The sequence below is a fragment of the Prinia subflava genome, chromosome 7 (assembly GCF_021018805.1).
Source record: "Prinia subflava isolate CZ2003 ecotype Zambia chromosome 7, Cam_Psub_1.2, whole genome shotgun sequence".
Taxonomy (NCBI): domain Eukaryota; kingdom Metazoa; phylum Chordata; class Aves; order Passeriformes; family Cisticolidae; genus Prinia; species Prinia subflava.
Window position 1 is genome coordinate 421,702 of NC_086253.1, and position 135,818 is coordinate 557,519.

The window sequence follows — 135,818 nt, forward strand, 5'->3', positions numbered from 1 at the left end:
GAACCTCTCGCCTGTGCCAGGTATTTACCACCCTCTGTTTTACCTCCTTAGCTGTCTTTTCTCCTGCTCCTCTCTCAGAGGTGCCATTCATTTCTCAGCTAAACATTCCATTCAGGAGCAGGGGATTCTTTTTTGGGATAAATGGCTGTCACTGTCTCCTCTCAGCAGCAATTAAAGCTCTCAGCATCCCAGGTGATGAACAGTTCGTGCCTCTTGTCAAGTCCTGGGGAAGGAGCTGGCTGTGATTCCACTGCAGGAGCCGCTGCCAGCCCCTGAGCCCTCCCAGGGAAAAGGCACCGGGGTCCCCCAGCCCGCTGCTCCTGGGGTGCACAGACTGGTGCCTTAGGATTTCAGCTTTTGTATTTTCATGTGTCTGTAGCCCTGCAGTTCTTTAGTCTGTAACTCCAAACTCCACACACAGGGTGAGCTGTTGCTTCCCCATTTTGGGCACACACAGCAATTCCTCCCCAGGCCTGGGGATCAAGGACACCTCCCTGCCTCAGGCCTGAGAGATGGGAACAAAAGTGAGCTGGGGCAGCAAACCTGGGGTGAATGCCTTCATTCCCTGAAGCTGTAACTGGGAGATGAATCCCCAATATACAAATGGACCAAACCAATAAAAGTGTCAAAACCCGTGACCACTGTCCATTTTTGGGTGCAGCCCCTGGGGGGCTTTGTCTGCCTGGGCTGTACCTGAAGGCCCTTCAATAGATAGAATTGCTTTTTGTTCCTGTAATTTTGTCTGCCCTCTGTTTTTACATAGTCCCAACAAGGCATCAAGACCCTGAGGGGCTGGAGGTGTCCAGGGGAGGGAAGGGAGCTGGGAAGGGGCTGGAGAATTCCTGAGGGAGCTGGGAAGGGGCTGGAGAATTCCTGAGGGAGCTGGGAAGGGGCTGAGCCTGGAGAAAAGGAGGCTCAGGGGGACCTTGTGGCTCTGCACAAGTCCCTGCCAGGAGGGGACAGCCGGGGGGGGGTCGGGCTCTGCTCCAGGGACAGGGACAGGAGGAGAGGGAACGGCCCCAGGCTGGGCTCAGGGTGGATATTGGGAATATTCCTGCATGGGAAGGGCTGCCCAGCCTGCTGGAGTCCCCGTCCCTGGGGAGATTCAAAGCCCTGGGGATGTGGCCCTTGGGGACACAGGGCAGTGCTGGGGAAACACTGGACTCATGTCTGGCTCAGAGGGATTTTCCAGCCAAACCAATTCCATGTTTCTCTTTACTCTTCTCCCTCCACAATTTGCCCCACAAGTTTCTCTCTGTGCCTCTCTCTGTGCCCTCCTAACCTACATATTCCCAGGGACTTGTGCTTTTCTATGGATCTGATTTTAAAGGCCAGGTTTTCCTGACTCCATCCCATGGTCCAGCTGCACCCACCTGTCCCAGACAGGTTTGCCTTCCCCTCCTCCCCCAGGTACCAGCTTGGCCTCTGTCCCTTCTTCTGCCACCCCAGGGAGGTGGGAAATAAAAGGAAATCCAGGCATATTCCCCATTTTTCCTCCTCAATTTGATCCTGTCTGATTGAATCCCATTTTTCAAATGTCCTGCAACACCAGAAGGAAATCAATTTTCTGGGGATGAGACCTGGATTTCTCTGCTGTGTCCACTCTTTGTTCCAGCCCGACAGGAGAAACCAAGGAGATTTCAGGGCTGTTTGTGGCTCCTTTCCAGCCACATCCCGCCAGGGCTCCTTCACTTCCCACTCCCCAGCCCGAGGAGCCGAGCTGTCACCAATTAACACCCTTTCCTCACACTTCCCCTGGCTGCAGCAGAAGCAGGAACAGACACCTTGGGTTTGTTTTCCCCTTCAAACAGAGAAACTCTCCCAGCTCAGCCCCATCCACAGCTGAGCAAATGGATCTGTTTTCCACAAAGGCAGCAGCAAGACTGGAAGTGCAACCAGAAACCCCCTTGCTTAGTGAGGAGGCCCAGAGGCAAGGACCAGCTTCAGTTCCACATCAAACCCTCTTCTTCATCACAAAAATAACAGTAGGGTGACTTTATGGGGCGCTGTGAGCGTTCTGAGGGACTCCATCCACTGAAGAAAATATTCCCAGCAGGGGAGGGTGCAGCAGCAGCAGGGAGGGGCTGGGGAGCGCAGAGGGAAGAGCTGGGGGCAGCCAGGCTGGGGTGGGAGCAGAGGAATCCTCCTGTGAAATCCTGGAACACCCTGAGCTGGAAGGGAGCACAGGGAGCACCAGGCCAGCTCCTGCCCAGGGCACCCCAGGAGCCCCCTGTGCCCCAGGCACAGCTCAGTGGGACCCAGCGGGAGCTGGGCAGCAGAAACATCTCCTTTTCTTTCTGACCAAAGCTGAGGGGTTTGTAAAGGGCTGGCTCTGACTGGCTTTAATGTGATGTCCTGAGGAATGCGCTGGCACCCTGGGAGAGGATCCTGGAAAGATCCAGCTGAGCTCTGGCTGAGTTTCACTGCCAGCACCTTCTCCAGGGCCTGAGCCTGCCCAGGTGTGCACACCTGGCTCAGCTATTGTGGGCAGAATCAGGAAATCCTTCCCTTTTCCAGGGTCTGTGCCTGCCCAGGTGTGCACACCTGGCCCAGTGATCCTGGACAGGACCAGGAAATCCTTCCCTTTTCCAGGGTCTGTGCCTGCCCAGGTGTGCACACCTGGCCCAGTTACCATGGAAGGATCAGGAAATCCCCCCCTGTCCCAGCAGGGCCTGAGCCTGCCCAGGTGTGCACACCTGGCTCAGTTACCATGGACAGGACCAGGAAATCCTTTCGTTCTCCAGGCCCTGAGCCTGCCCAGGCGTGCACACCTGGCTCAGTTACCCTGGACAGGATCAGGAAATCGCCCCCTGTCCCAGCAGGCCCTGAGCCTGCCCAGGTGTGCACACCTGGCCCAGTTACCATGGAAGGATCAGGAAATCCTTCCCTTTTCCAGGGCCTGAGCCTGCCCAGGTGTGCACACCTGGCTCAGTTACCACGGACAGGACCAGGAAATCCTCCCCTGTCCCAGCAGGGCCTGAGCCTGCCCAGATGTGCACACCTGGCTCAGTTACCCTGGACAGGACCAGGAAATCCTCCCCTGTCCCAGCAGGGCCTGAGCCTGCCCAGGTGTGCACACCTGGCTCAGTTACCCTGGACAGGACCAGGAAATCCTCCCCTGTCCCAGCAGGGCTCACCTGGCAGCGTTTCTGTGTCTCCTCATGGCAGCAGGGACGGGGAGCCTGGGGAGGTGGTGAGAAGAGCTCTGTGATTAAGTGATTGAGCTGAAGGAAAACCTTCCTCTGGGCCTATCCCAAAGCTATACATTTCCATTTTTCACTGGCACATCACTGGAACAAAATAAACCCATTTTGTTTACATGGGAGCTTCTTCCCATTTAAAATAAATGCTTCTGTGTTTTAAGCTGAAGTGAAACAAAGGAAATACTGTTTCAAACGGAGACATCAAATGAGTTGGGGGGGGGGGGGAAGGTAAATTGAAGCTTTTGTTTTTCAAAATTGTCTGGTTTGGTTATTTCAACACAAACAAGGGACTGAGATTGATGTAAAACCACAGCATGTTGCAGGTGACCTGAAAGTGGAGCTGTCAGTGTAAAAAGTTCCAAGTGAAAATGTTTTCCTGGCTCCACAACAATTGATTCCTGAGCAGAATTAGGATTTAAGGCCTAGGCCACACAGTTTAATCCACTCCCCCCCAAACCCAGTGAAATCCTTTTGGAACACGGCAGGGGAGGAGGAGAAGGGGGGCAGAGAAACCTGCAGGGGAAATAAAGGAGCAGATACAGAAGGCTCTGGTATCCACTTAACTTGAAAATGAGAAAGAAAGCAGGGTGAGAACAGGACAATTAGAGCCCGAGCATCACAGGCCTTTCCAAAAGTGAGAGACAGCAGGGGGAATTAATGGACAGCAATGCAACCCAGTAATTAATTGATAAATGGCATTAGAGAGTTTTCTAAAGAAGGAGAGGCCAACGTGACTTATCTTCCCCGAGGCAGGAGACAATTTGTCCCTCCTTTCACCTTGCAGATAAGGACAGGGAAGGGGGAATCTTTCCAGGGGAGGCTGAGGGGGATGTGGAAGGTGAGGACAGAGGCAGAAGGGCCCGGCTGCAGCTCAGGGCTGTGAGTGAGCAGCCCTGGGGAGGAGCAGCCTGGAACTGCCCCGTGGGGGAATTCCTCTGCAGGGATGGGGCAAAGGGGGAATGGGAGTGAGGGGCTCCTGCAGCAGAGGCAGGGGGGTCACAGCTCGTGCAGAGAGGGACAGGGCTGGGCGTCACCCTCCGGGCACCGGGGCAGCCCTGCAGTGGGGCCAGCCCTGCGTGGAGCTCCCCAGCAGTCCTGGAATGAAACATTCCCCCGGACAAAGGCCAGCCCTGGGCTCTCCACCTGCCCCTGCCTGCCTCAGGCACCTGCCAGCTGTCCCCTGTGTCCCCAGCCACAGTGCCAGGCTGCTGTCCCCTCCTGAGACATCCCTCGAGTGGCTCCGGCCCCAGAGGTGCCCAGCAGTGCAGAAATTATTTTTTCAAGGCTGGATGAGCCCAATAATGGAGACACTTCCCTCCTGCCCTGCCAGCCCCTTGCTGTCACCAGCCCCATTGGGTCCCTAAGGCAGGATCCCTGACTGACGGGAGCACAGACATCCAGAGTCTGAGTGTCACCTCCTGCCACAGCCAGGGCTCACTTCAGTCACCTCAGTCAGGTGCTTTGTGTCATCCCAGAGGCCTGAGGGTGCAGCCCGTTGTCACTCAGCCTTGTGCCTGTCACTTGGTTCCAGGGGTGTCACAGGGTTCCAGGGGTGTCACAGGGCACCAGGGGTGTCCCAGGGTGCCAGGAATGTCCCAGGGTTCCAGGGGTGTCCCAGGGCACCAGGGGTGTCCCAGGGTGCCAGGAATGTCCCAGGGTTCCAGGGGTGTCCCAGGGCACCAGGAATGTCACAGGGTGCCAGGGGATATCACAGGGTTCCAGGGGTGTCACAGGGCACCGGGGATGTCACAGGGCACCGGGGATGTCCCAGGGTGCCATCCCTGCCTTGCTGTTATCAGCAGCTGCCACGTCTCTGGTCCCGGGCTGAGCGCGGGAAGATCGCAGGCAGGGCTGCCTCGATTAACGCCCTGTTCTGAAACCTTTCCATCTTGTTTAAATTGATTTTCTTTTGCTCCTGCTCAAAAAGGGGGAGGGAAGAAAAGCACACAACAAAATAAAACCCAACAAGAGCTCCAGCCAAGGGAACATCAAAGGAGCTGAGCTGTTTTCGGCGCCGCTGCAGAGACGAAAAGCACGCACAGAGCAAACTGCACAAGTGATGATAATAAAGTGCCCGGGAACAGAGCCCTGCAGAGGGCCTGACTCAGGCCGGAGATGTTTGCAACACAAAAGCTTCACATGTGCTCAGCCCTCCCGGGAACGGCTCTGCTGAGGAGCCTGTGCCTGAAAAACCCTGCCAGGAATGATTTGGAGCTCAAAGAATGACGAAGCTTTGTCTTACAGCCACGGCTTTTCTTCCTGCAAAGGGCAGCCAGGGGCACAAAACCCAACACAGTGGAGCAGAAGGAAAACAGTGGAAAAAACCCACCTGTGTTTGAGAGACGAGGAGAAAGTGAGGCTGCTCACCCACGGCTGGCTCGGGATTCACTCAGCCGAGTCAGCACAGGGGCCTTTGGTCACCTCAGGAGCAGTGGAGACCGGTCACCTGTCCCTGGTGACACCTGTCCCTGGTGACACCTGTACCCGGTGACACCTGTACCCGGTGACACCTGTACCTGGTGACACCTGTACCTGGTGACACCTGTACCCAGTGACACCTGTCTCTGGTGACACCTGTCCCTGGTGACACCTGTACCCGGTGACACCGGTACCCGGTGACACCTGTCCCTGGTGACACCTGTCCCTGGTGACACCTGTACCCGGTGACACCTGTACCCAGTGACACCTGTCCCTGGTGACACCTGTACCCCTGCCCCGTGTGTGTGAGCTGCTGGCTTCCCTCAGCTCCGGACTCTGACCCATCCCAGGGCACCCCCTGGGCAGGGCCCTGCCCTGGAGACCCTCACTGTCACTGTCACTGCCACTGTCACTGTCACTGCCACTGTCACCTGTCCTGTCCTCACTGTCACCTCTGCCCTGCCCCTCTCCCTGCCAGCACACCCTGCTGGGAGTCCAGACAGGTAAATCCACTCCCTGCTGGGAAATCAGCCCCAATGTGGATCAAGTCCATAATGGGGACAAACCTTTTAGGAGGGCTGTCGGTGCAAAGGTGATGGGTTCAAACTAAAACAGGCTCAGGGAAGGGGAGCTGAGCCCAGGGAGGGGAGCTGAGCCCAGGGAGGGGAGCTGAGCCCAGGGAAGGGGGGAGCTGAGCCCAGGGAAGGGGGGAGCTGAGCCCAGGGAAGGGGGGAGCTGAGCCCAGGGAAGGGGAGCTGAGCCCAGGGAGGGGAGCTGAGCCCAGGGAAGGGGAGCTGAGCCCAGGGAAGGGGAGCTGAGCCCAGGGAGGGGAGCTGAGCCCAGGGAAGGGGAGCTGAGCCCAGGGAAGGGGAGCTGAGCCCAGGGAAGGGGAGCTGAGCCCGGGGAAGGGGAGCTGAGCCCGGGGAAGGGGAGCTGAGCCCAGGGAAGGGGAGCTGAGCCCAGGGAGGGGAGCTGAGCCCAGGGAGGGGAGCTGAGCCCGGGGAGGGGGAGCTGAGCCCAGGGAAGGGGAGCTGAGCCCCAGAGAGGCTGGGGAGGGGGAGCTGCCCCTGCTCTGCCCCTGCTCTGCTCCTGCTCTGCTCCCATGGAAATGCCGAGCTCCCCCTGTGCTCCACAGCCTGGGACACGAAAGGCATTCCCTCCTTGAGGAACACTCGGGAATCGTGGAGATAAGACATCAGCTGTGGGCAACACTTCAGCGACAGCCCTCAGCAGGACCTGGGTGTTTGACACGTGTTGTGCCACACCATAAAGGGATTTCTCTCCTCCTCCCCGTGTACAGAGAGCCAGTGATGCAGAGAACCAAAATCCAGCTGTGCTTTGTAATTTCATTTTTAAGGGGCCCGTTGGTGGCTCCGAGGAGGGAGTCACCAGCCCTGGCTGGCAGGGATGGCTGGAGAGAGCGATCCCCTCCTGCCAAGCACAGCAGAAAGAGGAGCAGGACTGGAGGATGATAAATGGCCCGAGTTCCCTGGCTGCAGGAGCCTCTTCATTAACTGCTCCACTGCTTCCTTTCCCCTGTTCTCTCTCATTTTTTTCCTTTGGCTCTGTGCATGTTTTTGGCTGCCTGCAGCTCTGTGTGCCCAGGCTGTGCTGCCTGCCCGAGGCTGGGTGCTCCTGTTCCAGGCCTCCTTCATCTCCTGCAGCCCAGGACGCTGCGTGAAGGGAGAAAAATAAAAGGGAACAGAAAATTAAAAAAAAAAAAAAAAAAAAAAAGAGAGAGAGAGAAAATAAAAGGATGAGATAACAAAAGGAATTGTTCAAAAATTGTTTGGCAGCACACTTGGGCACAGGGTGGGGTTGTTGGAGTGTCCTGCGCTGGGCAGGAGTTGGGCTGGATGATCCTGCTGGATCCAAGTCAGGATATTCCACGGTTTCACAGCTTACATCAGCAATGTCACCTGGTCCTGCCAGGGGACAGAGCCTGCCTGGGCAGGACAGCACAGCAGACTGGGCAGGACAGCACAGCAGACTGGGCAGGACACCACAGCAAACTGGGCACACCTGGGCACCCCCAGCTTGGGCTCCAGGGAGCCCAGGAGGAAACTCCTTGTGCCAAGGTGGCTTCCCCAAGGTGCCCCAGCAGCGTCTGCAGTTGCTGAAGCTGCCAGGAGCCACTGGATCCCCCTGTCCCTGCCAGGACCTGGCCCTGCTCCCACGCCCTCCTGAGCAAACCCTGCGAGCCCAAGGCTGTCACCAGCCCCTGGAGAGGGCCAGGACAGGGCACAGGGGCCACAGGAGGACTGGAGACTCCATCTGACATCTGAGGGGAGCCAGAGCCTGCAAAAGGGGAACCAAGGCAAGGAGACAGAGGTAGCACCTTACCTGAGCTGGAGGAGACCCCAGACAGCTTCACGGGGGTTGTGGTGGGTGACAGAGAGCCCTGAATGGCCAAAGAGGGGCAGCCACAGAACCATGGAATGGTCTGGGAGGGAAGGGACCTCAGAGCACACCCAGTGCCCCCCTGCCATGGGCAGGGACACCTCCCACTGTCCCAGGCTGCTCCAGCCCCAGTGTCCAGCCTGGCCTGGGGCACTCCCAGGGATCCAGGGGCAGCCACAGCTGCTCTGGGCACCTGTGCCAGGGCCTGCCCACCCTGCCAGGGAACAATTCCTGCCAAGATCCCATCCAGCCCTGCCCTCTGGCAGTGGGAGCCATTCCCTGTGTCCTGTCCCTCCATCCCTTGTCCCCAGTCCCTCTGCAGCTCTCCCTGGAGCCTTCCCTTCTCCAGGGGAACATTCCCAGCTCTCCCAGCCTTTCAGATATTCCACCTGATAAGAGAAAAGGTCCACAGAGACAAACTGGGAGCTGGAGGAGCCATCAGGAGCACTCAGCAGCTTTCACGCCCAGCTGACGGCTTTAATGGGTTTGTAAATGATGGGGCAGGGGAGAAGGATCAAGGAGAAGAGCTGCACTCCAGGACCCGCTCCCTGGAAGTGCCAGCAGTTCGGAGGAAGCTCAGCAGAGCATTCGTGGCCCTCTGCTGCCATCTAGCGCCGCCCGACCCGCCCAAACCCGCCCCGAGCCCCGCCCGAGCCCCGCCAGCCTCAGGTGTGTGAGTGCCCCGGACGGACACACCCACCGCACACCTGGGGACACCTGGGGACACCAGGGGACACCTGGGGACACCGTGCGGCAGGGACACCGCGCCTCCGGGTGCGCAGCTGAGCAGAGCCCGGGGCAGCCCCGAGGGGGATCTGTGCCCCCCTGAACAGCTCAGCCTGAGCCCCAGAGGTGTGACCACCCTGCAGTGCCTGAGGAGCCTGGGCAGTGCCCTGAGGCACTGCTCACCTCTCCAGATGTGAGCCCCAGAGGTGTGACCCACCCTGCAGTGCCTGAGGAGCCTGGGCAGTGCCCTGAGGCACTGCTCACCTCTCCAGATGTGAGCCCCAGAGGTGTGACCCACCCTGCAGTGCCTGAGGAGCCTGGGCAGCGTGCAGGGGGCACTGCCCACCCCCCTCCCCACCAGGGGCAGATGAAGGGGCTGTGATGGCCAGGATGGTGCCACTGAAGAGTGACAGTCCGAGCCCAGGGACGCAGCCCCAGCTCGATGGGATCAGTCAGGGCCTTGTCCCTCAGGGCTTGTGACCTCAGCACTGCCACCCCTCACTCTGTCATTAAGATGAACGGTCTGGTCCTTGAGAGAGGTTTTTTGCCATCACTTCATCGCTGCAGGGACTTGTGCCAACCCTCTGCTGATGTTTAACCCCCTGCTAGCCCCTGCCCTGGGGAAGGAATGACAGCCACAGGAGCAGGGCTCCCTCTCCAGCACCTCCACGGGCTCTTCCTGGAGTCTGACCATGTCAGAAGTCCTTGGGAGATCCCCCCAAAAATGGGACTTTGGGAATGTTCAGGGATCAGTTCAATGATCCTGTGCTGGAGTTCATCTGGGGATGATCTCGAGAGGTCCCTTCCAACCTCGACGACACTGGTTTTCTGATTTTGTTAGCAGAGTAAGAGGAGATGTGGGATCCTTCATCCCAGCTGCACATCCATGAACCAAGAAAGATATGGAGGTACCAGGGATCACAGAACCCCAGAATCATTTAGCTTGGGTAAACCCTCCAAGGTCACAGAGTCCCAGCTGTGCCCAATCCCCCTTTGTCCCCAGCCCTGAGTGCCACATCCAGGCCTTCCCTGGACACCTCCAGGGATGGGCACTCCAAACCTCCCTGGGCAGCCCTTCCAATGCCTGACCAGCCCTTCCATGGAGAAATTCCTCCTGAAGGTGTGTCAGGGAGACCCAGGTGTGAGACCAGCAACTTCAAAACAAAGCCCGAGGGTAAGGACAGCTTGGGTTAACCTGCAGTCACCTGTCCTGTGACACTGGGGACAGTGAAACACCAGAGCAGCTGCCTGAGGGTCACCCTGGACCTACACCATGGCTGGACACATCCCCAGAGGGTTTTTCCCAGGTCAGAGGGGAGGTAGCTGACAGCTCACACACAGCTGGAGCCCAGCTTTACAGGACCCCTGGCGTGGCCAGAGCCCTGAGATCCCCTGGTGTCTGAAGGGGACAGGGAGCCAGAAGAGAAAAGAGCCAGAGGAGCCGGGGGACTTTTCAGTCTTTGTTGTTATTTCAGACCCTGATTGAGCCGCAGGTCAAGTCACAGGAAAGTGGCACAAACTGTGCAGGTCAACAGCACCTTGGGAGGAGGGTTGGGAGGCCCTTCCAAGAATCCCTTTGTCAAACCTCACAACAGCCCTGTGAGGTAGGAAACGCCCCCGGCAGGGGGCCTGAGGCACAGAGAAATGCAGTGGCTTGGCCAAGGCTCGGGACAAGCCAATGACACGGGCAGGAGTTTCCCTGCTCTTGCTCCCGGCGTGCAGCTCCTTCCCCTTGGACAGGGGAGCGTGAGCGGCTCCCGGAGCCACTGCTGGGCTGGGCCAGGAGCAGGGAACAGGGAACAGGCAGCGCTGTGAGGGCTCCCGAACCCCTCAGAAGCACCCTGGGAAGCAGCTGCCACCGGCCCTCGGGGCACTCAACATTCCCAGACAGTTTCTCCTTCCAGGGGACCCCGGGACCGTCACCGCTTTCCTTGTGCAATCGGACAGGAGGTCAGGAGCAGCCTGAGAACTCGGATCCTTCGTGGGAATGTCCCAGCACTGCGTGGCCCAGACCAAACTGGGCACCACGTTTCTGTCATGGCAAGCGTCTCCCCGGGCCGGTGCCCAGGCTGGAGCTGCACTGGCAGCGGCGGGGGCTCACCAGGCCTGCAGGAGAAGGAGGAGGTAGCTACGAGGACACCACACTGTCACCAGCATCTTCCACGGGTGGGGATGTTCACCTGCCCCGGGCCACTCCAGCCCATGTGCAATGTCCAAAGGAACTAAAGCTGGGAGGGAGATTGGCCAGGCAGCAGTGCCAAGAGCTGTGGTGGGATCTCCGTCAGGGAGACCCCACCTCCAACCAAGCCCCGGTTCAGCCTGGTCCCAATGTCCCCTCTCCACCCCCACTCTACAGTTAGTGTGCTGAATACAAATTCTGTCTTACAAAAATAGTCCTCTGGTATCAAAAGGGTTACGAAAACAAGAGGAACAGGGGAGCCCTGTGGCCACAGCAGTGCAAATCAGGAGAGCCAGCTCAGGAAGGGTGGGTCAGGTGTCCTGGGACTGTCACTTCTTAGAGGAGAAGGAGGTGGATTGGAGTTTGATGGCTGGGACTGGCCTGGAGCAAGAGGAAAGAGAAAGGAGACCACTGGTTTGAGTGCAGGCACCAGGCATCCACCAGCTCCACCACCACCTTCCCCAGCTCAGGAATTCCTCCTTGGATATGGCCCCCGGGTCTGGCTGGCAGGAGTGGATCCCTGAGGCTCCATCGCCCCATACCCAGAGGTCCCAGCAGTGCAGAAGAGCTGGGAGCAGGAGTGACACTGCAAAGGACTTGGAGTTGATCTCCCAGCTGGAAAACCCCACATCCTCCGTTCCCTGGGACACAGGTGCCCCAGCCCTTGCAGGGTGCCCAGAGGGACCACGTCCTGCTCATCCAGGAGCCCTGGGAAGGTGGATTGACCCCATTTCCCAGCCCAGTGCTTACCCAAAGGCCCCCCCAGGGGTCAGGGAGTGTTCTCTACTCACCTTTGAGGTGGCATCGGTCTGCAGGGAGGAAAGGGAGAGAACATCAGCGTCCGTCCCTTCCCTCCCTCATCCCCCAGCACCCCAACAGCTCCCTGCAGGCTCTGGAGGCCAGGGGCTCTCCCCACGGGCGGGGTGGATCTCCCTCATCCCGGCCCTGTCACCACCCTGGGTCACCCTGTGCCAGTCTGGGCCACACCTGCGGGGTGGAGCCATGGCTGCGGCCCTTTGGGATGGCCCTTTGGGATGGCCCTCTGGGATGGCCCTTTGGGAATTCCCTTTGGGATGGCCCTCTGGGATGGCCCTTTGGGAATTCCCTTTGGGATGGCCCTCTGGGATGGCCCTCTGGGATGGCCCTCCCCAGCAGCCCCCTCCCCACCACCCCACCAGCTGGACCCCGATGTGGGGGACCCCCAGCTTGTCCCCCACTCACTTTAACGGCCTTGTGGGGTGGCTGGAGCCGCTGGACACCTTGAAGTTGGTAGGGGGGACCATGACCAGCAGGGTCTGTCCGTGGGCAGGGGGCAGCTCCTTGGCCAGCAGGGGACTCCCCGGCAGTGGCCGGCGCGGGGGTTGGTGCTTTGGGACCACCTGGCACCACAGAGGGCACGGGGAGAGACAAAACCCTTACAGGAGCGTCCAGGGAGCCCCTGCAAGCCTCCCTCCCGCTGCAGAGCTGAGACGCCTCAGAACAGCACCCAAAAATCCTCAGATCCAATGGGCTTCCTGCAATGTTAGAATGGGTCCGGCCCTCGGGGTGCTGTGACAGCCCCATAACAGAGCCCTGCCCAAAGGCAGCCCAGAGGCAGCCCAAAGGCAGCCCAGAGTCCAGCCCAAAGCCAGCCCAAAGCCAGCCCAAAGCCCATCCCAAAGCCCATCCCAAAGCCTGCCCAAAGCCCATCCCAAAGCCAGCCCAAAGGCACCCCAAAGCCCAGGGGTCCCCCCGGGGCTGGCAGGAGCAGGGCCCGGCGGTGCCGCTCACCTGTGGGCTCCTCACGGGGCTGCAGGGAAGAGGTTTCCTCGGAGGTGGGAGCTTGGCCTGGGAGGCGCCGGCTTTGGAGGGCAGCAGGGGGGATTTGCCGGCTGGGGGAGGGGGCCTGGCGGGTTTGGGGTCCCTGGGGCGGGCGGGGATGGCGTGGGGAGCCGGGCGCAGGGGGTGCACGACGTTGATGGGCTGAGAGCCGGGCGGGGCAGCGCCGGGCCTGGGGAGGAACGCGGTCCCTGCGCCCTGCAGGAGAGAGGAGCAGAGCTGGGGACATCCCGGGGCTGGGATTGCCTGAACAGCACGAACCCCTCAAGGCCGGGGTTCCAGGGAGCTGCAGGAGCACCACTGGGACCTCTCTCTGGGACCACCACTGCTACCAGCCCCAAAAAGCCGGACGTGTTCAGTGGTGAGCCTGGCAGTGTTGATGGTTGGATTTGATGATCTTAGGTGTGGACATTGGAGGGCATTTCCAACCCTCCTGACTCCGTGATTCTGTGTTTGCTCCTCACTAACCCCGTGAGAACGCACGGGGGGAGGGAGGTGCTGGAGATCCAGAGCAGGGTCAGCTCTGGTGAATCCACAGCAGATTTCCAGCAGATGGGAGACACCATCCAAAAAACCTGAATTCTTCCTAAATTCAGCCCTGGGGCTCAAAAAGCACCAGTGAAGGTTAAAAGTTAAAAATTCACTGAAGTGTTGTACAGGATAAATAAAAGAACTTCTGGAAAATGAGGGAATACCAAATGAAGGAATAACCAAACCTGCAGGAGCCAAGGGCAAGGACCCAAGGAGGAAGAACAGGACACCACAAATCAAACTACAAAGCCAAAGACCAACTTTGTTTGAATTTTGGGCTCTTTAGCATCAGAAAATACCTCCCCCCCCTCAACACAGGCTGTGATCATCCCTCACTCCCATCTATCCCTTGTCCACGTGGGAAATTTCCCAGTGGAGGCTCCTGGTGATCACCAGAGGAGTCTGAGCTCAACAAACTCAGTTTTAGGAGGGATGGGCACACCTGGCCATGGGCTCAGGGCAGACAAGAGGCAGGACCAGCACAGGGCACCAGGGCTTGCCCAGCTCCTGGGAGCAGAGGTGATATCCACAGGCTTTACATCCCAGCAGGGAAAACAAACCTGGCAGCTGAGTTACCACTGACCTTGGTGAGTTACCACTCCTTTAGTGAGTTACCAATGACCTTGGTGAGTTACCACTGACCTTGGTGGGGTGGCTGGAGGCTGAAATGTTCCTCAGGGTGAAAGCACCTTTGGGGTGGGCACTGCTCGACTGCCGACCGATGGATTTGCTCCTGCTGGGGATTAGAGACATGGCAAAATAAAGCAAACAGGGGAGCACCAGCTGGAAAATGCTGCCCATCAGCTCCTGTCTCAATTAACACCTCATTAACAGCCAGCCTCACTGCTGGGGAGCAGGGATGGTCAGTGTGTGACAGGGGCAGGGATGGTCAGTGTGTGACAGGGGCAGGGATGGTCAGTGTGGGCACAGGGACGGTCAGTCTGGGCACAGGGATGGTCAGTGTGTGACAGGGGCAGGGATGGTCAGTCTGGGCACAGGGATGGTCAGTGTGTGACAGGGGCAGGGATGGTCAGTGTGTGACAGGGGCAGGGATGGTCAGTGTGTGACAGGCAGCCTGCAAGGAATGAGAATTCTCCTTGATGCCAGGCCACCTTCCCCACTCGCTGGGAGTGTCCTGTCCAGAGGACCTTTCCTGTCCTCCAGGGAATTTTCCAGAGCCTTGGATTCCCCAGGACAAGGCTGTTCAGCCTCCAGCCCAGGTCTCACAGCAAGCAGGGCCTGTGCAGCCCGGCTGCCCCCGTCCCAGCCAGGCTGGGTGGAAGCAGTGCCCGGCTGCAGTGCCCAGCTGCAGTGGTGCTGGGGATGCAGTGCCCAGCTGCAGTGGTGCTGGGGCTGCAGTGGTGCTGGGGCTGCAGGGGTGCTGGGGATGCAGCGTCCAGCTGCAGTGGTGCTGGGGATGCAGTGCCAGGCTGCAGTGGTGCTGGGGATGCAGTGCCTGGCTGCAGTGGTGCTGGGGATGCAGCGCCCGGCTGCAGTGGTGCTGGGGATGCAGGGGTGCTGGGGATGCAGTGCCAGGCTGCAGTGGTGCTGGGGATGCAGTGCCTGGCTGCAGTGGTGCTGGGGATGCAGCGCCCGGCTGCAGTGGTGCTGGGGATGCAGGGGTGCTGGGGATGCAGTGCCAGGCTGCAGTGGTGCTGGGGATGCAGGGGTGCTGGGGATGCAGTGCCAGGCTGCAGTGGTGCTGGGGATGCAGCGCCCGGCTGCAGTGGTGCTGGGGATGCAGTGCCAGGCTGCAGGGGTGCTGGGGAGGGGAGGCTGCGGGTGCCCCACACACCTGCAGGGCTGCGGGCTCCTGTGCCTGCTCTCCTTGATCCACCTGTGCAGGAGGGAGTTCTCCCGCCGGTACCAGTAGTAGATGCTGAGCGTCAGCGCGGGCAGGAGGAAGAGGAAGATGACGAGCAGGGCAATCAGGATGGATTCGTGGGCTGGCGGGGGAAGCACAGGGATGAGTGAGGGGCTGGGACAGCCACCAGCCCCTGGCTGTGCTCGGTGGAAGTGGTGACCCCATCTGCCTGTTCCTGGTCACCCGAGCTGGGGACATCCCTGCTGGTCACAGCTCCAGGAAGGGAACCGGCCCTCCGTGGCCTCTGATGGCAATGGGTGGCCACCAGCCAGCCAGAGCTGGGCACGGGCTGCCTGAAGAGGCCCCCCAGCCCCTCTGGAAGCACCCAGCCCTCCCCTGGCACCGCCACAGCCCAGGAGCACCGCAGGGCACGGGGACACGCCGGGACTCACTGTGGCTCTGCACGGGGCCGCTGTCCACGCTGCCACCCAGCCCCGGCTTCTCGCAGAACGGCGGCGCCCAGCCGGGGTCACAGTGACAGTTCTTGTTGCTGTTGCAGACCTGGGGACAGAGGAGAGGGCTGGACACCACCAGGGATGTGTGGAAATGGTGGTAGGGCAGGGAAGGGACAGATGGTGACAGAAGTCTGCGCTGAAGAAGCTTCACCCCTGACAGTGCTCCCCCTTGGACACCACAGAATGGTTTGGGTTGGAAGGGACCTTGAAGCTCACCCAGTGCCACCCCTGCCATGGCAGGGGCACTTCCCACTGCCCCAGGCTGCTCCAGCCCCAGTGTCCAGCCTGGCCTTGGGCACTGCCAGGGATCCAGGGGCAGCCACAGCTGTGCCAGGGCTGCCCACCCTGCCAGGGAACAATTCCTTTCCAATATCCCATCTACATCTCTTCTCTCAGTCTGAAGCCATTCCCCCTGGTCCTGTCACTATCTGCCCTGGTAAAAAGTCACTCTCCCTCTTTTTCATCAGCCCCTTTTAGTCCTGAAGGTCTCCCCAGAGCCCTCTCTCCCGGCTGACCAACTCCGAGTTAAGCTCTGAGAGCCTTAACCATGCTGGGCAGAACAAAGGGCAGATGTGGATGTTTTACCAGTCACAAAAGGGTAAATAGATGTTTTATCTTTCACATCCCTTCCATAACCCAGCAGGAATTCCCACAGCAGTTTCTGTTGCCTCATCTGACAAAGCCCTGCACTCCACAGAGCTCAGACCTCTGTAACCTCTCAGCTTTGAGAGCAGTGTCTCCTCCCACTCCCTGAACCATTTCCCTGCCTTTCTGCTGTCCCAGTTCTCTTTCCAGCTCTTGTTTTCCTCGCAGGCACCTGCTCTGAGCTCCAAACACGCTCCAGCTCAAACCAGACCCTGATCCAAATTTTGCAGGTGGTCCTTCCACCACAAACCATCTTCTTCCTCTCACTTGGACACGGGTGAGCGAAGAGCCCAGCCCCACCTGGAGCTGCCGCATGGGACAGGTCTGAAAGGCAGAGCCCCCCTGGGTCCCAGGCCCGTCCCTGTGGGACACGCTGGGTCTGGCCCCAAGCCCTGCCCTCAGTTCCCTGCAGCAGTGCTCACCCCGTGGCCGTGGCAGCGGGACACGCACTTCTCCAGCTCAAACAGGGATGCGTTCTGGCACCGGCGGTCCTTGCACACCTGCAGGGACACGGGGGCTGCCTCAGACCCGGGACAGGGCACTGGTGGCACTGCTGGGGGTTCTCCAGAGGATTTGAGGGTTGGAAAGCGCAGGGTGGTGAAATTGCATTGTTCCAGTCCATGGATTCCCCTCCCATTCCCTATCCAGGATGGCTCAGCAGAGCCCAACCACCACCACTCGCAGCCCCCTCCACACACAGCCCACCTGCCAGCTCCTGGAGAAACCATTTCCCATTTGGCCCTAAAACCCAGGCAGTGGCCAGAACAAACAATGCTGGATTTCAAAAGTGACCATATTTCCTCATGAAAATGTCACAGTTTTGGCCTTCCCAATGAAAATGTCACTGTTAAAATGCCAAACAGGGAAAGCTGTGTGTCCACAGCCAAATCTCTCTGGAACACATCCCTCCTTCCTGTCCTCCGCCAGCCTCTGCCCTCTCTCAGCTCAACTGACCCCCTCTAAAGTGCTTGGAAATGCAGGGGCTGCAGAGACCAATTCCCAGTTAGCACTGGATTTGTCACGTTGATTCCTGGCAGAGATCTGTTTCCTCTGGGAAACAATCTCTTCATAGGAGTGCCATGAATCCATCAAATCCCGGGGCAATTCCCGCTGGGGTTGCTCCACTCTGAACTGATTTGAAGATGCTTAGAGGGCAGAGAGAACAATTTGGCTGGGGAAGTGTTTTCTTTTTCTCTTGTATAACCACTCCTCAAACCTCCAGGGGGAGGGGACAGGTGCCTTCTGTCCATGGGCAGCTGTTAAAACCAGCTGGGGCAGGGTTCTTTATCCCTTCCAGGACCCATCCTCCCTCCAGGGGATCTCTGCTGTTCATGGGCAGCTGTTAAACCAGCTGGGGCAGGGTTCTTTATCCCTTCCAGGACCCATCCTCCCTCCAGGGCTGTCCATGGGCCATCGAGGCTCCCTGCAGGGCTGATCCAATTCCATCATCCATGGGAGATGCTGCACCCAGGGGAGGAGCCCGGCATTCCCACCTGGATAAACCCTGGCATTCAGAGCCCAGCACAGCCTGTGTGCTCTGCATTCCCACCTGGATAAACCCTGGCATTCAGAGCCCAGCACAGCCTGTGTGCACTGCATTCCCACCTGGATAAACCCTGGCATTCAGAGCCCAGCACAGCCTGTGTGCACTGCATTCCCAGCTGGATAAACCCTGGCATTCAGAGCCCAGCACAGCCTGTGTGCTCTGCATTCCCAGAGGAACACCAGCCCCATCTCACCCCACTGCACCTTCAGAGGAAACTGCCCCTGCTCCAGGATCACCTCTGCTCCCACAGAGCCAAAGCTGCACTGCAGGAGGATTTATCTGGACTGCCCCCAACATCCTGACCAACAGGGGGTCAGGTCTTATCTCTGTCAGGGTTTCTAGGATTTTTTTTTGTTTGCTTGTTTTTTGTGCTATATTTGTATTTTTAATATTCCCAGTAAAGAACTGTTACTCCTATTCCCACACCTTTGCCTGGGAGCCCCTTAATTTCAGAACTATAACAATTCAGGGGGAAGGAGTTTACATTCTCCATTCCAAGGCGAGCCCCAGCTGTCCCTGCAGCCCCCTGTCCTTCCAAGCCGGGGCAGAGGGAAGGGGCACTCACCATCCCGTCTCCGCACTTGGTGCCCGTCAGCACCAGCCCGGGGTCGGACAGGTCCTCCTGGTCGTCCTTGGCGCTGTAGACGAAGGTGCCGCGGCACTTGACCTCGCGGCCCTTGAGGCGGATCGTGGTGTCGATGGACACCGTGTTGGTCCCCTGCGGCTTCTTGGCAGAGCTCTGGCACTGGATCTTCCCACACATGGCATCCCTGCAGCGGCACGGCCGAGGGGAGCTGGGGCACGGGGCGCGCCCCTCACCCTCCCACAGGGATCAGTCCCACTGAATTCACGGCCACGCTGGGGAGGCTCAGCAGGTTAAAGCACGGACAGCACTGTGGGAGCCAATTCCCTGGGACAGGTCAAAGCTTAGCCCAGGTTCCCTACACGGAGGGAATAAATCTGAGACCCTGGGAGGTGGGACATTAGGAAGATGCTAATAGAGTGAGCCCCCTTAGTTCAAGACTTTAGACTTATAAGGTCAAGCCCCTGCCCTGTAACCATGTTTGGACACCTGCCCCAGATAAAACCCCATAAAATGCCAGGCTAACCACGCTCCTCATCTTTGGGTGCTGCCTGCAGTCAGATACATTCAATCCTATCTCTATCCATCGTACCCATCTTGTTTATCAGCCACGTGCAACCCAGCCAAACCGGGACTGGGGTCACAGAGATCGCCCCCCTCGTGACACAGCACAGAAGTGATGGAGGGGAACAGCCAGGGGCAGGGGGAGGCTCTAACATCCCTGGAATCACCGGGAATACCGGGGAGCACACACTCCCAAAAAGCATCTCCACCTGGCACCAGTTTGATTTTCCATCGGGCTGGGCTGGGAGGAGTTTGTGGTGCGACAACAGAACCACAGGATTGCTTAGGCTGGAAGAGACCTGGAGAACACCAAGTCCAACCTCCCGGCAGCGATGGGGACAGAGCCCAGGAAGGACCTGGTGGCTTCCTTGGTACCACACAGGGCTGTCCCAAGGTGCCCTCCCGTCCCTGGCAGGGGTGGCAGGGGCAGCTGTGTGCGGGAGGGCACACGGGGCCCCCGGCGCTCACCGCACCCACCTCTTGTCACACTTGACGTAGCGGCCCTGGCTGTCCTTGCCGCAGTTGCCGTAGGTGTTCCCAGCCATGTTCACGTCCTGGAAACACGCATCCGGCGCCGGCCACGCGCCTGCACACAGGGGAGGGCTCCTGGAGCACAGGCACAGGCAGGAGTCCCCACAGCAGAGCAGCAGTGGGGTGCTCATGGGGAACACACCGTGGAAAGGTCTCCCAAGAGCTGCTGCTGTGGGTGCCAGGCCAGGACAGGAGGAATGAAACTCTTTTTTCTGGAGTCTTGTGGAGGATTTTGGTCATGGAATGGGTTGGAAGAGACCTTAAAGCCCACCCAGTGCCACCCCTGCCATGGCAGGGACACCTCCCACTGTCCCAGGCTGCTCCAGCCCCAGTGTCCAACCTGGCCTTGGGCACTGCCAGGGATCCAGGGGCAGCCACAGCTGCTCTGGGCACCCTGTGCCAGCCCCTCCATCCACACCCGCAGCCCCACGGGGAGCCAGCACAGGGAGCCAGCACGGAGGGCAGCACTGACCTGGCCCCCAGAGCTGCACGCACTGCTGCTGGTGTGTCATGCACATGCCGGTGCTGCAGTAGGCCTGGCCGCGCGCGCAGGACGAGCCGTCCAGCAGGTACACGTTGGCCGGGCAGTAGGGAGAGGCGCCCGTGCAGTACTCGGGGAGGTCGCAGGATCCCGCCGCCTCCCGGCACATCGTCCCTGCCGCCTTCAGCTGCGGGGACACGGAACGTCGGCACGGAGCCAGGACAGCCTGGCACTGCCGCTGCTGGCGGCTGCAAACACCTCACACATCCCCCGTGAGACTGCTGGGGCTGTCGGGGTGTGGGGACACATTCCTCAGCTGGGCATCAAAGCTGCCAGAGGGAATTCTCCCGGAGAGGGGCTTGGGAAAGGGCCTGGAGGGACAGGACACAGGGAATGGCTTCCCCTGCCAGAGGGCAGGGATGGATGGGACACTGGGCAGGAATTGTTCCTGGCAGGGTGGGCAGGCCCTGGCACAGGGTGCCCAGAGCAGCTGTGGCTGCCCCTGGATCCCTGGCAGTGCCCAAGGCCAGGCTGGACAGAGTTTGGAGCCCCTTGGGACAGTGGAAGTGTCCCTGCCATGGCAGGGGTGGCCCTGGATGGGCTTTGGGCTCCCTTCCCACCCAGCCCGTTCCATGATTCTCCTGCAGACACAAGGTTACACATGAACCCTGCTCATGGGCCACAGGGAGTGTGACCTGATGGACAAGCAGCACAGGAGTCCCACAGGAATGGCAGGGCTGGGTCTCCACCATGGGCACAGGGTGGGCACAGGGTGGGCACAGGGTGGGACAGGGTGGGCACAGGGTGGGCAGGGTGCAGTCCCACCTTGCAGCTGTGGCAGCAGTCGCCGTGGGCACACTGGGCCCCCTCCTTGAGTGTGCAGTTGTGAGCGTTGCAGCAGGGATTGGTGCATTCCTGCGTGGAGAGGAGAACTCCATGGGCAATGGTTCCATCCCTTCCCCAACGCTGCCCTCAGCCCCTTCTGCACCCATCACAGCATTGCCCTCCTCATCCTGCAAGTGGGGAAACTGAGGCACGGAGGGCATGAGGAAGAACTGGGCACTCAAGAGAAAAGTCAAGGAGAAAGTCAGGACTGGGATCAATGGATTCAGGAAGGGGAAACTGGGAAAAGTGCTTGGGACGGAGTCCCTGTGGTGACAGCAAACCCTTCCTTTGAAAATGCCCTGTGCAGGAATTCCCTCAGCTGAGGTGGGCTGCAAGAGGATCCCTCTGTACCTGCATCCCCAAGGGGGTTACTCTGTACCCCCATCCCCAGGGTGTCACTCTGTACCCCCCCAGAGCCCTGTACCTCCACCTCCCCGCAGTCACAGTCCTCTCCCTCCTCGCGGAAGCCGTTCCCGCATTTCCGAGCCACCACCAGGTCCTTGGTGTCGGGCAGGTTGAAGAGGCACATTCCCCCTCCCTTCTGGAAGTAGTTCTCCAGCTGCCTCCTGCTGCAGGAGCTGAACACGCGGGGGAAGGGGTGCCTGTGTGGGGACAGGGGGAAAGGGGGGAAATCTGTGTGAACTGGGAATCCAGGACATGGACAAACTGGTACAAACCCTCCCAAGAGCCAATTCCCCGTTGTTCAGTGAGCCCAGGAACGTCTCCCGCCCCACTGGCACAACCAGACCAACAACCAGGAGACAATTCTGAACCCCAAATGCTCAGGAGTGGGGTGGGGGCAGGCAGAGCCTCTGTCCATCACCCCTGGAACATCAACCCCACCCTGCACGGAGCCTGCTGGTCTGGAGCCCCTGGTGTGCCCCCCGAGCTGCAGATGCCACCTCAGCACTGCTGCAATGTCACCTCTGCCCTGGGACACCCCCAGGGCAGGTCCCCACACCTGCAGGGCCCCCTGCTCCCCCTGGGCTCAAACCAAACCCCCTCCTGTTCTCACTGGACCACAACAGGAAACACCCAGCTGGGCTACTGACATACCCCACAGCTGAGGGGGGGGAAAAGCACTTGAAATTAAAGAAATGTGGAAAAGAAACACCAAAAGGGACCCAGAGAGCAGCAAAAAAATAAAATAGTCAGAGCCTACAATGTGTAAGGAGCTGAGGAACAGGAGAAACACTCATTTTCTACAGAACCTCAGAGCCATATTCTTCTCTGATTTCACAGTTTGTGGGGGTTTCAGTGGTTTATGAAGAAGGAGGAAGCATTTATTCCTTTTTGGAATCAGTTTCATTTCCTCTTAAGTCTGAAAAATATTTTCATATCAGGACATCTCCTTCTCTCAGAGGACATTTTATAGAAGTGGTTTCGAAATCTCTTGATCTGGAGGGAGCCTGTGAGTCCCTGTAGGTTATGAGGCTGAGCAAGCCGGTGTAGCCTCTATGAATTTATGTGTATCCACATACATGGCTGTGCAGAGAGGGACAGGCTGAGCACAGTCAGAAATGTGCCTTTCCCCACCACAACCCGGCCAGGCAGAGGTTAAACCCTGTGGGATCAACGCCAGGCTCTGGCAGCCCTGAAACCACAAGTGGGGTCCCACTGTTCCTTCCTAACTGGAAGAGCAGGTGGGTTCAAGGACAGGGAATGAACAGCTGCTTTTCCCCAGTGCAGGGTGTCTGGGATATGAGTGATTGTCAGGAGGGGGAAAACACAGAGGAGAAGGACTCTGGAAAGGAAAGTGCCACCAACCAGATGGATTATTGAAACCCATCCCATGGGCAGGGACACCTCCCACTGTCCCAGGCTGCTCCAACCTGGCCTTGGGCACTGCCAGGGATCCAGGGGCAGCCACAGCAAAGCTGGGAATTCCAGCCCAGCCCCTCCCCACCCTCCCAGGCAGCAATTCCTGCACAAGATCCCAGCCCAATCTCCCCTTTCCCAGTGGGAGCCATTCCCTGTGTCCTGTCCCTGCAGGCCTTGTCCCCAGTCCCTCTGCAGCTCTCCTGGAGCCCCTGCAGGCCCTGCCAGGGGCTGGCAGCTCTCCCTGGAGCCTTCCCTTCTCCAGGGGAACATTCCCAGCTCTCCCAGGCTGTCCCCAGAGCAGAGGTGACAACATTCCCTGCCCACTCCCACCCACACACAGCACCCGCAGTGGGCTGGGGGCTTTGGGGACATTTCCAGGGCGCTGGGGACACGTGTCAGGGCCAGCAGCACTCACCCCGTGGCCGCTGCCATGACACAGCCGCCCTGCTCGGGGGTGGCCTCCACGCAGCAGCCGGCGGTGTCGTGGACCATGCCGAAGTTGTGGCCGATCTCGTGGGCCATGGTGGCGGCGGCCCCGATGGGCTGCTCGGCGTGGTCCTGCACGGGGGGACGTGTCAGCACGGCCACCCCAGCAGGGACAGGGCACCCACGGCAGGGAATGGGGCCGGGCACCCCTGGGATGCAGCTGGAGCCCGCAGGAGGAGGGGCTGGGGCAGGTTCATGCAGCAGTGGGGTTTGGTCTCTGATATTCCCATGTGGAACCGTTGGGAAGCTCTTGGCTGGAGCCAACTGCTTAAAACCTGGGGCACATCCCAAACTCAGAGCCCTGGGTGCCCCCCCGACCCTGCCCGGGGATCAAAGGTCACCGAGGCCACCATGACCACCCCATCCTGCCCAGGGCCACCATCAGGAGGAGGAGAAGTTATCTGGGCAGAGATGATCCCAGAAATCCAGAGAGCAGGAGCAGGGAACAGGAGGAGCTCTCCAGCACGAGGGACAGGAGCAGCACAGGAGATGCCAGCGCTGCTGCCAGCTGGGAGCTGGGGCTGTGCCTGGGCTGGGGGATCTTTAACAGCCCCTGTGCCCCTGGCCAGCACCTGCAGGGTCAGGAGCTACCACACCATCCCTCACCTTCAGTCTGCACCCCCGGCCCAGCCTCAGGGGGCTGCTCCTGCAAGCCCATGGTGAGCCCCACCAGGCTGGGGTGGCACAGGGACCCCAGCCCCCTTACCCCACTGACCCCATCCCCCTCACCCCACTGACCCTGGCCCCCTTACCACACTGACCACGGCCCCCTTACCCCACTGACCCCGGCCCCCTCATCACACTGACCACGGCCCCCTTACCAAACTGACCACGGCCCCCTTACCCCACTGACCCCATCCCCCTTACCCCACTGACCCCATCCCCCTCACCACACTGACCACGGCCCCCTTACCCCACTGACCCCATCCCCCTTACCCCACTGACCCCATCCCCCTCACCCCACTGACCCCAGCCCCCTTACCACACTGACCCCAGCCCCCTTACCCCACTGACCCCATCCCCCTTACCCCACTGACCCCAGCCCCCTCACCCCACTGACCCCAGCCCCCTTACCACACTGACCCCAGCCCCCTCACCACACTGACCCCATCCCCCTTACCACACTGACCCCAGCCCCCTCACCACACTGACCCCGGCCCCCTTACCACACTGACCCCGGCCCCCTTACCACACTGACCATGGCCCCCTTACCCCACTGACCCCATCCCCCTTACCACACTGACCCCATCCCCCTTACCACACTGACCATGGCCCCCTTACCACACTGACCCCATCCCCCTTACCACGCTGACCCCATCCCCCTTACCACACTGACCCCGGCCCCCTTACCACACTGACCCCGGCCCCCTTACCACACTGACCCCGGCCCCCTTACCACACTGACCCCGGCCCCCTTACCCCGCTGACCCCAGCCCCCTTACCACACTGACCCCATCCCCCTTACCCCACTGACCCCATCCCCCTTACCCCACTGACCCCGGCCCCCTCATCACACTGACCACGGCCCCCTTACCAAACTGACCACGGCCCCCTTACCCCACTGACCCCAGCCCCCTTACCCCACTGACCCCATCCCCCTTACCACACTGACCCCAGCCCCCTTACCCCACTGACCCCAGCCCCCTTACCCCACTGACCCCATCCCCCTTACCACACTGACCCCAGCCCCCTTACCACACTGACCCTGGCCCCCTTACCACGCTGACGCCCCCGGAGTTGTCGGCGCTGCACATCCCCTCCAGCGGAGCCATTCCGATGGTTGTGCCCCCGAAGGTCTTCCCTCTGCCCGGGCAGGAGAAGGGGGGGCAGTTCAGCACCCAGGGGGTTCAGAGTGCCCAGCCCCAGCCGGGAGCCCTGCCCGGCGCCCCCAGCCCAGGACCCACGTCAGCAGCTGGGCGTTGTCGTGCTTCTTGCGCGCCCTCAGCGACTTCTTCCACTGCAGGAAGGCCCAGAGCGTGGCGTTGGCGTCGCTGCTCACCGTGCACTGGTCCCGCTCCGTCCACACCTCCAGCCCAATCAGGGCCACCTTGATGTTCAGCAGCCTGTAGAACTGCGGGGGGGACACGTGGAGGGACACGTGGAGGGCGGGGGGCTGCAGTCCCCCGGGCACGCTCCCTCCCTGGTGGGCGTCACGGCTGGTGGGTGTTCATGCTTCCCTGCGGCTCTGTGACTGCAGAGCACACCTGACCAAATCCACCTGCAAGCACAGGCTCCACAGGTGTGGGCACAGGAGCCAGTCAGGGTGGCACGGTGACACTCAGTGACAACTCCTCAGTGTGTCCCTTCTTATGACACTCAGTGACAGCTCCTCAGTGTGTCCCGTCTCTGCCAGCACCGATCCCAGGCAGGGGCCAGCGAACGCTTCCCTGCTGAGCTCAGCCCACGGGTGACAAAGCCCTTCCCACATGCCCAGAGAACTCCTGAATTCCCTGACAGGTGGCCAAGCCCTGGCACAGCTGCCCAGGAGAGTGGTGGAGTCCCCACCCCTGAAGGGATTTAAAGCCCTGTGGATGTGGCACTTGGGGACATGGTCAGTGGTGGCCCTGGCAGTGCCGGGGAATGATTGGACTCCAAGGATTAAAAGATCTTTTCTGACCTTAACAATTCCATAATTCTATGATCCCTTGCCCTGGTGGCACGGGGACAGTCCCTGAGGGCCACACAGGGGTCTGGCAGGTCCCTCACCTTGTCCACATAGTTTGCGATCTCCACGATGCGCTGCTTGGTGTGGCCCAGGTTGAGGTTCTGGTTCCTGTACTGGAGAGAGGTGAGGATGGGGAAGGGTCACGGGGTAAATCCAGGGTGGAGACAGAGAGGGACCCCGGTTTTCTGCCCCCCAGTGCTCACCAGGGTGTGATCAGCAACGATGAAGAGCTCCATGTACTTCATGGTCCTCCAGGCATCTCTCCTGGCCTGCAGGCAGACACAGGGCTCAGCAAAGAGGGGCAGCCCTCGGCTCTGGGCACCCTCCAGAGGCCACAGAGCTGCTCAGGAGGGACAGCTGAGAGGGGAAACTGAGGCACAAGGTGACAGGGAACATTTGGGTGGCTCCCAATGACCTCACACCATGTCCCACACCATAGCATGCAGCACCAAGACCCACTTTACCCATGAGGACTTACCCCAGTGGATTTACCCAGTGGATTTACCCACAAGGATTAACCCCAGCAGATTTACCCCAGTGGATTTACCCGTGGGTGCTGTGGCTGGAAGAGCTGGGCGATGCCAGCAATGGTGCTCCCGAGGTCCTGGCCGTGCCCACAGGTGCCCCCTGGCATGGGCAGGTGCTCTGCTCGGTGGATGAGGTGGAGACCGGGCTCAGGGGTCCCCAGGGGTCTCAGGTAGTAGCTGGTGTTGCTGCTCAGCACTATGAGGCCCCTGGAAATGGGAGCAGCCCCAGGGGCTCCTGTGGTGCTTCTGCTGCGGCTCCCCCAGCCCCTGAGGCCCCACTCACTCATGGCACATCAGCCTGGTCCCCACCCGAGAGGGGAGCAGGGACGAGAGTTGGGGGGCCCTGCCCAAACAGCCCCAGGGGCAAAGAAACCCTGGGTACCAAAACCTGCGCCCGTCAGAGCACGGAACAAAGCTCTGTGTGGGACACCTGCTCTGGGGAGCAGGGACCTGCCCCCTCCAGGGATAAAAGTCCTGGGAGTAAGCTCGTGCTGCCAGAAATGCGGTCCCTGCCCCAGCCTGCCCAGTCCTGGGGTTGGGAGAAGGAAGAAGGACAGGATGGGAGCAATGGGAAAATCAGCCCCATTAAGCATTTGGAGCTGGGTTTGCAGAGCACTGGTGCTGCTGAGGGTGGTCCCAAAAGGGATCTCGGCAGAGAGCGGGAGCAGTGGATCCATCCCACCCTTTGTCAGCTCCACAGCCCCCCAACCCTGTGTTCCTCCAATCCTGGTTCTCCCATACCCTACTCTTCCCTCCCATACCCTACTCCTGCCTCCCTACCCTACTCCCCCCTCCATTCCCTGTTCTTTTCCCCATTCCCTTCTCCCCTGCCATTCCCTGTTCCCTCCCATTCCCTGTTCCCCTCATTCCCTGTTCCCCTCCATTCCCCATTCCTCCCCCATTCCCAGTTTCCCCCCATTCCCTATCCCCCCCATTCCCTGTTTCCATACCGTATTCCCGAGCAGGTGCTGACCACCACCCAGGAGCCGCGGTGGCCGCGGACGTGGCCGTGGTAGTGACAGTGCTCCTGGAGAGAGACAGGGGACACCTCCCTCAGAGGGCTGGGAGCAACAGCCCCCTGTGCTGATCCCAGAAAAGCCCCCCTTCTCCATTTCCCCTTTCCCATTTCCCTTCTCCGTTTCCCCTTTCCCATTTCCCTTCTCCATTTCCCATTTCCCATTCCCCTTTCCCATTCCCCTTTCCCATTCCCTTCTCCGTTTCCCAGCCAGGTGAGCGGTGTCCCCGGTCCGGGCGGAGCCGGGGTTCATCCCGGGACACAGCGCAGCGCCCGGCGCTGGGGGGGTGACAAAAGGCGGCTGGGGGACACGGGGAGGGCCGGGTGCTGCCCGTGTTTTGTCCCGAGGTGCTGTCCCCGGCCAAGAGCCGCAGGAGCCGGGCGCTGCCACGGGCACCGGGAAATGGCCAGGGGAACTCCCACACCCGCACCGGTGCTGCTTTGGCTCCCTGCCGGGGGCCAAACCCCGAAACACAGAGGAGAGCTGCCCCAGAACCCACCGTGTGGTTGGGGGTCACTGTCACGGGCTGTCCCTCCTCGCTGTAGTGCGTCTCTGTGTAGCCCGGCGCCAGCAGCCTGCGGGGGAGCCAGGGTGAGGGGCCGGGAGCTGCCCCAGGGCTCCCGGCACAGGAACGCACCGAGCCTGAGAGCCTGGAGCCGCCTGAGCTGAACACACCGCCCTGAGCTCCTCTAAACCATCCACACATCCCCTGAGCCCACCCGAACCCACCTGAGACAAACACACATCCCCTGAGCTCCCCTGAGCCATCCACACGTCCCCTGAGCTCCCCTGAGCCATCCCCATGTCCTCCTGAGCTCCCCTGAGCCCACCTGAACCATCCACACATCCTCTGAGCTCTGAGCCTGAACCCGGCTGAGTCACAGCCCTGTCCCCCCTCATCACCCCCTGCACAGGCTGAGCCACCCCCCTGGCTCACGGTCAGCAGGGACAGGGATGTCAGCAGGGACAGTCCAATGTCCCTCTGTGTCTCAGCAAGGATGGGGCTGCCCAGACTGAGGTGCCCAAACTGCCCTGGGGTGCTGCTCTGGGGTGGGGCAGTGCAGCTGCCCACCCACCCCTGCCAGAGAGCCAGTGAGAGACAGCCAGGGTGGGTGACAGACAGCCAGGGTGGGTGACAGGCAGGGTGGGTGACAGACGGCCAGGGACCGTCTGCCCCTGTGGGTCAGTGGTGGGTGACAGCTTCTCCACAGGGACCAAGCCCTCCTTGGGATAAAGCCCCAGGGAGAGGCATCCTGCTGGGAGAAGATGGGGTCAGCCCTGAGCCCCTCAGGGCCCTCAGCCCAAGCCCTGAGGTTTGGGGGTGTGACACAGCCCTGGACAGGTCACTGCACTCCCAGGACAGTGAGGGGGATGCTCCAGAGGCAGCACCCCAACAAATGCAGTGGGGGGACCAGGAAGAGGAAGAGGAAGAGGGGATGGATTTCCTGCATTGCCCAGATCTGTGTGACCTTCTCCAGATCCCAGGGTGATGGGTGTCTGCTGGAAGTCTGCAGTCCCCATGGGGATGGCAGGTCCCTGGGGGGATGGCAGGTCCCCTGGAAGGGCAGCACCCCGCCTCAGCCACCCAGAGAAGGACAAAGAGGGCCAGTTTTTCCCCTGCTCTCAGTTTAGCCCTCAGTTTTGGGGTTTGGCCCCATCCCAAAGGTTCAATTCTGCAGAGGAAAATAAAGCAGCAGCGCTCCCAGAATAGCCCTGCCGCCTCTCACTTTCTGTCTGGCAGCCAGTGGGGCCCCACAAATGTCACTGGGCACGCTTGTGGCTTCCCAGGCTGCCTGAGTGGGTGCCTGGCACCAGGAATTCCAGTCACAGCCCAGACAGGAGGCAGCAGCCCAGGCTGGCTCCTGGCAGGGACACGCGGCTGGCTGGCAAGGAGAGGGCCTGGCCGCGTGGGGACACGGGGACAGGGTGGGGACAGGGATGGGATGGGAGGGCCGAGGACACAGGAAAGGCAAATCCTGCACAGGGTGCCCAGAGCACTGCCAGTCCTAGTGGGGGCCTGGCAGGGACCCCCGTGTCCCCTCCCAGTCCCAGCCCCGGCACTCACTGGTTCCTCTCCAGCACCAGCACCAGCTCCTTGCCCTCGGCCGTCACAGCCACCTCTGCCCGGGCAGGCGCCGGCACCTGCAAGGAAAGGAGGGAGTGGGGTTGGCAAAGATCCCCGTGCCCAGAACCGTCCCCTGCTCCCAGCTCCGGGTGCATCCCGGCCTCTCCTCCCTGGGTGTGCTCCCCCTCCTGCACCCCTGCCACGGGGAAGGGGATTTCCCTGGATTCCCAGCCCAGGGGGATAACAGAGGATCCACAGGAGACTGAGGGGTGAGGCAGCAATTCCCAGCTCTGCTGGCAGCTTCCCCAGGGAAAGGCAGCAGGGGAGAGCCAGGAAGGGACCTGGGATGAGGAGCAGAGCCAGGAGTGTCCTGAGCAGGGTCTGTGTGCTCCGTCCCACCACGGCTCTGTGCCACTGGGGATGCTGGCCCGGGCCAAAGGGCGCAGCCCAGGGAGGGTTGGTACCCACGTGCACCCCTGGGGCATGGAAACCACCACGACCCCCGGGCACCCCCGGATAAGGGCCGTCAAAAATACCTCAAAACACCGGGCACAGAAAGGAAGCAGTGACTCAGCTTCCCCGGGATGCCGATGGTTTTACTCATTCCCTCTCTTCCGAGGGTGTTACATGGGACCCTGGACCCGCCCCAGCTGCCCGGGACAGGATGGGCTGCAGCCCAAAGTGCCGCCCTTCCCCGTGTCCCCACGGCCCAGCGCTGGGGACACCAAAAGCACGGCCCTGCCTGGTGGCCATGGCCTGGATCTCGCTGAGGTCTGCTGTCCCCTCAGTCCATCCAGGAAGGACGCCGGGAGCCCGGCAGGCTGTCCTGCAGGCTGTCCCCCAGGCTGTCCCCCAGGCTGTCCCCCAGGCTGTCCTGCAGGCTGTCCCCCACGCTGTCCCCCAGGCTGTCCCCCACGCTGTCCCCCAGGCTGTCCTGCAGGCTGTCCCCCACGCTGTCCCCCACGCTGTCCCCCACGCTGTCCCCCACGCTGTCCCCCAGGCTGTCCCCCAGGCTGTCCCGCAGGCTGCAGCCCTCGGGGTCCCCACGGGACCCCACCACCCGGCCGTGCCCTGGCGAGGCTTTCCCGGCTCTAGAGGAAAAGGGGGCAGAGGAAGGAGCTGTTGGGGATGGAGATGAGAACGGGGATGGAGCCGGGATGTGGGGATGGAGCTGAGAACAGGGATGGAGATGGGAACGGGGATGGAGATGGGAACGGGGATGGAGCTGGGACGTGGGGATGGAGCTGGGACGTGGGGATGGAGCTGGGACGTGGGGATGGAGCTGGGAACGGGGATGGAGCCGGGAACGGGGATGGAGCCGGGAACGGGGATGGAATGGGGATGGGGATGGAGCCGGGAACAGGGATGGAGCCGGGAACAGGGATGGAGCTGGGAACGGGGCTGGAGCCAGGAACGGAGATGTATCTGGAGCCGGGCTGGCTGAGCCCCCTCCGCCTCCGGCCCCGTCTGCCCAGCTCCAAAAAAGGCGAGCAGCCACAGCGCTGTAAGAAACAACCCCACAGCAGAGCGAGGCCAGGCCCCGGCGCTTCCCAGCGAGTCCCCCCGGCTCAGCCGCAGCCCGGCCCGACCGGGGCCCTGCGGAGCCGCGAGGGAGCCGGGCAGGGGCTCCATCCCCTCCTCCGGCGGCGCTGGGAACAGGCGGTATTTTTGGAACATGATCTTGTACAAACATCGCTGCCTGGCCAAACATGGTCTGTACATTTTTCTTGCCGTTTCCCTCCTTTCCCCCCTCTTGCCCTCCCCTTTTTTCTCCCCGTCTCTGATCTCCCCAACACCCGGTCCCTGCAGCCCTCTCCTCCTCCCGGTTAAGAATTCCCCAGCAATTACTCCTGCCTGACTCAGGGGCCGGTGCTGGCAGAATGTTCTTTCCCAGCTGCTGCCTTAAAGGGCCCCGTGCGTGTCCAGGGTTATCCGGCCCTGGCGCTCCCATCCCACCTCCGGGCTGCCAAAGGCTGGAGAACAGGCAGCTGCTGATGGGACGTGTCCCCTCACTGGGAAGGGATGCACCACAAGCTCTCCTCTCCCCCGTGCCTCAGTTTCCCCTGAGAGCTCCTGGAGAGGCTGTGGGGAGCAGGGGATGGATCCTGGTTCCAGCTGGGATGGGCCCAGCTTGGCTCCTGGAGGGAGCAGTAGCAGTAAAGCAGGGAAAGGGGAATGTGGGCAGCACTTGTGCCAGGCAGGAGTCCAGCACCCGGCTCTGAGGGCAGGCAAGGTGATTGCACTAATTAAACACTGCTCTGGTGCCTCGGGGCTGGCAGGAGCTGCGCCCCAGGGGCTCCTGCCAAGATGCTGCACACTGGAAACGATCCAGAATCAGCTTCCTCCTGCACTCCAGCACCCTCCTGGCTTCAGCATGCTCCAGGTTCCAGCGTCATCCCAGGCTCCAGCGTCATTCCAAGGCCCAGCATCCTCCAGGGCTCTAGCATCATCCTAGCTTCCAATATCAGCCTGGGCTGCAGCAACTTCTCAGGCTTCAGCATCATCCTGAGGATTCCAGGACATTCCCAACTCCAGCATCATCCCGGGGATTCCAGGACATTCCCAACTCCAGCATCATCCCGGGGATTCCAGAACATTCCCAACTCCAGCATCATCCCAGGGATTCCAGAACATTCCCGACTCCAGCACCATCCTGGGGATTCCAGAACATTCCCAACTCCAGCATCATCCCAGGTTCCAAATCATCCCAGGCTTCAGTATCATCTTGGGCTCTGCCATTGTCTCAGGCTCCAGCATCAACCCAAACCCGGCATAATCCTGTCAGCATCACCCCAGGTTCCAGCACTGTCCCAGGCTCCAGCACATTCCAAGCTCCAGCAACATCCCAGGCTTCAGTATCATCCCAGGGCCCAATATCCTGGGCTCCAGCATCATCCCAGGCTCCAATATAATCCCGCGCTTCAGCATCATCCCAGGCTCCGGCACATTCCAAGCTCCAGTATCATTCGAGGGTCCAGCATCATCCCAGGCTCCAGCACTGCCATCCTTGGCTCCAGCATTATCCCAAGGTCCAGCACCATCCTGGGCTCCACCACGACCCCAGGCTCCAGCATCGTCCTGGCTCCCAGCAATCCTCACAGGTTCCAGTCTCATCCCAGGCTCCAGGATCCCCCTGGCTCCCAGCAATCCTCACAGGTTCCAGTCTCATCCCAGGCTCCAGCATCGTCCTGGCTCCCAGCAATCCTCACAGGTTCCAGTCTCATCCCAGGCTCCAGGATCCCCCTGGGTCCCAGCATTCCTCACAGGTTCCAGTCTCATCCCAGGCTCCAGGATCCCCCTGGCTCCCAGCAATCCTCACAGGTTCCAGTCTCATCCCAGGCTCCAGGATCCCCCTGGGTCCCAGCAATCCTCACAGGTTCCAGTCTCATCCCGGGCTCCAGCCCCTTCCCAGGCTCCTCCTGCTCCCTGCTCTCCGTTCTCCAGCATCCATGAGCAGAATGCCCCAGGCCTTGCCAGGGCTGCAGGAGCCCCTTGTCTCAGCCCTGGCTGGATGTGCAGGTGGTGGCCCCACTCCAGGACATCCCAGCACAGCCAGTCCCTGGGACTGGGCTGGGAGGGGCTGGAATTCTGGAATTGCAGCTGGGATGGCTCTGCCCTGGCCAGGCCCCAGCCTGTGATCAGCCCAGGGACCCTCCAAGTCCAGCTGGAGTCTGGTTTTGTTTTTCATTGATCAGAAAAACCTCAGTGCTCTTTGCAGAGGGCCAAGGGCTGAGCTGTCTTCCCCATTTCCCCACAGCTCCCGGCCATCCTCCTCACCCAGGCTGCTCCATCCTGCCGGGAAGCTCCTGCTGCAGGAGAGCGGCTCCCAGGAGCGGGCTCAGGGAGCACTGAGATCCTTGGGACATCACCAGTTAAGCCGAGTCCCAAGGCTCAGCTCCCATCTGCTCCGGCAGCTCCCACAAGCCCTGGGTCTGGAGGAAGCTCCCAAGCCCGGATGTGGCGGGGAGCACAGGGATGGAGGTCACCAGGAGATGCTCCGTGGAGGATTTGCTGATGGGATTTGCAGCTGCTGGAGCAGCTCGGCCGTGCCAGGGCCTCCCCAGGCAGCTGCATCCCAGCACTGAGGCCTTGAGGAACAGCTCGGGGATTGCATCACTTGGCCAACACCAACAGCAGATGAGCCTCTCGCACCGGCTGCCCTCTGGAAAAGCATCCCTGGAGTCAGGAAGCAGGGCAGTCCAGGGCCTGGGGCAGAGGCAGGATTGGGGTTGGTTCGAAACAAAGCTGGCAGGGTTTGCTCAGTCTGGCCACCTCACAGGGGAAAAGGGGAAAAGGAGAAAAGGGGAAAAGGAGAAAAGGGGAAAAGGAGAAAAGGGGAAAAGGGGAAAAGGGGAAAAGGGGAAAAGGGGAAAAGGCCTTTCCTTCCCAGCAGGGAGCAGGGCAGGAAAGTGCCCTCCACACCTGCAGCACATCCTGAGGAGCCACGGGCAGCCTGTTCCTCCCTCCCCGCCCTTCCTGCTCCAGGGCAGGGCCGGCGCCTCCCCACGGAGCGCAGAGCCCGGCAGGGGCCCGGGATGGGTGTCCCACCCTGGCAGCACGGAATGCTCCAGCTCTGTGCCCCAGCACTGGGAGACAGCGGCTGCTCCGGGAGCAGCCCGAGGTGTGAGGGGAAGCAGCGGCTGGAAGGAAACTCCATCAGTGCCAAGAGCTGTCCCTGCACAGGGGTGGGATGCCAGGGAGACTCACAGGGAAGCTGAGGAGCTCCTGTGCCTGGGCACTCCTCAGCCTTCAACATCCCAGAAGGGTTTGGTGTGGAAGGGACCTTCAAGAGCAGCTCATCCCACCTCTGCTATGGCAGGGACGCTTTCACTGTCCCAGACTGCCCCAAGCTCCATCCAGCCTGGCCTTGGGCACTGCTTGGGGATCCAGGGGATCCACAGCTGCTCTGGGCACCCTGTGCCAGGCCCTCAGCACCCTCCAGACCAAGAATTCCTTGCCAAGATCCGATCCATCCCTGCCCTCTGGCACTGGAAGCCATTGCATCAAGAACTGCACCTGGGAGAAAGCAATTCCCAAGGGAAAGGAAAGGCAGGGAAGCCCAGGGGCTGAGCAGGCTCCCGGGGTGGGGACAGGGCACTCCATCCCCAGGGCTGGATCCCCGTGGGATGCCTGGGCCAGAGTGCTGCGTACAACCTCCACTTCCATCTCTGAAGGGCTGGAAAGGCCCCGAGGCAGCTCCAGCAACCTTTGCTGCACATCGGGGGCAGGAGGAGCGGGATGTGGAGCTGGAGGGGTGGGATGCGGGGCAGGGACAGAAAGATGTGAGGCAGGGACAGGAGGAGCGGGATGCAGGGCAGGCGCAGGAGGAGCGGGATGTGGGGCAGGGACAGGAGGAGCGGGATGTGGGGCAGGGCCAGGCTCCCGCCCCGGCCTGTGGGAGCTGTTTGCAGTCGGGGTCCCCACGACCTCCTCCCGGCCTCTCCCGAATGCCTTCCACGTGTGCCGGAGCCCGGGGAGCTCAGCCCGAACAATGGCAGAGAGGAGGGCGAGGCAGGGCCGGCCCACCCAGCGCTGCCAGCCCGCACACGATGGCACCGCAGGGCCACCGCCCTCCTCCTCCTCCTCCTCCTGCTGCTGCTGGCCCGACCTCGCTGTCGGGGGCAAGGAGGCGTGAGGATGTCCCCAGGGAGCCCGGGCCACCCGGAGCATCCCACAGCATCCCACAGCATCCCACAGCATCCCCGGGCAGGGCGGGGAGCAGCGCCAGGGCAGGGATGAAGGAGGCCGGGGGTCAGCAGGCTGCAGCCTCATTCCCGGGGCTGGGATGTTGTCTCCCGGCAGAGCGGGCTGGTGGCATTCCCACAGGAATGTTTATTGCCAGGGTCTCTGCTGGAGGGCAGGAGGAGACAGGGTGGGGACGGGACGGATTAAATCTATCCTAAAAATACGAACGTCAGCAGTACCAGGGCAAAAAGGTCCGGTGTGGGGCTGTGTCCCATCCCCTGCCCGGCTGCCCCATCCTTCCCCCACAAAGCCTCCCCTCTCCCAGCACCGCCCACGCCCCTCTCCCCTCCTTCCCTGCCCCAGGAACAGGAGGCTCCTTGTTCCAGGCTGGCTGGAGCTGGAGGCAGAGCAGATGCCAGGAAATACGGCGGGACCTGCCCAGCCACCCCAGCCTGGAGCCCCCCAAAACCCCCCAGCTGCAGCTCACACCCCCCGGCACCGCTTGGGCACTGGGGCGTTGGCAGGAGCAGAAATAAACCTCCCCTGCCTCGTGTTCCCCATCTCAAGCGGCTTCCAGGATAAATATAGCCAGATGGGGGCTGCCCGCCGGGAGGGGACATTGTCCAGGCTGGCACAGCACGGCACAGGCCCCGGTGGCTCCTGCAGGGGCAGCCAGCCCCGGTTCCCCGCAGGGGCAGCCCCCGGCACAGCGGTGCAGAGCGCTCAGCCCCCGGCACAGCGGCTCCCCGGAGCTGGGAAGGGGCTGCAGCTGCCCAGAGGAGCCCCCAGCCCCGCCCGGCTGCCACGGCCGAGGGCAGCTGCAGCTCTGGCTGAGCCCGGAGCTGGGCAAGGGGCCAAGCCCCGGCCGGGGTGGCCACAGGCACCTCCTCCAGGGGTCCGGGGACAGGGGGGTGGCAGGGAGGGGGAGACAGCCCTGGGAGGACACGTCCTCTGCTCCCCACGGGCGCTGCTCTCAAATCAGCCCAGCACTTTCCCTGGGCTGGTCCTTCTGCCAAACCACAGCTGACAGATCAGCCCCGGCTCCTTTCCACTCACCCTGCAGCTCCTGGCCATCCTCCCTCCTGCCCAGCAGTCATTAACACTGTGTTTAATTAACTCACTGCTTCATCCTCTGCTTTCCCTGTTCATCAGCTGAGGATGATGATGATCCTGAAACTCCCCAGCCTGCTCATGGATCCTGCAATTCCACGCCCTGCTCATGGATCCTGCAATTCCCCAGCCTGCTCATGGATCCTGCAATTCCCCAGCCTGCTCATGGATCCTGCAATTCCATCCACTGCTCATGGATCCTGCAATTCCCCAGCCTGCTCATGGATCCTGCAATTCCACGCCCTGCTCATGGATCCTGAAACTCCCCAGCCTGCTCATGGATCCTGAAACTCCCCAGCCTGCTCATGGATCCTGCAGTTCCACCCCCTGCTCATGGACCCTGCAGTTCCACCCCCTGCTCACGGGCCCTGCAAACCCAAGCCCTCCATCCTCATCCCTGCAGGACGGCTCCCGCAGGGCAGGCAGGGGGAGCCGCTGTGCCCTTACCTGCCCCTCCAGGCTGGCGGCTCTCCGGGCACGGCCCCCCAGCAGCCAGTGTGGGGTGACCCGCTCTCCGTGGGGCAGGGGCCCTGGGGAAGAGAAGACCTGGTGAGCAGACCCTGTGAGAGCTCGGGAGCCCTCCACAGCCACAGCAGAGGAACTGGGGAGGGGACAGAGCTGAGGACCAACATCCAGAGCCTCATCGCATGTATTTTGGGGGACGGACACCAGCACGAGGCACAAAGCCAAAGCGTCACCCCCTCCCCAGCCCAGCCCCTCATTGCTGGCTCAGCTTAGTCCTGGAGGGCTCCCAGGAGCCCTGCCCCCACCCAGGTCCCATAGCAGGGGCCTCAGTCCCCTAAATCCCCACCCTGGGGAAGCAGCTGGCACGTGGGGGTTGTGGCTGCCCCTGGATCCCTGGCAGTGCCCCAGGCCAGGCTGGACACTGGGGCTGGAGCAGCCTGGGACAGTGGGAGGTGTCCCTGCCATGGCAGGGGTGGCACTGGGTGGGATTTAGGGTCCCTTCCCACCCAGGCTGCTCCATGACTGATTTGTGGGACAGGGAATTGCGGTCCCCTCACCCCAAACGCAGCCACGCTGCAGCCAGAGCAGGAGCAGAGGAGCTGGGAGGGCTGTGGCTCGTCAGGGTTTGTCTGAGCCACCCCAGCCCCCCCGGGCAGCGCAGCACGAGCCATTCCTTGGCTCCATCCAAGGCAGACAGACTTTCTAAGATTATTTTTTTCCTAAACAATGTGGCTGGATTTGACTGCAGCACAGGGAGCAGCCACTGATGACTTAAGCCTGGATGACAACGGAACAAAAAATTAAAATCTGGAGCTGCTGCAGAGAGGGGATGAGGCTGAACAAAAATGTCAAGGGTTGGGCCACCTTGCCAAGCCAAATGTTGTCAGGGAGAGCTTGGACGGAATTATCTTCCCCAGCAAAGTTATTTACTCAGAGTGGAATAACAGGGCTCAGGGCTCTGTAATTTTCTAGGCTTGTTTTGGTTCCTCCTGCAGCGATCCAGGGCTTTGGCTTGAGGGAAGACAGAGTTATTGAAAAGACAAAAGAAAAGCCAAGGTGGAGCCGTGGGCTGGGAATGGCTGCGGGAGTTGATGGGATCAGGTCACCCCGCCCGGCCACCTTTGTCCCCCGGGAGCGCCCGGCGCTATCGCCCGAGGTATTTAATCAGTTCCATTAAATATAGCAGGGAATCAGATTCCAGGAATAGCTGCAGATAAGGGGTGGCACCATCCCAGCTTCCTTCTCCTCACCTCCTCCCAAAGCAGGAGCCAGCCTTCCACCCCCGCCGCACACGAGCTCATTTTCCGCGGGGAAACTGAGGCACGGCCTCAGCCGCGCTGGGGGAGCCGCTCCGGAGGGGTTTGGTGCCCTCCATTCCAGAGCAAATAAATCCCACTGGTTTTAATTCCCAAAGGGGAGCGCAGGGAGCTGCTGCCTGCCCCGAGCCCGGCTCTCCCACGCCGGCCGCTGTGCCGGGCTGGGCTTCGGGCCACGGCCCAAAAACCCCTCCGGCAGGAGACTGAGAGGTGAGATTCCAGTTACGATATTTTAAATTTCCCACTGTTTTGTTTGTGCTCTTTGCTGGGAATCTGAGAGAGCACGAGACGGGGCCTCAGAAATCCAACTCAAATAAACCCAAACGCGGCACAGAAAGGGTTTCCCACACCCCCCTCCTCTTGATTTCCTGGAAAACACTCGTTCCCAGCCCTTTTTGGGAATGTTGCGGGGAGCAGCGCTGCTTTGGCGTTTGGGATGTTGGCATCCCGAGCTGTGGGGCTGGGGGAGCCCCGGAGGAGCCCTGCAGAGCCGGGATCCCGCCGGAGCAGGCAGAGAGCTTTCCCTTCTCTCTTTATCCAAACAGGGCTGTGGCTCCCACCGCCCTCCCCGCTCCTCTCCCAGCTGCTCTCTCGGAGCTGCTGGAAAACTTCTCCCAGCAGCAGCCCAGAACCCGGCAAAGCTCGGAAGTGAAAAAAATAGTAACAAAAAATGTGCTCTGGGTAGGGGAACATCAGCCCTGACTTCTTGGGGAAGGAAATCGGGATGAGGAAGAGGCTACAGGCGGCCGAAGGGAAACTGGCACCCCCCTCTCCTCCTCTGGCTCCCATATAAAAAGTGACAGGAGCCTCTGGGGGAAACCGCGGATTTCCTCACCACCCGAGCGAGCCGCGCTCCGCCAGAACCCGCAGCGGAAACCCCGAGCGCCTTCCCGGGAGCCGCGGCCGGAGCCGGCCCGGGATGGGGCTCCGAGCCGGCCCGGAGCCGTGGGGGTGAGAAACAGCCCCATCCCTGTGCCGGGGTGCCCGATCCCACCTTCCCTGCCATCTCTGCCATCCCTGCCATCCCCCCGTCCCTGCCATCCCCCCGTCCCTGCCATCCCACCGTCCCTGCTATCCCCCCGTCCCTGCCATCCCACCGTCCCTGCCATCCCACCGTCCCTGCCATCCCCCCGTCCCTGCCATCCCCCCGTCCCTGCCATCCCCCCGTCCCTGCCATCCCCCCGTCCCTGCCATCTCCCCGTCCCTGCCATCCCCCCGTCCCTGCCATCTCCCCGTCCCTGCCATCCCACCGTCCCTGCCATCCCTGCCATCCCCCCATCCCTGCCATCCCCCCGTCCCTGCCATCCCCCCGTCCCTGCCATCCCCCCGGGACCCCGCCGAGCCGCAGCACCGGACGGGACTGGCCCCGCCGAGCGCGGGTCTGGGGGCTCCCGGGGCACGGGGGGAGCGAGCGCAGCCCGGAGCCCCCATCCCTACCGCCATCCCATCCTACCCCCTCCTATCCCACCCCCATCCCATCCCATCCCATCCCACCGCCAGCGCGCCCCCAGCCCCCCGTACCTGCCGGCCCGGCCCGGCCCCGCGGGGGGAGCCCCAGCAGGACCCCCAGGAGGGCGAGGCGGAGCCCCCAGCCCTTGGCCGAGCCCCGGCGGGGCCCGGGCGGGCCCGGCCCGGCCATGCCGCCGCTCCCGGGCTGTCACCGCCCCGACTCGGCGCCTCCGGCCCGACCTCCTCCTCTTTATGCCGTCGGGTCCCTCCCCCGCGGAGCCCCGAGCGCGGCCGGCCCGGCCGGGGGGCGGCGGGGAGGGGGCGGCTTTGTTCGCCCTTATTTATTGCTGTGTTTCTTGGCCCGGCCCGGCCGCGTAATGAGAACCAGACCCGCGGCTCGGCGGCTCCCAGGCTTCCCCCGCCAGCCGCAGCTCCATCCGTCACCATCCATCCGTCCCCATCCATCCGTCCGTCCGTCCATGCTCCATCCCTCCATCATCATCATCATGCACCCATCCACCCACCCACCCACCCATCCATCCACCCTCCCACCCATCCATCCATCCATCCCTCCTTCCCTCCATCCATCCCTCCCTCCATCCACCCATCCATCCATCCCTCCATCCATCCATCCATCTGTCCATCCATCCCTCCTCTGCCTGGGGGTTTCCTCAGGCTGTCTGCACAAAGAGAGGGGGAGAAAAGTGATTAAAGCAATTAAGTAATATCCCACCCCAGAGACACCTCTGTGACCCTCAATCCGCTCCACAGTTGTTGTTATTGTTAATATTAATTATATAGATTCATAACATTAGGGGTGTTATATTAATTAATTATATTAATGCTATTAATTGTAGCATCACAGAATGGTTTGGGTGGGAAAGGACCCTAAATCCCACCCAGTGCCACCCCTGCCATGGGCAGGGACACCTCCCGTGTCCCAGGCTGCTCCAGGCTGGCCTTGGACCCCTCCAGGGATGGATTTTATCAACAGCATCAACCTAAACCCAGCAGAGCAGGAACAGCGAGGGTGGGGATGGGGAATGCTCCCTTCCCTTGGGGAGCTTCCCTGGGCTCACCAACTCTCCCTGCCACATTCAGGGCATTCAAGGATTCATCAATAGTTATTAAAATCCCAATAGCAATATTGATTAATAGTAGTAATTAAAGCCTTGCAAATGATTTTACCCTGAAAACGGGGACAGCTGCCAGGCCCCCTACCCAGAGTGCTCTGGCCCAAGGTGACATTTGGGGACAGGAAGGCGCAGGGGGCTTTTCTGGGGTTTCCCTGCACAGATGAAGAGCTGAAAGGGCACAGCCGTGGCACAGCTGAGTCAGAGCCCTGCTGGCCCCAACACAGGGGTCCTGTGAGGGGCCCTCGGGTGCTCCCTGCAGATGCAAACATCTGGATGGAGAAGAGGCCTTCCCCAGCACCTCTGAGCCCCCACGGGTCCCCAGCCCGCCCCAGGTGGGGCAGTGGCATCCAGCTGCTCCTCCCTCAGCACCAGCCCTCCCCAGGCACCTCTAGGAAGCATTTAGGGAGAAATTCCTGGCTGGGAGGGTGGGCAGGCCCTGGCACAGGGTGCCCAGAGCAGCTGTGGCTGCCCCTGGATCCCTGGCAGTGCCCAAGGCCAGGCTGGACACTGGGGCTGGAGCAGTCTGGGACAGTGGGAGGTGTCCCTGCCATGGCAGGGTGGCACTGAGGGGATCCCAAGGACTCCTGCCTTTCCTGGGCCAGGCAGGAGCGCCTCAGCTTCGGGGAACGGGGACTGTGGGACAAGCAGCCCTGGCCCTGTCCCGGGAGCAGCAGCTGGGGCTGCTGCAGAGCCACAAAGGCTTTTTGTGGGCAGGAACAGGCGCTGGGCCCTCACCCAGCCCGGGATTCCTGCCTGGGGAGCGGGGCTGGGATCAGCCAGAGCCCTGGGGGCACCCAGAGCCCTGGGGGTACAGCCCTGGGATCACCCGGAGCCCTGGGATCACCCAGAGCCCTGGGATCACACAGAGCCCTGGGATCACCCAGAGCCCTGGGATCACACAGAGCCCTGGGGGCACCCAGAGCCCTGGGATCACCCAGAGCCCTGGGATCACACAGAGCCCTGGGATCACACGGAGCCTTGGGATCACCCAGAGCCCTGGGATCACCCAGAGCCCTGGGATCAGCCAGAGCCCTGGGATCACCCAGAGCCCTGGGATCACATGGAGCCTTGGGATCACCCAGAGCCCTGGGATCACCCAGAGCCCTGGGATCACCCAGAGCCCTGGGATCAGCCAGAGCCCTGGGATCACCCAGAGCCCTGGGATCACCGCCCGGGGTCTGTGCAGGGCTGCTCCCCCTCCCAGCACTCCCTGGCCCCATGGACACAGGCACAGGAGGGTGACCCTGGGCAGCCCCAGCTTTCAGCTCAGACTCCATCCTCCCTAGCGTGGCACAGGTCCTTCTGCAAGGAACTCTTGGGGCTGGCAATCACGGAATTGGGATCGTTGGGGGTGGAAAAGATCCCCAGGATCACACAGTCCCAGCTGTGCCCAGCCAGGGCACTGAGTGCCACGACCAGGACACCCCAGGGATAGGCACTCCACCCCTGCCCTGGGCAGCCCTTCCGAAGCACCTTTTCCATGAGGGAATTTTCCCCAATATCCAACCAAACCCCCTGGCCCAGCCTGAGGCCGTTCCCTCTCCTCCTGTCCCTGTCCCTGGGAGCAGAGCCCAACCCCCCCGGCTGTCCCCTCCTGGCAGGGACTTGTGCAGAGCCACAAGGTCCCCCCTGAGCCTCCTTTTCTCCAGGCTCAGCCCCTTCCCAGCTCCCTCAGGAATTCTCCAGCCCCTTCCCAGCTCCCTCAGGAATTCTCCAGCCCCTTCCCAGCTCCCTCAGGAATTCTCCAGCCCCTTCCCAGCTCCCTCAGGAACTCTCCAGCCCCTTCCCTTCCCAGGCCACGTTGCCCTTCTCCAGTCACGCATGCCCGTGCTGCTGATGCAAACCTGTGCCCTGCAGAGCCCAGTGAGGGCTCGGAGCAGGTGTCCCCTCAGTCCCCTCGGTCCCCTCAGTCCCCTCGGTCCCCTCAGTCCCTTCAGCCCCCTCGGTCCCAGCCCAGGGACAGCTCAGGCACGCTGCTGTCACAGGGGCCGTGTCTCCCCCCTCCAGCCCAGCCGGTCACTCCAGGGCTGCTCCCTGTCGCAGGAAGGTCAGGGTGGGATGATTCCTCCTCAGGGGATGAGTCAGGAGGGCTGGCAGGAGCCAGGAGCCAGCCAGGACAATTATGGGATGTCCCCAATCCATCCTGGGGAGCAGCACAACCTGGGGGGAACAACCTGGAATCTCTTTGGCATTGTGTTCAAAGGAGCCTCTGGTGCAGCAACAGGGTACACGAATAAAATTAGACCGGATTAAAAAATCCCCTTTCCCCCCAGGAAGGCTCTCACAAGTGTCCTCATCCCCCTGGAATCTGAGCTCCTTCCAGGGGCATTCATCAGCGTGGCTCCCATTTGTCACGCCGAGGTCGCTCACCCTCCCGCGGGCTCCCATTTGGCCGGGAGAATTCACTTTATCTGCTGATGTAGGGAGAAAAATATTGCTAAAAGCTTGACTTTCAAACCCTGCTCGTGTGAGAGAGCTGGGCCTTTCCCATTTCCAGCCAGATCCCTGCCCCAGGCCGAATTCCTGCCCCGGCCCAGCCCAGTGCTGGCCCCAAGTGCAGCCAGCGGCTCATAAAGGCAGCACAAAGGAAACAATATATTAAAATCTGCTTTACTGCATTAGAGTGGGATCTGCACTAATGAACAGCCAGTCAGGAAGTCATGTCTTCCTCAGGGAATTGCTCCAGGAGGAGTGAATTACAATCCAGGATGCTCTCATGGAAAAAATGAGGTGGCCTTTGGGAGGGCTGGTATAAATCCGTCCTCCATCTGATTTCAGGTGCCAGTGCAGGGCTGCACTGCACGGTCTGCAAGGCGCCCTGCAGTCCAAACCATCCTGGAATTCTGGAAGTGCTTTCCTTACCTGCTTTGGCTCAGGGCAAATCCTTCATCTCCTCCTCTCCAGAGCCTTCCCATTGTGCTCTCAAGGACAGAACAAACGGGCCCGTCCTGGGAAGGGTCCCCAGCAGCCACCCATGCTGGGCAGGCCATGTGCAGGCACAGGGACAGCAACAGCGACCACAGACTGCTGGGAACGTCCCTTTCCAGGGACACTGGGCACTTGAGCCGTGTTTAACATCACCACTGCAGTGCACTTCCATGGAAACATTTCCAGACCCCAGCAAGGACAGAACATGTCCCAGACATCCACCCCAGCCCATCAGGCCCTGATGTGAGAGTGGAGGGACTCCAGAAACACCCAAATCAACTGGGGAGGAGCTCTCCACAGGAGGGACTCCAGAAACATCCAAACCAGCTGGAGAGGAGTTCCCCATAGGAGCCCCTGGGTGGGCTCTGAGGTCCCTTCAACCCAAGGCAGCTGATTCTGTGAACAGGTAAAGGCAGATTTTGGGAAGTGGGAAGGTCTGAGAAGATAAACCACAGTCTGAGCTGATTTATCCCAGCCATGGGATGGTGTTATTTGTAATCTGCACCTTAACTTTCATTTCTGAGACCAGACCAGATCAGGGAATCCTGGAATGGGTTGGGATGGAAGGGACCTCAAAGCTCAACTCAGTGCCACCCCTGCCATGGCAGGGACACCTCCCACTGTCCCAGGGGGATCCAGCCTGGCCCTGGGCACTGCCAGGGATCCAGGGGCAGCCACAGCAAAGCTGGGAATTCCAGCCCAGCCCCTCCCCACCCTCCCAGGCAGCAATTCCTGCACAAGATCCCAGCCCAATCTCCCCTTTCCCAGGGGGAGCCATTCCCTGTGTCCTGTCCCTGCATCCCTTGTCCCCAGTCCCTCTGCAGCTCTCCTGGAGCCCCTGCAGGCTCTGGAGGGTCTCTCCAGAACCTTCCATCTCCCGTGGTGCCCTCCCAGCACTGCCTTTTCCCTCCCAGCTGTCTCTGAACTGAATTGCCACAGACAGAAGCAGTGGACACAGGAGGCCTCAGCTCACACCCCCTGTGCTCTCCTCAGATGTCTTTTCCTGTTTATCCATCCATGAACTGCTCAGTGATGGTTGGATCAAACTGAAGCTCCAGCATTTCACACCCTCATCTCCCGCTGCATCCCCTCCGTGCTGCAGGCACAGCCAGGGGCCCTGGCAGGACAGAGCCATCCAAGAGGGGATTCTCCAGGAAAGGCCTGAAAGCTCCCACCACCACCAGAGCTGGGTCTGCCCAGCCCCTCCTGTCCCTGCACAAACACAGCTGCAGCACTTATTGCAACCCAGCTGTTTTATTGAAGGGGTTCTGCAGTACAAAACAAGTGAATTTTCTACACTGAGACAGGAATTAAAAAAACTTTAAAAATCCTCGTTAAAACCCATTGAAAATAAATATATAAAACTGCTATTCCAATCAAGGAGCTATAAATATATTATGAACCAAGTTTTTCCACACTCTGTTTCCCCTGGAAGTGCCTAACCCCACTATAAAAACCCAGCTTTTTATTTAAAACCCTAACACTCCCCCAGATCCCTGACTCCTGCTAGGACAGGATGAATGAGCACTAAAGTGACCCACGAGCACAGAGTGGAGCTGCAGAAGCCTTTAGTGCTGCTCCTTGTCCCACACGCGCTGCTCTGCGCTGCTCCGTCAGCTCCAGGACACCTTCTTCCCCAGGACACGGCTGGTGATTTTCTGACAGGAAAACAAAGCACACGGGTGAGTTCTAGGGCTTTGAAAACTGAAGATGCTGAGCACAGGTTGTGTGCACAGATTGTTCTGGGATTTTGGGAAGTGGGAAGGTCTGAGAAGATAAACCACAGTCTGAGCTGATTTATCCCAGCCGTGGGATGGTGTTATTTGTAATCTGCACCTTAACTTTCATTTCTGAGACCAGACCAATCCCAGGGGGTTGGGTGGGAAGGACCCTACACCCCTCGGTGCCACCCCTGCTGGGGCAGGGACACTCCCACTGCCCCAGGCGGCTCCCAGCTCCTCCAGCCTGGCACCAAGGGGCAATAACCACCACCAAATGGGAATTTCCCCCTTTGGGGACAATCCAAGCAGCTCAGCAGCGGCTCACTGAGAGCACAGGGGTATCCCTGATGGGCAGGAACAGGCCAGAGGCTTTCCCTGGGAGAGGCTGAGAGTGTTCCCCGAGGCAGGATCCTGAGTACACCCTGCTGGGAGCCACGTGTGCCCAGGCTGGCACGGCCAGGACAGGCTCAGGAAGAGCAGCAGAGCTCCGGGCAGGAGAGGGGAAGGTACAGAGAGTGATTTCCACTCCTTTTTGAACAGTGGAATAAACCAGGACTCCCCGAGGCAGGAGGAGCCACGGCTGAGGGGAGCAGAGGGAGATCTGGACAATCCCAACACCAAACACAGCAAAAGTCATCTGCAAACTCCTCCCAAGATGAGCTGGAAGTACCCGGGGTGGCTGGTAACAAGCAGAGCAGAGCAGAGCCAAGGCAGAACCCTCGGGCTGTGAGCCCTGCAGGGCTGGGAGCCACAGGGGCTTTCAGGTCCCTGCCAGCCCCCGGCAGGGAGAGGTTCAGAACATTCCCCAGAGCCTCCAGAGCAGCCTCCCAGCCCTGCTGCTTTCCCTTTGGGGCAGTGACACCTTGTGGTCCTGCCTGTCCCTCGGGGACACTGCCATCCCTACAGCAAACACAGATCCTCACTGCTGGGGCCAGGCTCCTTCCTCAAGGGACAGGGGTGAGTTTTCCATTACCTGCTGCTCCTTTAGGAGCTTTCTCCCAATTCCTGAAACCACCAACTCACTCCACCTAATGGAGAACCTCAGTAATGGAACGAGGCTGGGTCTGACAAACTCTGAAAATCCATTTCCACTTCACTGGGGTTAAAGTTCTGATTGCTGCTGCCATCAGATCAGGATCTGTTCCCTCTACAGAGTGTGCAAAACTCCAGGGCACTCCCCGTCCCCTGATCTGACTGGGATGATTTTATGCTCTATTTGAAATTAAAAGCACAAAAGCAAAGGGCTGCTGGGACAGAACATCAGCCCAGATCCACGTGCACCCTGTGACAAAAATAACTTTGCTATCTTAATAAAGGGAAGTATTGAACAACTCCACAGATTAAGGATATCTGTGCACTCCAGCCCAGTGAATTTTATGGCTCCAGTTCTAGGTGGGCTTATGTTGTTTCCTCCTCAGGATCATCCTCACTCAGTGCCAACAAAACTTGCTATTATTCTCTTTTCACCTCAGTGAGCTGCCCCAAACTCAAAGAAATGCCTTGAAAGCAGCCCTGACAGCCCCTTCCTTCCCACAGCCCTGCAGGGACATTTGCACTCTGCTTTACAAAAGGGAAGTGAATTTTGTTCATACATATTCACTGATTAGGGCTCTTATTTTGAGTCAAATAAACTCAGCTGCATCTCATCCCTCTGCCTGGACACTGAGATTGTCCCAGGCCAGGCTTGGAGTCCAGTGGGAGCTGTCCCTGCCATGGCAGGGGTGGGATGGGATTCGTTCACTCACTGCTTCCCTTCCCAAATGTTTATCACACCCTGTGTGCCCTCAAAGCCTTGGGGAAGGGGCTGGAGAATTACTGAGGGAGCTGGGAAGGGGCTGGAGAATTCCTGAGGGAGCTGGGAAGGGGCTGGAGAATTCCTGAGGGAGCTGGGAAGGGGCTGAGCCTGGAGAAAAGGAGGCTCAGGGGGACCCTGTGGCTCTGCACAAGTCCCTGCCAGGAGGGGACAGCCGGGGGGGTCGGGCTCTGCTCCAGGGACAGGGACAGGAGGAGAGGGAACGGCCTCAGGCTGGGCCAGGGGAGGCTCAGGGGGGACAGCAGCAGGAATTTCCCCATGGAAAGGGAGCTCAGGAATTGGAGGTACCCAGGGAGGTTTGGAGTGCCCATCCCAGAGGGATCCAAAGCCATGGATGTGGCACTTGGGGACAGGGGCAGTGGTGGCCCTGGCAGTGCTGGGATGGTTGGACTGGATGGGCTCAGAGGGATTTTCCATCCTGAATGATCCCATGGTTCTCTGATTTTTGGGATGGGGCACGTCCCAGGCCCTGCCCTGGGAACACAGGGGCTGTGCCCAGCCCCACACAGAGCTGACCCTGCCTCCCTTTCCCAGGTTTTCCCTGGATAAAGCCAAAGGAGCTGCTCCCTGCTGGGTCACAGGGCTCCTGCAGGGACAGCAGCAGAGAGGAGCAGCTCTGCCCCTGCTGCTCCCCACCAGCGCTTCCCAGCACTGGGCTGGATCCCTGGAGCAGCCTGGGGCACTGGGGATCCTTCCATCCCACAGCCCCACCACACACTTCATGGAGCTCTTGGAGCAGCTCCTCCCTGCCCCCAGGCTCTGTCTCATTTTTGGAGTCATTCCACAAAATCTGTGGTTCATTTTTCAGAACAATGAGCCTCACTCAGAAACTGCTGCTCTCACCCCGTCCCCACCAAACCATGTCCTGATCTACAGCTCCTCTGCAGCAGCAGGGAAAATGAAAACATTGGAATATTTACTGCCATGAATCATCACCTCCCTTCCAATCAAACCCGTATTTATGTACAAAAGTCCTGATCCTATTCCCTCCCTGCTTCCAGCTGACTCTGCCACTCCAAGTCAGACTGCCAGAACTCATTAATTCCTCAAACTTCACTGCACCAGCATCTGGAATTCTTAGACCAGGGAAAAAAAATGTCCTGAAAATACCCTGCCCAAGTATGGCAACTAATTAAAGTCTTTCTAGTGGTAAATTCCCCAGATCAGAGTAGGAAGATGTTTTGGAGAATCTATTACAAGTGCTAACTTTGAAAACCCAATGACTGCTGCTCCCAACAAATACCCAAGCCTACTATTGCAGCTCTGGAATACTCCAGCAAAGGAGTTGTTCCAGCCAGGAGTTTAACATAAAACTGAAGTGCAAGTTTAAGATCCAGTTTAAAAAAGAGGCCAGATTTAGTCTCAGTGCCTGTCCGTGCTCAGGGATGCTGGTTTGGCCCACAGCTTCCCAGACAGGGGTCCTGGCTGAGCTGAAATCCTCAGAGTTCATTTTCCACCAGCATGGCAAGCTTTTGACTGGATAAATCAAGGATGTCTCCAGGCTTTGGGCTGGGAAGCTGGCTGGGAACTCCCTGAGCCAAATCCATCCCCAGTCAGGGCACAGGGGAGCAGACCCAGCAGCCTCAAGGACACTTGTCCCTCCTGGAATGTGCTCCAAGATCCCTCTGCTCCCCCTCAGGCCCTGCACAAGCCCCTTTTGGTATCATTTCCCCAGGAATGACAGGGCACAAGCCCTTTTTGGTATCATTTCCCCAGGAATGACAGGGCACAAGCCCCTTTTGGTATCATTTCCCCAGGAATGACAGGGCACAAGCCCTTTTTGGTATCATTTCCCCAGGAATGACAGGGCACAAGCCCTTTTTGGTATCATTTCCCCAGGAATGACAGGGCACAAGCCCTTTTTGGTATCATTTCCCCAGGAATGACAGGGCACAAGCCCTTTTTGGTATCATTTCCCCAGGAATGACAGGGCACAAGCCCTTTTTGGTATCATTTCCCCAGGAATGACAGGGCACAAGCCCTTTTTGGTATCATTTCCCCAGGAATGACAGGGCACAAGCCCTTTTTAGCATCATTTCGCCAGGAATGACAGGGCACAAGCCCTTTTTGGTATCATTTCTCCAGGAATGACAGGGCACAAGCCCTTTTTAGCATCATTTCACCAGGACCACGTTCCTTGCCGTTTTTCCACCGAGTGGAAGGATTTGGTGCAAAGCTGGGCTGATGAGATGCAGCCCAGCCTGAGCACCCCTGCAGCCCAACCCGAGCTCCCAGGGGCAGGTCCCTGGGGCTCCCGAGGGAGGGGCACTCACAGTTTTGTAGAGCTGGGCCCGCAGGCGGTAGGAGCTGTACTCCTGCCTCCTCTGCTCCTCCTCCCGCCGCCTCCGCACCTCGGGGAGCTGCTCGTAGATCCTGCGGGAGAGGAGAGGCAAAAACGCTGATTTGAAACTGCCTGGCACCAAAACCCACCCCCTCTGCTTCACCCCCACCTTCCTAAGGGCTGCTGGCCAAGCACATCCCTGACAAATGTGTCTGGAGTTCGCTGCTGTCCCACCGGGAATCGCGGAATCCGCAGCAGGGCGAGCCCGGGAATTCCTGCATCCGGAATATCCAGAATGCCTCTCCTGCCCCTGGAACCTCCTCAGAGCAGCTCCTGGAGCTCTGCTCTGCTGTGGTGACCCAGCTCAGTGTCCCCAGTGTCCCCAGCCCAGGACGTGTCCCTCCAGCCATGGCAGGAGTTCAGCACAGGAGTCACCTCACTGAAACTTTTGGCATTTCCAGCATTTCAGTGCTTTCAGAGCTGCTGCCCTGCTTTGTCTTCTCCTGTGCTGATGCTTCCCCAGGTTTCCTTCAGTTGTGGAATCCTGGAAGGGTTTGGGTGGGAAGGACCTCAAAGGCCACCCAGTGCCACCCCTGCCATGGCAGGGACACCTTCCCCACACACCTTAAGAATACTTGTAATTGCTAAAAATCATTATAATCATTTAACTGTATCATAAAAGTCATTAAATTCATTACAAGTCAGCAAGGGGGTTATTTTATACGCTGTGTATTCCAGTAGGGATTTTGTGGGATCACAGAGGAGCTGAGGCTGGCAGACACCTCTGCAGGTCCCCAGGCTCCTGCTCGAGGCAGGCTCACTCCAAGGCTGGATCAGCTGCTCAGGCCCCATCCCACCGAGCTGGGATTGTTCCCAAGGGTTCAGGCTCTGCCTCCTCTGTGGGGTCCTGGCCCAGCACCTCCCGTCCTGCTCACAGCAAAGCTCGGCTGCAATCAACTCCCCTTTTTTATGATCCCTTCTATCCCACAGTCCCTCTGCAGCACAGCTGCTCCAAAGGGTAAATCCCTGTCAGTGTGCTGGGCATTGCAGAGATGAACTACTGGGGTCACAAATAAGACAAAACCTATCCTAAGGTGGTGTTTTCCAAGGGTAAAAGTCTCTGTGCTCCCCTGGGGTGATTATTTCAGTAGAAAGTCTCTTCCTCTGGGGGGAATGCTGCCTCACTCCTGCCCCAATTACCCACTTTGTTAATTTGTGAACTTACTCAGATGCTCCAGTGTCCCCCAGCCCCATTCCCTCTCCATTTGGGGCCCAGCCTGCTGTGGATGGCTGACACTGCAGCACAGTCCTCAGGTTTAGCTACAGAAATCACTTCTCCAAAATGATTTTGTTTCTTGGAATTTCTAAGTAGGACATTTCTCCCTCTGATAAGGCACCTGCATTTTTCACTCAAAGAACTGAATTATTTGCACACCCAGTTCTTCGACTGCAGACAGGATTCAAAGCTCTTCCCTACCCAGGGCACTGACCCACCTGAAATAAAATGTCCTGAATTTTACCTTTTAGATCTTTGAAACATTTCACTCTTGGGAATTGCTCTTCTCTTTTCTTTCATCAGGAAACCTGAATGGAAAATTGTGATGTAAGGGAACGATGAACAAGTTTGTTACTGCAACAACGAGAGTCCTTTGTAAGTTTTGTAGAAGTTTTTAAAAACTCTTTGTAAGATTTTATAGACAAGAGGGTTAAGTAATGGTAATGCCTTTGTGAGCAATAAATAATAAATAAAGACACCCTGGTGCTGGAACGCTGGGCACTGGGCATTTCAGACTCTCTGTGCTGACAGGCACTGAGCCCCAAGACAGCATTCTATTTGACCTGAGGTTATGGGAGAGGCTTCCAAACTCAGTGACAGCACTGGGACCGTGGTGTGAGGCTGGAACAGAACCCACACCCTGAAGCACCACGCGGAGCTCATTAGATCAGAGAGGCCAAGGCACTGACGTACCTCGGTGTGGCAGCGGGTGATCGGCAGTCCTGCAGTCCTTCCTCCTCCCTGCGGGCTGCAGCAGCTGTTGGGGCTGCAGCAGCTGCTCCTCCTGGCATGGCAGCAGCTGGTCCCCCTGCAGCCTCCCCTGCAGCCTCCCCTGCAGCCTCCCCTGCAGCCTCCTCTGCTCGCGGAGCCGCCGCAGGTGCCGCAGGCGCTGCCCCGAGCGCCGGATGAAATCGGGGCGGTGCAGGGCCAGGGCCTCCTGAGGGGACACAGACACACCCTGCCTGCCCAAACTGCAGCTGGCAGCTGCAGGGGACACCAAACACCCCCACAAACCCCAAAGCACGGAGAAAATCCCACCACAGCTCAGTGCCAGGTACAGCTCCTGTCCCTGACGCTGCGCGGGCGCTCACAGGCCTGGTTTAACAGTGTGGAAATCAACTGCCAGAGAGGGAAAAACCCTGAAGTAACAGTAAAGAATGGGAAATACTCGTTTTGATCCCACACTATGCACACTTAATATTATTTCTGCAAGGAAACAAGTGTGGGGGGATGTTCTGTCAGCTCCATCCCTCTGGTTCCCAAAGCCAAGGGGCTCAATCCCTGCAGTACCAGCCCCAGTCAGACACTGGGGAAATAAACTGGGAAGGGTTCTGGGGACAGCCAGGCTGCCAGGAGCACCCCGGGACCCCACCCTGGGGAGCCCAGCAGGCCCTGGGTGCAGGGAGCCCTCACCTGCAGCGTCAGCTTGCCCAGGGGCTGCCCCAGCTCCCTGCCAGCCCCCGGGGCTGCAGCTGCTCCCTGGGCCAGCCTGGGCTGCTCCTCCCAGTTCTTCTCCCTCAGGGGCTCTCTCCAGGGCTTCCTGCTGCTCCAGGGCTCGAACCAGGCTGGCCCAGGGCCAGGAGGGGCACTCGACTGGTTCTCTTTCCTCGATTCACATTTGAGGTCCTCTGCTGGGACGAGCCACGGAGACCCTGGTAAAACAGCACGGAAGAGAAGGAAGATTTGAGACAATTCCTGTGCCTGTTGTCCATCCCAGTCCACGGTCCTTTTCTCCTGGAGGAATCCCAGAGGCTGAGCTGGGAGGGGAGACAGCCAGGAGAGGTGATCCCAGTTGGCCTGAGGGATCCCAGTCACGGTCAGGAGACAGAGCTGAGGCAGGGGAACACTGGGAATGATGGTGCTTCGACCTCCCAAACCAGCACCAGGCACCACGGAGCTCTCCTGGGGATGGGAAATGGGCAGGGGCTGAAAGGGTCCCTGCAGGGCCTGCAGGGGGGCTCCAAGGAGGCTGCAGAGGGGCCTGGGACAAGGGGGAACAGTCTGCAGCTGAGGGAGGGCAGGTTTACAGCAGATCTTGGGCAGGAATTGTTCCCTGTGAGGGTGGGCAGGCCCTGGCACAGGGTGCCCAGAGCAGCTGTGGCTGCCCCTGGATCCCTGGCAGTGCCCAAGGCCAGGCTGGACACTGGGGCTGGAGCAGCCTGGGACAGTGGGAGGTGTCCCTGCCATGGCAGGGGTGGCTCTGGATGGGATTTAAAGGTCCCTTCCCACCCAGCCCATTGCAGCATTCTCCAGGTGGAGAATGGATTCCTTGTCTTGCTGTGCTGCTGTGGCTTTTCCTTTCCCCGTTCACCTGCTCCATCCCAAGGTTCCCTCACTGTCCCCTGGGGCAGGGGAGGAGCAGGGGCTCAGCTGCAGCTGGGGTTGCACCACAGCAGTGCCCAGGTCTGCAGCCAAACCCATGCAGTGCCAACAGTGCAGCAGCCCTGCACTGCAGCTCAGCTCCAGTGGGAACTTCTGCAGCAAACACCTTGGGCAGGTTCAGGAGAATTCCTTCCCCAGGTGTCCCAGCACCAGCAGGGCTTTATCAGACACCACTTTGGAAAAGCCCAGGATTGCCCATTTTCCATGGGAAGCACAGTTACATTTGTCAGGAGCCTCTCTGCTGGCCTCTCTGTGACTCTTTATCCATATTTTGGAAGATGAAATGCTTTCCCTGTCCCAAATGTTCAATGTGCCTCCAGGGATTCAGTTACTCACAGTTTACACACACAGTGATGTGCATACATCAGCTGGGATTCTGAGCAGATATTCTGAATTTTCTAAATTAAACCCTTATGAGAGAGAACGATCAGTCCCCACAACAACAGTGATGAGTAAGGGAAATATTTTTAAACATTTAATTGTGACGTTGTGAAGAGTGGCAGGAATTTAAGACAGACAAAAAAAGAAAACATCAGGAGATTCCACCAGCAGCCTAAAAATGCAACTCAAAACCAGTGGAGTTCTTCCCAATTTCCAGTCGAGTACTCTGGAAAAATCTTCTGGGACGCCTCAGGGCCTGAGACATTGAGGACAACTTGGTGACCAGCACTGAGAGTTTAACAGCACGTTTTGTATCCCAGAAATTTATTAGGTCCATGATTCCCACCTCTCTCCCTTGTTCACTCCTTCCCAATTCCTGCATTTCCTGCCTTTAACAGCCAAAATTCCTGCATTTCCTGCTTGTAACAGCTGAAATTCCTGCATTTCCTGCGTGCCATCAGAACCCCCGGCAGGGTTTGGTTCAACCAAATGAAACCACAGCAGGAAGTGGCTGTGGCAGGGGCAGAGCTGGGTGTCCCAGCCCTCTGTGGGTGCTGTCCCTCTGTCTGTCTGTCAGGGGCAGAGCTGGGTGTCCCAGCCTTCTGTGGGTGCTGTCCCTCTGTCTGTCCCTCTGTCTGTCAGGGGCAGAGCTGGGTGTCCCAGCCTTCTGTGGGTTGCAGCTCACCTTGCAGCAGGCGCAGCCTGTCCCTCTGTCTGTCTGTCTGTCAGGGGCAGAGCTGGGTGTCCCAGACCTCCGTGGGTTGCAGCTCACCTTGCAGCAGGCGCAGCCTGTCCCTCTGTCTGTCCCTCTGTCTGTCTGTCTGTCAGGGGCAGAGCTGGGTGTCCCAGAGCTCTGTGGGTGCTGTCCCTCTGTCTGTCTGTCTGTCAGGGGCAGAGCTGGGTGTCCCAGCCCCCCGTGGGTTGCAGTTCACCTTGCAGCAGGCGCAGCCTGTCCCTCTGTCTGTCCCTCTGTCTGTCTGTCTGTCAGGGGCAGAGCTGGGTGTCCCAGCCCTCCGTGGGTTGCAGCTCACCTTGCAGCAGGCGCAGCCTGTCCCTCTGTCTGTCCCTCTGTCTGTCAGGGGCAGAGCTGGGTGTCCCAGCCCTCCGTGGGTTGCAGCTCACCTTGCAGCAGGCGCAGCCTGTCCCTCTGTCTGTCCCTCTGTCTGTCAGGGGCAGAGCTGGGTGTCCCAGACCTCCGTGGGTTGCAGCTCACCTTGCAGCAGGCGCAGCCTGTCCCTCTGTCTGTCTGTCTGTCAGGGGCAGAGCTGGGTGTCCCAGCCCCCCGTGGGTTGCAGCTCACCTTGCAGCAGGCGCAGCCTGTCCCTCTGTCTGTCCCTCTGTCTGTCCCTCTGTCTGTCCCTCTGTCTGTCAGGGGCAGAGCTGGGTGTCCCAGCCCTCCGTGGGTTGCAGCTCACCTTGCAGCAGGCGCAGCCTGTCCCTCTGTCTGTCCCTCTGTCTGTCTGTCTGTCAGGGGCAGAGCTGGGTGTCCCAGCCCTCCGTGGGTTGCAGCTCACCTTGCAGCAGGCGCAGCCTGTCCCTCCGTGTCCGTGTGTCCGGCCGTGCCCGCTGCTGGTGCCCGGCCCCCGCTGGCGCTGCCCGGGGCTGGCGCTGGCCCTGGCTGCTGCTGGGCGTGGGGAAGGTCACCCCCACGTCCCGGGTGTGCCTCCTGGTGGCGCTGCTGACGATCTCCAGCTCTCCTGGGACAGGAACAAGGCGGGGGTGTCTCAGTGCCCGGGCCAGGGCAGGGCACGGCCCCATCCTCCCACCAGGAGAGAGCCCCTTCACATTCCCACCTCCCCAGAGCCAGGAGAGCTTCCAGTGGCTCAGGACTGTTACTGTGTGAAATGAAATGTGTTATCTGAGTGAAATGAAAACCAAAGCAAAATATACATTTATCTGGGGGTGGGAATTAAACTGGAATTAACTCTGCCCTATGAAAATCCTTCCCTGGTTCAATCTGCTTGCACACAAGCAGGAATAAATAAATAATCGCTGTATCTGATGAATAAACCAAGGCCATTACTCAATGTGATGACGGGGAGTTGGCGTGGAAATGAAAGCAATGAAGAAACTGCTAATTGCCACCAGAAAAAACCCAACTGCAGAACTGCACCAGGCCAGGAGCAGCTCGGGACTGAAATAGAACTTAACACCCAAAATATTCCCAGGAAGAACACGGAACACTGCAGTTGCCTTCTGAAATAGCATATGCCTCCAAAACCCATTCTGGGAGGAACAGATGTCTCGGGGAAAAAACAATACATAAAAAAGGGCAGCTCACCTTTGCCATTGAAATGGAGCAGCAGCTGAGGCCAGTCAATTTACAGGTGAGCAAAGGGGTTCTTAAAGCACCCAGGAATGGCAATTACACACCTGAACACACCACCCCTCCCTGCCAGCAATGGGAGTGAACCGGGGAGTGCTGCCTTGCACACCCACCAGCACACACAGCCAGGGGGGCAGAGGGGCTCCAGAGAAAACAGCTCCTGTTCCTGAACACACCACCCCTCTGGCAGCCCTGGAAGTGAACCTGGGAGTGCCGCCTTGCACATGCACCAGCACACACAGCCAGGGGGGCAGAGGGGCTCCAGAGAAAACAGCTCCTGTTCCTGAACACACCACCCCTCCCTGCCAGCAATGGGAGTGAACCGGGGAGTGCTGCCTTGCACACCCCCCAGCACACACAGCCAGGGGGCAGAGGGGCTCCAGAGGCAGCACAGGCAGTCTGGGACTCGGGGCTCACCTGCCTGGATCCCTTTGTTCCGCATCCGAGGCCGTCGCTTGCTGCTGAGGGCGGCGCTGGGCCCCCAGGGGCTGCTGCTGGTGTCCGAGCAGGAGGGGACAGTGCTCTACAAACAACAGGCAAAGAGAGCAGAGATCCCTGAAATTCCAACCAAAAGGAGCAGAAAACAGCATTTGAACAGGAGAACCTCACTGCTTTTCCCTGGTTGTGCCCCCTGTGCCCTCTTGTTACCAACGCTGACCCCAGGCTGATCTCCCGCTGCTCTCACAAGCCCAGCCCTGGCTCCAGCCCTGTGCCAGGGCACTGCCAGCAGCCCGGGCTGCAGGAAAAGCACCCGGTTTCTGTGGGAAGGGCTCTGGGATCAGCCAGTGCTCAGCTGGAGGATGCCTCCCACCTGAGGCCCAGGAGGGCCCTGAGGAAGCTGCTGGAGCCTTCAACAAAGACAAGCACAGCGTTGTGCCAGGTCACTTCTGGCAGTGTCAGGAGAAAAATGCAATTGTATGGTCCCGTATTTCAGGGGGACACCCCAAAGAGAGACTTTGCTGACAATCAAATGGATTTTCTTATCCTACAATCTCCAAAAACAATTCTCACAACACTGGAAATGACATCTCATAATCGTGGCCAGATTGCTGCCAATGGCAGGCAAAGATTTCACAACCATTTATCTGCCACTGCAAAGAGAATGTTTTGCCTGGGCACTGTGTCTGAGCACTGAGCATCCTCCAGCTCACCCGGAGCTGCTCAGCTGAAGGGAGAGCTCCCAGCCCCTGCAGGGCTCCAGGAGAGCTGCAGAGGGACTGGGGACAAGGGAGGGAGGGACAGGACACAGGGAATGGCTCCCACTGGGAAAGGGGAGATTGGGCTGGGATCTTGGCAAGGAATTGCTGCCTGGGAGGGTGGGGAGGCAAAATCCTTTCCAAGCAGGGGAGGCTCCCTCACCTCACCCTGTGATCCTCAGCACAGAATCCTTGAGGGGAAAAAATTAAACTCAATAAATCTCAGGAAGAGGAGGGACATGGAAGGAGCATGGCTGAGGGACAAGGGGAGTCTCACACCTTGATCCACAGCAAGCCAGGGTGAAAGCTGCAGGGCTGGACACAGCTTGGGGATGACACATTAATCTCAATTAATAAGGGCACTAAAAAGCAGGAATCCTGTCCCAAGCCTTGGCTCTGTGGGGCACAGGAGGGCTGGGGCTTTACCCACACCACTGACCTGGCAGCACCTCGGCCCTGCCAGTCCCTGCAGCTCCCCTGAGCCCAGCTGCAGTCACAGAGCTGCATTCCCTGCACACAGCAGGCAATACCTGCAGCACATGCACTGCTGTCCTGGGAGGAGCAGTACCTGCAGCACATGCACTGCTGTCCTGGGAGGAGCAGTCCCTGCAGCACATGCACTGCTGTCCTGGGAGGAGCAGTCCCTGCAGCACATGCACTGCTGTCCTGGGAGGAGCAGTCCCTGCAGCTCCCCTGAGCCCAGCTGCAGTCACAGAGCTGCATTTCCTGCACACAGCAGCAGGAACCTGCAGCACATGCACTGCTGTCCTGGGAGGGACCCCAGCACCAGCCACGAGGGGAAGGCAGAGGCCTCCCTATTCCCTTTTATTGCAGCTCCAGCACCCCAAACAAAACTTCACTTCAGCACCAAAAGGAGGCAGTTTTGACTCTCATAAAGCTGGTTTTTATAAATTTCCTGTAACCATCCCAGCTCCAGGAGAGGCCCTGCACAGATGCACGGATATGCATTTTCTTTCAGAGAACATTTGAATTGTGAATGTGTGAATTTGAATTATGTGCTCAGCACATAACTGTAAAAATGTGTAAAACCAGGGAGAAAAAACCCCAAATCTGCACGTGCAGCACTGAGCACCAGCAGCCACCCAGGGCTGAGCAGTGCCAGGAATGTTCCTGTTTGGATGGGAATATTCCCTGCTCTCCTTGAGCCCTGCACCTGCTGCCACGTGGCAGCTCCGGCAGGGACTGGGAGCAAATCCTCCTGGGACGGCTCTGGGAGCTATAAAATCCTCCTGGGACGGCTCTGGGAGCTATAAAATCCTCCTGGGACGGCTCTGGGAGCTATAAAATCCTCCTGGGACGGCTCTGGGAGCTATAAAATCCTCCTGGGGTGGCTCTGGGAGCTATAAAATCCTCCTGGGATGGCTCTGGGAGCTATAAAATCCTCCTGGGGTGGCTCTGGGAGCTATAAAATCCTCCTGGGATGGCTCTGGGAGCTATAAAATCCTCCTGGGACGGCTCTGGGAGCTATAAAATCCTCCTGGGGTGGCTCTGGGAGCTATAAAATCCTCCTGGGATGGCTCTGGGAGCTATAAAATCCTCCTGGGACGGCTCTGGGAGCTATAAAATCCTCCTGGGGTGGCTCTGGGAGCTATAAAATCCTCCTGGGACAGCTCTAGGAGCTATAAAATCCTCCTGGGACGGCTCTAGGAGCTATAAAATCCTCCTGGGGTGGCTCTGGGAGCTATAAAATCCTCCTGGGGTGGCTGTGGGAGCTATAAAATCCTCCTGGGACGGCTCTGGGAGCTATAAAATCCTCCTGGGGCGGCTCTGGGAGCTAGAAAATCCTCCTGGGACGGCTCTAGGAGCTATAAAATCCTCCTGGGACGGCTCTGGGAGCTATAAATACAGAGCTGTGAGCAGGTTTGCTGGAAGCAGAGCTGACAATGGGCTGTCAGGAAGCTGAGCTCCAAACGCAGCATTCCCACAAGGATTGGGGCAGGAGTGTCTCTGGGAGCTGGGCTCCTGCTCAGAATGAAGATGTGCCTTGGAACCATAGACATTTGCACTAAAAATACAAATAAATCTTCACTTTTCCTCAGCTAAACAGCCCAGGAGTGACCAAAATTGGAATTTAAATCTAATTTGCTAATTTGCCATCTATTTTCTCTCACTCCTTATTTAAGGGGGGTCATGTGTGTCTTCAGATGGATTTTTTAAAAGAATATTTCACCAGCAGATAAAAAATGAGAGTTTCTAAAGCCATGGGGGTCAATAAGCCTTTGAAGGGTTTATACCCATAGCATTACTTCCTTTTGTCATCTTACAGATGATTTAAAAGGTAAAAAAATTAGATTTGGGTTTAAGGTTCAGTAGACCCTGAAAAATTAATCTTGTGAATGGAACATGGAATAAAATCATCTTCTAAATTCTACAACTGTGCCAGAAATGTGGGATCCTAATGCTGGTGTTCTGGTTAATAGTGTTAATATTGCAAGGTTCAGGACAGTTTACCTTCAAATAAATGTTATAAATAAAAAATTTTAAACCATTCTTCACCTTCAAAAAGATTGGTTCTCCCCCGATTATTTCGTTATTTGCACTAGTTTTTACTATTTCATAATTCACTGGCTTATTTGACAAACAGATTTGGAGTTGTTTCTATAAAATGAAGTAGGTAATTTCAATTAAACCTGGTAGCAATGATGCCACTTCCAGTTTCATCTGGAAATACAAAAAAATGAAAGACGTAATTCAATATTCCTCACTTGTTCTGTACTTTTCAGCATTCCTGTGTATTGCAGAACCCCCAAACTCTGTAATTCCATACTCAAATCACCAAACCCAGGCTGAGTCCCTCTTTAAGAACATTTCCATTTCTCCTGCAAAGGGCAACAGCCAAATTCACATGAAGAATTATTCCCTCCCCTCTCAAACAGCTGCACTGCAGAGCTCTCACCTGGATTTCTCAGCGCTTTAAAGGAAAAGTTCACAACCAGCCAGACAAAACAATCCCACTATTCACAAGACAAACAGCAGGAAAATCCCAATAATTGTATGGACCCTTGCCCAGGGATATTCAGGCAGGAATTTGCATCAAGCTCCTGCTGGGCACTGCCAAAGCCGGAGCCTGCAGGTATCAGGGAACAGCAGGATTTGCTTCCCAAGGGAAACAAAGCCAAGGACAGCAAACCTCAGTGGTGTTCTGCCCTCCTGAGCTGCCTCCTGCACAGCCACACCTGCCTGGGGCTGCTCACTGCAGCCTCCTCTCGGAGTTTCCAGTGATTCCAGCTGCAGAACCAGCAGAGGGAAATTCCCGTGGGGATCACTCAGCTCTTACCTGGCCCTGCTGCCCCTTCCCGAGGCTCTCGGCAGCGCCCTGGGGACGTCCCCCGGCCCCTGTGGTGACAATCTCCTCCTCCCACTGCTCCAAGCGCCTCTTCTGCTGCCTGATGGCTCCGTAGAGCTGCGCCAGCCTCGGGGACAGCCTCGGGGACAGCTTTGGGGACGGCTGCGGGGCCAGCCCCAGCCTGTGGTGCCCGAAGGCGCGGCACAGCCTGGCCGTGTCGATGGTGGACAGGGACAGGGAGCTGCTGTCCCCCGAGGCAGGGGCGGTGGCCAGCCCTGCCAGGGTGGCCGTGTCCCAGCGCCAGGTGCTGCAGGTGCTGCAGGTGCTGGGCTCTGTGCTCAGCCTGCTCTCCGAGGCGCTGTCACTCGCCGTTTCCAGGTGCTGCTGCTCCTCCCGGATGCTGTCCAGGGGCTGGATGCCCTCCCTGGGCTCCTGCAGGCCGTGAGTGCCGTGGCTCACCCACGGCCCCTCTGCCACTCGTGCTCCCCTGGGCTCCGTGCTGCTCCCAGAGCGGGCTGTTCCTGCTGGGTGTGTTTCTGGCCGTCCCCTCGCCGGGGTTTCCTCCCCGGGACCCTTCTCCGTGGCTGCTGCGGGTGCCAGGGCGTGCCTGACGGGGCTCTGCAGGAGCCTGGCCAGCCGCTCCAGGCGCTCCACCAGGGACAGCTGGGCGCCCCTGCTGCCGTCCTGCTGCTGCTGCTGTCCCCTCTGGCGCTCCAGGAACTTCACCCACAGCTCATCCAGGCTGCCCCTGGCGTGGCTTCTCTGCTGCGGCGCTTTCCCCGCGCTCTCATCGACGTTTGCTGCTCGGCCATGGGGCAGGGGATCCCTTCCAGCAGCTCCCTGGGGCAGGGGATCCCTTCCAGCAGCTCCCTGGGGCAGGGGATCCCTTCCAGCAGCTCCCTGGGGCAGCTCTGTCCCCGCAGCTCCCTGGGGCAGCTCTGTCCCCGCAGCTCCCTGGGGCAGCTCTGTCCCCGCTGCCCCGTGCCCACAGGACGTGCTGGCACTCAGCTCCTCGTTCCTGCTGTCATCGGCCTCTGCAGCCAGAGCAAAGAACTCCCTCTGCCCCCGGGGACCCCGGCTCCCACCCGCGGGCATCGCGCCGGGCACGGGCAGCCAGGCGGGGGTCACACACCCGGAACCATCTGCGAACTCTGCAAGAGAAGAGAACACGGGAAGGTTTTGTTTCTCGGCCTAAAGTGAAGTGTTTCTCGGCCCTGAGCAGAGCCCTGAGTGCAGCAGGGACTGGGAAAAACAACATGTACTGTTTCATCCTGCTCTACGCTCATTCCTGAAATGCAGTGACCTTGGAAATGCGGTTTGAGCATTATTAAAATCACATAAACAGCATTTTCTATCATTTGCAACGTGGAATTCGAGAGATTATTACATCCAAGCGGATCTGGGAGGAACCCAGTGCCACCTCAGGGAGCTGCCCTGACCAAGGCTGAACTGAGCCTTCACTGGGGGCCATGGCAGGGACCTCAAAGCCCACCCAGTGCCACGGCAGGGACCCTCCCCACCACCCCAGGGTGCTCCAGTGCCCACCCAGCCTGGCCCTGGACACTCCCAGCCATGGGGATGCCATCCATGGAGCACACACAGCACGTGCCAGGACCACTCTCCAAAACAGCTTTAAGGTAATTTTTCATCTAATGTAAAACGATCAAGTCTCAAAACGTGCTTTGTGTTTTTAGTACAAAGGACTGGATGACTGGATCTCCTCCTGCCCAGCACAGGGCTGTGGTGAACAGAGATCACGGATGGTGCAGCCAGGCCCAGCCTCACTAACTCTGGAAGTGCAGGAATTTTTCTTCCCATACAAGGGCAATGTTTATAAACTTGTGTAAGAGGCTTCCTCCACATCCTCCTGACAAATGAGATCAGGCTTGGGAATGCCAGGCAGAACTTTGCTATTCCTGGCTTTTTAGAAAGTTACCAAGAAATGGAAGGAATGTAAACAGGCAAAAAATAAAAATAAGTTTGTATAGAGAAACTTTTTTTTTAAAAAAATACATAACTTGCATAATTTTAAGCCCTAGACAAGCTCTGTGGGTAGAGGTAATCTTTTATTAGATCATCTAAAAATACAGTTGAAGAAGTCAGGGAAGATGTAAGACATGCAAGTCTTTCTTCTTCTTTCAGAAGCTTCTTCTGAAAGCTTCCTTAAAGTTCCAACTGCACTGGCTGTCTTCACAAAAGATTCTTTCTCCTTACAGTTCTTTTCTTACCTGGGCCTTTAGACCATCACAGCTATAAAAAATGCTAGGAGGTAATTGTATATTAACACTTTTGTTCCCCTCTCATTTTTATCTAGGTTATTTGTGTTACATAATCATTGAAATTTTCCTCTGCGAATCAAAATTGTTTTCTGGAAACACCAAAATCTTTCCATTCTGAGAGGAAAAACTTCAAAGAAAAAAACCCCACCTGAAGTGAAAAATGCAAATAATCAGATGGAGCCCCTGCCAACACATGAGGACAAATTCCTGACAGGAAACATCCTGGCAGCAGCTGCTGCAGGAGATGGCAGTGCCCAGGAACGCTCTGGGTAGACACCTGTGCCAGGGGTGACAACCCTGCAGCCCATCAGCCACTCACTATTGGTGGTGCACAGTGTCAGGAGGGTTTGTGTCACCTGCTGCCACCTGAGGCAGGGCCAAACCCAGGGCTGGGCTCAGCCTGCCCCCACTGGGGCAGCAAACTCAGCAAACACAGCCTGGAGAAAACTCACCAAACACAGCCTGGAGAAAACTCACCAAACACACCTTGGAGAAAACTCACCAAACAAACACAGCCTGGAGCAAACTCACCAAACACAGCCTGGAGCATCCTCACCAAACAAACACAGCCTGGAGAAAACTCACCAAACAAACACAGCCTGGAGCAAACTCACCAAACACAGCCTGGAGAAAACTCACCAAACAAACACAGCCTGGAGCAAACTCACCAAACACTCCTTGGAGTGCCCCTGGGGGAGCACGGCCCAACCTTCCCCCAGGGCAGGCTCCTCCAGCAGGGACAGGGACAGGGACAGGGACAGGGCACACCAAGCCGGAGGTCAGGCACACCCAGGGGACAGAGGAACCTGATGTGACATCACAGGACAGCAGAGTGTCCCTGGGCAGGGCCAGCCCCAGGGAATTCCTGCCAGCCCTGCAGACACAGGAATGCCAGCAAACACTGATGGCCAAGTGTTCCACGGAATCCTGGAATGGCTTGGGCTGGAGGGACCTTAATCCCAGCCAGTGCCAGCCCTGCCATGGCAGGGACACCTCCACTGTCCCAGGCTGCTCCAAGCCCTGTGCAGCCTGGCCTGGGACACTGCCAGGGACCCAGGGCCCACAAGCTCCCAGGGACAGCTGTATTTTATCAGCCAGGAAGAAGCAGAAAGAGAGAACTGAATCAAATTCAGCATTTTGTCAGGCTGTCAGCAATGTCACCAGAACCACGACCCTGAAATGTCAGTCTCTTGCTCTGACTTCCTTCACAGGTATGAACACACATAAACAATTACAAAATTAAAGCCACGTTCTAATTACCTGAAGGCTGTTCCAGAGGTGTCCTCTGCTTAGGCCCAGCCCCTCTGTGCTGGGCAGCTGCCCTGGCTGCAGGGGGATCGTCCCTCACCCCCAGCACTCGGGCCAGGATCCCGGGAGCAGCAGCATCCTCTGGCCCTGCACACAGAGCAGCGTCAGTACAGGGAGCAGGAGAAGCAGGCACAGAACTGCCACAATTAACCAGCACCCAGGAGCCCTGGCAGTGCCCCAGGCCAGGCTGGACGGGGCTTGGAGCAGCCTGGGACAGTGGGAGTGTCCCTGCCATGGCAGGGGTGGCTCTGGGGTCCTTCCCACCAAACCAGTCCCAGACTCCATGATCCTGTCCCTGTCTCAACCTCAGAAACCTCCACCTGTCCCCACCTGGTTACATCCCAGGGGTTTCCTGCTCTCAGTTCCCTCAGCTGCTCCCCTGAGCTGAGCTCTGGGTGCAGCAGAGACTGGGAAAAACAAAATGTATTTTTTCATCCTGCTCTACGTTTTCCTAGAACCTTGTGCTGCTCCATTTGCATAGTGAATTTTTATACATGGCATCATCATTTCTGCAAAACAACAGATTTGTATCACATTTGTTTCTCTCATTTTGGACACGTTTCCCCAGATAAACTTGAAAAAGGTCAAGAGCAGAGACACTTAAACCAAGCCCAGCACAATTTGTGGCTGCAGTGACTGATCTGGGCACCTCTGGCACTGTGGGATCAGCCTGATCCCTTGGTCACCACTGCTGGAATTCAGGAACTGCACATCTCTAACATGACCCTACAGATAACTTTCAATGTTAAAAAGCTCTGGGTGAACCAAGCAGCAAATAAAACCTGAAATGCCCAGTGATCCATTCTTTCCAGGAAAAGTTCCTGCTGGAATTCAGGAACTGCACATCTCTTACATGAGTCTACAGATAACTTTGGATATGAAATAGCTCTGGGTGAAACCAAGCAGCAAATAAAACCTGTGATCCATGGCAGAGGGGATGCTCTGTGCTGAATTCTGTGCTGAATTACCTGCAATGCCCAGTGATCCATTCTTTCCAGGAAAAGTGCCAGAGATCTGAAAGGATCCCAAGTGGGCAGTAATTCCCAGAGGAAAGGAAGGGCTGATCAGGCTGTAAAACTGAATTCTGCTCTTTCTCACTGCCAGAACAGAGCAGGAACTCCCCTGCCAGCCCCGAGATGGGCAGCAGAGCCTGCAGGCAGGGACTGGGGCCCAGCCCTGGATCACAGGTAATTCAGCACAGAGCATCTCCTTCAGCCACGGATCACAGGTAATTCAGCACAGAACATCCCCTCAGCCCTGGATCACAGGTAATTCAGCACAGAACATCCCCTCAGCCCTGGATCACAGGTAATTCAGCACAGAACACCCCCTTCATCCCTGGATCACAGGTAATTCAGCACAGAACACCCCCTCAGCCCTGGATCACAGGTAATTCAGCACAGAACACCCCCTCTGCCATGGATCACAGGTAATTCAGCACAGAACACCCCCTCTGCCATGGATCACAGGTAATTCAGCACAGAACATCCCCTTCATCCCTGGATCACAGGTAATTCAGCACAGAACATCCCCTCAGCCATGGATCACAGGTAATTCAGCACAGAACACCCCCTCTGCCATGGATCACAGGTAATTCAGCACAGAACACCCCCTCTGCCATGGATCACAGGTAATTCAGCACAGAACACCCCCTCTGCCATGGATCACAGGTAATTCAGCACAGAACATCCCCTTTGCTGTGGATCACAGGTAATTCAGCACAGAACACCCCCTCAGCCCAGGATCACAGGTAATTCAGCACAGAACACCCCCTCTGCCATGGATCACAGGTAATTCAGCACAGAACACCCCCTCAGCCCGGGTAGAGGATGCAGTACCTGAGCAGGAGCTGTCTGCGCTGGCCCCGGACTCCTCTGGGGACACGGTGGCTGCTGGTTTCTGGTAGGGCACATAATACAAGGCACTGCTTCCCCAGGGTTTGTACGGCAGCAGCAAGGGCTGGGCTGGGCAAGGAAGGGAAACAGTGAGCAGGAGCCAGGCTGGAAACCTCCAATGCAACAAGGCAGGGCCTGGGGAGGCTGCTCAGGATGTTCCTGCTGCTAAAGCCTCAGAAATACCCTGCCCTTTAGCAAAACAAATTGCTATTAATTAAATTAAATTAATTGATTTTTTTAATCCCCACCCCCAGGTAGAAGGTTACCATCACTTACCTGGAAGAACAGCTTTACCTTTTCAACATTAAAATTGTGACCAGGATGGCAAACACTGACTCATAGAAACATCTCCTGTACCCGCAGAGCTCCCAGCTGATCCCAGTTTGAGGGAGTCTCTTAAAACTGGGGATGTGTCCCTCAAATCAATAAAAGTAACAACAGAGCCCCAGTACAAAACACCACTGGGTGGGAGACCCCTGTGAACATCCACGTCCCCCTGCTGACAGACACCCCAAACCCTGCAGTTTTCTGGGTTATTCTACTAAAGGCAGCAACGTGCAGATTTCCCTCTGATTCTTTGGTGCTATCTTGACTAGAGAGTAAATCAGTAATCAGATCCAGCTCTCCCTGAACTCCAAGTGAGTCAAATCAAATCATCTACACACAAACACAGAAAATAACTCTCCAACCACACTTGGACACAGGTTCTAGAGAAACCTGAACTGAATCCCGCCTGGATCCACACAGATCCCTCCCGACAAGGCTGAGAAGCCCAAGTTTAAGGGTTGGGTTTTTTCCCCACTACGAGCAACTTCAAATATCCAAATTATCTCAGGGGTGTTATTTCCACAGAAAAGCTGGGTTTGGTTTTGGGTTTTGACATCTGTCAATATCCTGACCTTGCAGAGATTCAAGCGCACAGACACGCACAGGACAGGATTCTGCTCACCAGGCTGCCTTGGGAAGGGAGGAATCTCCGTGTGGGATGGAGCTGTAACGCCGGGAACTCCAGGGGCGTCGGGGGGTGACGGCTGCTGGGCAGCAGCTCCCCCCTCCCGGGGATCAACACACACCTCTGCTGAGAAGATGGTTTTGGTGGGGCTCTCCGTGGTGATCTGGGTGGCAGCATCAGAAGTCCTCCTGGCAGGTTTGGCAGAGCTGGGGGTCCCCTGTGTGCCCTGAGCCCCCGAGCGTGGGGCTCCAGCCCTGCCCTGCAGCTCCTGCCTGGAGGAGAGCACCCGGCTGGGATGTGCTGGGGCCGCTGGCACCGCTGGGCTGGGCTCCTGTGCCATGCCCTGGGCAGCAGGGAGCTCAGGAACCCCTTCCACTGAAGCTCCTGGGGCTGCTTCCAGAGGCACTGCCTGAGTCCCTGCCCGAGGTTTGTCCCACAGCCTGTCCCCGCTCCCGGCGCGGCGCAGCTCGGAGGGACCGGCCCGGGAGGAGAGGGTGATGTGCACACAGCTCAGGAATCTCCTCACCGGGGACGAGGGGGCCTCAGCCGTGGTGGACAAAGCCTCGTCTGCAGCTGAAGCCTCCCTCTGTTCCCTCACAGGCTCTCTTGGAACCAGAGGCGGCTCCTCAGGGCTTTTCCTGCCCTCCGCCAGCCCCTCAGCAGGGCTCCTCAGCAAGGCTGCCCGTGCAGCAGGGCCGGGGCCGGGGGAGCCCTCCCGGAGGTGCCTGGGGGCAGCCGGGCTGTGCCCGTGCTGGGGTGGGCCAAGGGAGCAGGGCTCACCCTCCGGGCCCAGCTCCCGGCTGGCCCCCCTGGCCCTGGCACTGTGTCCGTGCCCCTCGGTGTCACTCTCACACTCGGCCACCGCTGCGGGCACAAACCGGGGCTGCTCTGCCCCCAGGCTCTGCCTGCTCCTGGCGCGGGCACTGCCGGGCTCCCGGGCTGGTTCCTGAGGAGCTGCAGCCCTGGCACCGCCAGCAGGGACAGGAGGCACCTCTGCGGCATGGACAGCCCCAGCAATGGGGGCACAGCTCTGGGACCTGTGCCAGGGCTCTGTGCCCAGCCTCTCCTCCCCAGGGCGGGCACTGGGAGCTGCCCCAGGCAGGATCCCCCCTGGCCCAGCCCTGCCGGGGCTGGGGCTGCGTGCCAGGGTCCCCGGAGGGGCAGGCGGGTGTCTCTGGGAGCACAGGGCCATGGGCGTGCTCGGCTGGCCCTGCCCCAGCCCCGGGGCTGGCGGGGACAGCTCCCCGTGGGCACAGGGGGCAGCTGCAGGGCCCCCTGTCCCCAGAGGGGCACAGAGCTCTGCCATGGCACCAGCACTTCCCACGGCCGGGGGCTGGCTGCACACTCGCAGCTCGGCAGCGTCCTGGGGGTCCTGCTGAATCTGAGCAGCATTCTGGGGGTTCTGCTGCATCTGCTGCAGCCCAGCAGTGTTCTGGGGGTCCTGCTGAATCTGCTGCAGCCCAGCAGTGTTCTGGGGGTCCTGCTGCATCTGCTGCAGCCCAGCAGTGTTCCAGGGTTTCAGCTGCCTGTCCTGCAGCTCAGCAGTGTCCCAAGGTTTCAGCTGCCTGTCCTGCAGCCCAGCAGTGTCCCAAGGTTTCAGCTGCCTGTCCTGCAGCCCAGCAGTGTTCCAGGGCTTCACCTGCCTGTCCTGCAGCCCAGCAGTGTTCCAGGGCTTCAGCTGCCTGTCCTGCAGCCCAGCAGTGTTCCAGGGCTTCAGCTGCAGGCCCTGCAGCAGGGAGCAGTCCCAGGGATCAGCTCTAGGGAAGGGCACTGCTGGTGGAGAGCCGGGCTTGAAGAGCTCCCGGGGCCTGGAGGGCTGTCTGTGCCCACCCCTGGGAAAGCTGGGAGCCTGGCAACGCTCCAGGGCCCACTCCTGCTTCCTCAGATGCTCAGAGCCTGCTTCCAAACCACAGGGCCACGGATCCTGGAAAACAGAGCACAGGTCACACGGGTCACGAGGAGAACGTCCCACCCTGGCCAAAACCTGGATGGGAGAAACCAAAGGTGAGAGCTGCCACTAACCAAGAGTTTGACATCAGGAGGGAACTCAGCTGTTAACAACCTCACTAGAACTTTATCCTTTTTAAGTGCCAGGTTACCATTCCCAGCCATTTATCACTGCCAGGGCTGATCCCTGCCCACAGGAGGAGCTGCCCTGGAGCACACCAGGAGCAGCACCCACCTGAGCTGAGAACTCATCGGGATTGATCCCATCAATCCCACCAGGAGCAGCACCCACCTGAGCTGAGATCTCCCCCCTGGATTGATCTCACCAGGAGCAGCACCCACCTGAGCTGAGATCTCCCCCTTGGATGTGCACTGCTTTACCAGAGCCATCCCAGAGCTGTTCCCAGCCCTGACAGAATTCCACAACCCCTGCACAGCCCGTGGCAGGAGCAGCAGCTCTCCTCAGTGCCCCTCAGCTCTGTCCCAGGGGCAGGATCAGGGCTGGGGAGCAAAGGGACAGCCAGAGACACAATTCCATGGGGAGCCAACCCTCCCATCCCCATGGCATGTGTGGGGCTCAGGCCAGCACCCTCCTGTGCAGGGAACTTCTCAAGTGGCCTCAAGTTGCACCAGAGGAGGTTTAGACAGGATCTCAGGAAAAAAAATCTCCATGGAAAGGGCTACCAGGCATTGGAACAGGGAACTGGTGGCATCACCATCCCTGGAATAGCTAAAAAAATGTGTGGATGAGGCACCTGAGGATCCTTCAGTGCTGAATGTGGTGGTGCTGGTTGATGGTTGGACCCAATGATCCTGGAGGTTTTTTCCAACCATCAACATAAATACATTAATTCAAGTGCAATCCAAAATTCCAACACTTCCACTGAAGAGAGTAAATCTGAGATAAATGTGCTGCCATGGAGATGGGCCAGATAAGCTCACTTAGAGAAAAAAAGACACAAAAATCTAGGTTATATTTACTTTTCCCTACTGACTGGGACAAGTGTGGAAGCAGCAGAGTGTACTCCAGTAATGAAGCAACACGGTCCCTGGGTGATTATATCCCCATCAACCACTGGGAATCTGGCAACAAAAAGCAGTGGGGAACATTTTTGGTGTAAACCAAACATATAAACAAGTATTTCACAACAGCTTTCCCAGCCTTCCTCCAGCCCAAATGTCATGACAGCAGCAACTCCTCCAGCAGGGCCTGGATCCTTATCCCACTTCTCTATTCCTTCATGGATTTTAAGGCAACAAATCTGTTTATCTGGCATTTCCAGGCAGGAGGGACAGGCAGGGCCTGTGGGAGGGCACAGGGATGATCCCAAGACTTCTCCTCCCTGCACCACGTGCAGTTCAACGGCCTGAGGTAATCCAGAGCAACTCCCACCAGCGAGAGCAGGCACAGAAGTTGTGATAAACTCATCTTCCCAAGCCTTTCACATGTTTTATTGTGCCTGTTATGTGTCATCCTTCCAAAAAAGCTCCCAGTGCCATATGATCCACAGGAGCCTGCAGAGCAAATTTAGAGCTACAACTCCGTGAACTTCCTGGAGAAGTGAGAAAGCTCAAGGAGTGGAAAAGTACAGCAGGGAGTGGAGGAAAACACTGCACCAAGGGGGGATAACTCACAGGAAAGGCAAGAGGGAGCATCTGGCACCCCAAAATGCATGGGGGGGAGCAGGTCCTCAGTTTAGGAGGAAAATCCTGAGGCTGAAGATGCTGGAATTGTGTTTACATCCACCAGCAACTCCACCCCTGCCAGGGCAGGGACACTCCCACTGCCCCAGGGGGATCCAGCCTGGCCTTGGGCACTGCCAGGGATCCAGGGGCAGCCACAGCAAAGCTGGGAATTCCAGCCCAGCCCCTCCCCACCCTCCCAGGCAGCAATTCCTGCACAAGATCCCAGCCCAATCTCCCCTTTCCCAGTGGGAGCCATTCCCTGTGTCCTGTCCCTCCATCCCTTGTCCCCAGTCCCTCTGCAGCTCTCCTGGAGCCCCTGCAGGCCCTGCCAGGGGCTGGCAGCTCTCCCTGGAGCCTTCCCTTCTCCAGGGGAACATTCCCAGCTCTCCCAGGCTGCCCCTGTTGAACATTCCAGGGGTTCTGACCCCTCCTGAGCCCTGAGCTCAGCCGGAGCTGGGACATCCACAGGCTCCCTCCTGCCAGTGACAAACAGCACCCAGAGAGCCTCCAGTGCCCCAAGAGATGGAAAATCTTTCCAAGTCGAACATCCCAGAGAACTCCCCCAAAGTGTCCTGCTCCTTTCTCTGCCCACAGACTTCACCACTTCCCGTGGAAAAACAGGAATGCCAAGAAAATCCAGTGCACCAGAATTCCTGTAGCTGCCACCTCTGAAAACAAGAGCAGAGTCTGAACATTCCCAAAGAACATCCCCCAAACCTGCCCCAGAGGCACTAAGCAGAGATCCTGCTGGAGGAGTTGTTTGCTGGAGCTGGAGGAACACTTTGCCTTTCTCAGTCATAAAAGTTTAGTTAAAGGAAAATGTATTTTCCCAATCTTTGTCCTGTTCTTTTTAAGCCCATGCACAGCACTTTGGCTCTAAACCTTCCACACTTATTACACACAACAGTTCCCATTAAATTTACAGGAGATAATTTTGCCTGGCTGTGTTTTTTTCAGTGCAGTAGTTTTGAACAATCTGTATTTTTCAGTGGCAGTGTTTGGCTTGGAGAGAAAAACACATTTATCTTAAGTACAATAAAAAACCTCAGTCACCTCCACTCTGCAAATTCAAACCATTTTTTATCTCAAATTAAAAACATTGCAGTGCAAAAATATTTTCAAGATCAAAGCACGAGGTGCTGTGGTTGAACTAAAGCAATTTCTCGTGAAGTCGGTTTGCAAAATTATGGTGAATTTCTTCTTACTCTAAACGGGGATAAAACAATCCCCAGCTGACACTGAGTCACAGCAAGGTAAATCCCTGGTTCCACACTGCACAGAGTTCACCTCAGGGACCAAGCTGTGAGCAAACAAAAGCTAAAAGTTGGGGGAAAAGCTTCGATGCCTCTGCTTTTGTATTTCTGCTTTGTTTCTCTTTTTAAGAAATCGGAATGTTAAGAATTGTGAATTTCTAAAATATGAAATAATATGGGTATAATTTATGTATCCAATAATTATTAATAAAATAGCCAATTTCTTTTCCCCAGCTGCCCAGAGATTCCACCAAGGCAGGACTGGCTGGGCATTGTGTCCTGGTGGCTTTTGGGAGCTGCTGTCTCCTCCCAGCACTGCTGATCCCGAGCAGCTCCAAACACAGAGACTCCTGAGCACGACTGCCACTGCTGCTAATGCAGGGCTTTTAATTAAAACAAACAAACCAACCCTGCTGCTTCTCCCGCAGGCAGGCTGCAGGAGCAAGCAGGAAAAGATAAAGGGAAAAAATTGAAAAGGAAGCTGTTCCTAAAGCTCAGGGCACTGGTCCCAAACACCAGTCCCTAAAACCCTGCCACGATCACCCTGGACACCAGAGCAGTGCCAGAGATGGACACTGCAAGTGAAAACAGAGGGAATTTGTCCTGCTCAGACAGATCCCAGCCCAGACACGCATTTCACACGACCTAGAGACCCTCCAAGGGAGATGCACACACCATCCCTACATGCATGTTACAGACACGCATGTTACAAAGATGCATTTCACACACGACCTAGAGACCTTCCAAGGGAGATGCACACACCATCCCTACATGCATGTTACAGACACGCATGTTACAGACATGCATTTCACAGGACCTAGAGACCCTCCAAGGGAGATGCACACACCATCCCTACATGCATGTTACAGATATGCATGTTACAGACACGCATTTCACACACGACCTAGAGACCTTCCAAGGGAGATGCACACACCATCCCTACATGCATGTTACAGACACGCATTCTACAGACATGCATTTCACACATGACCTAGAACCCCTCCAAAGGAGATGCACACACCATCCCTACATGCATGTTATAGATATGCATGTTACAGATATGCATTTTATAGACACTCATTTCACACAGGACCTAGAGACCCTCCAAAGGAGATGCACACACCATCCCTACATGCATGTTACAGACATGCATTCTACAGACATGTATTTCACACATGACCCAGAACCCCTCCAAAGGAGATGCACACACCACGGCAGCTCCAGGGCAAGTTCTCCCAGGCAATCAGAGCCGAACCTCCTGCCCCTGCCCCAGCCCAGCACCCATTCCACACTTCCACACCCCCCAGACACTTCCCCAGGTCTCCTGGAGAACAGCCTGTGTCAGCACTCCCTGGTTTCCCCTGGCATCCTCACCTGCAGGACCCTGGGGCAGCGCCTTCCCTCTGACCCTGCCACTGCCCCAGGGCACTCACGGACACCCAGCTCCTGCCACGGGAGGAGCTCCCGAGGCACAATCAGCACCTCCACAAATGTTTTATGGAAACAATTCCTGCAGCCAATGCAGAACCAGGAGCTTTGGGCCCTTTCTCACAGCCACTCCAATCCTCCCCCACACCCCTGTCCTTCACACCTCCCTCTGGGACATCTGCAGCCGAGTGTCACCCCAGAGCCACACCACCCCAAACTGCCCGGGAAAACCATAAAAACCCCTAAACCCCCAGAGCAAGTGCAGCAGCCTTTCCCCCAGCCCGAGCTGGGTTACCTTGGCTTGTGCAGCTTTCCTGGTCTTTGGGAGCAGCTCTGCCTTCATTCCCTCCATCCTGTGCTGGGTCTCTTCATCCCAGTCTGGCCCAGACTCCTGGCACTGGCTGGCCAGTTTCAGCTTCACCCAGGCTGCCAAAACACAAACCAGGAGAGGTTTCCTTCCCTATTTCATGTATGAGAACAGTTTTTAACTTAAAATCAAAGCTGTGTGTTTCTGGTTATCCCAGCTGGGAGAACAAAGACCACGCCAAATCCCAGAGCTCCTGGAGTGACAAGGAATGCGATGTAAAATGCTCCTGGAATCATTTCTTTGGAGAGATGGATCCAAGACTCTTTCCCAGCTCTGCCATGCTCACAGAGTCAGACACAAGTCAGAGCTCACTCACACAATCCCTTCCCACATTCTTGACTCCATAACTGTGCAGACAAAATTATTCCTTCCGGTGGTGTCAGGAAAGGAAGGTTTTCAAACTGGAAAAGCCCAATTCAGTCACAGTGCAGAGGATTTCTGGGAAGTGCCTCTCACTGAGAGCCCAGTCCCATTCCAGCTTCTCATTCCAACCCTTGGAATAAGGGAATAATCCCTCGGAAGCAGGGGCAGTCTGGGCTCTGCTGGCACCCACACCCCACCTCCCCAGGCAGTCCCAGACACAAACCCAGGCTGTGCCAAGCCCCGGGCAGAGCTCTCACCTCGGATCTTCCTCTCCTGCTCCTCCGCGCTCCTCAGGATCCTGCTGGCCTCGGGGCCGGGGCAGGCCGTGCCCAGGAGGCTGCGGACGCGGGCACTGAGGGAATCCCCACTGCTGCTGCTGCCGCTGCCTGCCCGCGCCCTGGCAGCCCCGGCCATGGGCACGCTGCCCTGGGGCACCCCCGGGGCCCTGCCAGACTGCCCCAGGAGGCTGCGGACACGGGCACTGAGGGAATCCCCACTGCTGCTGCTGCTGCTGCCCTTGCTGCCCCCTGCCACGCCAGCCTGGCACAGGGAGCCCCGGGAGCTCCCCGGCACCGGGGGGACACTGCCCCGGGGGACACTGCCCAGGGGGACACTGCCCCGGGGGACACTGCCCCGGGGGACACTGCCCCGGGGGACACTGCCCCGGGGGACACTGCCCAGGGGGACACTGCCCAGGGGAGGAGGCTGGCCCTGCTCTGGGGCTGGCCCAGCAATGCCCAGGGGCTCTGGGGCTGTCCCAGCGCTGCCCAGGGGCTCCAGGGGCTCCAGGGGCTCAGGCTGGCCCTGCTCTGGGGCTGGCCCAGTGCTGCCCAGGGGCTCTGGGGCTGTCCCAGCGATGCCCAGGGGCTCCAGGGGCTCAGGCTGGCCCTGCTCTGGGGCTGTCCCAGCGATGCCCAGGGGCTCCAGGGGCTCAGGCTGGCCCCGCTCTGGGGCTGTCCCAATGCTGAGGTCGCTGCTGGCACTGCTCTGTGCCAGCCCTGCCGGCTCCTGCCCAGCCTGGTTCCTGTCCGTGGTCGCACTGCTGCTCCCCTCTGGCTCCCACCTTCCCGTGGGTTTTCCTGCCCCTGGCTCCCGGGCCGTTCCCTCCAGCCCCTCCCTGCGCTCCCAGCTGGCACCCAGAGGGTCTCCCCACCCCAAGCTGGCAGCACCCAGGGCAGGTTTCAGCAGCCCCTGTCCCCACACACCGCGCTGGGCTGCAGCCTCATCCCACGACAGCCTCCTCTGCAGCTCAGGGACCCAGTCTCTCCCTGTCCTGGGATCCTCCTGCCTGGGCAGCCCCGGGGGAGGCTCCCCAGCCTCCCTGCAGGAGGCTCCGGGGAGGGCAGGGTGGCTCCAGCTGGCAGCGAGCTCCTCTGCCTGTGCCAGCAGCTCCCGCAGGTCCTGCAGGGCCCCAGAGCCCATCAGGGAATCCCTTCCCTGGCTGCTCCCACTGCCCACACCGGAGCTCTGGGACGCTCTGTCTAACTCCCCCTCATCCCCAGCTGCACACAGAGCCCCAGCAGCCCATCCCTGCAGGCTGCCCCAGCTCCTGCACTCAGCCAGGGCATCCCCGGCACCTCTGCCCCCGGCCCGGGGGCTCTCCCTGCCCGAGGAGCAGCGGGCACGGTCCTGCCCTGCCCCAGGGGACCCCTGTGCCCCCCGGGCTGGGCAGCCTGGGGCAGCCCCCTGCAGCTGGGGACCCCCAACCCTGCCCTGCCTGCCTGGGGGCTCTGCAGAGAGCGGGGGGGAGCAGGGACACAGCTCCTGGGGGGACAGGTCCTGGGGGGACAGGTCCTGGGGGGACAGCTCCTGGGGGGACAGCCCCCCTGAGCCATCCTGGGAGCCCAGGGCAAGGGACAGCCCATCCAAAGCAGCCTGGGAGCCCAGGGCAAGGGACAGGTCCCCCGAGCACAGCTCCTGGGGGGACAGCCCCCCCTCGGAGCCCACAGGGGACCCCCCAAGGGCCAGGGACACGCTCAGTGGGGACACGGGGGAGCCAGAGGTGGCTGGTGACATCTCGAAGGCTGGCAGCAGGGTACCTGCAGAGGAACAGAACACTCACTCACCGGGAGCTCCAGAATACAAATATCCCTTCCTGTGCTGCAGGGCACAGACAGGGAGGGAAGGAGTCAAATGAAATTGGGAAACATTTAAGGTGCTGTTCTTAGAATGAGATCTGAACTAAGACTTCCCAGAGAGACATCTCCTGAAAGAAATCTCAGGAGTATTTCAGATAAATATCAAAGAAAATACAAAATTTATCAGAGAATTATAGCACAGCTCGAGTTGGATGGGACCATCCATCCAACCCCTGGCCCTGCACAATCCCACCCTGTGCATCCCTGGCAGCAGTGTCCAACACTGCTGGAGCTCTGGCAGAGCTGGGTGGGACGAAGCCACAATAATTTGGATGATGATGATGATGGGTGGATGGATTTAGGAACAGATCTGGTCAGTTATAAAAATAATGACAACTTTTTGTCACATTGAACACACCCAAGAAATCCCAGAATGCAAAAGGAACCAAGAATTAATCTTCTCCCAAAAAGAAAAAGTCTGGTCCCATTCCTTCCACCTCAAGATCCAAAGCCTTCCCATCTGAAGGACTCTTGGAAAAAGAGATGAAGGGAATAAAGACCTTGTGTCCCTGCCCTGCCTGGCAGCTGCCCCACAGCCACACTCCTGATCCCTTAGGAGGAGGCAGCTGTCCAAAGGTTTGAACACCTCCCGAAATCTCCTGCTGGGGATGTGAGCTGGTTTTGCATTAGAAAAAAAAGAAAAGTGTTTTAGAATTTTTAACCTAATTCTCATTAATTTTTTCCCTCTTATAGTTTTGTTAATAAATCTTTCTTTATACCCTTTACGATTAAGCCTGCTCTACCTTTTCTCCTAACCCTATCTCACAGCAGAAAAAGAACAAATAATTCTGGTGAGCACCGCCCCCACTGCATTTAGATGAGTGTGTTACCCAAACCCAGAGGAACCAGACCCACCCGAGGAGGGGAGGAGCGGGTCCCAGCCCAGCCCTGCCGTACCCTGTGCCCGCGGGGGCAGCCTGGCCAGCGTGCCCGGGGGATCCCGCAGGCTCCAGGGGGAGAACTCCAGCTCCCGCAGCGGCCCCCGCGGCAGGAAGGGCGCCAGCAGCGTGCCAGGGGACTGCTCGATGCCCAGGTTCCGCAGGTACACCTGGAAAACAGGAATGACCACGGCTCAGGGTTGAGGGCACCCGGGCTGGCACAGCCCAGCGCCAGCAGTGTGCAGGGCACGCTGGGCTCTGGCCTCACCCGCCCCAAATTCCATCTCCCAGCTGCAGAGAGAACACAAAGGCGTGGGTTAAAAACCTCCTCCCTCCCTGTCGGAGTCCAGGACATCCCTGTGGCCACCCTGGAGGGTTTGGAGACCGGACAGGGGGTCTGGGATCCGTACAAGGGGCTCAGGCAGCCTCACACAGAGCCCAGAAGGACACTGCCTCTGATCCCTGGCCATGGGAGTGAATGCCCACATTGTATGAACAATCACAAGCTGAGAGAATTCAAAATAAGTAGTAGTTAGTTAATCACAGAGTGCAGAATCTAGGATTTTTAGTATATGGGTTTGAAGAGGCGAGAGGGAGGAATTGGAGAGTGGTTCTGTCCTCCTTGTTCTTGTTCTTTTCCCCCAGTTTCTACCAAGTTGTATTACAAGGATTGGTCTAGAGTAGAAATGACATGTTAACATAGGCAGTGAGTATTGGTATGATTCTGTAAATAAAAAGTGCATTGTGGACAGTGGTTGGGTCAGAGAAATGGTACAAAGGGTCTGGGACCCTCTGATCTCAGCTTGTCTTCCCTGGCTCCGGCGTGAGACCTTTTGGGCAAGGGAAACTCGAAGCTTATGACTTCGGGGAACAGCAACCCTGAGGAGAATCTCAGGGAACAGCAACCCTGAGACCTCCCCACACACACCAGAGAACACCGGCACACTCGGGAGCTCACGGCAGCAGTACTGGAATTCTGGAAACTTGGGTTTCAGGGGTTTAGTATATGACTGCAAATTCTTAATGACTACAGTAAGAATTATTCCAGGGAAGCTCCTCATTTTTTAGGACAAATTTGTTCAAGCCTTCCTAAATAGTTAGGAGCACTTTGGTGGGAGCTGGTTTACACACAGACATCATATGCAGGAAAAAAACAGCCAAAATTTGCCTTGACTTCATCACCTGTAGGGCAAATTAATTTCAACTCATCCCCACTATGTCCTAAACTAGCCAGGAAAATTAAATAAACTACCTTATCCATCAGAGCCAACTCCATTTCCTATGATTTTATCCTAAACTTCCACACTACCAGGCAGATCAGTGCCCTGATTTCCTTTACCTTCCAGTGATTCATGGGACAGGATTCCTCAGAACCAGGCTGCAGAATGGGTAATTATAGCCAGGAACACAAGTCATCTCTCTGTCTCATGGATTTCATTTCAAACACCCTCCCTCCAATATTTATATTTGTTTCACCACGGGTTTGCAAAGACAACAGAGTGAAAAGAGCTTCCAGAGCACATTCCCAAAGACCTGGTGATGATGGAGTCATCTTGTGAGAGGAGCAGCCTCTTAGTCAGAGGATAATTACATGTTTGTCATTACCATAAATCTGCATCTCATTTGCTGCACCACTCACAGCCATTAATGCATGGGGTGCTCTCCACCAAACAGGGAGAAATCTGGATTAGCCAAACAGGATGGAAAGGAGGGAAGGGATGAAGAGGCTCTGAAGGTCCTTCATGAGGAACACACCAAGAATTCAGAACTGAGGCCTCAGAAAATGGCACAAAGTGAAAAAGCAGGCCAAGAAAATCACAGAAAGAAAAGGAATTTCATTTCCAAGGAGTTGTGTTGGGTTTGCTACTCCTGCAGAGCTGTGGGGGGAGAGTTCAGCTCTCCTCTGTCTGAGTCTGAACCTCAAGTTTGGGTAACGAGAGCCTGATCTCCTCAAAGAGCCACCAACTCACCCCCTCCTTCCTCCTGCTCCCTGACACTCAGCCACCCCTGGCAAGGACAAGAGACCCTTCCCATAGCAAACCCTTTCTTTGCCCATGTGAAATAGTACTAAAAGTTATTTTTCCACCTCTGTTTAAGATTAGCTGAGCCAATATCATGGATGAAATGCACAACCCTGTGTAAAACCATTTGTTTGGTAGTGATTTGATCCTCTCCTAAAAGAGCAGTGGGGGGAAATGGAAAAGAGAAAAACAAATGGAAAACTCTGAAAAACAAATGGAAAACTCTGAAAAAAAGTATAACTGAAACAAATGGATAACTCTGGGAAAAGAAATGGTTAACTCTGGGGGAAAATGGATAACTCTGGAACCAGAGTTTAAATTAGAACCGAACTTACCGGGATCCTTTCCTCAATATTGAACTCTTCTTTCTTGGGAGTCTCCGGCGCTGCTCCAGGGGGGATGGAGCTGTCCTCTCCTGCACTGGGGCCGTGCCTGGGCACCACCAGGGAGCCCCCAGCAGAGCCCGGGGCCCCCTGAGGCTCCCCAGAACCCACAGGGAAATTCAGACTCTCCAAGGAAATGGCTCCAAGGCTGTGACCAGTGGGAATATCCAGGCTGAGGGACTGATCTTCCTTTTCCTGGCAGACTCTGTGCCCATCAGCAGGGGCGCTCCCACCCTGCTGAAGGAGCTGAGCACCTCTGCACACAAACACGTCTGGGGCTGAGCTTCGCCTTGCACCGCTGCCCACATCCTCGGCAGGGGATGCAGGGAGAGCCTCTGGAGTGGTGCAGGCTCTGGAGGGGCTGCCAGAGCCCCCCAGGGCAGGGCTCCCGTCCCCTGCAGCCTGCAGGGCCTCTGAGGCGTTTGCTGCCGGGGTGGCCCCGGGCAGGGCTCTGCTCCTGCTGCAGACGTTCAGGGGCTCAGACTGGGACCTGCTCAGCGCCGGGGCACGCACGAGGTGTCTGTGGGGGAAATGCAGCGTTCCCAGGGAGCCTGTCTCCCTGGAGCAGGGAGCAGCACAGCCCTGGGCCCCTCTGGGGCTTTTCTGTCCTGGCAGAACACAGCTGGGAGCCCTGGCGGGGGCACTGGAGGCGTTCCTGGCAGGAGGAGATCCAGCTAGGACACCGGGGCTGGCAGCAGCAGGCACCTGCTCTGCCTGGCTCACATTCCAGGCTCCCACCTTCTCCAGGAACCCCAGTGATGGGAAGGACTGCAGCCTGCCGGGGCAGGGGGATCCCAGCCTCAGGGACTCCAGACACTCACGGGTCTCCTCCACAGAGCTCTGGGCAGGCTGCTGCTCCCCAGGGCAGGGGGATCCCAGCCTCAGGGACTCCAGACACTCATGGATTTCCTCCACAGCGCTCTGGGCAGGCTGCTGCTCCCCAGGGCAGGGGGATGCCAGCCTCAGGGACTCCAAACGCTCATGGATTTCCTCCACAGCGCTCTGGGCAGGCTGCTGCTCCCCAGGGCAGGGGGATGCCAGCCTCAGGGACTCCAAATGCTCATGGATTTCCTCCACAGCGCTCTGGGCAGGCTGCTGCTCCCCAGGGCATCCGGGGCCAGGGGCCCTCCCTGGGGCTTCTTCACCTGAGCAGCACGGAGAGGCCTGGAGGTCTGGAGGGGTCAGCAGGGCTCCACGCCCCTCGGCACCCCCAGTCCTCCTGAGGAACACCCCTGGAGTGGACTGGAAGTTGGGGCGAGCCAGGTGCAGGCAGAATGAGCCCTCAGGTCCCAGGCTGAAGGATGGGGAAATCTCTGAGGCTTTGTGTCCCCTCTCTATGGAGAGGTCAGAGGCAGTCAGCTCCTCCCTGCTCCCCGCAGGCTCCGCTCCCCCTGGGGAGCCCCCAGGGCACGGGGCAGCGTCCATGGCAGTGCCCTGGGGCTGGCTGCAGGCCACAGCAGGGACCAGCTCCTCTCTGCCCTGCCCTGCTGGCTGCTCCTGCTGGTGGCTCAGGAGAGCTCCCTGCAGCTCCCCCACGAGCCCCTCAGCGCCACTGAGCCCCAGCCCTGCTGTGCCTGGCCCAGGAGCTGCTGCACCAGGAGCATCCTCGGCACCCGAGCTTCCAGAACGCCTTCTCCTCAAGCCATCAGAGAAATCATTGGACAAACCAAGCTCAGACGCCTTCTTTCCTTCTTCCTGCTCCTCCAGGACTCCTGCTCCACTCCCAGCCACTTTCACCTCTTCCTGCTGCATCCCCCTCTCACTCCTCTCTGAGAATTTGGTCAGTGCAGTTTTATAGGAGGAGTTTCCCGAGGATGAGGATTCCTCCTGCCCTGGTGGCTCCTTGTCCCTCTCTGCCAGCTCAGAGCCAGCAGCTGGGCCACCACTGCCCTGGGAGGAGTGACCACTGGAGTGACCATTGGAGTGTCCAGAGGAATGTCCATTGGAGTGACCACTGGGGTGTCCAGAGGAATGTCCATTGGAGTGACCACTGGGGTGTCCAGAGGAATGTCCACTGGAGTGTCCACTGAGTTGTTCACTGGAGTGACCACTGGGGTGTCCACTGGGGTGTCCAGAGGAATGTCCACTGGGGTGTCCAGAGGAATGTCCATTGGAGTGACCACTGGGGTGTCCAGAGGAATGTCCATTGGAGTGACCACTGGGGTGTCCAGAGGAATGTCCATTGGAGTGACCACTGGGGTGTCCAGAGGAATGTCCACTGGGGTGTCCAGAGGAATGTCCACAGGAATGTTCACTGGGGTGTCCAGAGGAATGTTCACTGGGGTGTCCAGAGGAATGTCCATTGGAATGTCCACTGGGGTGTCCACGGGAATGTCCACTGGGGTGTCCAGAGGAATGTCCACTGGGGTGTCCAGAGGAATGTCCACTGGGGTGTCCAGAGGAATGTCCACTGGGGTGTCCAGAGGAATGTCCATTGGAATGTCCACTGGGGTGTCCAGAGGAATGTCCATTGGAATGTCCACTGGGGTGTCCAGAGGAATGTCCACTGGGGTGTCCACCCTTCCCCGCTGTGCTCCAGGGCTGCTCCAGCCCCTTTCCCAGCCCCTCCTCTGGGGCTGGCCGTGCTGGGTCCCCCCTGCTGCGGGGTGCTGGACCCTCCTGCTGGGTGCCACTGTCCCTGTCCCCACGGCCCTGCCCACACAGGGGAGCAGCTCTGGGATCTGTGTGTGCCCGGGGCTGGGGATGCTGGCATGAAGAGGGCAGGGCTGGGTCCCTCGGGGAGGCACCTCCACAGACGTGGGCAGGCTCTGAAGGCCCCAGGGATGCTCCAGACACGTCCGGGACTCCTCTGGAAGGGGCAAGAAAAGGGAATTTCATCTCTGGTTTGAGTCAGAGGCAAAGGAACTTCAGGTGGCAACTGGGGGTTAGCAATATTCACACCAACACCCATAAATGCATCCCCTAAAGGGGCAAAACCTGAAGAAATGCAAAGAAATAGCAAAAATCTCCCATAAAATAAAGGCTCAAAACTAATATAATAATAATATCAATTATTTGGTATACTTTTATCAAATTATTTGATAAAATATTTGATAATTTGATTTCTTTCTACATAGTATGGCAATATTTCTCAACCTGCTCAGGACTGAAATGTCTTCAACTGACAGGCTGTTATTAGTTAAATAAGTAAATAAAATTAGCTAAGTAAAATATGCAATATGTATTTACACATATCTCAGCTTGATTTTTTAATATTAGTTCATTATATCAATTATTTTTTTTTACAGGATATAAAAGCAGCCAGGTCTCAGATAAGCAACAAATTCCTATGAAGTTCTAATGCTCATATTGGGAATTGCTTAATTAATAGTTTCTTTATATTAAACATACCATCAAACCCTAATAAAAATTATTCCATGCAAGCAGAGCACCTCGAAATGAAGGTGACAAAGCCTTTTACTGAAACAGCTCTTTCTTTATGCATTTTAACCCCAAATTTGTATTGTAAATTACACATACTGCTCCAGCATATACAAACCACAACTGCCCACGTATGTTTTTACTCCTGTAAATACACAAATCTGATTTTTGTCCCAAAATTTCATGAAATTTATTCCAGAGCCCAAGAAAGCTCCAGAGATGCTGAAGAGGGTGGAGCTCCTCATTTTCCCAGGGTACCTCAGCCTGACAAGCTCAGAAGAGCCTGGCCCTGGTTTTCCCTTGCTCAAACACTTTTAAAGGCAAAATCCATCGGTGCCTTCTCCCCACACCCCCAAATCCCTCATTTCTGTGCCCCCAAACCCCCATTATCCATCGGTGCCTTCTCCCCACACGCCCAAACCCCCCATTTCTGTGCCCCCAAACCACCACTATCCATCGGTGCCTTCTCCCCACACCCCCAAACCCCACATTTCTGTGCCCCCAAACCACCATTATCCATCGGTGCCTTCTCTCCACACGCCCAAACCCCACATTTCCGTGCCCCCAAACCACCATTATCCACCAGGCAGTGCAGAAGCACTCAGGGGAGAGGAGCAGCCCCAGGAACCCCAGCCCACCTGAGGGGAAGGAAATCCAGCTGGGAGCCCTGCAGGAAGGTATCAGCAGGGCCCGGGCTCAGCAGCAGCGGCAGGCACGGGGAGAATCTGCTGTCCTGGACATCTGGAGAGAGAAAAACACAGCAGGGCTGGGAGAGCAGCAGCACAGCCCCACATCCCAAAGATCCCAGCCCCACAGCCCAAAGATCCCAGCCCCACATCCCAAAGATCCCAGCCCCACATCCCAAAGATCCCAGCCCCACAGCCCAAAGATCCCAGCCCCAGCATCCCCAAAGATCCCAGCCCCACATCCCAAAGATCCCAGCCCCACAGCCCAAAGATCCCAGCCCCACAGTCCCAAAGATCCCAGCCCCACAGTCCCAAAGATCCTAGCCCCACAGTCCCAAAGATCCCAGCCCCACAGCCCAAAGATCCCAGCCCCACAGTCCCAAAGATCCCAGCCCCACATCCCCAAAGATCCCAGCCCCACATCCCCAAAGATCCCAGCCCCACAGCCCAAAGATCCCAGCCCCACATCCCCAAAGATCCCAGCCCCACATCCCTGAAGATCCCAGCCTCACATCCCAAAGATCCCAGCCCCACAGTCCCAAAGATCCCAGCCCCACAGTCCCAAAGATTCCAGCCCCACAGCCCAAAGATCCCAGCCCCACATCCCTGAAGATCCCAGCCTCACATCCTAAAGATCCCAGCCCCACATCCCAAAGATCCCAGCCCCACATCCCCAAAGATCCCAGCCCCACATCCCAAAGATCCCAGTCCCAAAGATCCCAGCCCCACAGCCCCAAAGATCCCAGCCCCACAGCCCAAAGATCCCAGCTGCAGGGAAGCGGAGGGAATCCCACCCTTAAACCCCTGGAGCCTCCTCCCTCCCTGATTAAATTCAGGTTCCTCATCCCAGACCAAACCCAGGTCTCCAATCCTCACTCCTGGCACTGCCATCCCCAGTTTATCCTAAAATTCCTTCTGTGCCGTGCCCATCCCGTGCCACCCCAGCCAGCTCCTCCCCCTGATTTCCAGGTGGGATCACACAGGATTTTACCCCACCACCCTTTACTTCTTCACAAACCAAGGACCCCACTGGTGCCTTCCCCACTCTGTTTTTCCACAGGCTCTGATGCCAGCAGAGGCTCTGTGGCATTTTTTTCTTTAGGGATTCACGTTAAAGTAATAACCAAACCCAGCAGACAGTGAAGATTGCTGCAGCAATCAATTATAGTTTCTGTCCTGCATTTCTCTGCTCTTTGGGGTACGTGGTGGGGTTTTCCACTTCATTGCTTACACAAACAAATGGAAATGGTTCATACCACAAGAATAAAAGCTACTCTAGTATATATGTTATTATCAGCGGGGTTTGGATGTTTAGAAGGGTTTCCTCTCCTTTTTTCAACTCTGAGCTGGTATCTGAGAGTTGTAAATAACTACAGGCATGTCAGAGAGGTGGAATAAAATACTCCCAGTATTCTGAGCTTTTATTTTTAAAGGGAAAGAGCTATTTGTGGTCAAGGGAGTGACCTCCTAACCCAGAAATGCCATTTATTTAATTTAGACTCATTAGTTTCTAACCACTCAGTCTGCACCACTTAGAGAAGCACAATCACATCAGAAAAATGATCATTACACACAAAAAAATTCCAGTTTTCACTCCATCAACTCCATCCCAAGGCTTCTCTACCCACACTGCATCACCTGACCAGGGCAGCCAAACACAAGACAACCTTGCTTATTAATTTTGAATTTCATACTGCAAATTAACATTTTTAAAATTACTTTAGAACTCCAGGTAGTGAGAGGATAATTACCCAGATAGAAATATAACTGAATTTGCAATACCAAATATTATTAAAATGCTTTTTTGGAACTTTAGAGAAAGGAAATGAGATATAGCTTAAAAAACAGGTCTAAATAGCTATTCCTGAGCAATGTGACAGCAGGAGGAGTTCCAGAGGGTTCAATCTAGAAGCAGAGCTGGATGACAAAATTAATTCTGACACACGTGGAAGTGTAAAACAGGAGAGGAGAAAACGGCAGCATCAGCACGGAGGGAGCAGAGGCAAGGAATGAGGGACCAAGGTCAGGAAAACTCATTTACAGCACAGCAGCTCCTCGGGGCTGTGTCAGCAAAGGGCACACCCAAAAGGGGATTAATGCACCCTGAGGGGAGCTGTGGGATTGGGGGTGATGGGGCTGGGGGATTGGGGCAGCCATGGGATTTATCCAGACTCTGGCTCCTGGTTTAAAGTCAGGAACAGGACACTGAGCTGATTCCCTGTGGCCTCCTCACACTCCTCTCAAACACACAGAGAACAGAGAGGTTTGCTCAGGGCTGGGGCTGACAGAGCCTGGCCTTTACATTCCCTGTTCCCAGCAGTTAACTGGGAGCACGCAGGATTTCCAGGGCTTCTGGTCCACTCTGCACATTCACTCGAAGAATTTTTCGCTGCTACACTTGGCAATACTGAGCAGATTAATTTGCATACAGAACTGCATTAGGGATTCAAATCGGTGTTTTTAAAGAAACGTTAAGCAAGTTGGAATCTGAACCCTCTCAGCTCTGTTAGATGGACTTTCTCCCCTCCCAAATCTCGTTTTCTATTTAAAATGGATTCAGTGAAGAAATAATATTAATGGCAGTTATCAAGTCGGAGTTGTCAGCTCCCATCATGACACACTTCATGTGGCAGAACTGGCACCTTATTTTTAGTCATGCAAGAGAAGAGGAAAACAAGCTCCTCTGATTTCAGCATCACTTCTCCACTTTGAATGAAAATGTATTTTCAAGCTAAATTGAAAAGCAGGAGTGATTAAAGAAAAGGTTTTTCCACACAAAAAAAACCCCAAAAACATGGGTGTGCTTTGGAAATGAAGAAACAAAGAGGACTAAGGGAGGGAGCAGAAAATAAGTGGGAAAAAGAGCTGTCAAAAGCAGATGTTGCCAATCTTTTGTGTACATAGATTAATAAAGTAAATGTGCATATACAGACACATCCACACACCCCATAAATCACAACATTTGGCTGATAAATCAGGGTGCTTTCAGGCTCTATTGTACCAACCAAAACCCAAGTGCCACTTGACATTTGCACTGAGAAACTCCAACAGATGAAAAAGTGACTGAACACTCTCCAAGCAGAGCCATGAACTGGAAACTCCCACTGCACCGAGGCCCTTCGAGAGCCACTCACTCCCTGCCCCTCATGGACCTCCAGAAACCCCAAAGTTCCTCCAGAGAAGCTCAAGGATGAGGCAGGGATTTACCAAGGAACAAAAACCTCCGTGCACACACCCTCAGCAGAGGGCAGGGAAGGGAGGCAGTGTCCCAGGCCAGGCTGGACACGGGCTTGGGGCACCCGGGACAGGGGAGGTGTCCCTGCCATGGACGGGGTGGCACTGGGGGGATTTGAGCTCCTTCCACCCCAAACCATTCCCAGCTCAGCCAGCCCCAGCTCAGCCAGTCCCAGCTCAGCCAGTCCCAGCTCAGCCAGTCCCAGCTCAGCCAGTCCCAGCTCAGCCAGCCCCAGCTCAGCCAGCCCCAGCTCAGCCAGTCCCAGCTCAGCCAGTCCCAGCTCAGCCAGTCCCAGCTCAGCCAGCCCCAGCTCAGCCAGTCCCAGCTCAGCCAGTCCCAGCTCAGCCAGTCCCAGCTCAGCCAGCCCCAGCTCAGCCAGAGCAGCCTAACCTCACTGCACAGCAGGTTCAGCTCATTCCCAACCCAGCCCATTCCCTGGGCACAGTTGGGATGCCCAGGAAGGATCCCTGGGGCACAGCTGGGATGCCCAGGAAGGATCCCTGGGCACAGCTGGGATGCCCAGGAAGGATCCCTGGGCACAGTTGGGATGCCCAGGAAGGATCCCTGGGCACAGTTGGGATGCCCAGGAAGGATCCCTGGGCACAGTTGGGATGCCCAGGAAGGATCCCTGGGCACAGCTGGGATGCCCAGGAAGGATCCCTGGGCACAGCTGGGATGCCCAGGAAGGATCCCTGGGCACAGTTGGGATGCCCAGGATGGATCCACATTTGGGATGCCCAGGAAGGATCCCTGGGGCACAGTTGGGATGCCCAGGAAGGATCCCTGGGGCACAGCTGGGATGCCCAGGAAGGATCCCTGGGCACAGCTGGGATGCCCAGGAAGGATCCCTGGGCACAGTTGGGATGCCCAGGATGGATCCACAGTTGGGATGCCCAGGATGGATCCCTGGGCACAGTTGGGATGCCCAGGAAGGATCCCGGGGCACATTTGGGATGCCCAGGAAGGATCCCTGGGCACAGTTGGGACGCTCAGGAAGGATCCCTGGGCACAGCTGGGATGCCCAGGAAGGATCCCTGGGCACAGTTGGGATGCCCAGGATGGATCCACAGTTGGGATGCCCAGGAAGGATCCCTGGGCACAGTTGGGATGCCCAGGAAGGATCCCTGGGCACAGTTGGGATGCCCAGGGGGCTCAGGCTGGCTGTGCTCTGCCAGAGCAGGCCTGGAGCTGCTCCCAGGGCTGGAGCAGGCCTGACGTCAGCGCCGCTCTCCCGGAGCCCCTGGTGCCAAGACGGGGATTTTTCCTGCTGTCACTCTGAAGGTCAAAAGCCTCCTCAGTCGAGTTCACCGAGCAGGCAAAGCTGGGCCTGGTACTTTTTCTCCCAGCCTGCTGCCAAGTCTGAATGCCACAGTCAAGCTGCCATTTGGGGGGGATAAAAAAAGGAAGGCAAAACAAAAACAAAGCCTCGGCTCTGTCAAGCTGTTCCACAGAGCAGCAGGAGCACTTCAGTGCAACTGTCATTGCCATTCCTCCCTCCTGACGTGAAATCCAAGACACTTTTCGAGGAGGAAAGGAAGAAATAAATGAGTACTGCAGCTATGGCTTCTCCTCCTGTACCAGGAATTCGGGGCACACACAAAGCCTGCAGCCACTGGCTCCTCTCTAGAGAGCAGCAGGTAAAACAGCAGAGGAGAGGGTTCTCTCATCTTTTATCACCCTGCAGAGCCTTCTGCTCGCTCCTTAATTCCAGCTGCACTGGAAGCATAAAGCTGGACAAATAGCAAGAAGCTTTTCTTGATTAAATGGCTCCAGTTCTGCAAATAACAGCAATAGGGGAAGGGCTGTGAAATACATGAAACACAAGAATCCTGCCCAGAGGATGTGGGCAAGGACAAGGCCAAGCTTCCACGTCCTCCCCCTTGGTGAGATCTGTCCTGAACCTCAATTTGCTCCAAAAATGGGGATTTATTCACTACCCACCGACTCCCTGGGATGCACACACAGCTTTTAAGCACCAAGCTGCCTGCAGACCCAACTCTGAGGAATGGCTTTCATTCCAGGGAGGAGAAAACCTGCTCAGAGCCACCTCCCAGGCAGCAGCTCAGGGATGCTGTGAATGAGCTCAGCCCCAGCAGCTCCTCTGCTGTTACACACAACAGGAACTCGCTCCTCCCTCCCCTGGCCTCCCACTGCTGCCCTGTTTGTGTAAAACAAACCAGCCAGGAGGTCCAACAGATAACCCAAATTACCAAAAACCCATTTAATCTTTGCAGTAAATGTAACAGGGACAGCTGCAGCCATCAGGGAGAGGGACTGAGCCCTGGGCCTCAGAGGGTTTGGGATCAACCAGAACCCACCCAAGATGGTCCTTCTCCTCTTACAGGCTCCTTCTCCAAGGATGGAGCAAAGCATTATCAAAATCACCTCAAGAACTGATGAAAATGACCAAGAGCTATGCATTAAAAAAACAGAAAGGTCAAATTGATAAACCCCTCAGGAGCTGCTACAAGGCAATTCTCAGGGCAAGTTCAACTCCAGGCCTTTAGGGGTGTTTTAACTTCCAAACAAAACCCCAAAAAGCAGCTACACACAGGCAAGCTGACAGCAAACTGCACAGCTGAACTTGCAGTTAACCATAGGCACAGAAGGCTCATTTTAAAATATCACAATTATGTTATTTGCCTCTCAGTAATTGTGTTTGTCTGTGACACCACTGGTGCAGTGAGAGCAGCTTCAGAGGCACCTCCATTCACCAGCTTCAGGCACGTCCTGGGAAGGTGAGTCCCACAAGGAACATCCCCATGGGCAGGGGAGCTCTGGGCTCTGCAGGGGGATCAGTGCAAAAAGAGCCACCCTGGGCTGAGGAGCAGCATGTCTAGGCTGTGTTTCCAGTGAGGAGCAGCATTTCTGGGCTGTGTTTCCATGAGGAGCAGCATTTCTAGGCTGTGTTTCCATGAGCAGCAGCATTTCTAGGCTGTTTCCATGAGCAGCAGCATTTCTAAGCTGTGTTTCCATGAGGAGCAGCATTTCTGGGCTGTGTTTCCATGAGGAGCAGCATTTCTAGGCTGTGTTTCCATGAGGAGCAGCATTTCTAGGCTGTGTTTCCATGAGGAGCAGCATTTCTAGGCTGTGTTTCCATGAGCAGCAGCATTTCTAGGCTGTGTTTCCATGAGGAGCAGCATTTCTAGGCTGTGTTTCCATGAGCAGCAGCATTTCTAAGCTGTGTTTCCAGTGAGGAGCAGCATTTCTAGGCTGTGTTTCCATGAGGAGCAGCATTTCTAGGCTGTGTTTCCATGAGGAGCAGCATTTCTAGGCTGTGTTTCCATGAGGAGCATTTCTAGGCTGTGTTTCCAGTGAGAAGCAGCATTTCTAAGCTGTGTTTCCATGAGGAGCATTTCTAAGCTGTGTTTCCAGTGAGGAGCAGCATTTCTAGGCTGTGTTTCCATGAGGAGCAGCATTTCTGGGCTGTGTTTCCATGAGGAGCAGCATTTCTAGGCTGTGTTTCCATGAGGAGGAGCAGCATTTCTAGGCTGTGTTTCCATGAGGAGCAGCATTTCTAGGCTGTGTTTCCATGAGGAGCAGCATTTCTAGGCTGTGTTTCCATGAGGAGCAGCATTTCTAGGCTGTGTTTCCATGAGGAGCAGCATTTCTAGGCTGTGTTTCCACGAGGAGCAGCATTTCTAGGCTGTTTCCAGTGAGGAGCAGCATTTCTAAGCTGTGTTCCCATGAGGAGCAGCATTTCTAGGCTGTGTTTCCATGAGGAGCAGCATTTCTAGGCTGTGTTTCCATGAGGAGCAGCATTTCTAGGCTGTGTTTCCATGAGGAGCAGCATTTCTAAGCTGTGTTCCCATGAGGAGCAGCATTTCTAGGCTGTGTTTCCATGAGGAGCAGCATTTCTAGGCTGTGTTTCCATGAGGAGCAGCATTTCTAGGCTGTTTCCAGTGAGGAGCAGCATTTCTAGGCTGTGTTTCCATGAGGAGCAGCATTTCTAAGCTGTGTTCCCATGAGGAGCAGCATTTCTAGGCTGTGTTTCCATGAGGAGCAGCATTTCTAGGCTGTGTTTCCATGAGGAGCAGCATTTCTAGGCTGTTTCCAGTGAGGAGCAGCATTTCTAGGCTGTGTTTCCATGAGGAGCAGCATTTCTAGGCTGTGTTTCCAGGAGGAGCAGCATTTCTAGGCTGTGTTTCCAGGAGGAGCAGCATTTCTAGGCTGTATTTCCATGAGGAGCAGCATTTCTAGGCTGTGTTTCCACGAGGAGCAGCATTTCTAGGCTGTGTTTCCACGAGGAGCAGCATTTCTAGGCTGTTTCCAGTGAGGAGCAGCATTTCTAGGCTGTTTCCAGTGAGGAGCAGCATTTCTAGGCTGTGTTTCCATGAGGAGGAGCAGCATTTCTAGGCTGTGTTTCCATGAGGAGCAGCATTTCTAGGCTGTGTTTCCATGAGGAGCAGCATTTCTAGGCTGTGTTTCCATGAGGAGCAGCATTTCTAGGCTGTGTTTCCATGAGGAGCAGCATTTCTAGGCTGTGTTTCCAGGAGGAGCAGCATTTCTAGGCTGTTTCCAGTGAGGAGCAGCATTTCTAGGCTGTGTTTCCATGAGGAGCAGCATTTCTGGGCTGTGTTTCCATGAGGAGCAGCATTTCTAGGCTGTGTTTCCATGAGGAGGAGCAGCATTTCTAGGCTGTGTTTCCATGAGGAGCAGCATTTCTAGGCTGTGTTTCCATGAGGAGCAGCATTTCTAGGCTGTGTTTCCAGTGAGGAGCATTTCTAGGCTGTGTTTCCATGAGGAGCAGCATTTCTAGGCTGTGTTTCCATGAGGAGCAGCATTTCTAGGCTGTGTTTCCATGAGGAGCAGCATTTCTAGGCTGTGTTTCCATGAGGAGCAGCATTTCTAAGCTGTGTTCCCATGAGGAGCAGCATTTCTAGGCTGTGTTTCCATGAGGAGCAGCATTTCTAGGCTGTGTTTCCATGAGGAGCAGCATTTCTAGGCTGTTTCCAGTGAGGAGCAGCATTTCTAGGCTGTGTTTCCATGAGGAGCAGCATTTCTAGGCTGTGTTTCCAGGAGGAGCAGCATTTCTAGGCTGTGTTTCCAGGAGGAGCAGCATTTCTAGGCTGTATTTCCATGAGGAGCAGCATTTCTAGGCTGTGTTTCCACGAGGAGCAGCATTTCTAGGCTGTGTTTCCACGAGGAGCAGCATTTCTAGGCTGTTTCCAGTGAGGAGCAGCATTTCTAGGCTGTTTCCAGTGAGGAGCAGCATTTCTAGGCTGTGTTTCCATGAGGAGGAGCAGCATTTCTAGGCTGTGTTTCCATGAGGAGCAGCATTTCTAGGCTGTGTTTCCATGAGGAGCAGCATTTCTAGGCTGTGTTTCCATGAGGAGCAGCATTTCTAGGCTGTGTTTCCATGAGGAGCAGCATTTCTAGGCTGTGTTTCCATGAGGAGCAGCATTTCTAGGCTGTGTTTCCAGGAGGAGCAGCATTTCTAGGCTGTTTCCAGTGAGGAGCAGCATTTCTAGGCTGTGTTTCCATGAGGAGCAGCATTTCTGGGCTGTGTTTCCATGAGGAGCAGCATTTCTAGGCTGTGTTTCCATGAGGAGGAGCAGCATTTCTAGGCTGTGTTTCCATGAGGAGCAGCATTTCTAGGCTGTGTTTCCATGAGGAGCAGCATTTCTAGGCTGTGTTTCCAGTGAGGAGCATTTCTAGGCTGTGTTTCCATGAGGAGCAGCATTTCTAGGCTGTGTTTCCATGAGGAGCAGCATTTCTAGGCTGTGTTTCCATGAGGAGCAGCATTTCTAGGCTGTGTTTCCATGAGGAGGAGCAGCATTTCTAGGCTGTGTTTCCATGAGGAGGAGCAGCATTTCTAGGCTGTGTTTCCAATGAGGTGGAGCTTTAGCAGGATATCTGACTCCAGGTGAAAATGAATGGAACCCAGCAAGCACAAAGGTGAAATATTAAATCCTGGGACTCCTCAGAGCCATCTTTAACTGCCCTGCAGGGATTAGGGGGGCTGAACTTGGCTGAGGCTGAGTGTTGGAGCTGGGAAATCTCAGTGGCAGGAACAGAAACTGCACCCAAACCCAAGGGGGAGCAGTGAGCAATAAAAACAGGAATGGTTTGGGTGGAAGGCATTTCAGAGATATTTCATTGCTCCCCCTGCCATGGGCAGGGACACCTTCCCCTGCCCCAGGCTGCTCCAGCCTGGCCTTGGGCACTGCCAGGGCTGGAAGCTGTACTCAGGTTTATCCTTCATTCCACAGGAAAACGAGAGGGACAAAAGGAACCTGTTCACTGTTAGAAGAGCCAGGGAACCACACAAACCCTTCACCTCATCTTGAGGGGGGCTTTGACCCCAAACTCACACCACATGCACTCTGCAAACCCCATTTCTCCCTGAAGGAAGGCCAAACCCAGGTCAGGGAGTGACTGAGCAGCACAGTTGTGCAGCAATCACTCTGGACATACCCAGCGGCGAGGCAGGGGCTGGAGCTCCAGGAGAAGCCTCTGCTGAGGGCAGCAGCCCTTCCTCCAGCGTGGGGCACTCGGACAGGTCCCTCCTGGCACTGCCCAGGCCCAGGGCACTGCTGGAACTGCTGCTCTCCACCTCTGCTGCCAGCTGGAACCACGGCTCCGTGCCCTGCGGAGGAAACGCTGAAACTCAGCAACTGCTGCCTCTGAACTGTATTTCCACACAAACACCCAACAACCATGACTCATTTATAAAAGCAGGGGTGTCCCAGTGAAATCCAGCACTTCTGTCTTTGGAGACACCACCAAGGTGCCACAGCTCCTGTCCACAGCAGAATTTTGCTGTGTGAGGCAGGAGTTTTGCACAACCATTCGGAAATCCAATATTTTTACTTTTTTTTAATATTTAGACCAGGCTGATAAGGCTCAGCCTTTTGACACCTGTGAGCTCAGGGAATTCTCAGAGCAATTCAACATTTGGCAGCACACACAGCAGATTTCCTGGGACTGCATCGCTGTGCAGGGTCTGGACTGCACATAAAGCACCTCCCGTTAATTGCAGTCACGTAATTAACCCTCACCCCAAGCCAGCCCAGCTCAGTACACACCCTGGCAGCAGCAACTTCCTGAGGGATGGCTGATCCCAGGGACACCCCAGAGACACCCAACTGCTCCCAGGGTCACCCCACTGCTCCCAGGGACACCCCAGGGACACCCCAGGGATATTCCACTGCTCCCAGGGGCACCCCACTGCTCCCAGGGACACGCCACTGCTCCCCGGGACACCCCACTGCTCCCAGGGACACCCCAGGGACACCCCACTGCTCCCAGGGACACCCCACTGCTCCCAGGGACACCCCAGGGACACCCCAGGGACACCCCACTGCTCCCAGGGACTCTGGGGCTCTGCTGCTGCAGCTCAGGAGCTCCCCTCCCCAAGCACAGCAGGCAGAAGTGGCGGCAGTGGGCTAAAAGGGATCATTTGCTGGTTAAAAGCAGATTAGTGCTTTGTATTTCAGTGTGTGTTCAACGCTCCATGGACAGTGGATACATCAAACACTCAGATCACCCCGAGCTGCAGAGGTCGGACTCTTGGGCAGGGACCCCAACTCCAGCCAGAGCCCAGTGCAGCCTGCACTGGAACAAGAGGCTCCTTTCCCACTCCTTTCCTGTGAGCATCACTCTGTGCACAGCAGCCACCCCTTGTGAGGGACAGGAATTCCCCACTCCCAAATCCAAGTAAATCCCAGTTTTGGTACAAACTCAGAATTCAGCACCTTGGTCGTGGTCAGCTCCTGGCACTGATCCTGCCTGGTTTACAAACACTGCTTGCTGGGGTTTCCAGTGGCCTTTGTTCAATTTATTTTAGTGTTTATTTATTATTTCATTAAAACAAGATTTTACTAATATCAATGTTTTAAACTATAATTTAAAAGGCATCTCATGCAAATACCTTCAACAAGGCCAGGCTGATTTCTCTACCATAGTGGAGCAATCCCTGCCACACTCTGAGGGCAGAACTGACGTGGAATTGGGTTCCTGCCTGGAAAAGCAGCTGGAACAGCTTCCCCCCACCAGGAACCAGGGGAGGCTGCTCCTGAGCTCAGGGGGATTTCTCCCCTCTAACCCCCTGCCTGAGGACACTGAAGAGCTTCTCCCAGCCAGGTTCTCACAGGGGTTATCTCTGGGGACTCAGAAATGCTGCAGGGATGGAGCTGGCAGCCCAAAATCCCAGACACAAGCCCTGGGGAACAGCAGGGAGGGTGAGGTGGGGACAGCACAGGGTCACAGACTGAAAGGGATTTCCCAGAACGAATGAGGACAGTCCAGAACACAGAGCTGCTCCAATGGAAATGGTTCAAATTCAGCATCTCAGCTCTCTCCTGCAATGGGAACAGTCCCTCCAGAGGAGCTAACCTGTCACGGGACTCTGCCTCACCCCTCTGCCCTGCAGAGCTGGGGGTGTGAATGGAAGCTGAGGATGGTTCAAAATCTATCACAAAACTGCTCGTCCATGCTGCAACTTCAGCAAGGTCAGCTCGCTCCTGACCATTTACTCATGCAATTTATTTTAATCAATACATAACATCTAAAAAAAGAAACTACAGCCATCACAAATTAATCTTCTCCATCTACCTCGTGCCTTTTTCTGTGCATTTCAATGCACCTGGTGTTGAAAATGGCAGAAACCCCATCATCAACCTGAACAGGCTTCTTCTGCCCATCATATTTTAATCTTTTACCAAAACACTTCATTATAGAATGAAAAAATAATAGTGACAATTCACTGTCAACTTCAAGAACATTCCTGGGAGAGGGAATTTCATCTGAGCAAGGGCAAACGGGATGAAATGAGATTACAGAAGAATAAAGAGCTCAGATTCAGCTTCCAGGTAATTTCTTCCCCAGAAACGCTCCCTCCTCCCCAACACTCCCTTTGCACCTCCACTCTCCCAAACCCGCTCAGTTCCCAGCAGAATCTGGCACAGCCTTGTTTTGGGAGAGCAGAGCCAACACGTGCAGATCTCTCAAGGAGGAGCTGCTGAGGAAATGCTGATGAATGAGCTCTGATGCCACCTCTGCACACAGAGAGCTCCCAGCAGCTCCGGGGCACAGCTCGAGCCAAGGAGCTCCCCAGGCTCCGAAATTCCACCAGCAGGAGGAGCAGGGAGGGCTCCAGGCAGCTCCAGTGCAGCTCTGGGGCTGCAGAAATGCACCTGCAGAGGATGCAGCTCTGCACCTGGGCTAAAGGAGCTTTGGAAATAGGTTTACATGTATTGATTGCTACAGCAGCAATATTAGTAAAGAATATAATTATATATAATTATTAATTAACATAGTAGCAATATAGATTAATTAGATTAATAGAGTAGCAATATCAGTAATAGTGCCTTGTGTACTTCACTGTGTGCAGCACATGATGAATAAGGACAGCAAAGAAGTTTTCACAGCTCAAGAAAGAGGGGCAGATGTGAGAAATGGGTTTGTAGAGGATTCCCCAAGCCTGACTGAAGGCTCACACAGTCTGGTACACCTGTGTGTAAACTCTGGGGTAAGGGGTGCTGACTTAGGCCATGGAATTGGACAGACATGGAGAGAGATTAACTGGAAACAGCTCTCAAAGGATGGCCCTGCAAACAGAGCAGATCTTCTGGAGAATTAGAACCCTGAAAGATGCATTGTAGCAAGAGCTGGTGGGGTAAAATAACAGGTGATGGGTGTTGGAAGGATTAGCAGCATTGTGTGGCAAAAGCTGACAGGCTGAAAAACATTTATAAGGCATTGTAACAAAGAGATAGCCTGGCCTCTGATAGAACAGCACTGAGTGTTACATCTGCTGTGTCTCACCCTTCTACGAGATTGCTAATGGAATTAAAGACAATAAAACCCTTAGAAAGGGTTTTGGCCTCTGGGCTGCCTGTCCTGCAGAGCTGGGTCTGTCCAACAGGGGTGCTCAGAGCCCTCCCTGCAGAGCCCAGCACTGCCCAGGGCAGCACAGCACCCCCCTTCAGCACCAATATATTCCATAAAATCACGCCAGGAAAAAGCTAAGACTCCTCTGGAGAGTTTACTCTTTCAAAATTTCCTTCAAAAAACACAAAATGTCAAGTTTTTCACGAGTGCATTCACCACCTCTGCATTTCTCCAAACGTGATGCTCTGAAGAGGACCAAAAGCCAACCACACCTAAGACACTGAAGGCAGAGAATCCTGGAATCCCTGAGGCTGGAAAAGCCCTCCCAGCCCATCCAGTCCCAGCTGAGCCCAGCCCAGAGCCCTGAGTGCCACCTCCAAGGATTCCCTGGGCACCTCCAGGGACGGGCACCCCACCACAGCCTCGGGGAGAGCTCATCCCTTCTGCCACCTCCCAGCCAGGCAGGATCCCCTGCCATTCCCACGAGCCAGGGGCAGCTCCCACGGGATAAACCCTGCAGAACAATCCCTCCTTGCAGGGGAGAGCTGCAGGGGGGCAGCAGCACGCCCTGCTGCATTATTCCTGTTCTAATCCCCGTTCCAGAGAGCACCACTGAGCACAGATCCAGGAGAGGAACTGCCCCACGTTAGCACGGGGTGTACCAGGCACGGAACGAGGAGCTGCCAGCAGGAGGAAGGATTTACCAAATGAGGGTAATCATCTCTGAGGGCTCCCATATCATTTAAGTCAAAGGAAGAAAATTCAACGTTTTCCTTTGTGAAATTCAATACATCGGTTCTGCTGCTAAATTCATAAAGAGGGTAAAGACAGAAATAAAGCTGAATTACAGCCACCCCCACAGCACACAGTGCCATGAATTAAAGAGCTGGGAAAGCAGCTCTGAACTCCTGCTGCAGTTCAGGGACAGAAATACCAATGTTCCTCGGGTTTGAACTACTTTCAACATCCAGGTGAGCTCTCCTGATGTTACTGTGCCCCACAGAAAACATCCACAACAGAACACAGGAGAACAAAGCAAAACTCCAGGGAGACAAGGGAAGGAGATCTCCCTGGATAACTAATGCCATCTGCCTGACCTCCCCAGGACACCAGAAACACCCTCTGATGTCCCCCACACAACCACAGCCCAGCACTGCCAGAGCCCCCACGGAACCACACACCACACCTGAACACTGCCAGAGCCTCCTGCCCGCCCTGGGCAGCCTGCTCCAGGCTGGCAACCCCTTCTGGGAAGAAATCTTCCCTAATATCCAACCTAAACCTCCCCTGGCACAACCTCTCGCCCTGATGTTTGTTATGTGGGACACCATGAAAGGCTCTGGTTTCCATTTGTGCCTCACTTTGTGTCCAAACTGACCATGGCAGTGATTTAAAGCTGTTCTGGTTGGCATTTGTGCCTCACTTTGTGTCCAAACTGACCATGGCAGTGATTTAAAGCTGTTCTGGTTGGCATTTGTGCCTCACTTTGTGTCTGAACTGACCATGGCAGTGATTTAAAGCTGTTCTGGTTGGCATTTGTGCCTCACTTCATGTCCAAACTGACCATGGCAGTGATTTAAAGCTGTTCTGGTTTCCATTTGTGCCTCACTTTGTGTCCAAACTGACCATGGCAGTGATTTAAAGCTGTTCTGGTTGGCATTTGTGCCTCACTTTGTGTCTGAACTGACCATGGCAGTGATTTAAAGCTGTTCTGGTTGGCATTTGTGCCTCACTTCATGTCCAAACTGACCATGGCAGTGATTTAAAGCTGTTCTGGTTGGCATTTGTGCCTCACTTCATGTCCAAACTGACCATGGCAGTGATTTAAAGCTGTTCTGGTTGGCATTTGTGCCTCACCTCGTGTCCATGGCAGTCCCTCAGAGCTGTGGGACCTGTCTCAAACAGGAGCTGAGGTTTCCCAGCCTGGCCTGGCTCCCCTGGCCCGCAGTGCAGTGAGAGCCCGGGGCCACTGGGAGTCAGCAGCCTCTGCTGCAGGGCAGGACACAGGGAATGCACCTGGGAGAGCCTGGGAAACCTGGGATCCACCCAGGGATCTGGCTGGGAAACCTGGGATCCACCCAGGGATCTGGCTGGGAAACCCGGGATCCACCTAGTAAAAGTGAGATCCACCCAGGAAACCAGGGATCCACTCAGGAAAGCAGGGATCCACCTGGAAAAACCTGGGATCCACCTGGGGATCCACCTAGAAAAATCGGGAGTCTACCTGGGGATCCACCTGGGAAACTGGAGAGCCACCTGGAAAACCTGGGATCCACCCGAAAAACCTGGGGTTCACTCAGGGAATCAACTGGGGAAAAAAAACAGGGATCCACCTGGAAAACCAGGGATCCACCCAGGGATCACCCAGAAAACCAGGGATCCACCCAGGGATCCACAGAGGAACCCACCTGGAAGCACAGGGAGCAGCTGCTGTGCCCCAGGGACTGCAGGAAGCCCCTGCAGACACTCGGGATGCTGTCCTGCTGTCCCGCTGTCCTGCTGTCCCGCTGTCCCGCTGTCCCACTGTCCTGCTGTCCTGCTGTCCCACTGTCCTGCTGTCCCACTGTCCTGCTGTCCCACTGTCCTGCTGTCCTGCTGTCCCGCTGTCCTGCTGTCCCGCTGTCCTGCTGTCCCACTGTCCTGCTGTCCCACTGTCCTGCTGTCCCACTGTCCTGCTGTCCTGCTGTCCTGCTGTCCCGCTCCTCCAAGGAGCAGCTCCCAGCTCAGGATGGGCAGGAGGAAAAGGAGAGCAGCTCCTGCAAAGTCCCTTCGGAGGCCATGCACAATTCACAGTTCCCTCAATGCCCACAGATGCGACTGCAATCCACCACAACTCAACAATTCCATTTATTGTGGCTTTACAGTCCGGATCAACCCTGCTACATGTGCAAAAAATGTTCATAAAAAATCAAAGTCTCATTAAACTGCACAATCAAGTTTTAGATCTTTTTTTTTTTTTGGCCAGAAGCCCAGTGGCACAAATTAAATACAAATCATTAGCATTTAAGTCCAGCTACTGAAATGAATTACAATTCCCACTGTCTGCACACAGCTCAGCACTAGAAGTTCATCTGTGAACATGCCAATAAATAACACAGATTTCAATGAGTCAGAGAAATGTAACAATGAGTTGGTGCTGCCAGGTAAGAGAAACACAAATCATTGGAGCTGCAGCTCGTTTCTCCAGCCAGGACTGGAGAAACTTCCACACCCAGACATTCCCTCCGGCCACAAGGGCAGCACCAGCAGCAGATGTGCTCAGTTCTGAACTGCTTTCCTTTGTGCAGCAATCCTGGGGCTTCCCAAGGCCCACAGGAGATGAGACCCAGCACAGCCACATCAGCCACGGCTCCTGACACAGCAAAGTGCCAGGGCTGTGCTGCCAGCGCTGCCCAGAGGAGAGCCTGGGTGTTCCCCAGCACCCCTCAGGCACTGCGGGCACCGTGTGGGACCCCAGGAGCAGAAAATCCCTGTCGGGGTCCCGGCACCAACAGGTTCATGGAGAGGCCAAAAGCCACAGGGAGACCCACTGCTGCTGTGACCAAGGCTCCCTCTGGCCAGGAAAGACAAGGGAACAGCACTCCCTGCTCACAGCCACACCTGTGGGCACTGTCATCCCTTGGCAGGGCACTGTCACCCACTGTGGCCACTGTCACCCCCCTGGCAGGGCACTGTCACCCACTGTGGCCACTGTCACCCCCCTGGCAGGGCACTGTCACCCACTGTGGGCACTGTCCCATACTGTCACTGCCCTGGCAGGGCTCTGTCACACACTGTGGGCACTGTCACACACTGTCACCCCCCTGGCAGGGCACTGTCACCCACTGTGGGCACTGTCCCACACTGTCACTGCCCTGGCAGGGCTCTGTCACACACTGTGGGCATTGTCACACCCTGTCACCTCCCTGGCAGGGCACTGTCACCCCCCTGAGTGCCTGAAGCACAGGTTTTATCAGGTGACCACAAGGTATCTGAGCTCTGCAGGGCCAGCCTGTGACTGTTTCCAAGGATCTCTGTCCCTGTGTGGGGTCCTGCATTTCACTACTCCCTTCATAAAGGCTGATTCCCTCAGCTCCAGCTGGAATTTCTCCTGCTCTGACACACTGCAGTGTGTCCCATCCCTGTGCCCCTCCAGGGATCTCTCCTGCTCTGACACCTCTCACTGCAGTGTGTCCCATCTCTGTGTCCCTCCAGGGATTTTCCCTGCTCTGACACCTCTCACTGCAGTGTGTCCCATCTCTGTGTCCCTCCAGGGACTTTTCCTGCTCTGACACCTCTCACTGCAGTGTGTCCCATCTCTGTGTCCCTCCAGGGACTTTTCCTGCTCTGACACCTCTCACTGCAGCGTGTCCCAGCCCTGTGCCCCTCCAGGGATTTCTCCTGCTCTGACACCTCTCACTGCAGTGTGTCCCATCTCTGTGTCCCTCCAGGGATTTCTCCTGCTCTGACACCTCTCACTGCAGTGTGTCCCAGCCCTGTGTCCCTCCAGGAGCCTCCCCTGCCTTCTCCAAACCCCTGTTCAGGCAGGGAAGCACCACTGCCTCCTCCCCACCTTCCTCCTCCTCCCCAGCCCAGACTCCTGTGCTGTGTCCCAGCCCTGATGCCCTCGTGGCCCCACCAGGCTCAGGCCACTCCAGTGACCTGTCCCTTGTCCTGGCAGCCCCAGGCAGGATCCAGCTGTGGCCAAGGAGGGAATTTCCCTGCAGCTGCCAGTGGTGCCTTTATGCACGGAGCCTGAAGCAGAGGCACCAACACCTCCCCCTGACCCCGCTGGCCCCAGGCAGCCCTGAATTGGCAGGATTTCACCCCTCAGTGAGCATCTCATCCCTCATTTCCCAGAGCCCCTGCTCAGGACTGCTCTGGGGCCGTTAATCCAGCTGGCCAGGCCCAGGGAATGGCAGCCTGGGCCCCCCGCCTGGCACTGTCCCCAGCTGTCACCCACAGCCAGCCCCAGCTCACAGGGACGGCACAACTGCCCCAGAGGGGCAGGAGCAGTGGGGCTTGAGCAGCTGGCCAGGCACGGGCTATGCAGGCCCTCCCTGCTCCCTTCCTGAAAGAGACCCCAACAGCAGCAGGTACCACCAACAGCTCCTGTCCTGTACTTATCACCATCATCTCCTGTCCTGCAGGCACCACCAACATCTCCTGTCCTGTACTTATCACCAACATCTCCTGTCCTGCACTTATCACCACCATCTCCTGTCCTGCACTTATCACCACCATCTCCTGTCCTGCACTTATCACCACCATCTCCTGTCCTGCACTTATCACCACCATCTCCTGTCCTGCACTTATCACCACCATCTCCTGTCCTGCAGGCACCACCACCATCTCCTGTCCTGCAGGCACCACCACCATCTCCTGTCCTGTACTTATCACCACCATCTCCTGTCCTGCAGGCACCACCAACATCTCCTGTCCTGCAGGCACCACCACCATCTCCTGTCCTGCAGGCACCAACATCTCCTGTCCTGTACTTATCACCAACATCTCCTGTCCTGCGCTCATCACCAACAGCTCCTGTCCTGTACTTATCACCACCATCTCCTGTCCTGCAGGCACCACCAACATCTCCTGTCCTGCAGGCACCACCAACATCTCCTGTCCTGTACTTATCACCACCATCTCCTGACCTGCAGGCACCACCACCATCTCCTGTCCTGCAACCATCACCACCATCTCCTGTCCTGCAGGCACCACCACCATCTCCTGACCTGCAGGTACCACCACCATCTCCTGTCCTGCAACCATCACCACCATCTCCTGTCCTGCAGGCACCACCACCATCTCCTGTCCTGCAGGCACCACCACCATCTCCTGTCCTGCAGCCATCACCAACATCTCCTGTCCTGCAGGCACCACCACCATCTCCTGTCCTGCAGCCATCACCAACATCTCCTGTCCTGCAGGCACCACCAACATCTCCTGTCCTGCAGCCATCACCAACATCTCCTGTCCTGCAGGCACCACCACCATCTCCTGTCCTGCAGCCACCAACATCTCCTGTCCTGCAACCATCACCAACAGCTCCTGTCCTGCAGGCACCACCAACATCTCCTGTCCTGCAGCCATCACCAACATCTCCTGTCCTGCAGGCACCACCAACATCTCCTGTCCTGCAGGCACCACCAACAGCCCCTGTCCTGCAGGTACCTTAGCTTGCTGTTCCTTTAAGAAAGGAAAAGCAGAAAGCAGAATTTCAAGAATTATGGACATTCTGGGATGTGGCCATCAATTTGCAGAATTTAAGAATGAAAACCAGAAAACTGATCCTTCTGGGTCACACCTGTCACACTCAAGTTTAGCTAAATGTAGAATCAAAAGCTTGGTAAGGCAGGGCTTAAATCATCCTCAGCATCAAAAATAAACTGAAAGAGGAAATGGACAAAGCTGATAAAGCCAGAAGTGGTACAAACAGCAAGGAGCCTCCTTCTGTGGGTTACACAATTCCTCCCCACTGCTGTAATGCCCATAACACCTTGAAATTACCACACCCTGGGCCATGGCTGGGACATCACTCCCAGCCTCTGCTCAGGGAGCAGAAACCTGAGGGAATGCTGAATGGAAGTTTTTAAAGCTCATTTGAACCCCAGTCCACTGCAAACCTGTGCTGGTTTCTGTCACAGCATGTGACAAACCCCACAGAGGCCAGGCCAGGTGAGCAGGGCACAGCAGCACCGGTGACTCCTGCTCCTGCTGGGCTGGATCCTTGGGATATCCCTGGGAAACTCCAGCCTCGCCTGTAGAAGCCACCAAGAGAGGTGATTTTCTGAAACGAGCTGAAACCATGTCAGAATGGAACAGCAGGACACAGCAGAGGTGTCTGGGGAACCCTGGGGCAGCAGAAGCTGCTCCTGCCTGCCCTGGGTGCACCTGCAGCCCCGGGAGCAGCAGCAAGGGGCTGGCTCAGCTCCGGTCAGGACTTCCAGAGCCCAGCTCGGGTTGTCAGAGCAGCACTCACAGCCCAGGGCAAAACAAACAGAGAGGGAAGCAACGGCCACCAGGAAACAGCAACACTGACACCCAAAAGGGACCCAAACGAGCTGACCTGTGATGAGGAGAGCGAGGGTGACACAAAAACCAGCAGGTGAATTCACTGCTTTACAACACCCAAGCTGGAATCAAAGTGACTGGGAAAGTCGCCCGTAAATCAGCACTCAAAGGAAGAGCATTTCTATTTAAATACACGTGAGAGTAAGCAGCAGTGCAAGAGCCAGCCCTGCTGCCCTGCAGAGAGTCATCCTTCCTGAAAACACTGGGAAGAGGCTGCACAAGGTTTATGGAAACTGCAGCAAACCACACTGAGCTCCCCTGTCCATCAAAGCCAGACTTGCCTTTAGGATGCCCCAGTTATTCCCAGGCTGTTCCCATCCCTTGTTCCAGTTTTTATTATTTGTCCTGTCAGACTGAAGCTGTACCAGCCTGTCCTTCCTGCCAGGGAGTGTTTCTAAAAGCTGATAAGGCATCTACCTCTGCTTTCCACGTGGCTGCTGCACCTCTGAGCTCCTTCCTGGCTCTGGAGCTGTCACCACCTGGGGCTTTTCACTCTGGGAACAGGGGACAATTATCACCAAGTGCCAGCACAGTGCAGCACCACAGGAAGGGCCTGCCCAATGCTCTCACCAGGTGCCAGCTCAGCTGGACACTGATTCCTGCGTGGATGTGACGGGGATGCTTCCAGGGATCTCTTCCCAGTCTCCAGCACAGATATGAGCACAGGCAGGTGCACAGAGCCGTGTATGGGCCCTCCATGGAAAAAAAGAAGGCTCCAGGGAGACCTCCAGCACTTAAAGGTAGCTTTTAAAAAAGAACAACTTTTTACACTGACATACTGAAAGGATAAGGGGGAACTGCTTTAAATTGAACGGTGAGAGATTTAGATTCAATATTGGGAATAAATCCTTCCCTGGCAGGTGGGCAGGCCCTGGCACAGGGTGCCAGAGCAGCTGTGGCTGCCCCTGGATCCCTGGCAGTGCCCCAGGCCAGGCTGGACCCTGGGGCTGGAGCAGCCTGGGACAGTGGGAGGTGTCCCTGCCATGGCAGGGGTGGCACTGGGTGATTTTTAAGGTCCCTCCCAATCAAGCCATGACTGCAGCCCCTCTGTGCCTGACTTCCCTGCAGGTCGGTGACTCGGGCAGCCACACTCACCCGTCTGCAGGGCAAAGCAAGGCCCGGAGCGAGCAGAGTAACTCAGAATTATTAAACCATCATCAGCATAATAACAGGACACAGCCTTCTCCCAGGAGAGGAGGAACCCAGCGCCACTGCCACCCCTCCCCAGGGGGAGAGGGACCAGGCCGGCCACGGGGGACAGTGACCCGGCCACAGCCCTGCGACAGGACAGGGCACGGTGACACTGGGCCGGCTGTGCCAGGGCCGGCGGGACAGCCAGCAGGAGTGCCCGGACACACAGGGACACGCAGGGACACGCAGGGACAGGGACACGCACAGGGACACACGCGGACACAGGCACACACAGACACACAGACACGCAGGGACACACAGGGACACGTGCACACAGGGACACACACAGGGACACAGACACGCAGGGACACAGGGACACGCGCGGACACAGGCACACACAGACACACAGACACGCAGGGACACACAGGGACACACACAGGGACACAGACACGCAGGGTCACAGACACGCAGGGACACAGACACACGCAGGGACACAGACACACACAGGGACACAGACACACGCACACAGGCACACACAGACACGCAGGGACACGCACACACAGGCACACAGAGACACACAGGAACACGTGCACACGCACACACGCGTACCAAACACCGCTCCGGACGGTGAGCGGCTGCTCCCGCCCGCCCGAGCCCCGCGCTTACCGGAACCCGCTCCTCCGCCTCCTCCTCCTCCTGCTGGCCGTGCTCCATGGCGGCGGGGCGGGACGGGGCCGCCGTGTCAGTGTATCCCCGTGTCCCCGTGTCCGTGTGTGTGTCCCCGTGTCCCGCTCTCCGCCGGGGCCGCCCCGTCGCCAGGGACTCGCGCTCGCGCCGCGGGCGCACGCGCGGGCGGGCAACGCCCCCTCCCCGAGCCGCGATTGGTGGGTGAGGGGGCGGGGCCGGGGCGCGAGCTCCGCCTCCCGCGCGGTGATTGGCGGGGCGGGGGTGCGGGAGCGCGCGCGCGGGGGTTTTGGCGGGCAGGGGAAATGCCCGGATGGAGCCGGGGGCGGGGCCGGCAGTGACCGGGGGAGTGACCGGGACCGGCGGGGAGTGACCGGGGGAGTGACCGGGGGAGTGACCGGGGGAGTGACCGGGACCGGCGGGGAGTGACCGGGGGAGTGACCGGGACAGACCGGGGGAAAGTGACCGGGGGAGTGACCGGGAAAGTGACCGGGGGAAAGTGACCGGGGGAAAGTGACCGGGGGAAAGTGACGGGGGAAAGTGACCGGGGGAAAGTGACCGGGAGAAAGTGACCGGGAGAAAGTGACCGGGGGAAAGTGACCGGGGGAAAGTGACGGGGGAAAGTGACCGGGGGAAAGTGACCGGGGGAAAGTGACCGGGGGAAAGTGACAGGGGAAAGTGACCGGGGGAAAGTGACCGGGGGTGTGACCGGGAAAGTGACAGGGGAAAGTGACCGGGGGAAAGTGACCGGGGGAGTGACAGGGGGAGTGACCGGGGGAGTGACAGGGGGAGTGACAGGGGGAGTGACAGGGGGAGTGACCGGGAAAGTGACCGGGGGAGTGACAGGGGGAGTGACCGGGGGAGTGACCGGGACTGGCGGGGAGTGACCAGCGGGGAGTGACCGGGACCGACCAGGAGTGCCAGGCAGGGACCGGCCGGGAGCGCGGGGCGTGTGGCGAGGCCGGAGCGGAGCGGCCCGAGCTGCCGGGGCACGGACCCTGCCGCTGCCCGGGGCACTCCGCGCAAGCTGGCTGGGGACACCGCCAGGGACCCGGGGCAGCCGCGGCTGGTGACCTGTGCCGGGAGAAGTTTCCCATCTCACAGGGTCACAGAATGGCCGGGGCTGGAAAAGCCCTTCCAGACATCGAGTCCCAGCTGTGCCCGATGTCCCTTGTCCCCAGCCCAGAGCACTGAGTGCCACCTCCAGACCTTCCCTGGACACCTCCAGGGATGGGCACTCCACACCTCCCTGGGCAGCCCCTGCCAGAGCCCATCCACCCCTTCTGTGAATAAAACCTTCCTGATGTTTCTCCTCTTGTCCTAACTCTGCCCTCTGGCAGTGGAAGCCATTCCCTGTGTCCTGTCCCTCCATCCCTTGTCCAAGTCCCTCTCCAGCTCTCCTGGAGCCCCTTGGTGATGGATGGACATGGAAACCCCACATCGGGCATTTTGAGACAGTCCTGGTGTCAGCAGGAAAGGAGATGGGATTTTCGCCCATGAGAGTTCCATTCAGCTCACTCCCAAGCTCTCCAACGGGAGTGGGGTCTCTGGGGGTCTGGCAGGAACCATTTCCCACTTGGGTTGAAAGGACAGACTCAGAGCTTGGGGAGATGCTCCATAGTCTGGGCAGGTGGAGAAGATGAGATGAACCCCTCCATGGACACCTTTGGGCCTGGGTGTGAGTCCTGCATCACTTCCTGAGCCACGAAATCCTGCATGGCTCCCTGATCCCTGCAGCCCTGCATGACTCCCTGATCCCTGCCATCCTGCATGGCTCCCTGATCCATGAAATCCTGCATGGCTCCCTGATCCCTGCAGCCCTGCATGGCTCCCTGATCCATGAAATCCTGCATGGCTCCCTGATCCATGAAATCCTGCATGGCTCCCTGATCCCTGCAGCCCTGCATGGCTCCCTGATCCATGAAATCCTGCATGGCTCCCTGATCCCTGCAGCCCTGCATGGCTCTCTGATCCATGAAATCCTGCATGGCTCCCTGATCCCTGCCATCCTGCATGGCTCCCTGATCCCTGCAGCCCTGCATGGCTCCCTGATCCATGAAATCCTGCATGGCTCCCTGATCCCTGCCGTCCTGCATGGCTCCCTGATCCCTGCAGCCCTGCATGGCTCCCTGATCCATGAAATCCTGCATGGCTCCCTGATCCCTGCAGCCCTGCATGGCTCCCTGATCCCTGCAGCCCTGCATGGCTCCCTGATCCATGAAATCCTGCATGGCTCCCTGATCCCTGCAGCCCTGCATGGCTCCCTGATCCCTGCAGTCCTGCATGGCTCCCTGATCCCTGCAGTCCTGCATGGCTCCCTGATCCATGAAATCCTGCATGGCTCCCTGATCCCTGCTATCCTGCATGGCTCCCTGACCCCTGCCATCCTGCATGGCTCCCTGATCCCTGCAGCCCTGCATGGCTCCCTGATCCCTGCCATCCTCCGTGGCTTCCGCTCAGGTGCCGTGAGGGAAGGAGGAGCTCTCCTTTCCCTGACACAGCCCTACTCTGATCCAGTGTTAGCTGTCCCTGCCCGTGACAAGGGCGTTGGAACTGGATGGTTTTTAAGGTCCCTTCCAAGCCAAGCAATTCCACGATTCCATGATTCTGTGATAAAGCTCTCCCTGAGGCATTCAGTACAAGCACTGATTAACATTCCCTATTTCAGCTGGTGTCAGCAAGGGCAAAGGAGGAATTTCCCGATAAAACCAGGATTTTTATTTATTTTCCTGGGGCATTTGGCTCCCCTGAAGCTGCAGAGCAGGTGGCAGCCGAGGCAGCAGGTGCAGCTCTGGGACCTGGCACTGCCATCCTATCCTGGAGAGGGCCATGGGCTGTGACACTGCCAGTCCTGTCCCAGCAGAGGGACACGAGCTGTGACACTGCCAGTCCTGTCCTGCAGAGGGACAGCAGTCCTAGGCCATGGGCTGTGACACTGCCAGTCCTGTCCTGCAGAGGGACATGGGCTGTGACAGTGCCAGTCCTGCCTGGAGAGGGACATGGGCTGTGACAGTGCCAGTCCTGTCCCAGCAGAGGGCCATGGACTGTGACACTGCCAGTCTGTCCCAGCACAGGGACAGCAGTGCCGTGCCATGGGCTGTGGCACTGCCAATCCTGTCCCAGCACAGGGACAGCAGCCCCGGGCCATCGCCCCCGAGCCGGGTTCCAGTGGCAGAAGCTCGTTTAATCTCTCATGGCCATTGAGCTCCCGCTCAGCAGCAATTAAACTTTCCTGGGGAGGTTTTAGCCGTGTACCCAGCTGTCCACATGGATGAGCTCCAGACTGCCCAGCTCTCTGCAGCCCAGACAATAAATAACTGCACCGATTTTCATCCTCTCCGAGCAGGGAGGCTGAAGCAACTGGAAAATAAAGGTACTCCCATAACGTTTCCTGTCTCCTGAGTCATTTATTCTGCTCAGAGCAGTTATCTGCCGTGTATCCAGCAGAACATCTCCCAAAAGGCAGCGTCTGCACTGGCTCTGCGGTGATTTGGGTGTTATTTTCCAGCACTAGATAAATGTGAACGCTCAAGTACAGCAAGGCAAACATTCCTTAAAATAATGAAGATGCTGACAAGAAAATGCAGCCTGATATTCAAAGCCATCTCCTGTTACAAATCCAATTAAACGTGTTCGGCTCAGCCTGTCTCAGTGCTTGTTTATCCACATCCTTAAAAACCATCACCTCATCAGTTCTGAGAGAGGCCAAGGAAAACACGGCCATGGGTGCGTGGCGGGGTGACTGGTGAGGGGAGAGGAGCAAAAAGCAAATCCCGCTGGAGCAGCGGCAGCTCCGTGCTCTGTTTCCCGGCAGTCCAGGGAAGAGCTGCTGCATTCCGGGGCTGTTTCCCCGTTCCAGCGGTGCAGGGGTGAGCAGCGGCAGGGCTGGTGCTGAGAACAGCTCCAAACGCCATCCGGGAGGATCTGCCAGCCTGCTGCGAGTGACTGAAGGGCTCCTCTTGTCACACAGCCCCGAAATTCTGTCATTCCCTTTATTTTTAGCAGAGCAATTCACAGGCAGGGAGGGGAGGAGGAAGGGTTTGCTGAATGTTTATCGCTCACACATCACACAGGAAGCTGTTCACATTTTTATTAATTGACTAACAATATCCAGAGACTTACTCAGGCTGAGATGGAATATGCTCAAATCCTTCCCAGTAAAATGTCACTTGAAATGAAAATGGCAGAGGAATTTTTAGAAAGGCCATTGCTGGGGGAGATTCTTGGAGAGAGAAGAACCTGCCTTCCCCCAAAACTCTGTCAGCCTCAGGGGCTTTAAAGGTGACATGTAATATATTAAAATACAGGGATTGATTAATGTGCTAATAGCAGGGGAGAATATAAAATACAATCGTGACTACAAATACCTTGGAAAAAAGGAACATTTGAACATCAGGCCGTGGCTGGTGCCAGTGACGTGTTAATTGCCAAGTCTTCAACAGAGAGTTTCTGTGCTCCGAGGTAGCTGGAAACTCATCATGATTGGGATCTGATCAACAGGATTCCTCAGCCGTTCTGGAAAATAAATCTCAGCTGGTTCAGTGTCTGTGCATTTCAGTATCAGGTAACTTAAGAACACTCACACCTGACTGACACCTGACTGACACCTTCTTTCCCCTGGTTTGTGATTGAAAAAATGGATGTGGTTCCATGGGACAGATCCAGGTAATCTCTACCTCCAGCTCCAGTTAAAAAGGGAGAGGAAGAGGCAAGCGAGTGAAGATAAAGTGTGTCAGAAGGGTGGGCAGCAAGGAGAAAGCAAGTGCTGACACACCAGCAGAGTGATGAGGCAGGTGATTCAATTAGAGCAGGGCAGTGGGAGTTCCCAGCTCAAAGAGGAGCTGGGATCTGCATTGTTGGTGCCGGGGAAGGAGTTCAGTGTGAGGCTGCAGGACATGAAACCAGGAATTAGGGGAAGGATGACAATGACAGCTCCCTGGAGAATAAAGGGAATGAAAGCATGAATGGGGAGGGTGTGCTGCAGGGAGCAGGGAGCAGCAGGGTGGGGATGAGGGGACAAGGAGGGGACAGGGGGGCTGGAGGGATGGTGGGAATGGTGGGAATGGTGGCACAGAGCCAGCACAGGGCAGCAGGGCTGGGAAAGGATTCCCAGCAAAGTTGGAACAGATCTTTCTGCTGGCTGCCTGCAGCAGCTCCTGCAAAGTGCCCTGATTGCTGAAATCCCAGCAGGGAAGGCTGCAGGGTTTATTGGCTGATTCTGCCCAAATCAGATTGAGGGATAAACAAAATCTGGGCTTAGCTGTGGATTCTGAGCCAAAAAGAGCAAATCAGGATTAAACTGGGAAAACAGTTTAATGGGATAGAATGATCTGAGGAACTTGGGCTCAGCATCCCTCCACCAAAGCTCAGACTGGGATATTTAAGTGATGATAGCAGCTGCCTCACAGTCCATAGCAGGGATAGGATCGTGGAATGGTTTGGGGTGGAAAAGACCTTAAAAACCACCCAGTGCCACCCCTGCCATGGCAGGGACACCTCCCACTGTCCCAGGCTGCTCCAAGCCCTGTCCAACCCGGCCTTGGGCACTGCCAGGGATGCAGGGGCAGCCCCAGGTGCTCTGGGCACCTGTGCCTGTGTCCCTGTGCCTGTGTCCCTGTGCCTGTGTCCCTGTGCCTGTGTCCCTGTGCCACGGGGAAAGTGGCTCAGGAAGGTGCAGCCTGTGGGGGGCCACAGCTCCTTCCAGTGAGCCTACAAGGCACCCAGGAAAATCACACAGCTGCTTTGGATACTCTGGTAAGATGCCCAAAATCAGGGTAAACAGACCCAGGTCTTGGGAACCTGAATCTAGAGACAGCTTGGGATCTCTCCCTGTGCATGGTGTGTGAGTTGTTCAAAATGTTATTCCATGTGCAGTGATGAGAGCCCTGCATTGGAAAGGTCTGGACCTGGGGGAAAAACATCCTGCAAGAGGGGACTGGGGGCAAGCAGGGAGCCTAAGAGAGGGAGCAAGAGGACACGTCCCCAGATGAAGCTTCACGCTGGGGTCAGCAAGCTCCGGATGCGGTTTGGAGTGTGAAGGTGGCAGCTGGGATGGCAGAAGGAGCTCCAGGGCCTCCCTGGGCAGTGCTGAGCCCCAATTCAGACAAAGGGGGAACATCTGAGTTTCTGCAGTGACCCAAAGTGGGCTGGGAGCTACTCTGAAGTGTCCCCTGGGCTGACACCCAGCGCAGCTCCTGCCCCTGCCACGGGCACAGCTCCGGGACGGTGCCTTGACTCACGTCTTATGCAATCCTCTCCTCCCCAGGAAGTGAGAAGGAACCGATTAAATCTGCCCACACAGCGTCTCTAATGCCTGAGCTGAAAGTGGTGGGGAATTATGATGGATATATGAAGCCCTTCCCCAGGTTTTCAGGCAAATCAGGGGAAAGTTCCTGCAAAAAATGTAGAGCTAATTATGGATTTTCCAGCTGCGATAATGTTTGAAGGTCTAAGTCTTTAATTAAATCAGAGGTTTACGAGTGAACGTTTCTGGTAGGAGTCTGTAGGGAGTAGCCTTTGAATTGGTAAATCAGCTCCTGAATAAACCACTTGTCAAGCTGAAACGCTGCGTTCCCTGAGTTCTGTGCTAAGTTTAAACAAGAAAATAACTGAATTTCATGGAGATGAATAATGGCAGTGCTGGGAACTGGAGATTTTCTCTCACCCTCAGGTGCAGTGTAGCTCCTGCAGAACATTTTCTGTCTGTGCCACACCATCAGCTGCTGCTGCTGCTCCAGCAGTGGAATCATTTGTGCTCCATCACCCACTCTGCCCCTGCTCTCTGTGCTGCCCCAGCTGCCACAGACCCTGATTCCCTGGGAGGGTGGGCAGGCCCTGGCACAGGGTGCCCAGAGCAGCTGTGGCTGCCCCTGGATCCCTGGCAGTGCCCAAGGCCAGGCTGGACAGGGGGGCTGGAGCAGCCTGGGACAGTGGGAGGTGTCCCTGCCATGGCAGGGGTGGCCCTGGATGGTGTTTGAAGCCTCTTCCCACCCAAACCATTCCAGGATTCTTTAGTTGTACTGGTGCATTTTAGGTCCTTCAGACCAGCTGTGCCAGGACTGCCCAGACTGATCTCCCTGATCCAACCTGCAGCAGCACCAGGGGCTGCGCCTGGGGGAGCCACGGCATCTCTTTTATAGCTGGTTTATATATTTTTTATTTCTCTTTTATTTCTCTTTTATATCTCTTTTATATCTCTTTTATATCTGGTTTATATCTCTTTTATATCTCTTTTATCTGCCTAATGCCTGAAACATTAAGAAGTGCTAAGTTTCCAAAGTCCTCCTGACCTGCAGACTGAGCAGGCTGCCCGTCCCAGCCGTGCCCTGGTGGCTCAGGGGATCAGGACTCCCGACCCCCCTTTGTGCTGTTTCCCCTGGGTTCTGGGGCCCCCCCTCTGCTCTGTGTCCCCACTGTCCATCAGCCCCCAGGCCGTGTGTCCATGACAGCCACATGCCAGCACTGCTCTGTGCTCTGCCATCTCCCCTCTGCCTGGTGCCCTCTCTTTCTCTCTTCCCTCTGTCCCTCTCCAAGTGTCCCAGTGCCAGCTCGCCCCTGAAGCCAGCCCCTGCTCCGTGTCCCTGCACAGGACCCGGGCTGCACTGGCAGCGTGGAGTTAGGGACAGTTCAATTCCCTCAGCACAGGCTAATCCAGGCCCAGGAGTGTGAGCTCTCTTTGTAATCTGTGGGGGAAAATCAGAGTCTTAGGGCATGAGTCAGCTAATCTGTTTTAGTCTCTATTTCGGGAGGAGATGAAGCATGTCCTCAAATTTGCTGTTCTTCTCTGTTGACTTCAAAGGGAACCCAACGTGCCTTGCTCAAATGGAGGTGTCTGTGCAAGGAAAGTCTATCTTTGGGCAGATGATCCTCCACACTGAAGGGGAAGGGTGACTTCATCCATTATCTGTTCATTCTTTTGAGGGATCCACTCCATTTCAAGCTCTGCCACCCGGCTGATGTGCTGCTTGCTCCTCGAGGGTCCTTTTCTTTGCCTGCTTCCTGCCAAGGACAGGATCTTGCCTACAACTCCCAAGAATCTATGGACAACCTATGTGATGACCCTTCCCTGCCCCTGGAGCTTCCCTGCCTCTCCCTCTTCTCCCCCTGATGCGAGAGTTTCTCAATGTTCCCCACTCTTGGCCCGGGTACCTCACCCTGTCCTTTGCTGTCCCCTTCATCCCTCCCTGCTGTGCCCCACAGCCCCACAGGGACTGAGGACTCCTCCTCACGGTCACACCTTGGGGGCTCTCATGGCCAAACCCCTACGGCCCCCTGTGACACCACCAGCCCTGCCACCCTCCTGTCTGCCCCTCTGAGCTCCTGAGCTCCCTGCAGTCCCACAGGCTGAGGAGCTCCAGGGCTGCTCAGGGCTTCAGTGAAGGTCTGAACACCTCCAGGGATGGATGTACCCAGCCTGCCCAGGGTTCTTCCAGTGCCCATCCCCTCCAAGCCCTAAGAAATGCTCATTCCAGAGTCCCTCATGAAAGCTGAATGAATAAAATGTTAAAAAGTTAAATCTCAAAACCAGAGGTTCACCCTCACCTTCCCTGACCTGTGAGTCAATTCCAGAAGTTACACTGACCTTGAGGTCTTGTCCTTCTCTGGAACCTTCCTGGTTTTGCAGTGGCTCCTTCGGGGCAGATGCCTTCAGTGTGGATGTCAGGGGATTTTTCTCTCCCCTTTCTGAGCTGGAAGAGAACTGGACCAGCCTCGGCCACGTGAGCTGGGACCCAGAACCCCCAGTCCTGGGCTGCTCCAAAGGAAAGGTGGGAATTGTGTCCCCGTGCCCTGCTCAGGTGATTCCCCACGGGCAGAGCTGCCCCAGCCCTGGGGCCAACAGCAGAAGGACGTGGAGCTGCTGGAGAGAGCCCAGAGGAGCCGCGGAGCTGCTGCAGGGCTGGAGCCCCTCTGCTCTGGAGCCAGGCTGGGAGAGCTGGGAATGTTCCCCGGGAGAAGGGAAGGCTCCAGGGAGAGCTGCCAGCCCCTGGCAGGGCCTGCAGGGGCTCCAGGAGAGCTGCAGAGGGACTGGGGACAAGGGATGGAGGGACAGGACACAGGGAATGGCTCCCACTGGGAAAGGGGAGATTGGGCTGGGATCTTGTGCAGGAATTGCTGCCTGGGAGGGTGGGGAGGGGCTGGGCTGGAATTCCCAGCTTTGCTGTGGCTGCCCCTGGATCCCTGGCAGTGCCCATGGCCAGGCTGGATCCCCCTGGGACAGTGGGAGGTGTCCCTGCCCTGGCAGAGCACAGGGAGCCCCCGGTCCCCCGGGTCCCTCCCAGCCCCAGCCCTTCCCTGGTTCTCCTCAGCTCCGGGCTCTGCTCTGCAGCCCCTCCTGCCCTTCCCTGCTCCCGTGTGGTGCTGCCGTTCCTGCGGGGTCCCGGGGAGCCGAGCTGTCCCCTCGCTGTCCCTGCCTGCTCCATCTGTCCGGCCCCATCTGCTGCGCTCCTCGGACTCTGCCACACACAGGCTGCGCTTTCATTTCTGGGCACGGGAGCTGCAGCCTGGCCTGGCCTGGCAGGGCTAACGGGCACCGAAGTGAGGAAATGCAGTAAATAAAGCATTATTTTATGTCATTTATATACAGTTATTTATGGCTATAGTTATAGATATAATTGCACTGAACTGGCACCAGTGGGGGCCTGGCCCTTGCCTCACATGAGAAAGAAGAGAAGCCTTGAATTCTAACAAGACCCGACCTCCCCAAATCCTCCCCAGGGTAACGAGTGACTACCTCAGTTTCAGCCATCTGATCACCCTGAAATTGCTGAAGTTATAATTACAAACCTCCAAAGGAAGAGCAATAACACGCAACTGGAGCTCATTTTCAGACTTGGCTGAGAAAAGGCTGTAAGCAGACGGAGCAATTTTAATTTAGGTAAATTAAGGGTTTAAATTTAGCCTGGTAGCTAAAATCCCACAAATCACAAACCATCCCCCCGTGTTAATTGCATGAGCATCCTCTTATTATTTCTTGGTTTCTGACCAGTCAGAAAATCCTCATCCCAGTATTAGTCATGCCCTGGGTGTCTGGGAACTTGTAATATTTTACATTGTGATTCTTTCTTACTTCATGGAAAGGTTTTTATTGCTTTACTATTCAAGTACAGTACACGGCTATTTTGGGACAGAAACCTTTAAAATTAACTGCGTTTTTGTACCTTGTAAAAATGAGATCTACCTGAGAAATTATTTCAATGCTCATTCTTCAATTCGGTACTGAGTACCTGAAGCAGTAAAAGAATTTGCTCTTAATCATATTAATGAACCTGCTTATTTTAGGAACCCAGGCTGCCAAGCAGGTTATCTATTTCAGTCTGTAGCTGCATCATAAATTAACGGAGCAATTAAAAGCAAACGTGGAGCCAATAACAAACGTGTGAAGGGTTTCACAGGTGAGGGGCCGGGCAGGGGCTGTGGTGTGAAAGCAGCAGAGTTCCAGGGAGGTGTTTAGGGGAACCAGATGTGCCATGTGGTCATTCCAGTGCAGGGAAGAAGGAAATGAGATTTCCTTGCACAGAAGTTAGAACTGTGTTACCCATAGATATTTTCTACATGGACTGTTTATTTTATTTTCTCTTGAAAGAGGGAAGGTTTAGATGGGATATTGGGAAGAAATTCCTCATGGGAGGGTGGGCAGGCCCTGGCACAGTGTGAGGCTGTGGCTGCCCCTGGATCCCTGGCAGTGCCAAGGCCAGGTTGGAGCAGCCTGGGACAGTGGGAGGTGTCCCTGTCACGGCAGGGGTGGCTTTAGGGTCCCTTCCAGCCCAGCCCATCCCGTTGCTGTCCTGTGTTGGAAGGGGAGGATTCCTCACAAGGCACAGCAAACACAGATCTGCTGGCACTGAGCACAAAGGGTTTAACACCTCTGGGGAGTCACAGCCTCAGCTCTGCGCTTCCAGGGAGGGGCAATTCCCCAGTTCCATGAGTCAGCTCCTCAGGGAGGATGGCTCCAGGGACTGTCTTGGCCCTTTTCCCTGGAAATAGGAATGCATTCCCTATTTTCCATGCACTTAACCATGACAAAAGAGAGGTGAAACCTGGCAGTCCTTAACAAACCTGCCAGGCTGGAAATAGGAATGCATTCCCTATTTTCCATGCACTTAACCATGACAAAAGAGAGGTGAAACCTGGCAGTCCTTAACAAACCTGCCAGGCTGGAAATGGGATTGCATTCCCTATTTTCCATGAACTTAACCATGACAAAAGAGAGGTGAAACCTGGCAGTCCCTGGCAAACCTTCCAGGCTGGAAATAGGAATGCATTCCCTGTTTTCCATGAGGTTAACCATGACAAAAGGGAGGTGAAACCTGGCAGTCCCTGGCAAACATTCCAGGCTGGCTCAGGCAAGCGCCTGACACTTGAGAAGCAGCCCAGCATTCCATGGAATGCACAGGGAAGCAGCAAACCTCATCACCTCGTTCCCGAGGGCAGGGCAGGCTGGAATGGAGGAGAAAGTGCCGAATCACCAGCCCTGCTGTCCCTCCTTCAGAGCCCTGCGCCGCGGGGTGTCACAGCAGTGCCAGGGAAATGTCACCTCCTTTCATCTCCTGCAGAACAGGCACGTGTCTTCCCTGGAAATCTTCGAGCTTCCAGTGCTGCCTGGGCTTTACAGCTTTCACTAGCAATGTTTGAAGATGAATTCTAAAAAAAGGGGAGAAAAAAGAAGAAAATGCCACGTGGAGGTTAAAATAGAAAATATTTAAATGTTCTGTACCAGAAGTGGTTGTTTCAGAGCTAAGAGTAAATAGTCATGAGCATGTTCAGACCCTGAGGACACAGGGATTATGCCTTGGACAAATCAGGAAATTCAGGAGATGGGTATTTCATGAGAAATCAGCTTTATTTCCCCCTTTGGGAAAAGAGGGAAGGAGAATTTCCTCTAGTCAGTCAGTGAGGAAAGAAAAGCATCAAATGTCTGTGTGTGTGTGTGAAGAGGCAGGAGGGCAGGGTGGTCCCAGGGTGTCAGGGCTGCACTGGATGTTGAACATCCCCCAGTCCAGTTCCTACCAAGCCCCCCATCCCTGCTGGGTGGGGGATTTCCACCCCGTAGTCCCCTCCAAAACACCTCCCCACATCAAAGGATTCAATCTCACTGTGCACTCACCTGGATTCCCTGGGCTGGATAATCCCTGGAGCACTCACCTGGATTCCCTGGGCTGGATAATCCCTGGATTCCCTGGGCTGGATAATCCCTGGAGCACTCACCTGGATTCCCTGGGCTGGATAATCCCTGGATTCCCTGGGCTGGATAATCCCTGGAGCACTCACCTGGATTCCCTGGGCTGGATAATCCCTGGCTCTGGAGCACTCACCTGGATTCCCTCTCCAGAGGTGACCAGGGCCTGGAGGGAGGATGTTGAACGAGGTCCTTTCCCCTCAGGCATGATCAGGGCCTGAGATAATCCCGATTTAATCAGCAGAGCCAGCCCCAGGCAATCAGCTGTTCCCCTGGGAGCTGAGATCCCTGCAGGAAAGCTGCTGATTCCAGGTGGCCATTCCCAGTGCTCCACTGTGCAGCTGGACCCATCCCAGGATCCTGATCCCTCCATGTGGGAAGCAGAAAAGGCAGAAAACTCTCAGAGCACTGCAGATGTAGTCCTGGAGTCAGAAGGACACGAGAACAGGGCCCAGAGCAGCAGGGCTGAGTTTCTGTGCCCTGCAGTTTGGCTGCTCTCAGGCTGCTGTTGCCACCTCTCCCCTGTGTCCCCTGTCCTGGAGCTGATGCTGCAGCGAAGCCCAGAGAGTCTCCCAGCACTCCTGCCCCGTTATTTAGAATATTTGCATCCAACAGCCGCAGCCCCGAGCCCTCCCTGCTGCTCAGGGGATGGAGAGCAGCAGAGGGATGGAGCAGAGCCTGGCCAGGATTCCCTGGATGAGGAGCTGGGATGGAGCCAGAGCGTGGGAGAGACACGACCCAGGGCTTGCAGAGGATTTCCCTGGTAAAACACAGCCTCTGCTTGGCACAGAGGGACTGCCTAACCCAGATTCTGGGAACCACAGCAGCCAGGGCTGAGGGCAAGCGCTGCTCCGAGACCTGAAAGCAAAAAGCATTTGAAAAAAAATGGAAATAAAATTCTTTTCTTCATATGCCGACCCAGCAATCTGGGGAGTCACCTTTGTGTTACCTGGGCACTTTGGGTGCACAGCTCTGGCTGAATCCTCATTTCTGGGTGGTTTTCCTGTCTGTGAGGGAGGGAAATGTTTGATTTTCACACAGAATCATTGATTTGGTGATTTTTTTCCTGGGCAGGGGTTTAAAGGGCCAGCACTGAAAAAGGTGATCAAGCTTTAGAAGTGTCTCCCTCAGGAGCACCATTTTTTGTTTTTATTTATCTATTGCCCCAGAATTCCTTGAAGCAGACTCAGCTCCTTCTCCTGTTTATTTTTGGTTGTGAACTGGAGCAGGGAGGGAGAAATGAGTGTGAGCTGAGCCTGCCTCTGTCACCCCCGGCTGTCACATCACCGTGTCCGTCCTGCCTGGCATCAGCAGCGTCTGCAGCCACCACACCCCGCTGTCCTCAGGGGAACAGCAAAGAGGAGACCCTGACAGCAATGAGAGCTCCAGCACTGCCCTGGGACCAGCACCACTGCCCTGGGACCAGCACCACCCCTGCCCTGGAACCAGCACCACTGCCCTGGGACCAGCACCACTGCCCTGGAACCAGCACCACCACTGCCCTGGGACCAGCACCACCACTGCCCTGGAACCAGCACCACTGCCCTGGAACCAGCACCACTGCCCTGGAACCAGCACCACTGCCCTGGGACCAGCACCACCACTGCCCTGGGACCAGCACCACTGCCCTGGAACCAGCACCACTGCCCTGGAACCAGCACCACTGCCCTGGGACCAGCACCACCCCTGCCCTGGGACCAGCACCACCACTGCCCTGGGACCAGCACCACCCCTGCCCTGGGACCAGCACCACCACTGCCCTGGGACCAGCACCACCACTGCCCTGGAACCAGCACCACTGCCCTGGAACCAGCACCACTGCCCTGGAACCAGCACCACTGCCCTGGGACCAGCACCACCCCTGCCCTGGGACCAGCACCACCCCTGCCCTGGGACCAGCACCACCACTGCCCTGGGACCAGCACCACCCCTGCCCTGGGACCAGCACCACCCCTGCCCTGGGACCAGCACCACTGCCCTGGGACCAGCACCACCCCTGCCCTGGGACCAGCACCACCACTGCCCTGGAACCAGCACCACTGCCCTGGGACCAGCACCACCACTGCCCTGGAACCAGCACCACTGCCCTGGGACCAGCACCACCACTGCCCTGGGACCAGCACCAGCTTCTCTTGCCAGGGGTTTCTCAGGAGACTCGGCACTGTGCTGGCAGCACTTTGTGCTTCACGCTAATTCTGTTTATTTGTGTTTGGCAGAGGGCAGAGGAGGACAGGCCCTGCTCTGTCCCAGTGGGGCAACCCAGGATTCCCTCTGGATCCATCCAGCAGAGCTCTGGGCACAGAGCAAGGGGACAAAGGCATTTCCTTCAAACTCCTGGAGGATTTCACCAGGGCTTGGAGCTCCAGGTCTGCCCAGAGAGGCAGAGGCTGGAGAATTCCTGAGGGAGTTGGGAAGGGGCTGGAGAATTCCTGAGGGAGCTGGGAAGGGGCTGGAGAATTCCTGAGGGAGCTGGGAAGGGGCTCAGCCTGGAGAAAAGGAGGCTCAGGGGGACCTTGTGACTCTGCACAAGTCCCTGCCAGGAGGGGACAGCCGGGGGGGTCGGGCTCTGCTCCAGGGACAGGGACAGGAGGAGAGGGAACGGCCCCAGGCTGATGCTTTTCCCTCTCCCCTTCTGGGCAGCCCAGCTGAGTGAGAGGGGAAATCCTGCTCCTCTGGTGGCTGAGGTGCAGATCAGATGTAATTTGTGTTATTTACATCCCCACTGCAGCCCTGAGCTTTCGTGACTCCAGACGGGCACACCAAAGCAGAGGAGTTCCAAGGGTGTCCCTGCACTCCCAGCCTTTGGCAGGGGTATCACTGAGTATTCATTAATTAACATAATTAATGCTAAAAAGAAGGACTGCTCTCCTTTCACTCCTGGGTTCTGGAGCTGAGTCAGGATCACAACGCTGCAGCCACGAGCAATAAGTCAGGGCTGGCTGCATGGACCTGCCTTCGTTAGCAGCCCTTAAATTTGGAGGAGGAATTGATGGCACGGAGCTGCCTTCGAGCCTGATGGGTTTATTGCATGGAGAGCAGAGTTAATAAATCTTCCTGCTGCTCTGATTAATGACTCTGGAGAGCGGCTCTCCACACTCTTGGAAGCTTTCCTGAAAAGGAGCAATGAGCTGGTCAAGGAAGCAAATAACTCTCACCAAGGAGAAGCTGTTGGATAAATTCATTTCAGAGCGGGGCTGGGCTGGGTGTGTGTTCCCTCCTTGTAATGAGGGAAAGGAGCTGAGGGGGGCCACGGGCACGACTGGAAGTGGGGCTTGGAAAAGCACCAAGGGCTGCAGGGAGCGTGGAATTAACTCTGAATGCAAACTTAACTCATTAATGCCACCTCTGCAGCAGCCCGGGCCAGCTCCCTGTGTGCACTAACACAGGATCCCAGAACGGTTTGGGTGGAAAAGCCCCTCCCAGTCCATCGAGCCCAGTGTTTCCCCCAGCACTGCCAAGGCCACCACAGCCCCATGTGCCCAAGTGCCACATGCACAGGGCTTTGAAATCCCTCAGGGATGGGGACTCCTCCCCTGCCCTGCCCTTTCCATGCAGGAATTTCCCAATATCCGCCCTGAGCCTCCTTTGCTCCAGGCTCAGCCCCTTCCCAGCTCCCTCAGGAATTCTCCAGCCCCTTCCCAGCTCCCTCAGGAATTCTCCAGCCCCTTCCCAGCTCCCTTCCCTTCCCTGGACATGCTCCAGCCCCTCCAGGGCTCTCCAGAGCTGCCCCAGCCCTGGAGGTGCCCCAGCAGTGCCAGCACAGGGGACGGGCACTGCCCTGGCCCTGCTGCCACCCCGGAGCTGGCACAGCCCAGTGGCTTCCAGTGGCCTCTTGCCCACCTGGGCACACCTGGGCTGGTGTCCAGGTGCTGTCACAGCAGCCCAGGGCCTGTCCCAGCCCCGAGTGCTGCATGGGGATGTTCTGAGCAGGACCTGGCACAGCCTCCTCGAGCCTCTGCAGGAGCTCCCCGCTCCTTCCCTGGGCCCAGCTCAGTTCCCAGTAATCCCCGTGGGCACTGGAAAACTGGGTGTGGAAACTGGATGGCTGCCTGGGCAGGGAGGGAAGGCTGGGGACAAAGCAACCTGGAAGCTTTTCCCCTCCTGGGGCAAGGAAACAGCCCCTCCCTGTCCCAGCTCAGCCCCTGTCACCTGTCCCAGCCCCTGTCCCCTGTCCCAGCCCCTGTCCCCTGTCCCTCTGCAGGGGGATTCATTCCCAGGGCTCCTTAATGAATGCCTTAATCTGATTGCAGGGCTGGCATTTGCATCTTATCTGTGCCTGTGTCCCCACACACCTGGGCCATCCAACACACCTCACTGTCCCCAACGCACCTCACTGTCCCCACACACCTGTGCCACCCCACACACCTGGGCCACCCCACACACCTGGGCCACCCCAACCTTCTCTCCTGGCAGCCCCAGGGGCCCCTCGAGGCTGTGCCTGCCCCACAGGCGCTGCCCAGGCTGGGCTGCTGCCCCATGGAGCTGAGCAGGAGCAGCCCAGGGCACACCCACCCCCCACAATCTGCATCCCCCACGGGCACCGGGGTGCCCTGCAGCTCATTAGGAGCCTAACGATGCTCAGGGCTCCTTGAGGAGCCTCAGCTGAAAACTGAAAAATTAAAGTTCAGTGTTTTGCTCCGGGCTTTTTCTAAATAAAACCATCCAGTAATTTGGTTTAAAAGATGCTTTATTTAAAAATATGCACAATTTGTTTAGAGGTGATTAAAAGCAGCGTGAGATAAATGAAGAAAGACCTATTTGGGGCTCAATGAATCATTTCATTCAAACTGAAAGGCGTGGAAATATTTGCAGTCACTCTATCGAGGCACACAAACTCTTAGGATGAAAAGGTGATTTCAGGAAGAAGTTGAGAAAACCATCCCCTCCTGCCTCCTGACTCTGTCAGAGCCAGATCCTGGTGCTCCTGGAGGCCTGGCCTCAGCCCCGTGCTCACCCTGAGCCCGGTTAATCCTCCTGCCCCTGCCTGCTGTGTGCAAAACCCCACCAGAAATACGGGATTGGGGCGTGTGGGCAAGGAGAGAACAGAACCTCCACTGCTGCTCCCTCTGCTGCTGCCAGAATTAGCCCTGCCTTGAGTCTGGGGTGGGATCTGGTTATTTGGGGGGCAGCAGAGATTATTTCTGACTCTTGCCTATTTTTAGGAGCGGTGCTTTGCCAAGCTGCTCTGCCATCCCTGTACTCAGTGTCATTCCAGAACTGCAGGCAGCAGCCACATTTCAGGGGGTTTTACCCCCAAATCAGCGGCTTGGGGTAAAAAAGCAAGGATGCAGGAGAGGGAATCCGTGGATTTGAGGGGCAGGGAGAGCTGTGGTGGCCAGCAGAGCACCTGGAGAAGGTGGAGATGTGCAGCAACCTAAAACCAGGGGGGAGATAACCATCGACCCTGACCCGCACCTGGCCCGGGCTCTGAAATTCCAGCCTCGTGCCCAGTAATTAAAAATGAAGAGCCCCTTTTGGCAGGCATTTCCCGGAGCCTCACGTGCTGCTCGGACCTGCCTGAGGAAAATCCTGCCTGGGGAGGATCCCTGGAGCGCCCCTGCCCCTCCCGGGGCTGCCTTGAGCCCCTGCCCCACCTCTCCAGGCTGTCTCCTGTGCGCCGGATCATCCTCTGCAGGCACCAGGAATAGGCACCGCTGGGCCAGGCCGGTTTCCATGGAAATGCGGAGCTCTGCGTGCTGCTGGAAGTTTTCCTGGAAGGGGAGATGGATGGAGATGGGAGAGGGAGGGCAAGGAGCTGAGATCCACACTGCCAGGGGGAGGGCTGAATGGGATGTGGGGCAGGGATTGTTCCCTGGCAGGGTGGGCAGGCCCTGGCACAGGGTGCCCAGAGCAGCTGTGGCTGCCCCTGGATCCCTGGCAGTGCCCAAGGCCAGGCTGGACATTGGGATTGGAGCTCCCTGGGACAGTGGGAGGTGTCCCTGCCATGGCAGGGTGGCACTGGGTGGGATTTAATGTCCCTTCCCTCCCAAACCACAGTGGGATTCTCTGACCCAGTGTCCCACCCCTGTGCTCCTCTCCTCCCATCCCTGCAGGAATCACTGCTGGGCCCCCTGTGCCACCCAGCCCCTGGCACATCCATGGCCAGCTCCAGGAGCTCGGGGTGCTGCTCCCTCCCCCATCCCGGAGTCCTGGCAAGGGGCTCTGGGGGGTTACTGAAGGGTTTGGGCTCTGGGCTGGCTGTGGTGTGGCTTTGGTGGGGGCGGTACAAAGGAGATTCCTCTGGGAGGTGGGGAGGGAATTCCAGGGCTGGGTGCAGCACCCAAACAGCAGCTGGGGAGCCGTGGGTGCTGCAGGGCCCCTCTGGGTGCCCTCCCCTGCCCCTCGTGCCACGGGGATCAGCAGCACTCCCACGGGGGATTCCTTGAAAATGCCCAATTCCATAATGCCCAATTCCGTAATGCCCAATTCCATCGGCAGAGCAAAGCTGAGACACGGGCAGAGATTCCAAGGGACACTGTTGGCCCTGGGGCAGGGAAGTGCTGGGGACGTGGGAAGTGCTGGGGGTTGTTCTCTTTCCCTCAGCATCCAGGGTCAAAACCACTTGGAATTCCAGAAGCATCTTCTGGAATATTGAGGAGCGGCAACTCAGAGCCAACAGAGCTTTCCCTGTCCGTGGGAGAAGCCGTGGAAGGGCTGAGTGCTCCCAGCAGGGATTTCCCAGCTCTGCTGCCCGGGAGGGGGCACTGGGCAGCCTTGGGCGAGCACACGCCCATGGCTCGGGGCTCTGCTGGACCTGCAGGGCTGGAAACACTGGGAATGCTCCAAAGGCACGAAACAGGGATTTAACACCTAGAGCTGACATCATCTCCCAGCACAGGAAGGGAGAGTGTTCCCAGAGGAGCCAGTGGAAAAATCCCCCAGGAGCACTGAATGTGGACACTGCAGAGGTGCCCGAGCCGTGGGTGTTGGAGCCTGGGGGACACACCTGGGATTTACCCTTTCCCCCACAGCCCCTGGGCTCTGGGCTCACAGCCCCGAGTTTGGCTGCCAAGGCAGCCCTGCCATGAACCAACCCTCAGCCCATCCCTTTGGAAAAATGAATTCCAATCTCACATCAGCGCCACCCATCTCTGCCCTTGCCCCTGCCTGGGGCTCGTGCTCCAGTGGGAAAAGCTGCTCCCAGACCTTCCCCCAGTTCCTCTCTGACCTGTGGCAAGGCAAGGCAGAGGAAGAGGAGGATTCTCCTCCTCTCCATGGCAGCTTCTCCCTTAAACACGGCTGGGAGCACCCGACCCCCTGCCAAAACTTGCCAGAGAATAGGGCAGAGCCACGCCAAGCCTCCAAAGCAGGGGAGAAACCAGACAAAGCCAAGGACTGGGGCTGGATCTCCATGCTGTAACCCCAGCTGGGAGCTGGGGAATGGGAAGGAAGGAGGCTGCTGTGCCATTGCTATGGCTTGGTGGCCGTGTGGCAGGACAGAGGTGACCCTGGGGGCCAGCTGGCCCTGCTGGGGGGATCAGGGGTGGAACAGCCCAGGGCTGGCCAGGCAGGGGCTGGCCAGGCAGGGGTCTGGTGATGGGCAGGAGCCCAGGGCGGGCAGGAGCCCAGGGCAGGACCCTGGTTATGGGCAGGAGCCCAGGGTGGGCAGGAGCCCAGGGCAGGCGGTGCCAGCGGTGCAGGGACCGGGGCAGCCCGGGCTGCCAGCCCAGGGAGGGGCTGGAGCCTCCTGAGCCCCCCGGAAAACCCAGGGACACCCCAGCCCCGACAGCCCCGGGACACAGCCAGCCCTTCTTTTGGGGTCATTCTGGGCCCCAGGGACGCTCGCAGGTCACCGAGGAGCCCACATCCCCCTGCCTGGCAGCCCCTGGCTGGGAGATGCCCCAGGGACCCCGGGGAGCTGCCCCAGCGCTCGGAGACCCCGGGGGCTCCAGCAAAGCCTTGTTTAAAGCTGCTGCAGCACCTCGGGGGCCGGGGAAAGACAGAAAGCCCCATCCCCAGCCCCAGCCCCAGCCCCAGCCCCAGCCCCAGCCCCAGCCTGCTCCCCCCGCGGCACTGGCCACGGATTCCCTCCTGTCCTTGTGACGACACAGCTCCCCCAGGAAGGCAATCCCGCCTCCTCGGCAGCCAGGAGCCCCTTCTGGCACGGGAATGCGGTGCCAGCACCTGAGCCAGCCTTGGCCTCAGCCCTGGTCACGTTCCCCATTACCTCATGCGTGTGTCACCTCCACTGCCACTGCTGCCCGTCCCGGAGGGTTGCTTCAACTGCTTCGGGTTTTAGCACATAAAAACACAATAGAGAAAGCTTTTTAACAGAAATCTCTATTTATATCAGGCTTCAAGGATGAAAGCACCCACCCAGGGGATGTGGGAACATTGGACAGGACCTTTGCAGCCACTGCTGCACAGGCAGCTGAAGGTTTATAAACCACACAACGATGGCTGATTCTCTTACCTGGGGAGCTGAACCATTGCCACTGCTTCAGGATCAGCTCTGAGGATGAGGAGAGGTTTGGGAGAGCTGCCCCTGACCCCTGGCTGTGGTAGGGGGGCTCCCGTGGTGCTGTCTCAAAGGAGGGACAGTATTTTCCATGTCTGGGAGGGAAGGGGAACTGCCTGTGCTGGCAGCAGGGCTGCCCCAGGCTGTGCATGGCTCAGACCCAGACTCCAGCAGGGAGACTGGAGACCCTACACATCCTATAGGCTGACATCCCTGACAGGCAAAGAGGGCACAGCCAAGTGCAGTCAGTGACTGAGGCCTGCTGGGGCCAGTGCTGCAGCCAGGGAGACGTGGAGAAGAGACCCAGGGCCCCCAGGTCCATCCCCTGCTTGGATCCCAGCAGCATCCAGCACAGCCCTCACAGCAGGCTGGGCTTGTGGTTGGTGGCCACAGGGCAATATTTCAATCCTGGTCCCCATGATGTCCTGAAGCCCCAAATTCCAGGGTCACTGAGCACTGCAGGGTGAAGTTTTGCCTTTGAGTTATTGAAACCCATGGTCTGGCCACTGCCTTGGGCTCCTCAAGTCTCCTGTGTGGAGACAAACAGGGAATAGTGGGATGCCACTGGACATTTCCACACTCTGATCACTGCCTGCCCCTCTCCATCCCCTCTTTTATTTCCAGCCTGACCTCAGGCCTCATTCCCTGACTCTCCCTGAGTGCCCATGGGGGTTTGGTGCCTCCGTGCCTCTGTGCCAGGGCTCTGGGTGCATTTCCAGAGGCAGCAGCTACCCCCAGTGAGGGGAGGTGCTGCGAGACACAAATCCCAGGGATCTGCCCAAGGTGATGCCGTGACTCATCCTGGAGCCAGGAATAGCTCGGGAGCAGGGCCCCTCACCTGCTGGCATGGCCCTGGGCACGGGGGCACGGCCTCAGCACATCTGGGCACAGCCCCAGCACATCTGGGCACAGCCCCGGCACATCTGGGCACAGCCCCGGCACATCTGGGCACAGCCCCGGCACATCTGGGCACGGCCCCGGCACATCTGGGCACAGCCCTGGCACATCTGGGCACAGCCCCAGCACATCTGGGCACAGCCCCAGCACATCTGGCCTTCCAGCAGGGGCTGTAAGTGCTTGGAGGCAGGAACAACAGGCATTTAGGGAGGCCAGGGAGAGCCCCCTCCTCTTCTCCAGTCCTTTGCACCCACAGGCCCCTCCTGCCCACCGAGGTCACCTTCTGAGCTGCTTCGTGCTGACAACAGCGGGTTTGTACCCAAATGTTTGTATGAGCATCCTTCACAGTGGGTTTGAGCCCAGCAGCCAAAACGCCCAGAGCAAACCTTCCCCTGCCCACCCAGACTGTGCTGGAGGCCAGCGACAATCCAAACCTCCCCAGAGCATCCCTGCCTGTCCGGGATCGGCTCCAAATCAGAGCTGGGGGTGTGGAGATCTCGGAGATCCCGGCCAGGCCCCACCCGGCAGGGCTGGGGAGCCGGGAGGATGCTCGGGGGGGGGGGGGGGCAGCGCTGCCAGGATCCCGCTCTGAGAGCTGCCCCCGGGAGGATGGAGGGGTTTGCAGCCGGCTCTGCTCCTGCAGCCCGGCTGCCACAGCCAGCCCGCTGGGAGCCGTGCCGGGGGTGACAGTGCTGCAGGGACAGAGCTGGTGGCAGCCCTTGCCTTCTCCTCCTGGCCCTCGCTCTGTCGCAGGAGGGGCCGGCATCCACCTCCCGCTCACATCCAGCAGCCGAGGATGCCAGCAGAAAATATCGCAAAATCGGCCGGGAAAGGAGGGGAGGGGGGGAAAGAGCAAACCGGCACCTTTGGCGCTTCTAGAAGGAACAAGAGGAACAAAAGGCATCCACGGGGGGAAAAACAGCGAAGGAGAGCCTGGGGAGGTGCAAATGCGGGAGAGCAGCAGCCCGGAGCGGGACACGAGCCAAGGCTGCGGAGCCGGAGCCGCGGGGATGCCCCGCAGCCTCCCAAAAACCCGCAGGGCCCCGGGGGAAGCAGAGGCTGCGAGCGCAGGGAGGTCCCTGCACACCCGGGGCTTGCACACGCGTGTGCACAGCCCTGCGGGGCCGCGGCTGCGGGAGGGGATGCTGGGCACACACGCACACGGAGCAGCAGAGATTTGTTAAAAATATCGCGATTATTAGTTAAAAAGAGAGAAGGAAGGGGGGAAAAAATGAAAAACAGAGGGAGAGAAAAGGGGGAGGGGAGGAGGGAAGGGGGAGGGAAGGGGCATCGCGTCACGGGAGAGATTTCCTTATTGGGACTCCCTAGCCTACATCCTGAGTCCATATATGGGCATTTACGTCACGGCAGCCTCACTGGGGACTCCAGAAATGGCTGCGGCGGAAGGTCGGAGCAGCCCCGCTCCCGCTATAAAGGGGGCGGCGGGGAGGGAGCTCCGGGTGTCCGCTCGGGCTGCGCCGCCGCCGGGCCCTGCCTGCCCCCCCCGCCCGGGCCCTGCCCCCGCAGCACCCCCGGAGCGCCCGGGGCCCCCCGCCCCAGCACCCCCCGCACCGCCCCAAGCACCCCTGAGCATCACCTGAGGGTCCCCGGCCCCCGCCCCGAGCATCGCTCGGATCGGTGCGGGCACCCCGAGCGTCCCCCGGTTTATCCCCGATCATCTCTGGGATCGGTACGGGAACCCCGAGCATCTCCGGCTCATCCCTGAGCATCCCTCGGATCGGTGCGGGCACCCCGAGCATCTCCGGCTCATCCCTGAGCATCCCTCGGATCGGTGCGGGCACCCCGAGCACTCCCAGCTCACCCCGGGCTCTCCCCGAGCATCCCCGGGCTCGCCTGGAGCATCTCCCGCCTCGGCCCTGAGCATCCAGCGGCTCTCCCTGGGCATTCCCCGGCTCATCCTCAGCGTTCCCGGCTCTCCCCGAGCATCCCCGGCTCGTCCCAGCCCCCCCTGCTCCGGCCGCGTCTCCAGGGAAGATGCTCAACGTTATGGATTTCTCCTGCCCGGATCCGCTTTACTCCAAGTACGAGGAGAGCTGCGAGATGAAAACCGGAGACCTGCAGGGCTTGGGGCAGCCTGAGCAGCAACTTCTGGCAGAGGCCGATTTCCTTGGAGGTAAGGACGGGCGGGAGCCGCGCAGGGATGAGGGACCCCCCTGGGAATGATCGCTGCATCCAGGGATCGGGAACCTTCCCCTCCTGCGCCCTCAGCCCCGGGCTGGGGGTTCAACAGGCCCCCGCCAGCTCAGGGCGGGGGTGCTGAGGGTCCTGCTGGGGAGGGGGATGGATCCCGGGGCTCCCGGTGCGGCTCAGGGACGGAGACCTCGCAGTGACGCCACAGCCCCCCGCTGCTCCCGCATCCCGCCCCCAGCCCCGCATCCCTCCAGCCTCTCACCGCCTCTCCTCTGCTCCCCAGGTGAGCTGCTGGGTGCCCCCGGCAGTGGCGGGGCCGTGGATTACTCCCTGCTGGGCAGCCAGCCCTCCCCTTCCCTCAGCTACACCGGCAGCTTCTTCATCAAGGCGGTGCCGGAGCACCCGCAGGACCAGGAGTCCCTCTTCAACCTGATGTCGGGGATCCTGGGCATCTCCCCCTTCGCCTCCTCCGAGGGCCACCAGAGGCACCTGGACGCTCTTTACCCGTGTCCCGAGGTGGCGCAGAGCCAGCTGGAGCTGTACTCGTCGTGCCAGCCCGAGATGAGCGGGTCCAGCCCGGCCCCGTTCCCGGAGCCCGGCTACGGCGCCTTCCCCGCGGCCGAGGGCGCTCAGCCCCTGCAGGGAAACACCTCCCAGTGCTTCTTCCAGCCCAAGCTGCTGGACAGCAAGCAGGACATCAAGCTGTCCCCTGGCTCCCCGGCCCTGGACAAGTTCAAGGCCTCCTGTGCGCAGTGGGAGCCGCTCTCGCAGCAGCACCAGGCCTACCTGCCCGCTGCCTTCCACGCCCCCGAGGGCTTCGAGAGCGGCCAGGGGCTCTTCCCCCCGCTGGGCTCCAAGATGGAGAGCGTCCTGTCCGTCAGCTGCCCGTCGGAGCTCGGCAGCCTGGCAGAGGACGCCGCCTGCTTCGGAACCCATCTGGGCTTCGGCTGCGAGCCAGAAAACTTCCCTGCCCGCGGGGACTTCGCCGACACCAAGATCCACAGCATCCCCGCGCCGCTGATGCCCGACTTCGACGCCTCCTTGGCCCAGCCCGAGGTCCTGCCGGGCCTGCTGAGCTCTGCCGAGCTCCTCCATCCCCACCCCTCTCCTTCTGTCCCCCCCACGGACTTTCTGGGCCACCCCGCGTCCTCCTCACTGCCCTCCCTGCTGCCCGCCAACCCTCCCGCCCTGGCCGAGCCCAAGAAGAAGACGCGCCGGAGCAAGTGCTCCTCCAAGTGCTTCTGCCCCAAGCCCCACGAGAAGGCGTTCGCCTGCCCGGTGGAGAACTGCGTGCGGAGCTTCGCCCGCTCCGACGAGCTCAACCGGCACCTGCGCATCCACACGGGCCACAAGCCCTTCCAGTGCCGCATCTGCCTGCGCAACTTCAGCCGCAGCGACCACCTCACCACGCACATCCGCACCCACACGGGCGAGAAGCCCTTCTCCTGCGACACCTGCGGCCGCCGCTTCGCCCGCTCCGACGAGAAGAAGCGCCACAGCAAAGTGCACCTCAAGCAGAAAGCGCGGACCGAGGAGAAGCTCAAGGGCTTGGGGTTCTTCTCCGTGGGGCTCTCCTTCGGGGCACTCTGAACCTCTGAGCGCTGGCAGCGGCGCTTCCCGAGGTCCCCCGAGCGTCTCACGGGAGAGCCGGGGTGGGAATTCCCTCCTGGGTGGCCCCGGAGAGGAGAGGCGGCGGCGGGGCCGTGCCGGGCACCCGAGGGCCCCGCGGGAGTGAGGCGATGCGGCGGGGCCGGGCCGCTCCCTGCGGGGATGGGACTGAGCCGTCTTACAGCTCCTGTTCCAGGGAGGGAGAGCAGGAGCCGTGTACAGACAGGGATCACCGCCGAGGTGGGTGTTCCGGACACTCGCTGTGCTTTCCCAGGGCAGCGCTCCACGGGACATTCCTGGCTGGAGATTTTCCGGGGCTGCGGCTGCTCCGGCCCTTTCTCCCCAGGGAGAGAGGCGCCACCGGGCTCTGGCAACTGGTGCTAACAGGCCCTTGGGAAAGGCGATTTCAATATTATTATTATTATTATTACCATCATCGTCATCATTCTGTTTGTAAAAAGAAAAGGCCTCTATCAGGAATATTTCAGATTTGTGTCTATTTTTCTAATTAAAGATTTGAGCTGATCCAAGCCCTCGCTGAGGTTTCTCTCTGCCTTTCCATCTTCTGTTTCCATTGGGGTTTTGACCTCCGCTGCTGCATTTGGGGGAAAAAAAGATGCTTCTATAATTAGCAGGGAGAAAAAAAAAATCCCAGAGCAGAGGGGTGGTTGGTGACACCTCCTGAGCATCGCCAAGCCTCAGGTGGGGGCTCATCCCGGGAGGAGGGATGGTCGTGGGGCAGAGCAGGGATCCCTGCTCCTTGTGCTGGGTTAGCTCCAAACACAGCACTCTGGGTTTGTCCTGACGGGGCTGAGTCCTGCAGGAACCTTCTCCTCTCCTGTGGGACCCCAAAGCCCGGCCCAGAGCCCCCATTCCCGGCTCCTGGTTCCTGTGGGGTGTGGGTGTCCCAATGCCCTTGGCTTTGCCCTCAGGAAATGGCATGAGGTGCCCATACCCCATTTCCAGGCCGGCTCAGCCCCAGGGTTGGAGAGATCCAGGCACCACCAGGCAGGCAGGGTGGGGACCCCACAAGGAGGGAGGCTGTTTGCTCCCTCCCTTTTGGAATTTTCGATGGTAGAAGGATGCTGGTTCCCCTCTCCCGGGAATAGCCGGGGGCTGGTTGGCACAGGAGACGCTGCTGCAGCCAGGAATGTCCCTCCCATGGAAGAACTTCCCTCGTCTGGTGATTAAAAATCAGTTAAAATCACAAAATCCCAAAATCTCACCCTTCCAGTGGGAGGTGCTGGGATGGGGCACGCTGAGCTTTGTCTCCATGAATCAGGAGAAGGTGCCTGAGGGAATGGAGGCAGCAGGGCCATGCCATTGTCATCGATGCTCAGGGGATTTAGGGGTGATGGGCTTTGCTTGCAGAGGGAGTGAAACTGAGGCAGGGAGGGGGCACAGCTGCAATCTGCTCTTTCTTTTTCTGATGGGTTTTGTCCCCTCCAGCAGCCCTGGAGAGGGGGGATCTCTTCCCAGTAGAATCCAGTGTCCCAGTAATCCCAGCAGGATGCAGTGTCCCAGTAATCCCAGCAGAATCCGAGCTTGCCTGGGGCATGGAGACCCTGTGGAGTCGGGGTGGGAAGCTGGGCAGGGGATGGAGGGAGTTGGTAGCAGAGATGGGAAGTGGGAAGGGGCCGGGAGGAATTCCAGATTTCCGCTCAGATGTGTCCCTAAAATCTCACACCCCGATAGCCCCCAGGGGTGCTGGTGACCCTCGGGTGAACCCTCCCAGTGTGGGGGAGCCTAATCCTGAGCCAGGACCCCTCCCAGGGGTGCAGATGACCCCGGGCATCCGGGAAAAGCTTTTCTGGGGAGACACTGCAGTTTTATGATCAATAAGGACCTCAGGTCCTTTGGGAAGGGGCTGGGCTGGGCCCTCTCCAAGAATGTCAGATCCCACTGGGCAGCAGAGCCGAGCTCTCCCTGCACCGCTGGCCATGAATGATGCAGGAGGCCTTGATTAATACCCTTCAGGAAATCATCAATAATTGATGCTGAGCCTGGAAGCTCTGCAGAGGCACCGCTCCAGCCTTGGCCCTCTGCTCTGCTCCTCTGGCCAGCGCTGCCGGGGAGGAGAGAGGACTGGGACAGACCCACAGCCACCCTGCAGTGACCCCACAGCCACCCCACAGCCACCCCAGAGCCTCTGGGGCAGCTGCTCCTGGCTGGGCTGGGGCTGGGCACACGTGCAGGAGGGCAGGGGCGGTGGCACCCCGAATCCCAGGGCTGGGGACCCCCACCCGACCCCGTGCCCCAGCACCCTGGGCCCGGCACTGCCATCCCCCCGTGCCCACCCCGGGAGAGGACACACGGCAGGGCCGGGTGCCCTTGGCACAGGCACTGAGCTCAGGGGTCAGGAACTGGGTCAGGATCAGGGCAGGGTTAAACCCGAGTGTTCAGGAACTGGGTCAGGATCAGAGCAGGGTTAAACCCGAGTGCTCAGGAACTGCACCAGGACCAAGGCAGGGTTAAACAGTTAAACCTGAGTACTCAGGAATTGCCAAGGCCCCAAACTGGATGCTCAGGGATTCAGTCAGGACCAAGACTGGGATTAACCAGGGCAGCCATGGACCAGATCAGGACCAAGCCATGGGAACCAGCCCAGGGTAATTTGTGACAGGATTGGGACCAAATCAGTGGCCTTGGGGACCACCCAGGGACCAAACCAGGGCAGGACCAAGCTGGGAATCAAGCCAGGGTACTTGGGGACTGGATCAGGATTAAGCCAGGATGATCCGGTACCTGCTCAGGACCCAGCCAAGGACCACGCCGGGGTGCTCAGGGACTGGATCAGGACCAAGGCAGAATAGTCGGGGGCTCAGTTAGGATGAAGGCAGGGATGAAGACAGGATGACCAGGGACTGTCCTGGGACCAAGGCCCTGTGCAGGCACCTGTGTGTGCAGCCCGGGATGGGGCAGGTGCCCGGCTGGGCCGCACCGCCGGCGCTGCATCCCCCGGGGAGGATGCTCCGGGGGATCCCCGCCGGGGCCGTCAGCGCTGGGGACAGGGGTTCCGGGCTCGGGGGGCTGCCATGGCAGCAGGGCCCGCCGTGTTCGTGGGGAGACAGGCAGAGGGAGCTGTGCGGGAGGAACCGGCAGCGAGGCAGCCCCGGCTCCGGCTGCAGGGGAGGCGGCGGCTGCCGGCGCTCGCCCTCCGCCTTCCTCCATCCCTGCATCTCTCCTCGCTCGCCATGCTGAGCCCGCGCTGAGCCCCCAGCGCCCCGGGGACCCGCCATCCCCAGGGTGCCCAGAACCGCCACCCTCCCAGCACCCCGCCGGGGCCTTCAGCCTCGGCTTCCTTCCTCCTCCTCCTCCTCCTCCGCCTCCTCCTCCTCCCCCCACCCCGCAGCCACCACCCACCCTCCCACCCTCCCTCCCTCCCTCCCCAGGGCCTGCCTGGCATGGAGGTGCTGGCCGCAGGGAGCCGGGCGCTTCCCGCGGGCTGCATCCCCCCTGCCCCGCGCCCCCGTGCCCGCAGCCCCCGTGCCCCGCATCCCCCCGCCCCGGCGCAGCCCTGAGCGCCGGCAGCCGCCTCCTTTGTGCGGCGGAGCGGCCGTGCGGGCTCCGTCCCCACCCCGCACCCGGCTCGGGGGTGGCCCGCGGGCTAGCGGGAGAGATGCTGCCCTCGCCGGAGGAGCCCAGCGCGGCAGGTCGGCGGCCAGAAGCAGGTATGGGGCCACAGGGGACGGGATGGAGAGGGGATGGTGCCCTGGGAGGTGGTGGCATGTCCCCGGGATGCTCCTCATCCAGGGCTCCCGGGAGCAGGGGGGCGCAGTGGGGACAAAGCCGCTGCCAGGATGTGAGGATGGACCCGCCGCTCCCTGCTCCAGGGGCTGGGGGGGGCAAAAAATGCATCCAGAATTTCATGCCCACCTCCCCCGAGCCCGCCGTGCCTCAGCCCCAGCCGTGCTCGCCCAGCACGGTGCTCCCGGCCCCGGGGAGGATGGGGGGCAGCGGCGCGGGCAGCATCCTGCACCCCGGCATGGACACCGGCAGCATCCCCCGGCACCCCTCTTCGCCATCCCCCTTCCCTCCTCAGGCAGCCAGGGGAGCTGCCTGCTGGTATTTTGTGGGGGGTGGCGGGCAGATAAAACGTTAAACAATGCGAAGAAAGGCTCCATGATGGATCGCAGGTGGCGGCGCCGGAGCAGCCCGGGGATGCTGCAATCCCCGCGCTCGGCAGCGTTTCCCGGCTCCGGATGCCTGTGGGTTTTGTGAGCGTGGCCGCCGTAGTAATGACACCGCGAATAATTCCCTCAAATCCTGCTTGTTGCCGTGGAGATGGGAGCGAGGAGAGGTTTTGCGGCCGGGGTAGGACCTGCCCAGGACACGGAGCGGGCTCCGTGTGCTTCCCGATCCCGCTGGGCAGGATCCTGCCTTGGATTTTGGCCGGGAAATTCGGGCTGAGGCTGCTCGGGTGCCCGGGAGACGTGGGCAGGGATCCAGGCCCGAGGCAGCGGGGCGCGATTCCCATCCCCGCGCTGGAAAAGCGCTTTCTCATCCCCCCGGCAGCGGCCGAAGTTGCCGGACGCGCTTTGTGCTCGCCGGGGTCCGGGGTCCTGCGGGGCCGAGCCCGCGGTGGCCCGGGTGGGGTTCGTGTGGGCGGGTGTGTTTGGTAACAACCCCAAAACGCAGCCAAGCGGGGCACAAACCCTCCCGGCTCGTCTTGGGTTTATTTCCGGCATGGATTTCTTGCCTTTGCTGATTTTTCCCTTAAAAAATGGTTTCCCAGCCTCGTGGCCTGGTTGTCCCTCCGAGGGGACGCTGAGGCACCAGGGATGCTGCCCTGGGGACCAGCAGGGATGGGTGGAGGTTCCGTGGCAGCTCAGGGCTCACCAACTGGTGGTCGTGGGATGCAGGAGGGCTCTGAGGGCCTTTAGGGTGGTGGGAAGAGCCATTTGTGGGATATTGCAGAGAGATGAGCATGGGATAGTCCCACCCATGGGTGCCCTCGGTGTTGTGGGGTGAAGGAATTGCTGTTCCCATCTCTGAATGACAAATGAAAAATGAAAATATTGTGCTCTGAGGTGTGTGTGTGCCCCCCAGGCTGGAGGGGACCGTGGCAGCCTCCTGGGCTGGATTTTCACTGGCCTATCCCATTTCACAAGGGTGATTCCCCCACTGATGTCGTGGGGGATTTTGTGAGTGGGGGATGAACCAGGTCCCACAGGGACCTTCACCCACCCAGGCAGGAGAGGCCACCATGGCCCTGCACTGGACAGCGTGGGGGCTCAGGGGTGGATGAGAACTCCTGGGAATAAATCCCATTCCAGGCTGCACGGGCTGGTCCAGCAGGAGTGGGTCAGCCTTTGCTTGGAGAAGGTGCAGGATCACAGCACCCGCTCCTGCTGTCGGACACAGGGATGATCCTGGGCCTGGCAGACCCCGATGTTCCAGGGGCTCATTGGGTGGTGGTTGGGCAAGAGGGCAAAAGGGTCCCCTC

At 57.8% G+C, this 135,818-nt stretch overlaps 3 protein-coding genes across 9 annotated transcripts; 1 reads left to right on the forward strand and 2 right to left on the reverse strand.

The window, feature by feature from the left end:
• Positions 1-10,194: 10,194 nt before the first annotated feature.
• LOC134552550 (disintegrin and metalloproteinase domain-containing protein 33-like) lies at positions 10,195-39,914 on the reverse strand. Of its 7 annotated transcripts, none has more exons than XM_063401232.1 (24): positions 39,507-39,729; positions 36,652-36,734; positions 29,410-29,486; positions 27,844-27,919; positions 27,279-27,355; positions 26,349-26,535; positions 26,005-26,070; positions 25,843-25,914; positions 25,041-25,207; positions 24,855-24,939; positions 23,066-23,208; positions 21,254-21,431; positions 20,770-20,859; positions 19,936-20,131; positions 19,410-19,518; positions 18,351-18,555; positions 16,662-16,739; positions 15,532-15,640; positions 15,071-15,221; positions 13,918-14,008; positions 12,697-12,942; positions 12,148-12,305; positions 11,718-11,735; positions 10,195-11,307 (listed from the first exon to the last, which is right to left on the reverse strand). In XM_063401232.1, exons 1-24 carry the CDS (start codon positions 39,622-39,624, stop codon positions 11,256-11,258), a joined length of 2,832 nt encoding a protein of 943 aa, XP_063257302.1. In that variant the 5' UTR covers positions 39,625-39,729; the 3' UTR covers positions 10,195-11,255. The 7 variants fall into 7 exon arrangements, with proteins under 7 accessions (XP_063257302.1, XP_063257301.1, XP_063257298.1 ...); XM_063401231.1 differs by having other exon boundaries at positions 13,918-14,011; positions 39,507-39,724; XM_063401228.1 differs by lacking the exon at positions 36,652-36,734 and having other exon boundaries at positions 39,507-39,914.
• A 4,465-nt stretch (positions 39,915-44,379) lies between these two features.
• Positions 44,380-105,255, reverse strand: ALMS1 (ALMS1 centrosome and basal body associated protein). Its single transcript, XM_063401235.1, has 19 exons — positions 105,066-105,255; positions 92,799-92,970; positions 83,099-83,201; positions 79,032-81,888; positions 76,695-76,845; positions 74,574-75,698; positions 73,917-74,405; positions 73,225-73,355; positions 66,613-68,539; positions 65,607-65,732; positions 63,721-63,855; positions 60,173-61,332; positions 56,096-56,201; positions 54,867-55,049; positions 52,003-52,241; positions 51,283-51,526; positions 50,834-50,897; positions 49,306-49,405; positions 44,380-45,156 (listed from the first exon to the last, which is right to left on the reverse strand). The coding sequence occupies exons 1-19, from the start codon at positions 105,111-105,113 to the stop codon at positions 45,112-45,114; spliced, it is 9,405 nt and encodes a 3,134-aa protein (XP_063257305.1). The 5' UTR covers positions 105,114-105,255; the 3' UTR covers positions 44,380-45,111.
• A 22,914-nt stretch (positions 105,256-128,169) lies between these two features.
• On the forward strand, positions 128,170-130,890 carry EGR4 (early growth response 4). The gene is made up of 2 exons (XM_063401160.1): positions 128,170-128,747; positions 129,048-130,890. Exons 1-2 carry the CDS (start codon positions 128,609-128,611, stop codon positions 130,352-130,354), a joined length of 1,446 nt encoding a protein of 481 aa, XP_063257230.1. The 5' UTR covers positions 128,170-128,608; the 3' UTR covers positions 130,355-130,890.
• The last annotated feature ends 4,928 nt before the right edge of the window (positions 130,891-135,818 follow it).

Excerpts from the sequence above, each read along its gene's own strand:
- LOC134552550 (XM_063401227.1), bottom strand. The coding sequence starts at position 39,899 with ATGGATGGGGACGGATGGATGGTGACGGATGGAGCTGCGGCTGGCGGG. Across the intron at positions 26,536-27,278 it reads AGCACCTGCTCGGGAATACG|GGGCCTCATAGTGCTGAGCA; the intron begins GTATGGAAACAG and ends TCCCATTTCCAG. Across the intron at positions 18,556-19,409 it reads TACGTCAAGTGTGACAAGAG|GGATGCCATGTGTGGGAAGA; the intron begins GTGGGTGCGGTG and ends GTGCCGCTGCAG.
- EGR4 (XM_063401160.1), top strand. The coding sequence starts at position 128,609 with ATGCTCAACGTTATGGATTTCTCCTGCCCGGATCCGCTTTACTCCAAG. Across the intron at positions 128,748-129,047 it reads AGAGGCCGATTTCCTTGGAG|GTGAGCTGCTGGGTGCCCCC; the intron begins GTAAGGACGGGC and ends TCTGCTCCCCAG.
- ALMS1 (XM_063401235.1), bottom strand. The coding sequence starts at position 105,113 with ATGGAGCACGGCCAGCAGGAGGAGGAGGAGGCGGAGGAGCGGGTTCCG. Across the intron at positions 76,846-79,031 it reads ATATTGAGGAAAGGATCCCG|GTGTACCTGCGGAACCTGGG; the intron begins GTAAGTTCGGTT and ends CCTGTTTTCCAG. Across the intron at positions 75,699-76,694 it reads GCTGCCCCCGCGGGCACAGG|GTACCCTGCTGCCAGCCTTC; the intron begins GTACGGCAGGGC and ends GTTCCTCTGCAG.